At 43.3% G+C, this 127,472-nt stretch overlaps 1 protein-coding gene across 1 annotated transcript; it reads right to left on the reverse strand.

Moving 5' to 3' along the window:
- Nucleotides 1-42,209: 42,209 nt before the first annotated feature.
- Nucleotides 42,210-120,510, reverse strand: LOC126188247 (putative serine protease K12H4.7). Its single transcript, XM_049929806.1, has 9 exons — nt 120,487-120,510; nt 107,439-107,660; nt 94,629-94,810; nt 87,520-87,755; nt 67,852-67,987; nt 57,701-57,981; nt 49,455-49,587; nt 44,966-45,135; nt 42,210-42,376 (listed from the first exon to the last, which is right to left on the reverse strand). The coding sequence occupies exons 1-9, from the start codon at nt 120,487-120,489 to the stop codon at nt 42,270-42,272; spliced, it is 1,470 nt and encodes a 489-aa protein (XP_049785763.1). The 5' UTR covers nt 120,490-120,510; the 3' UTR covers nt 42,210-42,269.
- Between the last annotated feature and the right edge of the window lie 6,962 nt (nt 120,511-127,472).

Genomic DNA, 127,472 nt, shown 5'->3' on the forward strand with positions numbered 1-127,472 from the left:
GCATTTTGTCAATCCCTGTAAGAGCTCAAGTCTGTTGTGCATATGCACAGAAGAGGTCATTGGCTGTCCTTGTGTTAATTATATATATATATATATATATATATATATATATATATATATATATATATGTGTGTGTGTGTGTGTGTGTGTGTGTGCGTGTGTGTGTGTGTGTGCTGTCCGTTCTTTTGGACATGTCCAAAAGAACAGGCGCCACACATTCATATAACTATGCTATGTGTCAGATGGCAACGAGCAGTTAATAGTCTGTTTTGATTTCAAAGTAGAGTTTTTAAAGGATTATGATAGGAAAAATGATCTGGAAACCATATTTGATTTTTACAGTTTAGTGTCAGTAATTAATTTTTCAGCAAGGATGGGTGAAGACGGTAGGAACCTAACTGATGATGTTTTCTTTGATCATGCTCAAAGAAATGAAATGTGTGTATAACCAGAACAAAAATCTCTCTCTGATGATGATGATGCACAGTAAGTTAGGACGAGACAGTGACTTACAGTATAGATAGTTTTGAGTGGAAATCAGAATAATTAATGACTCCAGAATAGTTTATAAGAGAGAACCTGGGTTGAAATTTATAGTGAACCAAATGCTGACATACAATTTAATCTATTACACAATGAATTCATGTCATTATTTGGAAATAGCTTTCAGCATAAGCTAATCAAAAACGATACTAAACACCTTGTAAGAATCCATAGAGCAATAGAGATATTAGAGAAAAAGCGAATTGTGTCTGTTGGCAACAAGCAGTAAAGACGCCACAGTAGTTGCACACTACAAAAACTACGCAAAATTACGAAGGAAAGTTATTAAAACTCAAGAAACATGCAGATTACGTCAGAAATCAGTAATCTTGACAACAGACTCGAGGTTTTATGAAATTTAGAGAAACAAGAGACAAGTCAAGCAGCCAAAGAGCTGGATCATATCACTGTTGACTTAAGTGTAAGCTGTAAATGAGAAGTCACAGGTAGCAAATGTGTTTAACAACCATTTCGTGAATATAGCAGAAAATATAGGCACAAGCAGTTCAAGAAATCAAGTAGAGCAATGTGTTGGAAAAGTAATGCATAAAATTCAATCAAATGAATGTGTGGCGTCTCTGGTGCAGAGCGCCCTATCTTTGTGACTTTTTCTTTGGACTGCTTTGCACTAGTTCTCACTTTTGGTGCATAGCTTGTACTGCCATGTTTGTTCGTTATATGTTGTTGTTATTGTTGTGGTCTTCAGTCCTGAGAATGGTTTGATGCAGCTCTCCATGCTACTTTATCCTGTGCAAGCTTCTTCATCTCCCAGTAGCTACTGCAACCTACATCCTTCTGAATCTGTTTGGTGTATTCATCTCTTGGTCTCCCTATACGATATTTACCCTCCACGCTGCCCTCCAATACTAAATTGGTGATCCCTTGATGCCTCAGAACACCTCCCACCAACCGATCCCTTCTTCTAGTGAAGTTGTGCCACAAACTCCTCTTCTCCCCAGTTCTGTTCAATACCTTCTCATTAGTTATGCGATCTACTCATCTAATCTTCAGCATTCTTCTGTAGCACCACATTTCGAAAACTTCTATTCTCTTCCTGTCCAAACTATTTTTCGTCCTTGTTTCCCTTCCATACATGGCTACACTCCATACAAATACTTTCAGAAACCACTCCCTGACACTTAAATCTATACTCGTTATTAACAAATTTTTCTTCAGAAATGCTTTCCTTGCCATTGACAGTCTACATTTTATATCCTCTCTACCTCGACCACCATCAGTTATATTGCTCTCCAAATAGCAAAACTCCTTTACTACTTTAAGTTTCTCATTTCCTAATCTAATTCCCTCAGCTTCAACCGACTTAATTCGACTACATTCCATTATCCTAGTTTTGCTTTTGTTGATGTTCATCTTATATCCTCCTTTCAAGACACTGTCCATTCCATTCAACTGCTCTTCCAAGTCCTTTGCTGTCTCTGACAGAATTACAATGTCATCGGCGAACCTCAAAGTTTTTATTTCTTCTCCATGGATTTTAATACCTACTCCGAACTTTTCATTTGTTTCCTTTACTGCGTGCTCAATATACAGACTGAATAACATCGGGGAGACGCTACAACCCTGTCTCACTCCCTTCCCAAACACTGCTTCCCTTTCATGTCCTTCGACTCTTGTAACTGCCATCTGGTTTCCATACAAACTGTAAATAGCCTTTCGCTCCCTGTATTTTATCCCTGCCACCTTCAGAATTTGAATGGGAGTATTCCAGTCAACATTGTCAAAAGCTTTCTATAAGTCAACAAATGCTAGAAACATAGGATTGGCTTTCCTTAATCTATTTTCTAAGATAAGTCGTAGGGACAGTATTACCTCACGTGTTCCAATATTTCTACGGAATCCAAACTGATCTTCCCCGAGGTTGGCTTCTACCAGTTTTTTCATTCGTCTGTAAATAATTCGTGTTAGTATTTTGCAGGCGTGACATATTGAACTAATAGTTCGGTAATTTTCACATCTGTCAACACCTGCTTTCTTTGGGATTGGAATTATTATATTCTTCTTGAAGTCTGAGAGTATTTAGCCTGTCTCATACATCTTGCTCACCAGATGGTCGAGTTTTGTCAGGAATGGCTCTCCCAAGGCTGTCAGTAGTTCTAATGAAATGTTGTCTACTCCTGGGGCCTTGTTTCGACTCAGGTCTTTCAGTGCTCTGTCAAACTCTTCACGTAGTATCATATCTCGTATTTCATCTTCATCTACATTCTCTTCCATTTCCATAATATTGCCCTTAAGTACATCACCCTTGTATAGACACTCGATGTACTCCTTCCACCTTTCTGCTTTCCCTTCTTTGCTTAGAACTGGGTTTCCATCTGAACGTTTGATATTCATACAAGTGAATCTCTTTTCTCCAAAGGTCTCTTTAATATTCCTGTAGGCAGTATCTATCTTACCCCTAGTGAGATAAGCGGCTACATCCTTACATTTGTCCTCTAACCATCCCTGCTTAGCCATTTTGCACTTCCTGTCGATCTCATTTTTGAGACGTTTATATTCTTTTTTGCCTGCTTCATTTACTGCATTTTTTAATTTCTCCTTTCATCAATTAAAGGCAATATTTCTTCTGTCACCCATGGATTTCATCAATTAAATTCAGTATCTCTTCTGTTACCCAAGAATTTCTACTAGCCCTCGTCTTTTTACCTACTTGATCCTCTGCTGCCTTCACTACTTCATCCCTCAAAGCTACCCATTCTTCTTCTACTGTATTTCTTTCAACCATTCCTGTCAATTGTTCCCTTAAATCTCCCTGAAACACTGTACAACCTTTGGTTTAGTCAGTTTATCCTGGTCCTATCTCCTTAATTACCACCTTCTTGCAGTTTCTTCAGTTTTAATCTACAGTTCATAACTAATAAATTGTGGTCAGAGTCCACATCTGCCCCTGTAAATGTCTTACAATTTAAAACCTGGTTCCTAAATCTCTATCTTACCATCTGATACCTTCTAGTATCTCCAGGCTTCTTTAATGTATACAGCCTTCTTTTATGATTCTTGAACCAAGTGTTAGTTATGATTAAGTATGATTATGTTGTGCTCTGTGCAAAATTCTACCTGGCGGCTTCCTCTTTCATTTCTTACGCTCAATCTATATTCACCTACTACGTTTCTTTTTCTCCCTTTTCCTACTGTCGAATTCCAGTCACTCATGACTATTAAATTTTCGTCTCCCTTCAATATCTGAATAATTTATTTTATTTCATCATACGTTTCTTCAATTTCTTCATCATCTGCAGAACTAGTTGGTATATAAACTTGTACTACTGTAGTAGGCGTGGGCTTCGTGTCTATCTTGGCCACAATAATGCGTTCACTATGCTGTTTGTGGTAGCTTACCCGCACTCCTATTTTTTTTATTCATTATTAAACCCACTCCCGCATTACCCCTATTTGATTTTGTATTTATAAACCTGTATTCACCTGACCAAAAGTCCTGTTCCTCCTGCCACCGAACTTCACTAATTCCCACTATATCTAACTTTAACCTATACATTTCCGTTTTTAAATTTTCTAACCTACCTGCCCGATTAAGGGATCTGACGTTCCACGCTCCAATCCGTAGAACGCCAATTTTCTTTCTCCTGATAACGATGTCCTCTTGAGTAGTCCTCACCCGGAGATCTGAATAGGGGACCATTTTACCTCCGGAATATTTTACCCAAGAGGACGCCATCATCATTTAACCATACAGTAAAGCTGCATGCCCTCGGGAAAAATTATGGCTGTAGTTTCCCCTTGCTTTTAGCTGTTAGCAGTAGCAGCAGAGCAAGGCCGTTTTGGTTAGTATTAAAAGACCAGATCAGTCAATCATCCAGATTGTTGCCCCTGCAACTACTGAAAAGGCTGCTGCCCCTCTTCACGAACCACACATTTGTTTGGCCTCTCAACAGATACCGCTCCGTTGTGGTTGGACCTGCGGCATGGCTATCTGTATCACTGAGGCACACAATCCTTCCCACCAACAGCAAGGTCCATGGTTCATGGGGGGGGGGGGGGGGGGGAGGGGTACGTTATATATCAGTGATTAATAAATGCATATTCGATACTTAGTGTGTGTTACCTCCAACCCATCATACATGATAATCACAAATGTATCATCAACTTCATCCTCTGAAATTAAGAAAATTATATCTTGCCTTAGAAAAACAAGCTAATTTGGATTTGGTGGTGTTTCTAACACACTACTAAAGATTTATTCTAATGCAATAAGCCATGTTTTGTCTAAATATGTAATGTGTTGTGACTTGGCAAGACAGCCAAGCCACTATGATTGGTAGCCGAAAGGCACGCGTTTAAGCTCACGCAGGCTGGCGTGAGGTCTGGAACAGTTAAGGGAATTTATAGTAGGAAGAAAAGTACGTAGCTTCTGGAATACTTAACTTTAATCCATAATTGGTGAACATCGGTCTGACGGTACATGCATCACAAGATAAGTAGCAAATGATAATGGCGCCTTGCTAGGTCGTAGCAAATGACGTAGCTGAAGGCTATGCTAACTATCGTCTCGGCAAATGAGAGCGTAATTTGTCAGTGAACCATCTCTAGCAAAGTCGGCTGTACAACTGGGGCGAGTGCTAGGAAGTGTCTCTAGACCTGCCGTGTGGCGGCGCTCGGTCTGCAATCACTGATAGTGGCGACACGCGGGTCCGACGTATACTAATGGACCGCGGCCGATTTAAAGGCTACCACCTAGCAAGTGTGGTGTCTGGCGGTGAAACCACATAATGCATCGTTATCTAAGGCATGTTTGCAGAGATACCATCATCGTCTCACTGCGAGTTATTTTTGTGCTCATTTTCGTCTTTTAAAAACTTCGTGTGCCGGCCCACATTGTTCCGCCACAATGGATCTACCAATGTCTTTCGGTGCAAGTGTAATGGATCACATTAACTATGCTTGCGATCATGAATGGACAAGTGTACCTAGATCGAATTTGGTTAAAAGTGAGCAATTATTTTCGCCCGGCCATGTCGGCAGCAACCTAACCTTATCAGGCACAACTTGGCCACCACCTAGTGTGGCAGCACGACGACAGACACAATATGGACAGTGCAAGCCGCCTAATGACAATGTGGACGACCTTCCAGTTAAAGACATTGTGGTTTAGCCTTTATCTATGTCATTATCTTCAGTATGGTTTGATGTGCCGATGAAGTGCCAGAAATATGAATCGAACATGTCTGTGCACAGGGTAGCACATTGTAATATGCATTGTGTTGCAGCACCCTTCCCCCTCCCCCCGCCATCTCGTTACTGCTGGTCGCCTCGACCGCACTGGCTTCCGTTACCGTTGCACTGTGGTTGCACCATACTGCCTTTCACTCGCTTTCATAATGGTGCCATCTGTTCCAGCCATGCTGGTTTCTGGGTCAGTCCCCCAGTGGCTTCACCACGACTGCCTCCTGCCTGCTGTAGCAACGGCACCAGCTGTTACACCCGCGCCGTGTTCTTCATCGGGCTTGCAGATTGGACACACTGTGCCAACTTATAAGCCCGCAGCCATCGCCCCATGCAGACTTCGAGCGACGCACCATTTACTGCTACTACAGTTCCAGTGTCGTAGGCGTCCTGTTCGGCTCGCACCAATCTCCATCTGCCTTTCTGCCTCAACATGTGTTATGCGGCATGTTTCCTAAGCTATCTGATTTGCAAAAAGATAACCCAGAGTCTTGGTTTGCCTTAGTGGATCACCTACTGGACATCCACGACATTTCAGATGACGATGTCAATTTTTTCTGCCTGGTGAGCCACCTCCACCCTCATACAGACCTCATCAGTGACTTGCTTCTTTCACCACCTGCCTCGCCCAAATATTCGATGGTGAAAGCACTGCTTATCAAGAGTCTTTCTTGCCCTCAGGCGGAGGCTATCCACCACATTAATCATGATGAGCACCTCGACAACCAAATCGCTTTGCAGCTTTAGCGGCGCCTACGTGCATTAATTGATGATCAAGCATTGCCTGGCACCGCACTTTGAACATTTTGGATGGTGAAGATGCCCTCGGGTCTGCAACATCATCTACTGTCTCATGTTGCTGACCAACTAGAGGTTTGTTTAAGCATTGTGGATCAGGCTTATGCTATCATTCATCACCGTCACTGCCTGTCACGAATGACATCTCCATCATGCCTGCACCTTCCGTTCCGTGCCCTGCTGGCAAACATTGCACTCACCTCAGCTGCTAGTCAGGAGCTACCACCTAGCAGTCTACAGGAGGTACTGACAGCAGGCTCCTGACAGCCGCCAACCTCGCCCAAGCAGCAACCCAATCGGCTACCGGCCCAGACGCAGTCAGCTGCGGCCCTCTTCCACACTGCACTGCCCCGCCAACCGGACTACCTGCTGTGCTGGTTCCACGCTACTTACAGAGATGCCGCCCACAATTGCCACGTGCCTTGCGCCTACCCAATCAATGCTGGCAGGCTCGTTTGGGCACCACATTCCACCATGTTCCTTCACGGCGCCTATCGTCCGATGCTACACCACTCGCATCAGTGCCGCGACGTCTCTACTCCACAGACATGTCAACGGGCATCCGCTTTCTTGTCGTCACTGGAGCCAACATTAGTGTTATCCCGGCCAAGCACGCTGCTGATGCACTATCATCTTCTACCTAGCCTTGATAGACATCAGTCATTCTTCTATTGCGGTCCATGGCTCCATCAAGATGTTGCTTCACCTATCATCAGTTCACCCTACTATTGGACCTTCCATGTTGCCGATGTGGATGAACCTGTGATCGGGTTGAATTGCTACACCATTACAAACTTTTATCAGACCTGCAGGCCGCCACGCTCCACAACGCATCTGGCTCTACTGTTCCGTGCTCACACGAGTTCGACATGACTTTGCTCTCTGCCTCCTTGTCTACGCTTTCCACATGTGTATCCCTGGTCAAGCACATTACTACATGGCATTCTGACCTGTTGGATGTGTGCTCACAAATCGACGAATTCCGGAACACCACCTTATGCACCCGCATAACCTGTGCTGAATTATCACATGCATGGCGTACCATACATTGCCTATCTGCAGACCTGCAATGAGGCGGCCTATCAGATGCCTCTATTGCATCTTTTCACCAGTCTGCTCCTGTGTCGAGCATTCCACCACCTGCTGTTGTTTTCTCACTGCCGCTGATGTATCTACAAGATTCATCTGCATATTCCACTCCTGCAGTGCATCTTCCATTGCCGACTTGAGCTGACGCTCCGCCTACGCCGCTCCACTTCACCAAGGTCAGTGAACTGACTTTACCTGTGGGTAGCTTCTTTACCCCTATTGCCAACCCTCCTCCGCGAGTATGAGGCACTTTTCACAGGATTAGCACCACCGATGGCCCACCTGCTTGTTGTAAGGCCAGGTGCCTTAAAGCGTCCAAACTTCTGAGTACAAAGGAGATCGTTCAGGATTGTTGGCTTCGGGCATCTTCTGCCCCTCTGATAGCAGCTGGTCTTCACCTATTCACCTAGGTCCTAAAAACGATGGCACCTTACGCAAGTGTGGGGACTACAGGTCCCTTAATGCTTGCACCATTATTGATAACTACCCCATTCCTCATATCCAGAATTTCACACAATTACTACATGGTTATAATTTTTTCTCTGTTGTAGATTGTTCCAAAGCATATCATCAGATCCCTATGCATCCACCTGATATTCCGAAGATGGCCATAATCGCACCCTTCGGCCTATTTGAGTACTGTTATATGACTTATGGATCGAAAAAGGCTGTGCAGACGTGGCAGCGGTTCATTGATTCCGTTTTGCTCCCTTTGCCATTTGCTTATACTTACTTAGATGATACGCTGATCTTTTCTTCGTCTGTTGACGAGCATCAAGTTTACCTTGATGCAGTCGGTTTGGCCCTCGCTGCCAATTGCGGGTTGATCAATCATGATGTATCTTAACTGTGTTCCACATCAGTTACCTTCCTAGGCCATACTGTCTCGGCCGACGGCCTCTGACCAACGAGTTCTCGTGTTTAAACCATACTTGATCTTCCTCCCCTTGAGGATTATGCTTAGCTGTGTCGTTTTCTGGGTATGGCAAACTTTTACCACCACCATATTTCTCACGCTGCCTCTGTCCAAATGTCCCTCACTGACATTCTCTCCAGCAAAAACACCACTGGAAAACAGAAGTTGGAGTCGACCAAACCAATGCTCGACTATTTTGGTAACCTTAAAACTGCCCTCGCCAAAGCTGTCACACTCTCCCATCCTGACCCAGGGGTTGTGCCTCGATCACAATGGATGCCAGTCCCTCAGCTGTGGGCGCTGTTTTACAACAGCACACAGCCGACTCCAGCCAACCCCTCTGCTTCTTTTCTAAGAAACTGACTAAGAGCCATTGCAAGTGGTACACTTTCGACCGTGGGCTCCTCGCTGTGTATGAGGCGATCAACATTTCCGTAGTGTCCTCGAGGGGCCACCTTTCACGATCTATGTAGATCACAAGCCACTGGTGGAGCTTTTCGTAATCTGGCTAAGGACCTTCCGCCGAGGCGTTTCCGCCAAATGGACTACATCTGTCAACATCTTTCTGACGCATGCTGTATCCGGGGCATAGAGAACGTTGCGGCAGACTACCTTTCCCACATCTATGTGCTAACTGCACCGCTGAATCTGGAAGAACTCACCCGACTACAAGCCGACGAGGACGATATACAGCAAATAATATCAGACAACGAATCATCGCTCTCTGTCCAGCCCCATATAATACATCAGTCGACGATGTCTGTCCTTTGTAACACCTCTCTGGGAACACTCTGCCCCCTGGTCCCTACTGCCCTTCGTCAAAGGGTCTATACCGCCTTGCACAGCTTAGCCCACCTTAGGACGTGAGCCACATTGTGGCTAGTTACGGAAAACATTGTCTGGCCTGGCAGGAAGTATGACCATCGCACTTTAGCAGCGCCAGCAGGCATACTCAACCCTCACTGGGAAAGTTTGACATTCCAAAGGGGCGTTTATGACAAGTCCATATCGATGTCACTGGTCCTCTGCCCCCTTACAAGGGTTACAGATACATCTTCTTGATCATCGACCGTGTGACCTGCTGGGTCAAGGTGGTCCCACTTATTGACATCACAGCTGAGACAATCGCCCAATCTTTCAGCTGTCCCCTGTCTCTCACGACTGACCAGGGATGCTAGTTTGAGCCTGCCCTCTTTGCACGACTCTGCGAACTCTGCAGCGTAGCCAAATTTCACACCACGGCTTATCACCCGCAGGTGAACGGACTGGTCGAATGGTGGCACTGCACACTCAAGACCATGCTAATGTACCATAGCGGCCTGTGGTTGGAGGCCCTCCCACGGGTCCTCCTGGGTATTCGCTCGGCTTAGAAAGAAGATTTGACTGTGTTGCTCACTGAGATTCCATACGGCGAACCCCTCCTTCTTCCCGCCGAGTTCGTTGAGTATTCACCGTCAGCCTCAACCGAGGATTTTCCTGCACTGGTCGAGCAGGTTTGTACGCACATCGCACACCTCCGCACGCCCTCCCCCCTCCCCTCCCCTACTTTCTCTGCCCCCACTCCACCCCGTCTTTGTTCATCCACGAAGACTTTGTTTGTGCCACTTTGTGATAGTGCGGGACGAAACTGTGTGAGCAGCCCTGAAGCCTCCTTATTCTGGCTCTCACCACATGCTTCGTCATGGTACGAACACGTTCGTCATCCACCTTCATGGACAGCCAAAGACTGCATCTGTTAATCAACCAGCGTGGTCACTAACCGAGCTGCCTCCAAACGCTGCCGACCTGCCTTCGGCTGATGCGTCTCCCCCTGTGCAGCCATAGGAACCACAGGACTCCTGCACTGCTGACCCTGACGCTTCCACTTCCCGCGCCTGCGACCGCCTACAACTCCCGCGCTGGCGCCAACATTACGAATTCGTGTAATGAAGCTTCCCTCCGCCGCGCTCCACACTACTGTGGGGGGAGGGGTCTGTGGCATCTCTGGTGCAGAGTGCCCTATATTTGTGACTTTCGCTTCTTTGAACTGCTTTGCTCTGTTTCTCACTTTTGGCTCATAACTTGTACTGCCATGTCTGTTTATTATATATCAGTGATTAATAAATGCATATTCGATATTTAGTGTGTGTTATCTCCAACCCAATGTATCATCAACTTCATCCACTGAAATTAAGAAAATTTTATCTTGCCTAAGAAAGACAAGCTAATTTGGATTTGATGTTGTTTCTAACACACTACTAAAGATGCAATAAGCCACATTTTGTCTGAATATGAAATGCATCGTTTACTCAAGGCATGTTTGCAGAGAAATTGAAATATACCACTGTTAATCCTCTCTGTAATAAAGATAGTAGGAGAGATATCAGTAACTATCAATCAGTTTCACTACTGACATGATTTAATAAAATTTTTGAGAATGTGATGTATTCCAGAACAGTGTCCCACCTGAGCAACAAAATATCCACTTTAATCACAATGTGGATTTCAGAAGAGCTGTGATACTGAAAATGTCATTTACATCTTCACTTACCAAATTTACAAGCATTAAACAATAAAATAGCACTCACAGATATTTCCTGTGATCTATCTAAGCCATTTGATTCTGTGAACCACAATAAAGAAAATGTAGAAAGTAGAAAATTGTACTTGGTAACTCAAACAATGTCTTTTGCAGATATTACTTAAACTGGGGAGAGATTATGTGTAGGGTTCCCCAAGGCTCAATCTTAGGTCTACTTTTGGTCCTCCTATATGCAAATAATCTTCATCTATTTTGTGAATTAGTTCTTTTTGCAGTTGACACTAGTACTGTAATCAATACAAGCATACATACAGCAACAGAAGATGTGGTGTCACCGCCAGACACCACACTTGCTAGGTGGTAGCCTTTAAATCGGTCGCGGTCCGTTAGTATACGTCGGACCCGCGTGTCGCCACTATCAGTGATTGCAGACCGAGCGCCGCCACACGGCAGGTCTAGAGAGACTTCCTAGCACTCGCCCCAGTTGTACAACCAATTTTGCTAGCGATGGTTCACTGACAAAATACGCTCTCATTTGCCGAGACGATAGTTAGCATAGCCTTCAGCTACGTCATTTGCTACGATCTAGCAAGGCGCCATCACCAGTTACTATTGATACTGAATCATGTACCGTCAAGAGCGACGTTCACCATTAATCGATTAAAGTTAAGTATTCCACCAGCTACGTCCGTTTTTTCTAAATTCTAATTTCCTTGTCCTGTTCCAGACCTCACGCCAGCCTGCGTGAGCTAAAACGTGTGCCTATCGGCTTCCTCTAGTAACACGGTGTTGGCTCTCCTGCCAACCACAACAGAAGAAATAGAAAACAATGTTCTTAACAGTATGACTGACTTGTTTTCTGTGAATGGTCTCACTTTCAGTTTTAAAAAGACAAGCATATTCAGCCTTGAAGATCTGGAGGTACTACATCAATGATAAGTTTAACACGCACTGAGGATATAATTGGACGGAAACTTCAAAAATTTTAGGTGTCCGTATTGATGAGAATTGAAACTGGAAGAAGCTGTTTTGGGAACTCCTTGTGGTTCACTTTTCCTGTTGGTATAGCAAGAACTCTGAAGATGAAATTGTGTAATAACCCTTTATTATTCGTGTAATAACCCTTTATTATTCGATTAAGCACATCCACATTACATGGGGTCCTATATCAAACTGTCTTTGCCATGTGGAGACACTCTGGTCAGCAGTGTTGCTAATGCTGATCTCGCTACAAGCCCATCACTCCTCGCACACTGTGTGGAGCACTTTGGGTAGTGATGGTTGGTAAGTGCCATTGGTGGCAGAGAGCATGCACAGAAGCATTTGGCCCATTTTGTCATCGTCAGCTGCAATGCGGATCATAACTGGACCATTTCTTGAGAGCTGCTGCTAGGTGGCAGTGGTGTAGAGATGATATGGTACCAGTTGAGTAAGTGTCCACCGATGGTGGCGGAAGTGGGATATACTGGATGCGGACAGTGACTGTGAGGACACCAGCAGGGGTTTTATCTTGGGCAATGTTGGAGGTAGAGTCAGTGTTGCGGTGTATGGTAACAGCTGGCAATGAGCTGGTACAGTGATGGTGAGCATGCCATCTGCCAACAGATATGAGAATAAGGCCCATAGCCAACATGTGCAAGTAATCAGTAGACAAGGGTGACGAGGCGAGCGACTAGAGCGGTGGTTGTGTCGAGAGTGTTGTGGGAGGTGTCCATTATGAGATTGCTGTCAACTAGTTTGATGCTGATGTCTTCAGGGTTTAGGTCCTGAACAATGAGTATGAACCATGCCTGCCTGCTGGACTTTCTAGTGGCCAATTTCTTTCCAGTAGTGAAATTGTTTTTTTGTTCTACACGTGGGTTGGTTAAAGTTGCAGGACATGTTGTGGTGTGTTCATGGAAGACCCAAGCTGGTTTGAGTCTGTGTAGAGACATCATCGTTGTTTTCTCATTGAGTAAGAGATTGAAACTATGCAGGCTGCGCTTGGCAACTGAAACAGTCTAGAATATGGTGGCTGTAGAGCTGCCTGGATCCTATTGTCACATAACGATGTAGTCACAGTCTGATAGCGTTTTGTGTAAGAAGGTTTTCAGACTGGCGTGAGCTGTACGCATTGGTATCTATGAATTAGGAAGTGGTTCATCACCCATTACACTAATGCTGGGCTGTCTGCCTGGTCTGGTGTTGATGTTGGTAGGACAAACTCTGTTGGGGGTGTAAGGGCTTCTTCACACAATGCTTCCACCAGGGAAACCTGTAGGTCCCCCTTAAATGCTGTATGAATACTGACCAACATCCATGGCAGGGCTCTATCCACCACCTGGTATGACACATGAGTGCAGTCTTCAGGGTGAGGTGCCAGTGCTCCCTGAGATTATTATCCTGTGGGTGACACACAGCCATATGATTCTGAGTAATGCCACAGAAGTGTCAGTGTGACAGTCAGAGAAGATTGTAATTGTATCCCTTTGTTTGTATCAATAGTTTCAGGACAGCTAAAACAAGGTAGCCACACATCAATGAAAGCTTGAGCAGTAGATTCCACTGTGATGTCTTTGATTGGCACTGCTTTATCCTGTTTGAGACTTGATCAATTATTGACTATAGGTGTTTGTGGTCTTCTGATTATGGGAGAGGATTGATGAAGTCAATGTGGACATGTCGAAATCGAGCATACTGTGACTGACCTTGGTACATTGGCGCACTAAACAGATCTGCAACCAGGTGTGGCAATCTTGTTTGACATTCTGCCAAAAGAGTCGTTTGGTTTCAAGCCAGACTATTGCTCAGACATGTGGGCGCGCCAGGTTGCGGGGCTGATAACAGAGCTGTTGACGCATTTATCAGGGGATGAGAGGTTGTATCCTGTTCTGTCAACCGCTACACAGGATGTGCGCATTGGTACCAAGAATCATTCAATGTGCAAATTAGAGCTGTCCAGAGCATGGTCTTGTCTGTCCACTAGCTCTACAAGTTGAGGTGGAGTGAAACAGTATTAATGCACAAGAGACAGTCGATGAGTATGTTGTTGGCACCGTATAAGTGACAGACGTCTATTGTGTATTGTGTGATTAGGTCAATATAGCGAAAGTGGCAGGAATTCACATCCTTTGACGGATGCCATATCGCATCAGCATGTGATTTGTGATCTGTATAGATCTCAACGTGTCCGCCTTAGATATTCTACCTGAAACATTGAACTGTTTCATGCACAGCTAGTAGCCTGTGATCAAACACAGTTCATTTTGATCGTGAGGAAGTAAGTTTCTTAGAGGAGAAACGGAGTGGCCGTGTTTCACTTGTGAGAGCTAGTTGTAGAATCATTCTTATGGCTGAATTGCTAATGTCCAATGTGACCGTGAGTTGTGCGTCTAGTATGGGGTGTACTTGGGCGTCGACTTTCACGTGGCCAACTTCGGCGCATTCAAAAGCAACTTCCATGGCAGAAGTCCACTTGCGTCCTCTTCCCTTGTGTATTCGACCTGGCGAGGTCATTGGTGAGTAGCTCCTGAATTGCCACTGCATGGAGAAGGTCTCGTAAGTAAAAGTTAAGGATTCCTAGAAAGTGTCATAGGTTGTAATAAGTTTGTTTGGGTGGTAATTATGGAATTAGTTCCATAAATTTGGACATATATTTGACGCCTTCGATACTGACGATGTGTCCGAGGAAGGTCACTTAGCATTTGTACAACTGAGCTTTCTCTTCGTTAATGACCACCTATGTGTCATGGAGACCACTGACAACTAGTGAGAGATGTAGTTCATGATCCTGGGGTTTGACAGAAAAGATTAACATATCATTAAGGTACACGTAGTAATAGCATAATTTGAAGAAACCACCACTGACAAACCATTGCTATGTTTTTCAATAGAAGAACTTCGAAGAGGTTGAAAGGTGTTATGATAGCCATCTTAGCGACATTGCCTAGATGCATTCGTATTTTGAGAATGTCTTTTTGCGGTCAGTAACATTAAAAACAGTTGCAATTGCAACTGCAAGTCTTGAATGTTTGGGATGTGGTAACTGTCATACTGCAGCAATTATGAAGACTTGTTATGTGAGTTTGAAGGTGGTGTTATAGTCAGCATATGAGCGATGGAACACCACAGTTCCGAGGTGGTGATGAAGTGGGAATTTTCCCGTGCGACCATTTCACGAGTGTACCGAGACTATCACGAATCCAGTAATCTCTGACCACTGTGGCTGGAAAAACATCCTGCAAAAGCAGGACCAACGATGACTGAAGAGAATCGTTCAGTGTGACGGAAGTGCAACCCTTCCTCAAACTGCTGCATATTTCAATGCTGGGCCATCAACAAATGTCAGTGTGCGTACCACTCAACGAAACATTATTGATACGGGCATTCGGAGCCAAGAGCCCCCCCACGTATCCTTGATGACAGCCCGACACAATGCCTGGGACTGTCAATACCGACATTGGACTGTTGATGACTGGAAACATGTTGCCTGGTCGGACGAGTTTCGTTTCAAATTGTATGGAGCGGATGGACATGTATGTGTATGGAGACATCCTCGTGAATCCATGGACCCTGCATATCAGCAGGAGACTGTTCAAGCTGGTGGAGGTTCTGTGATGATGTGGGGCGTGTGCTGCTGGAGTGATATGGGAGCCCTGATACGTCTAGATCCAACTCTGAGAGGTGACACGTACATAAGGATCCTGTCTGGTCACGTGCATCCATTCATGTCCATTGTGCATTCCGATGGACTTCGGCAGTTCCAGCAGAACAATGCGACACCTTACACATCCAGAATTGCTAAAACGTGGTTCCAGAAAACTCTTCTGAGTTTAAACACTTCCGCTGGCCTCCAAACTCCCCAGGCATGAACATTATTGTGCGTATCTGGGATACCTTGCAACGAGCTATCCAGAAGAGATCTCCATCCCCTCGTACGCTTCCGGATTTGCGGACAACCCTGCAGGATTCATGGTATCAATTCCCTCCAGCAGTACTTCAAACATTAGTCGAGTCCATGCCACGTTGTGCTGCGGCATTTCTGTGTGCTCGTGGGGACCCTACACAACATTAGGCAGGCGTACCAGTTTCTTTAGCTCTTCAGTGTATTTCAAAGAGGAAAACATATTTTTGTGGAAACCATTCAACCTTGTATCTCTCTATCCAAGGTAAACAAACATACCTGTAACATACACAACTTCTCTGAAACAACAGTGTAAATGTAACGTGCAGTGGAGATTACATACATCAGGCAACAGTATTCAGACCTTTTACAACTCTACCGTCCGTGTAAGTACACTTCACTGCCAGAGATTGATGTTTTATAACCTCTAAATTGCCTTTTAAAAAAATTGTTATCATTAGCAAAAGATGCAAGATAACTACACTACCCTTGATGTGCGACTGTGAAAGGACGTCTGTACTCTTCACCAACACCAGCCATGAAAATGAACAATTCTCCACCTTAAAATGATGGTGTGAACCATCGAAACGTTTAACGGGCAAAATAATCAACTAACTGTCACAGAACTATTTTCTTTGTATCTGCTGCAATGTAGATAGAGTATATCGATATTTGTGTATCAGTGCTCATACCTGGTAAGTAATGCGACAGTGACGATGACAATAAGCAAATGAACCATCAATTTATTTTGAGTATTTATGATTACATTCTTCAGCAACACTGTTGCGTTTTTCCTGGAGGCATACTCATTGTTCGTTCTTGCCAACATTAAAAGCATGAACTGTTGTCTCATAAATGAACAATAAACACAAAAATGTATAAAATGAAGTTGAATCTTAAAAATAGTATCATGCTTCAAGATGCACAGTGGTTTGTGTTTCGACATGACCCTCGTATTTTTTTTTTTTTTTTTGGGGGGGGGGGGGTGGCATATGGGTTCAAAGTTTCAGAGTATAATACTGTACTACACTTAATGTTGGTGTACCGGAGTTCGTTTATGATTTTAGGAAGCTCCCTTTCCAAAATGGGTAGACACACATTTACGAGATATACTGGATCTCGGCAAGCGATGGCAGAATTATCATTGTGTAATTACGAGATTCTATCCCCAAATGTGCCTCAAATTACTGAGAAAGTTAAAGCTCTTGTGTGGTATATCTCATGCTGGTTGATGCTAAAATGATGGTTCGAGAAACTGATCATTATTAGTATTTTACCATAACTAGCAGATGTTGATGGTTAAGGCCAAGGTGACTGTAACAGTGTTAATTTGCAGGTCAAGGACATCATGACGACTACGGTCCAGGCCTGAATGTTGTTTGCACAATACCTTTTCTAGACAATTACAATATTCCTATGTAGAAAAAACGAAATAGATAAGATGTGTGTGTGTGTGTGTGTGTGTGTGTGTGTGTGTGTGTGTGTGTGTATGTGTGTGCCTGACGATTTTGAACATGATAGATACTAACGATATGGACGAGTAAAAATTTTTTTTTGTAGTTACGTAAGATTTCATTGGCGTCAGTATCACTCCTTGCAGATTTCATCCCCTTATCAAGAGGTTCTAATATGGAGTGCATCTCGATAAGATCGATTTTTAGTTGGACAATGCCATTTGCTGTGGAGTCAACCCATTCAGACATAATTATATCATTATCCAGCATCCCAGAAATAAAACATTTGATACATATTGTATTCAAGCATAAATTATTTTTGTGAAATGACGTATGCGAATTATTTCTTACATTCTTCCACAACCAGGGCCTAGCCCTTAGAGATAATGGTAGAAAATGGCATCATAGATTTATTTTCAAGGTCTCATCTGTTTGGTGATTCATCAGCCTTATCATCGATGACCTGGCTGGTCCTCATAAATATCAGCATTACATACAACCAGTATTGTGATCATTTACATAATTTAAAAATGTTAGTAAAAAACTCAACGCACCATGTACAATCATACATTAGATTGTCTGCATGCACAAATGCACACAAGCACACACAAACACTTATATACATATATATGATACTCCTTTATATCGTGTTGGACTTCGTTTTGCCTGGCGTAGTGCCAACTTGGCATAGCATGGTCTCCACAATTTGTTGGAAGTTCCCTGTTGAAACATTGAGCCATATTGCCTCCATAGCCGTTTATAATTGCGAAACTGTTGCCAGAGCAGGATTTTGTGTACGAACCGACCTCTCGATTACATCTCACATCAGGCGATCTGTGTGGCCAAATAATTTCCCCGATTTGTCCAGAAAGATCTACAAACCAATCGCAAAAAGTGTGGTCTGGTGATGTGGCACATCTTTATCCATAAAAATTCTATAGTTGTTTGTGGACATGGAGTCCATGAATGGTTGCAAATGGTCTCTAAGCAGCCGAAAATAACTATTTCCAGTCCGGTGGACCAAAGGACACTGTCGATTCCGCATAAACATAGCCTGCACAATTAAGGAGCCACCAACAGCTTGCTCATTGCCTTGTTGAAAATTTCAATGGATGGCTTCGTGAGGTCTGAGCCATACTCTAATCCTACCATCAGCTCTTACCGATTAAAATCGGGACTCGTATGACCAGGCCACGGTTTTCCAAGCATCTAGGATTCAATCGATGTGGCCACGAGCGCAAGAGATGTGCTTTAGGCGACATTGTGCTGTTAGCAAAGGCGCTCACTACGGCCGTCTGCTGCCATAGCACATGAACGCCAAATTTCGTCTCGCTGTCCCAACGGGTACGTTCCACATTGATTTCTGCAGTTATTTCATATCAGTGTTGCTTGTCTGTTAGTACTGAGAACTCTATGCCAACGTCACTGTTCTTTGTCATTAAGTGGAGGCTATCAGCCACTACATTGTCCGTGGTGAGAGGTAATGCCTGAAATTTGGTTATCTCGGGACACACTTGACACTGTGGATCTCGGAATATTGATTTCCCTAACAATTTTCTGAGTGGAAAGCCAATGCGACTAGCTCCAACTATCGTTATGCTTCAGACTCTGTTAATTCCCGCCGTGCAGCCATAATCATGTCTGAAACCTTTGATTCAGATGAATCACCTGAGTGCAGATTGTAGCTGCACCAATGCACTACCTTTTTACACGCTGTGTACGCAATACCACCCCATCTGTAGATCTGGCTATCATTATCCCATGACGTTTGTCACCGGAGTGTTTATGCACACTTACATGTACCAACCGACCTCTCAATTACATCTCACATCAGTGAGTCATCCCCTATGAGTCGTCAGGTGCATTTTTTCTGGTGCTTCGGCAGATATTTGCAAACAAATAGTATTCATTAAGTCTTTCACGCTATGCCCAGTGTCAGTGGAAAGCTTTAGTTTGGATCCAGTGAAAAGAAAGAAAAAGGAAGAGAGAGAGAGAGAGAGAGAGAGAGAGAGAGAGAGAGAGAGAGAGAGAGAAAAGAAAAAGTGGAATTTTATGTGCCCATTCGGCACAGCGGTCCCAAATTAGTCTAGTGCATTATTTGTTTTACCGATATACATTAACAGAAACAGTAAAACACGGAGAATAACCAGCATTCCAACAGTACCAACATGGTCTGCACTGACAGCTACCACCGTGCACAAAGTGCTGCTATTTCACTGGTGGAGTACTTGCTCTTTTAGCGTTTTAGTATTCATGTTAATACGTTTCGACAAAACAAATAACGCAATAGTCTAATTTGGGACCTCTGTATCGAATTAGACGCATAAAATTCCTATTTAAAAATAATTTAGCTCGTAAGAGGAAACAATCCGATGCTTTTGGTCGACATCGCATGACAGACGTGATGAGTAGAATTTGTTTAAACTGACTCCGTCTACACATTGGGAAAATAGCAAATATCTGTTGGAGTACAGAGAAAATGCACCTAACAACCCGTAGGAGAGGCGCCTGATACATAAAGCACAGTTATCTTTGGTAGAGATACCATCGTCTCAGACCAGCCGACATCTTCTAGGGCATCTATAACTTACATCAGTATGGTTAAAGTATTATCATTTATCAGTGCTGACAGCATGCTGCCAAACATAACTTAAAAAAAATCATTTGATCATACATACACATAAACCTTTCCACAGCACAGACAAAGCTGCGTCGTCAAGCGTTTTCTCCGTGAGATTGATAACAGAACGTCGAGAATTAAAATTAGAATTAAACACTGAGCCAAGGAAACGTTCAAACTTCGCCGAATGACGAGCAGTTACAGATTGAAATTACCAGTCAGACTGCGACCAAGAGACACCGTCCACCTAATCCCAAGAAAATTCAAAAACATTAGACGGCATCATTAAATGAAGCTAAAGCAATTCCTTAGAAACAAAGTCTAATTGACGGCTAGTATAGTGGATCCTTTCACGAACAAGGGCTAAACCAGCACGTTGCTTGATGCGATTGTCGACAGGAGAATTAATATGATGCACAACCTTAGCAAATGTTGGAAGCACACTGTGATTTCGACACTTCAATAAAAACGATAATGCAAATTCCAACCTTACTCTACTGCTGCTAGCAACGATACATTGCTGTACTCAGCGGAACTAAAGAATAATCACGAGGCACCGTCAATGGATTGAGGAGTCTAATACACTGTCGAGTCACATTAATGTTGCCACTGCCTATGTTGAACATGAATGTGCAGTAACCACTCGCAGATGGCAGGTGGTAGCACTAGCAGTGAAAGTTACGTAAGGCGTGACGGGGGGGGGGGGGGGGGGGCAGGGGGGAGAATGGGGGGGTGAGAGGGGGGAGGGGGGAGTGAGGGGGTCGAGCAGAAAACAGTATAATCGTTGTCGTAATGAGAAAACGAAATATATCTGACGTCCAAGCGGGCATGGTCATGGTTTTCGGACTAAGGGTAGAACCATTTCCGAAACGGCTAAGATTGTAAACTGTTCAACGGATGAATAGAGGTGCAGCTGAGCACTCACATGAGCCAAGCGACTACTATCAGTGTCTCCCCAATGATCGTTTAACGAACATTGCTGTGTATGGGCATTCGCGCCTTGTTCATGCGCCCATGCTGACGGCTGTTCATCGCCCACGAAGACTGGAAATTGCAAGCCAGTATCGCAACTAGACGACCACTGAGTGGGACAAGTGATCTTTTCAAATGAAACATGTTTTATGCTCTGTGTCCGTCGGCGTCTAATGTTTCTGAATTTTCTGGGGATTGGTTCAAATGATATGAGATATGATACGAGAAGAGAAATGGTTCAAATGGCTCTGAGCACTATGGGACTCAACATCTCAGGTCATAAGTCCCCTAGAACTTAGAACTACTTAAACCTAACTAACCTAAGGACATCACTCACATCCATGCCACAGGCAGGATTCGAACCTCCGACCGCAGCAGTCGCGCGGTTCCGGACTGAAGCGCCTTGAACCACTCGGCCACCGCGGCCTGCTCTGGGGATTAGGTGAACGGTGTCTCTTGGTCGCAGTCTGACTGGGAATTTCAGTCTGTAGCTGCTCGTCATTCGGCGAAGTTTGAAAGTTTCCTTGGCTCAGTGTCTAATTCCAATTTTAATTCTCGACGTTCTGTGATCAATTCCACGGAGAAAAAGGTTGACGACGCAGCTTTGTCTGAGCTGGGGAAAGGTTTGACTTTCGCACCGATCGCCTAAGAGTTTGCTAGTCGTTGATTTTATTAGTTGTATTGAACAGGCTGCTTATAAACTACCTTCCGAGGCTGCGTATGAGGTTGGGAGGGAAGCTTGTCGTGTGTTGACTGGGGCCCGTCCACCCAAGTTCAAATCGTTCAAATGGCTCTGAGCACTATGGGACTCAACTGCTGAGGTCATTAGTCCCCTAGAACTTAGAACTAGTTAAACCTAACTAACCTAAGGACATCACAAACATCCATGCCCGAGGCAGGATTCCAACCTGCGACCGTAGCGGTCTTGCGGTTCTAGGCTGCAGCGCCTTTAACCGCACGGCCACTTCGGCCGGCTCCACCCAAGTGTAACATTACAGCAGCTGAGGCGACTGCCTTACGTTCATTCAGAATGGATCCTGATGTTGTTATTTTATCTGCGGACAAGGGAAATGCCACGGTTTTGTTGAACAAGCACGATTACATTCAAAAGATGCAGTGTCTACTTTCTGATTCGGCGTATCGCAAAATCGGTGCTGACCCGACTAAGAGTGTTGAGAGAAAGATTAATAACCTCCTGAAGAAAAGTTCTCTGTCACAGGAGACTATCAAGAGTCTTAATTTTATACTGTGTTGTACCACCTATCTTATGTGACCTCCCTAAGGTCCATAAAGAGGCTGTTCCGTTGAGGCCTATTGTTTCTAATATTGGTGCTCCGACATATTGTGTAGCTAAACATCTTGCTAGTTTGTTGAGTCCACTAGTAGGTAGGAGTGAACACCACATTAAGAACTCTGCAGATTTCTTACGTCGATGGCAGGGATTGCGTTTGAAAGACTCTGATATTTTAGTCAGTTTTGATGTGGTTTCTCTTTTCACACGCGTTCCTCTCTCTGATTCGTTGCAGCTAATTGATGTTAAGTTTGGTGTCGAGTTAACAAATTTGTTTCAACATGTGCTGACTTCCACTTACTTTTTATTCAATGGTCAGTACAACAAACAGACTGATGAAGTTGCAATGGGAAGCCCTTTGTCACCTATTGTGGCCAATTTGTTTATGGAGGACTTTGAGGAACGTGCATTGGAGTCAACGACCTAGATACCTGCGTGTTTTTTCAGATATGTAGACGATACTTTTGTTGTTTGGCCTCATGGTAGTGAGAATTTAAACCGGTTTTTGGAACACCTGAATTCAATCCACCCGAATATTCAGTTCACTATGGAGGTGGAAAAGAATGGATGCCTTCCCTTCCTTGATGTGTTGGTCAAAAGGATAACTGATGGTACGTTGGGACATTCTGTTTATAGGAAGCCTACTCACACTGACTTGTATCTGCGAGCTGATAGTTGTCACCATCCACCTCAGCGTGAAGGAGTGCTTCGCCCCTTGGTTCACAGGGCCCACGTTATCTCAGACCCTGAAAGTTTGGCAGCTGAGCTGTCACATCTCGAAGTCACCTTTCGTCACAATGGTTATAGTGAGAGGCAGATCAAACGTGCGTTGCGCTATCAGCCTTCTGTGCAACGGATGAGTGATGATAGCAACGAAGTGGCACCTAAGTCCACGGCCTTTTTGCCTTACGCAGGAAGCATTTCCAATAGGATTGGCCGTATTTTGCGGAAATATGATGTGAAATGTGTTTTTCGATCACTGTCTAAGATTAAGGCCCTGTTGGCGTCAGAAAAAGATGATCTTGGTTTGCGTAAGGCTGGTGTCTATCGTATTCCTTGCAGCTGTGGCATATCATATATTGGTCAGACAATCAGGACTGTGGAGGAACAGCCAAGCAAATCCGCTATTGCAGAACATTGCCTTGACACCGGTCATCCTATGGAATACAACAACACGGAGATTCTGGCTTGCACGTCCAACTATTGGAATAGTGTTATTAAGGAAGCTGTTGAATTCAAACTACCAAGCAACCTTATAAACAGCGGTGGATTCTGTTTAAATTCTGCTTGGAATCCGGCTCTGTCTCTCATCAAAAAACAGAGGGAGAGAATTAGTGCTACCTCACCTGTTGATTAATAGTCACTATCGATATATCTGATGTTGGTTATCTTCGGTTGTGTGTTGACACTGCAGTTACTTGTTCTGTGTGTGGTGTCTTCCTTGTTTCTCCTCTGTGAACCGAGGTATTAAATTCCCTTACACATTGCTTCCTCCTTGCAGTTGTGCCTTGAGAATGCCAGGGTGTGTTCCTGTCGAAATATCGGCGGTGGTCGACGAAGTCACCCGGCAGCAAACCAGTAAGTTATTTCAACAATATTGAAATTGATATATTTTCACCCTACATTTTATCCTAGTCCTTTTTATTTCCGTCATTCGATGCACATGTTGAACAGTGAGGGGAAAAATCCATGCTCTTACTTCGTGCGCCATTTAATCCGAACACTTGCCTCATGGTCTTCCATTCTTATAATTCCCTTTTGTTTCTGGTACATTTTTGTGTATTATCTGTCTTTTCCTATAGCTTGCACCTGTCATTCTGAGAATATAAAAAATCTTGAATATCTTGTCATCATAATCAAGGGCAGCGTCAGCAGTGTCCGTTTGATTCCTCTATGTTTCCTTAAGCGTAACTGATCGACATCTAGCAAATTCTCAATTTACTTTTGTATTCTTCTGTGTATTATTCTTGTCAAGATCGTGGGAACATTTGTTTGCATTTTCTATATTGGTATTGTGTGGATAATTCTGTTCCGAAAAGATAATGGTATATCTTAATTCTCACAGTTTTTACACATCAATTTGAGCAACGGTTTGCTTGCCACTGCCGCCACTGATTTTACAGATCCTGTTGGAATGTAATCTGTGTCTTCGGTATTGTTTATTCGTTATTTTTCCAAAACTCCACAAAATCTGACTCTAATGTTGACCGTCCTATGTGTTTCAATTTGCCACTCCGTTTTGTCACGAGCCTTTACGTCGCAGGGGCTCTCAGGTTCCTATTTTCACCTATCCGATCACTATTTTGTGTTTAGAAGTGGAAGTGTTTCTACACTCTTAATGTTGACACCTGTAGTTTTAATTTAATATTTCAAAATTTTGGATTTTTTTTGTGCAGAATCAGTCCTTCCGAAGACCATTTTCTTTCCGATTTTTTCTTAATTTTGCTAAAGCTATTTTGCCTTCGTTTCCCTGCAGTTCCTATCAGTTTCATTCTTGAGTGACATATTGTGCTGCATATCATTTATTTCGTGAAACTTTTGAATTTCCTTCTTGCATCGACCAAATGAAGCATTCTTATATTACTCAAGATTACTTCGCATATACTTTCCCTGTACCATGCGGCCGTTCGAAGTTCACATACTGTCTCTTCACGATGCCCGTCAATCGACTAACTGTTCCAAGACTAATTGGGTCGGTATCACCGTCGCCTCTTCCGAAGACAGCCGAGCGAGGTGGCGCAGTGGCTAGCACACTGGACTTGCTTTCGGGAAGGCGGCGGTTCAATCCCGTGTCCGGCCATCCTGATTTACGTTTTCCGTGATATCCCTAAATCGCTCCAGGCAAATGCCGGGATAGTTCCGTCGAAAGGGCACGGCCGACTTCCTTCCCCGTCCTTTCCTAATCCGATGAGACCGATGACCTCGCTGTCTCGTCTCCTCCCCCAAAAAAACCCAACTCTTACGAAGAAATACTTTATCCTACCAGGTTCTTGCTTAATAGACAAGCGAGCATTAATTGCTTATCTGTAATGAATAAATCTGCTCATAATCTCAAGCAATTACATATTTTTCACACATTAACATAGAGTTGTTGTCGTCCGTTGCTAAGACAACAAGCGATATTAGCACATGCAACTCATCAATCACCAGCGCAATTATTTAACTCATATCCCTGAGCTGACGTTAAAATTATGGCGCCTTTTCGTTTTCGAAAACTCTAGATCATTTAAACAACTTGTAACAGCCTTTCAAAATTGATTGTAGATGTTAATATTGCCTCCAACACCCGATGTCACTTCACCGAAATTCATCCGTCTCCACTTCCCTCTTTCTCAACCTCACTCAGTTATCAACAGGGCTTCTGTTCAATAACCACAAACACTCTTACAACAATAACTTCTCAACACAGCTTTTTAAATTTATATTAATAACATCATCTGTTCAGTTTTTATTCGTTCTTCATAATGCATTTGTATCGTCAACGTAATAAAAGAAACTTCGGTTGCTCACACCTACGAGTGCTACCAAAGCTGTGGAAACAACTAGACAACAAGTGATATAACGCTTTTTATCTTTTTTCTTTCTACAATACAGTACAATACACTGAGGTGACAAAAGTCGTAAGACACCTCCTAATATCGTGTCGGACTTCCTTTTGCCCAGCGTTGTGCGGTAACTCGACGTGGCATAAACTCAACAATTCGTTGAGCCATGTTGCCTTTATAACCGTCCATAATTGTGGAGGTGTTGCTGGTGCAGGATTTCGTACACGAACTGATCTCTCGGTTATGTCCTATAAATATTCGATGGGATTCATTTCGGACTATTTGTATGGAAAAATCATTCGCTCGAATTATCCAGAAAGTTCTTCAAACCAATAGCGAACAGTTGCGTCCCAGAGGACTAATGCACTTTCATCCATAAAAACTCCAACGTTATTTGGCAACATGAACTCCATGAATGGCTGCAAATGGTCTCCAAGTTGCATAACAGTTTTCTGTCAAGGATCGGTTCAATTGGACCAAAGGACCCAAATCATTTCATGTAAACACAACCCACACCATTATGGATCCACCATCAGATTGCACAGTGCCTTGTTAAGAGTTTGGTTGGTTGATTCGGGCGTAGAGACCAAACAGCTATGTCATCGGTCCTATCGGATTAGGGAAGGATGGGGAAGGAAGTCGGCCTTGCCCTTTCAAAGGAATCATCCTGTCATTTGCTTTAATTGACAGCTTGGACCCATGACTTCGTCGGGTCTGCACCCATGATCAGCTCTTACCAACAGAGATCGGGACCAGGTCAAGTTTCTTCAGTGGTCGAGGGACCAACCAATATGGTCACGAGCACAAGAGAGGTGGTGCAAGCGATGTCGCGCAGTTAGCAAAGGCTCTCGTCACAGTCTTCTGCTGTCATAGCCCATCAACGCCAAATTTAGCCGCTCTGTCCTAACGGATACGTTCGTCGTACGTCCCAAAATGATTTCTGCGGTTATTTCAAGCAGTGTCACTTGTCTACTAGCACTGATAGCTCTATGCAAACGCCACTGCTTCTGTAGTTAACCCTTTCGTGGGCGCGTTTTCCTGAACTTGTTACGTGTGACAGTTGATGGTTCAATGATTGCTATGAAACACCTGTGCCATACCAAGCAACAACAAAGAAAAAATCTCCCATTTTTTTGAAAATTTGCATGTAAAGATGGCCTCCCATGGACCGTGAGATGATACTATCAAATTCTTTAGAATTTTTTTTATGAAAATGGACACTGCAAAACAAAATAAAAAAAGAAAGACTGATGGATTATCTTTTATTCACAAAATATTAGGGGAAATTTAATTACTGGATGTTATGGAACAGTCTGACACATGGATCTAAACAGAAAGTGACTTTAGAGTTTGAGCGTATTATTCTTGTTCTTTTTTCCTCTTTTCTTGTACTGCACGTACGACAACCAGTATACTTAACAATTTTCCTTGGTAGATTATGACCAACATTTGAAAGCCTCAGCTCATCAGGAACACCAATGCCGTCTGCTTTGTTTTGAAACGAATACAGGTGGACGCCCACGTCGTTTACTTGTTGACAATCCTGACAGTAATTCCCTTGCTAGTTGTAAACGGAATATTAGCTGCGCTCCTGCGAGTCCTGTGTGCATTATGAACGTATTCACAATGGCAGCTTCAACTAAAAAGTACATTCAGTGCCACCGGTTTCGAGATCGGCATTAAACGCCATGCCGTTGTTGCCTCTGATAAAAGAGATCCGCACGGCCCATTACACTGTTGTACAAACTTATGGCAATTGGACAAGCTACGCTACACATAGACTCATCCCTTCCTTTCCTGGAAATGAATGATACATCCTTGGGATATCTTGATGTCTTGCCACTATTGCAACGACTGAATCTTTGATCTGCGCCTTGAACTCACTTCGTGAAAATTTGATGTTTTTCATCGTCATTTTGAGCCGACCTTTTATGTTGACTCTGACAGTACTCACAGAATATATTTCATTATCCACAAGTGTTTTCATTATGTCCTACGAAGTTTAATAATTGTCAAGTGCATCAATCCATTTACTCTTTTTCAAAGGTGAACACAAATCAAATACAACCCTTTGACCAACAGGAATATTGGCGTTATTGTCTTACACTTTTCCACAACAGATCTGGAGCTTCAGTTGATAGCTCGCCTTAGCTTCAGCCAGGCACTAGAACTTGTACCCGTTTTTTATAAGCTTCATGGGCATATATTGTTTTATGATCGATCTTCCCTGGAAAGGTGTCATAACTTCATCGACAGGTAATTTGCCTGAATGATTAGTCTCTACGAAATTAGTATTTAGAGCTTCAGGCCGTGGTGTCACTTTACATAATTTATCATAACCAGGAGCACCCATCCCTACTGACTTTGAATTGTCGTTGAGATAAAGGTTTTCTGAAAGGTTTTTGATGCTCTTAAAAGTCACCACCTTCGACACTCGTTCAACGTATATCACATTATTTGTGCTCTAGTAATTTGATAAATATTGCAATTTGTGGATGACCACAATGATGAAAAGCTCAATAAAAGCTTCGATTTTAGATTCTGTCGTATCCATCCAGTTACTTATTACAGGTGTGTTGGAGCTCAGTTGAAAATTTTGTCGCTCTAGGGATGCATACAAGTTTGTCTGTTCAACGTATCATTCAGAAATGATACGTTCACTAAAGATAACAAGAAAGTAGTCACATGGATGACTCGTTTTGGAGAACTCTTTCTTTGGCAATGCTAAGCTTACTGTAACGGAATCTATGACTAAACACAGAGGCAGCTTGGGGCACTCATCTCTGTCATTCAGAGCTGGAATTTTTGTCGACTCTGTGGGACAACATGCAGAGACCGAGCACCCTACATGGACTGAAACATTGTCCACTAATGAGGGCACTTGTTGAAGAGTAGCGGGAGGCTGTGGATGGATGTTCAATGTATTATTTTTTTCATCTGTTGAAGTACCGTCTGATTCTATGTCAGAAACTGACTCATCAGGAAGTGATAAGAGATACTCTAGCATGTCTTCCCACCCAGAAATACCTCAGCTAAGTGAATATGCCTAATAATACCTCAGTAAACAGGTATATTGCCTACACTAAAAGTGTGGAACAGTGCTAGACGTATGGCCAGTTTGGACCAGGCGAGCAAGTATTCGCACATGTTTACAACATATTTTTGATGTGTTAGAATCGACTAGAAACTTTCTTTCTTGTATTAGCATCAAGAGAATTGCATAAAATAAGTAATATATTCCATGGAGCTACATAAAAACGCCACTGTCTACAGATATACAAACAAAACCACAAAATAACACCAAAACATCATCCTGCCGCCACATTGAGCACAGCAGTCACATAAGACTCCGTCTATTGTTGCCAGTGCGACTGCTGGCAGTGGCGGTTTTTTTCACTTCGTTTCTCATACTGATCTACATTTGGCAGCACCACCTAGTCATGGGAATATTGAGGCCCTTGGTCCTCGTATGACACTAAAATATGTGGGAAGAAGGCTGCCATGACGTACTCTTCCCGCTGGTCAATCCAACTTCGAACATAGAACACATCTCCGGACGTAACGCGTGATAGGTCCACCTTGGAGCCCTATCCAAGATGTGACGTGTTGTGGATCCGCATCCCAACATCGCTCCGGATATAACGCGCGGCAGATCCACGTTCAAATCCTATTCCGGACGTGGTATATTGTGGAACCGTATCCCAACATCGCTCCGATAGATCCATACTCGAACGCTAATTCGGGTCTACTGCGGGACCCGGGATCCATCTGTGACACATCCATGGAGACAGACACACAGAAAACAGAACAACCGAGCTGCAACAGTAGAATATGTTGTTGGAGGTGACTGGATACATTCCAGTACAGTGCTATACTATGCAGCCCGACTAGAAAAATAGTGAATCTGCGCTAGGTGTTGCCAGGTGTACTACATTTACAAGCAATTTTAGGACACGGAACGAGAAGTGATGTCATGATCGCATGGATAGAAGTGACGTAAAATCGATAAAATGACGGAAAAATATGTATAAATTGAGGGAAAATACGCCTAAATGCAGATCAATTGAGGGAGTACTTGCATGTCTTCTGATTGGTGCAGAGAAATTCTTGTAGATGGGAACGAGTATACAACAGCAAGAGGAATATGGGGAAACGCTGAGATGGAAGCACCGGAAACCAGGGAAGCAGTCTACTGTTTTTAGTCTTGGGAACATTCTACTGTTTGCCTATTGAGGTAATAGTGATACACGAGATTGACTGCTGTCTTTGATGCTTTCCTGAAAAAAAAGAAAAAGAAAAGAGAACCATCTGTCTCTAAACTTACTTGCATATGCGTTAAAGGATGACAGAGAGTGGATGGAGTGATAGGGTGAGATGGAGTTGTAACGAGATAGGATTTAATGGTAGACTAATGATGCATTCTAGAGAGAGAGAGAGAGAGAGAGACATGGTGCTGCTGGTCATTTGACCATTTTTTCCGTTGTTCTGTTGGCATGCATCAGTTGTGGGACATAACCTGGGTTCGACTCACATACAACTGCGTGTTCTGTGTGTCAGCAAACCTCTCGGTCATGAGAGGACTTCCTTCCTATTTCGACACATTGCTCTAGACGAACGAAGATTTATGCGACGTACTCCATTCCCCTGCCACATCTTGGGCATAAAATCGAGTCTTCCGGTTCATGACTACGGTGATTCCAAGTTAGCGACAGGTGTTTGTGAGGTACTACAATCCCCGTGTATATATCTGCTTGACAGATGTCCTATTTATGGAGTTAGTGGCGGCATGATGTGTAATGTCACATGTCAAACACCGCTGGTATGCTTTTGTCTCTTTCTTTGTAAGAGGCGTTCTCCGTTACTAACTATCATTTTATATATTGACTGATGTGAGCATAGTATAATTTCTGAACCGTGATCGGACGTGAACAGTGGGGGCCATATACCTCTGGAAAGCTATACTGTACATGTATCACAAGGAATTGATGTTTTAAGGAAGTAGTTCTTCATTTTACAGTTTGTCACCATAGTTTATTGTAGAGAAATCTGCAAGGAGAATGTATATCATGCACTGGAAATATATTTCTTACATTGGGATAGTAACAGCGTTGCATTCCATATGACTAAACGGTCGGAAACCGCAACGATCTAACATTATAGCTTGTTTTAAGTGCAGAACCTGGTAGCCTTAGGGGTGCATATGTTTATGTTCTCTCTTAATAATACCTTCTTGGACACCAGACGCCAGAGCCGTACTTTAGAAGTGATAGGGAGTTGATTTACGTAAAATGTAGCAAACTCCGTCCGTCTGGAGCTCAATCAAGCATAAAAACCATCTGTTATATCATCTCAACAGATTCATATCTACTATACACCGATAAGGGGTGCCAACCTCCTCGACACTCGCGCATCTGGAGAAATCTTGTGTTCTTCGACTGGTGCAGGACAGCTGTTACAGACTCGGTTCGCACTGTTCCTTCACGAAACGTGGAATGTAGCGGTCTACTCATGGTCAGCTGCTGGTTAAATCGGTGCCAGTGTTGCAGGTAGCATTGGTCAAAGACAATACGAGGAGATCTTGAGGTCCCTAACTTTATCCTAGGAATGCGAGAATGCCCAGTGACACCCATCCACACAGAGAAAGACTGTAAATTACGCACTATGATCGAAGTGCTAGAAGAGATATGTAGGTTGTACTTTGATGTATATGTTCAAGAATTAACAATGAATGAATATACTGCACAGTCATCTATTTACATTCGCATTTGTTCTCGCAAAGTAGTCGAGGGGTTGTTTAGCGATGATACAGAAATCGGTAAGCATGCTGCCGCGTCATTGGGCAGTGCTGAAATTACGATAAAACTGCTAAAACTGATCGCACTATGAACTATGATGCTTATTATTACAGCACACCGACGGTGTCTTTTCCACCCCAACTGTCCACTGATATGCTGTTGCTTACTACATGATCATTGACTGACATCGCTTGTTTGAGATGGAGAAAGAGTCTTGGTGGAGGGGGCAACACCCTCCGGGGACGGCTAACACCGAAACAGTGATAGCCTACATGGCAGCAATAAGAGGAATAAACCAAATGGAACACATTGTCATCAGCTATCCCGTCACTATGAATGATGAGTTTAAATGTAGAGGTCGTCAGTCACCTTCGGACAGCAGTTTGGAAACGCTCCACAATGCCTCAAAACTCTTCCAGTCTTCTTATGTTGTGACTGTCTTCTACTTCAGTCACCCAGTGTGTGGATGTGCTGTGAAATTGGCAGCAATAACATCATTTACACCGTGCAATGTCTAGCTTTCTGGGGACGCCAATGGACCAAAATGTGTTACTGTCAGCTTAGAATCTGACAGACGTCGAAGTTGTGACGGGAAAAAACAATATGTATGGCAGGGTACAAAGTGTGTCAAACAACGAAACAGGGGCCCTCTCCTGCGACTGATAATCTATGAGAGATGGTCATCGTACAGTACAGGCGATGAAACTTTACACCGGTCTGTGAAAACGACGTCGATCATCGGCTGCCTGCTCCAATAGATCAATACCTGTACATTTAATAGGCACGCAGATGGTGTTTGTTTTCGATGTATCAGAAGAGAGAGATGCAGTAAAAATCTATCAGATGAAGTTAGCAGGGTGTTTACAGTTTGTAATTTTTCTCTGTTGGATGGTACAGAATAACGATGATAGAATGTTTGGGTGATAGATGTGAATGGACCCTGAGGGATGAAGATCTGCTTCAGACTGCAGTACCTGTATGATGTTGAGTTATCCTAATTTTCCCGATAAGAAACACCACCGTAACTGTTCGTACTGTATTTTATACTACGTCGTGTTACAGGAGCAGTCTTGGTTTGGCGATGACCTTACACATCATACACTGTTGGCGGAGCTACGACAACATGTTCCCATTTCCACCGAGAGATCAAAACATGGTCCCATAGCATCAAGTCAGCTCACTCTGTTTCTACGTGGGTTGCTGAATGTGGTAGATATAATTCTCTCCGACTTCTGGGTAAAATTGCTAAAACTGATATCGCTATCAACTGCAGTGTGTACTACAGCACATCATACCATATCAGCCCTGTCATTCCCATCCCGACCATCCACTGGGTACACTGTTGATTACTGTATAATGATTGATGAGGTGGAGGGAGCCTTGGTGGAACACTGGATATCTGCTATTTGTCGCTGTGGAGCATGGGATTAAATGTAGAGCTCATACATTGTGGGCAACGATAAGACAGCTGGAATAGACTATTTAACGTGGATGAACTCCAATTGTAGAGTAAAGGTATATAACAGATTCGTATGTCAAATCCCAAGTCGAGGAGTAAACAAAGTTATCGGTAACCATCTCACAGAGTTTATAAAGTGTCCAGACACGCGACTACAGGAAACTTTTATGTCTTCTTTGGCTAAGGAGCATGGCATTACCAGGCTGGAGGCTGCACTTTACAACTACGGTATGGATCGTGTGTTCGAACTAGTGCAAAACTTTTTAAGTGTATTAGACACCAACAAGCAGCATTTACAAAGTGCTCCACTTTACTCTGTGCCAACTGCGTCCATGTGGTGTCAGTTAACTAATAATTTACAGAACAGTTGCTGTGTTGTGGTGAACAACGTTCTGCAGTTTGTCTACTGGGATAATAAGAACACCCGAAAATTGACTGGTGTGCAAGTAAATCTACCGGAGTCACAAGACTGTGAAAAGCTTATAAGTTATGCTCTGTATGTATACAGTTTTAATTACCTACCTGCAATCTACATGGAGGTTCTTAACTCTGACTCCAACAAAGGCTATATAAGTATTACGCAGAAGTGTTATGTTAAAGCAGGAGAAACTTATTTTTCTCAGTCTAGAACAGTGTTCTCCACAGTACCGTCTGATATAGATATCGCCAAATTGAGACTGGTTCCTAAGGATAATGTTATACCACAAGTCTTAAGTAAAAGAACCAATGTATCAAACAGACTTAAACCATTCCCCATTAAAGAAATCACTCCTTTAAGTGCAGTTAATGTATTAAGAGCACAGAAAGGAAAGCTGGAAATGGGGGACCTCAAAGTAAAGAAAAGGAAACTGGAGAATATGGAGAAGACAATTGCCACACAGGAAGAAACGCACTGTATGGAAAAATCTGGCTATGAAGGGGGAATACAAAATATTAGCATTTACAGTAAACAGCAATGGAAACTGGTCACGTGTTGGAGTACTGGCCGAAATCAATGGATGCAAGAACGTTTACTGTATTAAGGGATACATGACAAATGTCTTATTAAGCTCAATTTCCATTTGGATCGGCCTAAAACAGATAGTTATATTCCTTCTAAGAATGGAGAGCTAGATGTTGCCCACCTAGCAACAGAACAGAGGTTTTCCGAGTTTAAAACTGATGGAATAACTACGTTTAATGGACACTCGTTTGTAAAAGTTGTAAACTTAGAGTTCTATACAGAACTCCCGCAAGAATGTAGAGCAGAAGAGTTGCCAACATACACGCAGGGAGATGTGGAATGGTTAACAATAGCGTCATGGAGAAGATATAAGGAAAAATTAAAATCCCCGAATGCTCTCGCCTAGAAGAACTGCAAGAAGGAACTGAGCTAATAGTTAAAGCCATGAAACAAGTGTTTTACAGGAAGAAAATTAGGTATGTATTGGAATTCGAGAATATACATTCACTGTACTTATCAAATTACTGGTTGGAGAAAGAAATATTTGATCCAGATGTGGATTTAAGTTATATGTTAAACATTAAATTCGATATTATTAAAACTACATCTAATAAAAATGACGAAAGAGTTGATTTCTGTGTGTAAATGTATATGCAAAAGTTAATAAAGATTTTGTACGAGAATATTTACCTTTCTTATTTGCTAATGTACCAAAAATTCCAAGACATTTACTACATACAACGATCTGCGAGCATGTATTTCGGAATTGTAAGTAGGTGGTTGGATGAATTTGAAAAGTAATTGAAACGACGTAGTTCTTTATTCCAATGACGGTTTCGAGATAACGAGGAGATTCTGTGCTGATCTGTGATTTTATACGGGGTAGACATGTCTTTGCTGATCATCTGTAATCGTTGGCGGTACACTTCGAAGGATGTCGCAAAATAAAGAGCTGCAGATTGTATCTTGCAGTGGTTGTAAAAGCTGTACCGATTTTGCTCATAAAACTAAAAATAAAAAGACTGCACCTATTTTCGTGGAAACAGGACATTTATTATCGTCTCAATTGTGTGTTTTTTTAATTGATGCTTGAATGTAGATGCATAGACATCAAATACAACTGTTCTCCAGCACAGAATGGGCGGGCTGCAGTGGGTGAGGGGGGCGTGTCTGCTATGGGTGGTTGCTGGATGGGGCCGCTCTCTGTCCAGGGGGCGGTATATGGGGGCTCTATCACTGTACTTTAGATGATCAAGTTGCACTTGGGACAGCTGCCATTTTATCTCCTATTGTTTAGTTAACTATATCTGCTTTTGTATCGGCGAAGGACCATTGCCTCAAGGTGGATGGCAACCAGCACTGACCGTTTGAAAAAGCCTGTGTCCTCCAAGTAGATGGATGGAGGAAGGGAGGGGAGAGGGCCTGGATTTTCGGCAGTTTGTGACTGTAAGTCGAGGAGAACATATGTTCAACTACTGGCCCTGCTTCAGTCTTTTAGGACGACGATTTTCCCCAGAACATGTGTTGCGTTATGACCCATTCATTACGAGTGCTGGTGTTTTCACGAAGATTCCAAAGTAAAATTAGAACTGTGATGCATTCGTTTGCATCAGTTATGGTTCCGTGTATTGGCTTTGGTTAGTTGGCCGTAGGATGGTTTTCCAGCAAGCGTCTGTAGTGCACTTTGATGTCAAACAGCGATAGATACTGTATGCTTACAGGTAATACACTTTTTAAACTGGTCTCTGTCCAACACCAGCATCTCGTCAGTTGAATGTATTTCCCACCAAAAAGAATAAAGATAGTACCTTGCACCCCTTCCTTTTTCCCACCAGTTTGTAGGTGAGGGGTAGAGCTTGAGTGTGTCTGTCACTAGTTTCGAGTGGTATTGCGAAATTTTTTCCCAGAAGGATAACACCAGTTGTATGGTTATATCAATTTTTGAGCTGTATTGCGATTTTAGACCGTCTTTGTATAGCACTATACATATTGTTGTGTAATTAGACCCAATATTTATAACTTATTACATAATTAGTACCCATCTTCACTTCAGTTTCCTGACCAAAATAGATGAAGCTCACTAACCTTCCTCTCCTGCATCTGGACAGTTCCCATGTGTTGGGGTCGTGCATTTGGGCCTTCCATCCAGTACAATCAGGTTTTGAGCCCAAGAAATGGCATCACATTTTTAATTTCCCATCAATTCCGAGCACCTTTGGTGGTTTAAATGTGTTAGGGGGGTGCACTTGAGGTTCCCGTCCAGGAGGACCAGGGTTCGAATCACGGGAGGGGTACCGCCAATTTTAATTTTCCACCAATTCCTAGGTGGGAAGGGGTGTAGGGTAGGACATCAGCACAGCCCTGTGACAAAGAAATTCCAGCCAAAATTCGAAATTTCCATCAATGAGGTAGGTTGAGGAAGGGGGAGGGGGGAGTGGGGAGGGGGCTGGGGCCCAAGTACAGGCTGAGAAAAACACATGACATCATCGAGGGGTGGGGGTGGTCGTGGTCGGGCTGGATGGTCGGGTTTGGGGGTGATTAATTGATCAACTTAATTTATTTGCATATCAATTTGATATCAAAATTGGACTCGTAATCCCATCTCTCTATACTTGTATGTTCACCTACCATGATCAATCTGTATAGCTATGTTCACCTTCTTCGTCTAAACTGCCTTTTGTGCTACCGATTATCGCAGTATCTACAAGCTCAGTGAACTTCAAACGCACGTAATCATTTCTGAGTATTTTGGTATTGCATTCCTTTACGCATTGGTTCTTCCTCATGATTCAACCTGCTTTTCATGATTACTAAATTTTGATATGAATCTATGTCTGCTCCTGCGTATGCCTTGCCATCCAATATATATCTGAATTTCTGCCTCACCATGACTAGGTGGTATTGAACAGTGCATTTTCTTTTATTAACTAAAATTCATTGTAGAACTCGAAGAGTCTTCAGCCCCTCTCATTCCTGCTACGTACTATTGTCTCTTAATTCTGTCTTACGTTCCCGCCACCATGATTGTTATCCTTTCAGCTTCATTTACATATTGAGTTATCCTTTCAATTCCTTCAAATACTCTCTCTCTCTTTCTTCATCTTCTTGACTTTGTGTTAGTGTCATGAGAACAATCCTATAAACTATTCAGTCCCACCTTTCCATTTATAGTGAATCCTACTCCCGTTATACGGTTTTCTGCTGCTGTTGCCGTTATACCATTTTCTGCCGCTGTTGATATTAACCTATACAAGTGTGTGAGCCGTGCGTGGCTCGTGTTACCGCCATTATGTATTTTACACCCTGTTTTTAACGTACTTCCACCTCACTACATTAATTTAAAATTACTGCTGTCACTGAGTTGCTGCTTTGCCTGACCGTGAGTGGCATTAGCAGCGAGTATCGATGTATCCCCTTTCGTAGTATCTTTGCTCGGCTGCTATTACTTCCCGGTTGTCATATGTCGTGGAGTCAGTCGGAACGTGCGAGGAGGAGAGCTGACGGCGGCCGTTCGGGTCGTGAGTTGGGCCCTGCCAGGGAGTTGCAACGCGTCTGTAGCGCAGCCCGGGCCAGCCATCGCCGGCTTGCAGCAGCAGTGAGTTCTGCGTGGACATCGGCCGCCCGACCGTTGCCGCCACGCATCGCGTAAGCCGGGCCTGACTTTTGGTGGATTGTTGGTCGGCCGGTTGGTCCGAGGACATCTCCGTGCGTCATAGTCGACTGGGCCCGTTGTCGGTCTCTGCGCAGTGTCGGAGTGTGTCTGGAGCTGTCCGATCGGTACGAGCATCGTCGCTCGCCGGCACAGGAAGTGAAGGTTGAGTGGTTCAAAATGGTTCAAATGGCTCTGAGCACTATGGGACTTAACTTCTCAGGTCATCAGTCCACTAGAACTTAGAACTACTTAAACCTAACTAACGTAAGGACATCACACACATCCATGCCCGAGGCAGGATTCGAACCTGCGACCGTAGTGGTCGTGCAGTTCCAGACTGTAGCGCCTAGAACCGCTCAGCCACAACGGCCGGCGAAGGTTGAGTGGTTTTGAGCATTACGTTGTTGGTTCCGGCGTTGCTGTTGCGGAGGTTTTCCTATGAGCAACAACGAGTGAAGTGTTCGAGACAGCCGCCGTCAGGGGGAATTGATCAAATGAATTTATCCACAGTCAAGTGCACCAGCAGAATTTTCTGCCTTGTGGCCGTTAATGTTCTGGTTACCTGCCCTTGCCGCTAACGTATTTTTTAGGCAGTGTCTTTTCCTCACCTGTTGTTGCTGTCCAACATGGTGTGTGGTTTTGGCAGCTCAGTTCACATGCGCGTTTGTTTCGGGATAGTGATACTTATTAAATTTTTTTTTTGGCCTTGAATTCTCGTGTACTCCGTCGTGGCAAGCAACCGATTGGTCGGTCGGTCCGTGACTGTTCCTTGGCTGGGTTCGCATGAATTAAGTGTAGTTGGACTCACCATCCATCTCGCCTAAGTGAACGAGGGCAGACCGATCCACTGGAGACTCCTGAGTGCCGTTCTCTTAATTATCCTTTTGGCAGTCTTAATGTTGTAATTTAACTGTATTTTATATTTTTAATTTGGCAAGGTTAGTTGTGGGTCTGCAGCCCTGGAAACATGTTCTGAGAGTTTTCTTCAAGTCCATACACTATTGCCTTCTGCTATTGAAAGGTTATTGTAATTTCCTCTGAAAGGTTTTACGAGTTATTGTGGGCTTTCCGCCGTTGGTGTTGCAAAAGGAAATTTGTAAACTTAATGTATTGTTTTACCGATTGTATATATATTTCCTTAATTTTTAGAATTTAACTTTGCGGCCCTCAGCCATCTTGTTGCGTTTGTTTATCTCTTTCTGTGCACCATTGCGGGCCATCAGCCCCTTTAGGATCTTTAAACATTATGACCTTCTGCTTCCAATAATCATCATAGTATATTTTGAATTTTGAAGATTTAATCCAGCGGCCTTCAGCCGCTCCGCATGCTGATCTCAAATATGTATACGATTTATCTTATTCGTAAATTTAACTGTGTGTCATGTCTTTTCAAAATTGAACTTATTCTATAGCATTTGTTTGGAGACCTTCAGCTGCGAAGCAAATTTAATTCTTTCAAAAGTGTATTTGTGAACTAAATGATAGTAAATTAAATTGTGAAGTGAATCCGACCGCAACTCCCTTGGCCCTTTCCACAATCCTAATTACCTGTTAGCTCTGCGTGATTTAGCGGGCGTTTCAGTGTGATCAGAAATATTTACCTTCCTTCCATTTAATTTCATTCACTTCTACTACATCTAAAGAGAACCATTATATTTCCGTTTTGAAACTTGCAGGACAGTATCCTGTAGTTGGTTTTTCAGTGCTTTCTTATGGTCGTATGCCCCCTTGACTGTCCCCTCCAGCACTTGTGAATGGGGCAATAATCTGGAATCTTTTGCTGATAAAGAGATGCCAGTTGCACGGAATCATGGAATCTTTGTCGTGAGTATCAATTACGCGTACTTACTGCAGTGGTTCCTATTGCCTTCTGCTTTCTCAAGCATTATTGATTAGCCCCAAAGCGAGATACTTGCACTGAACTCTATTCACCCCTTCCATGTTTTGGACAAAGTTGCTGGTAAAATGAGAGTGACTTTTTATACCACAAGTGGCTCCGTGGACGATATGGAACATGAGGCGCCTAACATTATGGTTAATAGTAAAAGACTCTACCTATAGATCAAACGAGAAAAAGGAACTTAGAGGAAGGTAAATTACCCAATGAAAAAACTGAAATTTGTGCTACTTACATATCATAATTTTTATCAATGTCTTTCGTGGTATGCTGATGTAGCTGAAGGATGTGAAAATCTGGAAATGTTGTTGAATTAGGTATTCTGAGTGTTAATCTCCTAAATTAAAAATAAATGTAATTTTTCTGAAAATGAAGTGAATGTAAAATATGTCGCTATTATTCAAAGTGGAGCACGTCTGTTTGTGTCACGCTAACTGCTGGGCCAATTAATTGTGTAGTTTATCTATTTAATTATTGCTGTATTATATGTGTTTGTGATAATAAATTTAATTATAGTATTAGGACAAAGCCGGCCGTAGTGGCCGAGCGGTTCTAGGCGCTACAGTCTGGAACCGCGCGACTGCTACGGTCGCAGGTTCGACTCCTGCCTCGGGCATGGATGTGTGTGATGTCCTTAGGTTAGTTAGATTTAAGTAGTTCTAAGTTCTAGGGGACTGATGACCTCAGATGTTAAGTCCCATAGTGCTCAGAGCCATTTGAACCATTTGAATTATTAGGACAAAGACTGTTAGCCTTTAAAATCATTAGTACACTAAGTGTAATTCAGTCAACTCAGGTACTTTCTGTCAACCCAGGTGCTCTGTGCTAAGCAGTATTTTGCAGTAGATCGATGTTTCCTACAAGCATTGCATCTCGCTGTTGATAGTAGGTAAACAGTATCGATTTCATTAATTAGTACTAACGATGCAAAATTTCCTGTGTTCAATACAGCTGACAAAACAGTGTACATACACAACTGTGAGTATGAATATTTTCCTTGCAACATTTTTGTTTCTTGCTGATCTGCTTGGTTTCAATGCAGTACCAGAATTGTATAAAAACAGTGTTGTTTCGATTTTTGTAGGTGATATTTAGTGTAATAACGTTGTACAAAGTAGTTTAATGTTCAGTTTTTAGTACCACATTAATTAGTTGAAAAGGCACCATGTATGTAATGCTGAAAGGCTACATAAGAGAGTGGAAATATAGAGTTTTCAGCTGTAGTCATGTCTTGTCTACTAACGAAAAAATCGTCAGCTTCCTTTCCTTTTCTGCACAGCGCTTCATTGCCACTACACTCGTTCACGAATTCATTGATTTGTATTTCAGTTTAATGAACACACTTACATAAACTAAGATGGTCTTGAAAACACTCTTCACACCGAAACACGAACGATGCATAAGTGTACAACGCTTTCCATCAGGTTGCAAACCCTTCAGTGCTCCGGGTGACAAAATGTACACTGAAGAGCCAAAGAAACTGGCACACAAATGGATTCGACTAATGTCTTTTATAGTACTGGAGAAAATTTACACCATGAACCCTGCAGGGATGTCCATAAATCCTTAAGAGTACGAGGGGGTGAAGATCTCTTCTGAACAGCACGTTGCATGACAGTGTTCATGTCTGGGGAGTTTGGAGAGCATCGGAAGAGTTTAAACTGTGAAGAGTGTTCCTGAAGCCACTCTGTAGCAATTGTGGACATGTGAAAAGTCGCATTGTCCTGTTGGAATTGCCCAAGTCCTTCGGAATACACAATGGACATGAATGGATGCAGGTGTTCACACAAGATGTTTACATATGTGTCATGGGTCAGAGTCGTATCTCAACGTATCAGAGGTCCCATATCACTCCAACTACACATGCCCCACACTGTTACAGAGCCTCCACCAGCTTGAACAGTCTCCTGCTGACATGCAGGGTCCATGGATTCATGAGGTTGTCTCCCTATCCGTACACGTTCAACCGCTCGATACAATTTGAAACGAGAGTCGCCCGACTAGGGAACATGTTTCCAGTCATCAACAGTGCAATGGCAAGGGCGAGGCGTAAAGCTTGGTGTCAAGCAGTCATCAAGGGTACATGAGTGGGCCTTCGGCTCCGAAAGCCAATATCGATGTTTCGTTGAATGGTTGGCATGCTGACGTCGATGTCCCAGCATTTAAATCTGTAGCAATTTGCAGAGGAGTTGCACTTCAGTCACGATGAACGATTCTCTTCAATCGTCTTTGGCGCCGTTCTCGCAGAATATCTTTCCGGCCGCAGCGATGTCGGAGATTTTATGTTTTACCGGATTTCTGATATTCTCGGTATACACGTGAAATGGTCCTACGGGAAAATCCCCACGTCATGGCTATCTTGGATATGCTGTGTCCCATCGCTCGTGCATTGATTATAAGACCACGTTCAAACACACTTAAATCTCGATAACCTGTCATTGTATCAGCAGTAACCGATCTAACAACTGCGCCAGACACTTGTTGTCTTACAAAGGTGTAGCCGACCGCAGCGCCGTATTCTGCCTTTTTACATATCTCTGTATGTGACTACACATGCCTATACCAGTTTCTTTGGCGTTTCAGTGCAAATGGAGAAGGGGGTAGAAAAGAAATTAAGATAGTTTTTGTTTCATAATTTATTGGTCTTAATTTAAAATTAATTTGACCAACGCTCTTGACTTGCTATGTGGGTTCTAGCTGATCCACTGGGCGACTAGCTGCGCAATCCTCTCTCGGGCTGCCGTCAGCTGTGGGATGTCCAGCAGTGACGGGGCGTACAGGTCCGAGCAGTGAGACTCGTCTGTAAACAGGCAACAACACATCAATTCGAGGACTGTAGTAGTAACACGAAACATTTTTTATCAGATATTGTAATTCGCAGTGGAACATTGGACCTCCAAGAGATTCACCAGTGCCCTTTGTTGTTTGTTACGACTTTTCATTTTCCCATGTCTTAGTCAGAGATGACACTTCCCAGTCTGTAGATCTCCCACATATAACCAAAGGTCTGTCTCATTTCTTGTGTAGAGGCCTAATCGAGGGCGTTCTTTGCTGAGAATACTTCATCATCTCTGTGAGTGTCGAATTATGTACTTATCATCGAACCATAAGTATACAGTTTGACGGCATTTTATGGTCAATAACAGTGTACGACCGGACAGTAGAAGTTGTTTGTATTTTCACATATACGCAAATTGCGTATGCGTGCATTCAGGAGTGTTTATATATCCACACATCAAAAAAGTTTTGCATCATGTCCGTTCAGAGAGTTCCGGAAACTGCACAGAAAATTGTAGTAGAAATCAACATATACATTGTTTCCGCCTTTTCTATTGCCCACGAAAACTACACATTGCATGTTGTGCCACCATACAGCGATACCTTCAGAGGCGGTGATCCAGATTGCTGTACACACCGATGACTCTAAAATCCAGTAACACGTCCTCTTGCATTGATGCATGCCTGTATTCGTCATGGCATACTATCCACAAGTTCATCAAGGCACTGTTGGTCCAGATTGTCCCTCTGCTCTATGGCAATTCGGCGTAGATCCCTCAGAATGGTTGGTGGGTCATGTCGTCCGTAAACAGCCCTTTTCAATCTATACCGAGCATGTTCGATAGGGATCATGTCTGGAGAAAATGCTGGCCACTCGAATCCTGAAGGAAGTCATTCACAAAATGTGCACGATGGGTGCGCGAATTGTCCGTGAAGACGAATACCTCACCAATATGCTGCCGATATGGTTCACTATCGGTTGGACTACGGTATTCACATATCGTACAGCTGTTACGGCGCCTTCCATGACCACCAACGGCGTAAGTCGGCCCCACAGTAAAACAACAGGGAACTTCCACCTTGCTGCACTCGCTGGACAGTGTGTCTAAGGCGTTCAGCCTGACCGAGTTGCCTCCAAACACGTCTCAGACGATTGTCTGATTGAAGGCATATGCGACACTCATCGGTGAAGGCAACGTGATGCCAAACCTGAGTGGTCCAGGACGGCTTTTTGAAACTAAAGTAGGAAATGGAAAGGGCTGGTCGCAAGGAGCCAGACTGGTTTGCGCTCTGTACAGCGAAAACGCTGAGATGATGAACAACGATGTAAAGATCTACCTATTGTGCTTCTTCTTTTCTGTGACGTTACATCTACGAAAATAGGGAGGGTCCTGGGAAGAAGAGGTACGAGGCCTATTTTCTGACCAGCTAAGAGGACGGAGGAACTGTGTACGTTTAGGGACAATCTGGCTCTCAGGGTTCTGGAATTTGCAAAATTTCTTGAGCTGCAGAAGCTGTACTCAACGCCAAACGTACAGAAACTCGATAACATGAGAAATGATCAGTTGCTGAGCACAGTCTCACAAATAAACACAGAATAATGCGTGATGGAATTAGAATTCCGTCCCACTCTTCTACATGCTAGTATTATGTTGTTACAGAACCACTAGAAGTTAGAAAATGCGAGAACAGCTTCAACTGGAACAGCGGAAGTAATCTTAGTGATGCATGAAAGGGAGCTCTGGACGCTGGGCAGTCGCAGAGAAGTGCTCTGGATTGTTTACTGTCCTACGATAGCGGTGGCACTACCAGCGCTTAAAAACATGGACAGTATATCTGGTAGCATTACATAATGATGACGTACACCGAACACCCTCAATCTATAGGCTATGAATAGTCACCATAACAACAACCTCGACAGTCAGTTGTTTCTGATGAGGATGACGGAGCATTTTGACTTGAGCTCGAGTTCTAACCTAAATTTGACACTGTATGTAAACTGAGAATGATTTATGCAAGGATTTTGCCGCGAGAAACTTCGATCTCAGACAACAGAGATATTTCAGAGAATTCAGCAGAAGTTTTATCTGTGATTTATGAAGTATGCGTTGAGACTGTCGATAAACCTTGATCCCAGACAACAAGGACGTAGATGTAGACATTTCAGAGAATTCAGCAAAAGTTTTTCTCTGACTTGTGAGGTATGCTCTGCGACTGTTGACCTACTCTGAAAAGTTACTGTGAGTTTCAACTGTAGAAAAATAAGTACACTCCGAATGTTAGTCTCTTGCTTCAGAGAGCTCAGTTTAGCATCCCCTCCCGTATGCATAATTTTCATCAAAAAAATGTGAGATACCCGGTACATGTTTTATGGTGAATGTATAACACGATTATACACGAAGCATTAAAGTCTTAAAAGATCCTGACTTGGAAGTGGGATATCGGTCGAAATTCCCTAACAGATTATGCAGCCAGAAACGGACTTCTTTTAAACATTCTAGTGCGCATTCAGAGTACGAATGTAAATTAATCACAGAACTCGGACTAAAGTTAAGCTATAGAAATGTATACAGTTAATTATATGAATACGGTGCTGTTGTGAGATACTAACACTCAATGACGATGGCTGGAGACGACTCGTTGATGTCCTCGAGGACTCCCAGTCTGTGCCACGGGTCCAGGCCGCCGTTCACGAAGGCGACGTTAGTGACGTCGGGGTTGCGACCCCCGTACAGCAAGTTGGCGTTCGTCACGCCTTCCTCCACTCGCTCCGCCGTGTACCTGAAACAGTAACATCATGGAAACGCTGCGACAAAGTTGCTCGAAGGTACCTACAGTTCACCTATTCCCTATCTAAACATGATAGTTGACTCAAACTTCAGCTTCTAGGCGGCACATGTCTACCCCAAATCCCGGAAAGTCTGTTGTAATGTTATGAAAACGGAAAATACTAGCGGGAGCTTGAAAACTGCTGACATACTGACCAAATATGTGTACAATTTGTTTGGAACCCATAAAAGAGACTTTTGGGAACTCTGAGCACAAATATAAAGCAGAACTATGAAGTAGTACCACAACGGGATCTTCAAGATCGGGAACGTATTCATTTAAAATGGAAGAGTTTGCATTAAGTTTGGTACATGTGTTTTTATGAAATCACTGAAAATACAGAACAGGTAACAAAGTTGAAAAAAAGTGCGTTCGATCAAACAGTCGAAGTAGGGAGCAATAGTTCAATGCTGAATGCACTATATGAGTTACTGTAGGAGCCATGTAAGAACCCAGCCTTATAAAACATATTACAAAAAAATTTGACAAACAGTTTAAGAATAATAATTGGCGATACTTCACGGAGCTTCTTCCCGAAGAAAACCGATTTACCCTGTGACATGACTTGTAATTTTGAAACTATTGAAGCTTACCTGGTTGTGAAATCTATAAACGTAGACGAATACAGATCAACTTTGTAACAGTCTTTTGAAATGAAGAAGCACTTTCACTATAACAATGATTAAAAGCCACTTAAACAAATTTTTGTACAATTTTCAACAAGAAGATTTTCAAATGAATTGTTTGTATAACGTAAAACTACTCCGCGGATTAGTTGAAGCTAGATGATATCTACACTTTGATCACACAATTAAGACTTTCACGCCGGCCAAGCGGTTCTAGGTGCTACAGTTTGGAACCGCGCTACCGCTACGGTCGCAGGTTCGAATCCTGCCTTGGGCATAGGTGTGTGTGAAGTCCATAGGTTCGTTAGATTTAAGTAGTTGTAAGTTCTAGGGGACTGATGACCTCAGAAGTTAAGTCCCATAGTGCTCACAGCCATTTAAGACTTTCACGACTGATTGTCTTAGTTACTAATGGGCCTTCTTGGTTGTAAGGTTGAAGTCTACTAAACCTGTTGTCTGGTGTCGTCCAAAGATCACATTGCCACACCAAAGTCGACACCGCACATCGTTACCACAGAAGTTGGCGATGTTTCGCAATAAATCGCAATGACGAAGGGACGTACTCCTAAGGACCACGCTTCTCTCAGCACAGCAGTGCCATCCCACAGAGGTCAATATACAGCCAAGCATGGAAATACTCTGCCCAGTGTGTCACCGCAACTGAAGCAGTCAACATTATCGAGTAAGACTGCAGCGCTATTCAAGTCTCAGATGGAAACATACTTTTCTAAATGTTGAACATTGTACTTCCAGAGAACAGTTAGCAAGTGCATCAGGTGATACTTTAATAGCAACTGACACTTGTAGATTATCAAGCACTTCCGTGGCAAAGGATTGAATCGAGTTAAGTAATTTTTTTATTCATTCATATGGTAAAGCGAACTAGTATTTCATATGTTGTGGTTCCAATGAGCCATCTCTCACAGCAATCAAAGAACCCACAGTTATGGCCAGTCGATTGTAGTTACGTCTGGTCATATCATTTTCATTCCCAGTTTCGTACATAGCTGTGTTGGACATCTTCAAATGAACCAGAAGAACATCTGAAGATGTCCAACGCAACTGTGGACGAAATGTTAGAAACAACAAAGTTTCACAGACCATGACTGCACAGCATGGAACATTCACACTTTCACGGGTATATATGGTCCAGAAGGATTGTACATGTCGATATCTTTATGAAACAGAGGATGAACGCCGCCAGATGCTTCTGAGAAAACATTTACATAAAATTAGATAGTAGCCACAATTTTTCACTGGCGATATTCTAATCCCGATTCGTCATCATTTCTGTACTGCTCTCACTGTTTATAGACTCAAGAATGTAACTGATCAACTAGCTTGTCTGATTTTTTAAATACGGCCGCCATCACTTTTCCAGAAGATTGTACCATTAATTTCATTTGAAGCTCAGTTGTGGCAGAGTTTTCACCTGCTTTGGCTAATGAATCTTCCGTGAGTATTGAATCTTAGACGAAATCGAAGACTTTGCTTGGAGTAGAAGGGACGAGGGAAGCAAGGTTGTAGTTTGTCTCGTCGGCATTGAGGTCGGTAAATTGGGACTATAAGCTCGGGTTGGACAAAGATCACCCATGGTTAGATAAATAAATTCTTCCAGTATTCACTAATTACCGATGGACGTTAGGCCTCTGTCACTATAAATTTTTGGATCATGAATGTGCAGCAGACCCCACATAGCAACATGAGAATGACAGAATATTCTCCGTCCTTGAAGTATAATAAACTGGTTGATGTGAGGGTGTTCCATATTTTATTCCCTAGTTGGTGTTTTCAACTGACCAGAAAAAATTCAAACTTGGCAGAAAGAGTCACAGCCCTGGGTATTCATGTTTACTTGAGTATTTTCTAGTGACTTTTCTCTGTTTCTTTATTTCAGTTATCCCAAAATCCTTGAAACAAGCGCTTTATTCTTTTCCCCTCCCACCACAACCGCCACCACCACCACCTACTTCCTTTACATACTCTCACGCCCAGAGAGCACAGTGATAATACTGAAATTCAGTAGCACATGAAAGGCTGTTGGCAAAACATAGAACGACTGCTCGGCAGTGTCTCAGAGTTGCAAGCATGATGTTCCATCTTCCCACTTGCTAGTCATCAGGTGCGCCGCAGAAGACGGACACAAGTTTTGTTTCATTTAGTTCTCATTTCATTGCTGCATCATGAGGGCAGGCTGTCAGTTGCCTGTATGCCCCTACAAGATTTTGAAAATCTTCAGTATTATTTGTAATATTCAAACCAGGTTAAAATAATAGAGTGATCTTCATAGTTTTATTGTCATGTGCAGCAGATAAATGTGTTGTTACTCTTGGTTTGTGTACGTACGTGGAAGAGTGTGATGACAAGGGTAACAGATGCCTGGTGTTGGTTTAGTAGGAGAGCTGGAAATGGAGTTATAAATGGATTTAAATATGGAAAGAGAAACCGGAGCACAGTTAACAGAGAGGGAGAGGAAACGGAGGACTGGCTAGTAGGAAGGATTATTAGCGCAATGTTCGAGTAAAACCATGGTCACAGCATTAATGATATCCAGTCTACGTGGTGACACGTTAAGTGGCTTCGGTGGTGAAACTGAAAAACTCACCTCACCGTAGCGTTGCTGGTTCTCTGCCACTCTACATAACCTGTTGTTTTCGGGTTGAATGAGTGATGGATCTGAATTTGTTATCCGACCTGTAGCCGGTATCACGATTCACAAGATTTTCCGCAGTGTGTATTTCCGCGGACTCTTTAATAATGGAGTCTCAAAATGATGAGGCCGTTGAAAAATTGTTTCCTCGTATTCCATTGAATGCCCTGTGGAGATACACATATCGGTAACAGCAGATTATGTGGTCTGAAAAAGATGAGTCCAACATCGATATGCAATACAACGCTTTTCCACGAGTTTTGCTGGTGTACTATCCTTGGTATGCAAGGACAGGTCCTGGTTTTAACCTGACCTTTTAATCTGTCAGCCATTTTCCCTGTATTTATATGGACGAGCTCCTTACGCAAACTATCTGAAATTGAAACAGTGTGTGCTCCACGCACACATGTTAGAAGCACACCTGCGTTTTATGAGAGGTGATAATACGTTGAAGGCCAAAAATAAATATCAGTATCAAGTGAATACCGCAGAGCTATCTATCATTCTTCCGTTTGGCCGTAACATCCACGGAAAGCAAACAACAATCGTTCTCTGTCTCAATGGTGATCTGCATATGATTATAAATTGAATTAAAATGATGTGATTTATCTTCTGCATAAGACTGTTCATTGACTGTATCGTCGACAGATTGTATTCTCAGAAAACGATTGTTTTAAGGATACTGATTTCAGAGCTTTCTGCTGAAACTCGTCGATCCCGACATTATACTAAAAAATATCTTGGTTGAATATGATATGATAGAGGGAAGAGTATGCATGAACGAAGTAGTGATCTCTTTCTGATTATCAGAGACTAAAATAACTTTACAGAGATGCTCTAACATCCTACGTACGTCAACGACCATGTTTGTCGCTAGAGAAACGTGCTGTCTCAAAAAATCGAAAAGGTTCGACGTTTACATATTGTAATGTTACTGTCATACTTCTGCTGGGAAGAGAAACAACCAGTCTGTAGCACTGGTGGCGCATACTTACTCTGAGCCGTAAAGTAAGGCACACATGTCAGTGAAGTAAGGCAGCGTCATCCTGTTGCCGAAGGGCTGGTTGGCGGAGTCCGTGGTCTGGTAGTAGCCGAACTCTGTGCATGTCTGCCACAGCCACTGGCGCACTGAAACACAGTAGAAGTCACATTCTCTCTCCTAACAAGCCACTCCAAAAGGTAAACCACCACGCATAAATGAATAAACGGAAACCAGATTATAATATTTGTGCGAAATACAGGAAGTAGTGCAGAATATATGGTATAGTTTTATTTCACTGAACATAACCAGTACAAAATGAGAGATGGAAAACTACAATCTCATGTAACGTAACTCCACAAGATCCCCAGCAATCGTAACAACCATACTGTCCAGTCACATCAATGTGACCACTGCGTATGTTCGACGTCAACGTGCAACAACCACTCACAGACAGAGGTGGCAGTACTAGCAATGGAGGGTATACGGGGTGTTACAAAAAGGTACGGCCAAACTTTCAGGAAACATTCCTCACACACAAAGAAAATATGTTATGTGGACATGTGTCCGGAAACTCTTACTTTCCATGTTAGAGCTCATTTTATTACTTTATGAAACGTCCCCTTAGAAAAATTATACAAGACTGTGCTTGAACTGACACACAATATTTTTAGCGCAACGCAATCTGACTTTCAGAAATCCCTACAAAGGAATGGCCCTGACTAACATTAACCTATACTTTTCACAAATCACTTACCTCCATTGTTTGCAGCCCGCTCCATTTCCCTATGCACAATTACCAAATTACTACTTTGAACATTAGTTAATTCATTACTCGGTGGCGCTAACACACTGCTTTCGTCTTCACTGTCATTTCTCATTTTACTTTGGAGCCTAGTATTACGTTTTTAACACGCCATTATTGTCACAATATTTCACATGACAACACAGAAAAACACAATTTGAAGAGCAAAAATAGGGGAACACATTAACATAGCACTGAAAATAATATCTAGTTAATTGCAAGCGCAGCTGCGAAATACTTGGTGCAAATCTACATGCGTGCCACAACTGTTTTACTGTACAACAATGAAAGACTGCAACTACAAAGGAGATTCTCTCTACAATTACGCACTAGCAATAAACAAAATCTACACTAATTACAAAAACTACAAGAAAAAATCAGAAGATTCCAGTGAGGTATCCTCGGCTAAGGGTCGACATATGAAACGTCCCCTTTGAACAATTTTTACAGGACTGTGCTTAAACTGACACACAATATTTTTAGCGCAACGCAATCTGACTTTCAGAAATCCCTACAAAGGAATGGCCCTGACTAACATTAACCTATACTTTTCACAAATCACTTACCTCACAAAAATCTTCGTTACTCGAACTACTGCAATACGGCGAGCGCCACTACTGCCAGCTAAATAAAAGATTCAAACTACTGAAGGCACTAACTACTGATAGGCATAGTTAGCAAATGAAAGATTTTAATAGAGAACAAACAATGTATTTACCTTAATAATCATAATATACATAGCAGTTCATAATATCCAGTATAACAAATTTTAAAACTCCGCCATCTCTCTCCCAACATCCACCACTGCTGGCGGCTCACCTCCAACTGCGCAACGCTACGCGCTGTTAACATCCAGCTGCCCAGCACTACAATGGCAGACAACAATGCAAACTAGCCACAGACTGCACACAGCACAGCCAGTGATTTTCATACAGAGCGCTACGTGGCGTTACCAATAAGAAAACCTAAACAGCCTACTTACAACTTCTCTTCAAATCACATTAATCATGGAATGGAAACACACAGCAACAGAACGTACTAGCGTGACTTCAAACACTTTGTGACAGGAAATGTTCAAAATGTCCTCCGTTAGCGAGGATACATGCATCCACCCTCCGTCGCATGGAATCCCTGATGCGCTGATGCAGCCCTGGAGAATGGCGTATTGTATCACAGTCGTCCACAATACGAGCACGAAGAGTCTCTACATTTGGTACCGGGGTTGCGTAGACAAGAGCTTTCAAATGCCCCCATAAATGAAAGTCAAGAGGGTTGAGGTCAGGAGAGCGTGGAGGCCATGGAATTGGTCCGCCTCTATCAATCCATCGGTCACCGAATCTGTTGTTGAGAAGCGTACGAACACTTCGACTGAAATGTGCAGGAGCTCCATCGTGAATGAACCACATGTTGTGTCGTACTTGTAAAGGCACATGTTGTAGTAGCACAAGTAGAGTGTCCAGTATGAAATCATGATAACGTGCTCCATTGAGCGTAGGTGGAAGAACATGGAGCCCAATCAAGACATCACCAACAATGCCTGCCCAAACGTTCACAGAATATCTGTGTTGATGACGTGACTGCACAATTGCGTGCGGATTCTCGTCATCCCACACATGTTGATTGTGAAAATTTACAATTTGATCACGTTGGAATGAAGCCTCATCCGTAAAGAGAACATTTGTACTGAAATGAGGATTGACACATTGTTGGATGAACCATTCGCAGAAGTGTACCCGTGGAGGCCAATCAGCTGCTGATAGTGCCTGCACACGCTGTACATGGTACGGAAACAACTGGTTCTCCCGTAGCACTCTCCATACGGTGACGTGATCAGTGTTACCTTGTACAGCAGCAACTTCTCTGACGCTGACATTAGTGTTATCGTCAACTGCACGAAGAATTGCCTCGTCCATTGCTGGTGTCATCGTCGTTCTAGGTCTTTCCCAGTCGCGAGTCATAGACTGGAATGTTCCGTGCTCCCTAAGACGCCGATCAATTGCTTCGAACGTCTTCTTGTCGGGACACCTTCGTTCTGGAAATCTGTCTCGATACAAACGTACCGCGCCACGACTATTGCCCCGTGCTAATCCATACATCAAATGGGCATCTGCCAACTCCGCATTTGTAAACATTTCACTGACTGCAAAACTACGGTCGTGATGAACACTAACCTGTTGATGCTACGTACTGATGTGCTTGATGTTACTACTGTAGAGCAATGAGTCACATGTCAACACAAGCACCGAAGTTAACATTACCTTCCTTCAATTGGGCCAACTGGCGGTGAATCGAGGAAGTACAGTACATACTGACGAAACTAAAATGAGCTCTAACATGGAAATTAAGCGTTTCCGGACACATGTGCACATAACATATTTTCTTTATTTGTGTGTGAGGAATGTTTCCTGAAAGTTTGGCCGTACCTTTTTTGTAACACACTGTATAAAGAACGTAGGGGAGACGCGGAAAACAGAACAGTCGTCATCGTAATGTAGAAACGGAGCGGTTTATCTGACGTCGAAAAGGAGGTGATCAGCGGATATCGGGCCAGGAGTGTAATCATTTAGGAAACGGTTAAATCTGTAAACTGCTCGCGTGCCGCAGCGGTTTAGGTATACCGTGCATGTCAAATAACGCGATCCAAAATCGGCACCGAGGCAACTGTACTGCGCCACGGGCGAAGGGGCTGAAGGACGGCTGAAGAAATGTGTACGGGCGAATGGACAGGCAACTGTTGAAAAACTGACTGCCCAGATGAGTGAAGACTCTACCAATGGTGTCTCTTAGGCGACCGTTCAGTGAACGTTGCTGTTGCGTACGGGCCTCTGCAGCAGACGTCTAGTTAAGGCACTGCTGACGGCTGTGCACCGGCGACGAAGGCTGGAATTTGCACGCCAGTACTGCAAATGGACGTCCAGTGAGTGGTGACAGGTGGTCTTTTCACGTGGATCACGTTTTATGCTCCATCTGGTGCATGGTCATTGGAGTGTACGGCTTGAAACGTCTGAAAGCAAACACCCTACTACCCGGAAGGTACGTTTATGGTCTGTGAGACGTTTACGTTGCATTCCTTGAGTGATCTCGTCATTCTGGAAGCAAGAATGGATCAACGTAAGTAATGATCTACACTCCTGGAAATTGAAATAAGAACACCGTGAATTCATTGTCCCAGGAAGGGGAAACTTTATTGACACATTCCTGGGGTCAGATACATCACATGATCACACAGACAGAACCACAGGCACATAGACACAGGCAACAGAGCATGCACAATGTCGGCACTAGTACAGTGTATATCCACCTTTCACAGCAATGCAGGCTGCTATTCTCCCATGGAGACGATCGTACAGATGCTGGATGTAGTCCTGTGGAACGGCTTGCCATGCCATTTCCACCTGGCGCCTCAGTTGGACCAGCGTTCGTGCTGGACGTGCAGACCGCGTGAGACGACGCTTCATCCAGTCCCAAACATGCTCAATGGGGGACAGATCCGGAGATCTCGCTGGCCAGGGTAGTTGACTTACACCTTCTAGAGCACGTTGGGTGGCACGGGATATATGCGGACGTGCATTGTCCTGTTGGAACAGCAAGTTCCCTTGCCGGTCTAGGAATGGTAGAACGATGGGTTCGATGACGGTTTGGATGTACCGTGCACTATTCAGTGTCCCCTCGACGATCACCAGTGGTGTACGGCCAGTGTAGGAGATCGCTCCCCACACCATGATGCCGGGTGTTGGCCCTGTGTGCCTCGGTCGTATGCAGTCCTGATTGTGGCGCTCACCTGCACGGCGCCAAACACGCATACGACCATCATTGGCACCAAGGCAGAAGCGACTCTCATCGCTGAAGACGACACGTCTCCATTCGTCCCTCCATTTACGCCTGTCGCGACACCACTGGAGGCGGGCTGCACGATGTTGGGGCGTGAGCGGAAGACGGTCTAACGGTGTGCGGGACCGTAGCCCAGCTTCATGGAGACGGTTGCGAATGGTCCTCGCCGATACCCCAGGAGCAACAGTGACCCTAATTTGCTGGGAAGTGGCGGTGCGGTCCCCTATGGCACTGCGTAGGATCCTACGGTCTTAGCGTGCATCCGTGCGTCGCTGCGGTCCGGTCTCAGGTCGACGGGCACGTGCACCTTCCGCCGACCACTGGCGACAACATCGATGTACTGTGGAGACCTCACGCCCCACGTGTTGAGCAATTCGGCGGTACGTCCACCCGGCCTCCCGCATGCCCACTATACGCCCTCGCTCAAAGTCCGTCAACTGCACATACGGTTCACGTCCACGCTGTCGCGGCATGCTACCAGTGTTAAAGACTGCGATGGAGCTCCGTATGCCACGGCAAACTGCCTGACACTGACGGCGGCGGTGCACAAATGCTGCGCAGCTAGCGCCATTCGACGGCCAACAACGCGGTTCCTGGTGTGTCCGCTGTGCCGTGCGTGTGATCATTGCTTGTACAGCCCTCTCGCAGTGTCCGGAGCAAGTATGGTGGGTCTGACACACCGGTGTCAATGTGTTCTTTTTTTCCATTTCCAGGAGTGTATTTTTGGGGACCGTGTACACACCTACTTGCAGTTTGTTTTTCCTCGCCGCGAAGGCATCTACTAACAGGACAATGCAACTTGAAACACAGCTAGCAGTATACGTGCGTGGTTTGAAGAGCACCAGGATGAGTTAAGGTACTCCCCTGGCTACCAGACTCCCCGGATTTAAACCCAATCGAGGATCTGTGGGACCACCACGAGTGGGCTGATTGCGCCGTGGATCCTCAACCGAGAATGTTAGCGCAGATGATCACAGTACTGAAGTCGGCATGGCTCGACATCCCTGTCGGCACCTTCGAAAATCTAACCGACTCTCTTCCTGAACGTCTCGCGCTGAAAAAGATGGTTATTTACACTTTTGACTAGCGGTCACATTAATGTGACTGAATAGTGTCGAGGGCTAGAGCTGCAGTAATTATTTTTCCTGCTGAGCTACTGAACAATGAAGTAGAACAATTGACTTACCTGAGAGAAGTCTATGAATATTCGAGCTATAAAATTTGAGCATTGTTATCTTTTACTGAAAAATTCTGTTAAATGTTATAAAGGAAAAAGTAACAATTAAGAGCAGAAAATATTTTGGAGATCAAAGAAACGCAAAGGAATTAAAAAAGCAATATTGGCACTAAGCACAATTTTAGAAAGAATCGAGACTGACAGAAAAATTTCCCAACGTGTATTGACCTTGAGAAGGCATGCGACGAAGAAGACTGGAATGCTCTATCTTGAGAACCGAACAAAACTAGAAAACAAAACCAAATTGAACGAAAATAATTACGACCGATAAAAAGAACAACGAGTGTTGAACCCTTGATCAATGGGTGGCACTGAAATGCCATTCTACAACGCTGCCGATTCAGCTGCGCTTCCCGGATTAAAAAAACTGCATAACTTTAGTAAATACAGTCCCTCGTAAAGGTTCAGAGCTGATTTTTCTTCTGTAAACTTGTGAAGAACATTAACAACAACCTGATTCACGTCACTTTTTAATGCTGTGTACGGGGCAGGAATCAGCGTCGGTCATTGTCACACTACGTATTAACAGCGGAACAATCAGTGCCCAACAGTATACAGACTGCGACAGTACATGACTTTTGAAATAAAATTACATAGCTGAAATATGATTAAGAAAAACGTAGATGACTGTTAATACATTAGAATACGTTGAAGTTTCATTTACAGTACCATAGTAATAAGATACCTAATACGCAAGTAGGACCTACTTCCAAAGCGTAACAACACCAACGTACGTGTGCTACGACTACTGACCAATCAATGCGTTTGCGTTTGTTTACATCAGGTTTGTTCTTATGATAAACAATGTATGGTACAGCTGTCTTCACGCTTATTTAAACTTCGTTCACGTTTTGCTAGGGTTTGGTTTCGTTGGAATCTACTCTGCAGCTTTCTCCACTCTCGTAGTCCACTACTGGCCATTAAAATTGCTACACCATGAAGATGTCGTGCTACAGACGCGAAATTTAACCGACAGGAAGAAGATGCTGTGATATGCAAATGATTAGCTTTCCAGAGCATTCACACAAGGTTGGCGCCGGTGGCGACACCTACAACGTGGTAACATGAGGGAAGTTTCCAATACACAAACAGCAGTTGACCGGCGTTGCCTGGTGAAACGTTGTTGTGATGCCTCGAGTAAGGAGAAGAAATGCATACCATCACGTTTCCGACTTTGATAAACGTCGGATTGTAGCCTATCGCGATTGCGGTGTATCGCATCGCGACATTACTGCTCTCGTTGGTCGAGATCCAATGACTGTTGACAGAATAGGGAATCGATGGGCTCAGGAGGGTAATACGGAACGCCGTGCTGGATCCCAACGGCCTCGTATCACTAGCAATCGAGATGACAGGCATCTTATCCCCGTGGCTGTTACGGATCGTGCAGCCACGTCTCGATCCCTGAATCAGCAGATGGGGACGTTTGCAAGACAACAACCATCTGCACGAACAGTTCGACGACGTTTGCAGCAACACGGACTATCAGCTTAGAGACCATGGCTGCGGTTACCCTTGATGCTGCATCACAGACAGGAGCGCCTGCGATGGTGTACTCAACGACGAACCTGGGTGCACGAATGGCGAAATGTCATTTTTTCGGATGAATCCAGGTTCTGTTTACAGCATCATGATGGTCGCATCCGTGTTTGGCGACATCGCCGTGAACGCGCATTGGAAGCGTGTATTCGTCATCGCCATACTGGCGTATCACCCGGCGTGATGGTATTGGGTGCCATTGGTTTCACGTCTCGGTCACCTCTTGTTCGCATTGACGGCACTTTGAACAGTGGACGTTACATTTCAGATGTGTTACGACCCGTGGCTCTGTTCTTCATTCAATCCCTATGAAAACCTACATTCCAGCAGGATAGTGCACGACCGCATGCTGCAGATCCTGTACGGGCCTTTCTGGATACAGAAAATGTTCGACTGCTGCCCTGTCCAGCACATTCTCCAGATCTCTCACCAACTGAAAACGTCTGTTCAATGGTGGCCGAGCAACTGGCTCGTCACAATACGCCAGTCGCTACTCTTGATGAACTGTGGTATCGTGTTGAAGCTGCATGGGCAGCTGTACCTGTACACGCCAACCAAGCTCTGTTTGACTTATTGCCAGGCGTATCAAGGCCGTTATTACGGCCAGAGGTGGTTGTTCCGGGTACTGATTTCTCAGGATCTATGCACTTGCGTGAAAATGTAATCACATGTCAGTTCTAGTATAATACCCGTTTATCATCTGCATTTCTTCTTGGTGTAGCAATTTTAATGGCCAGTGGTGTACCTTTCGCGTTGGGAACGTCACAAGGTTTATTGGAAAAAAGATTCGTGGAGGACACGACAACTAAACATTCTTTTGAGAATCTCTGAATACGAGTCGAATACTCACTACCATCACCACTCCAGTCAGTGTTCTGATAGTATTGGTAAGAAGCTTCGTAGTCGGGATCGACGCAGGATGTTTCGTCATCGAACCCCAAGTAGTTGGTGAGTCGCTCCAGCGCCGAGTCCCCGCTGGTGCTGCGCAGGGCCTCGCAGTACTGCTGCACAGTGCTCATTCCGGTTCTGTCGACCGCGTTGTACTGCACCAGCCCGGAGAAATTGTTGGCGGCGAAACTGATCAGCCCCGCCACATCGTACTCTTTGGACAGGTCCAGCGGTGAGCAGAGCCTGCGCAGAGTCAGTGGTCAACAGTTAACTCCTCCCTGTTGTACTCGAAACACTTACAGTAAGGTCCTCAATGTCCCCAAGCGCTTACGTATAGTAGTCAGAATAACTGTTACATATTATCGAAACTTTTATATTGAACGTTATGATCCAGGAATAAGTTAAGATATCAATACCTATATATGAAGGTAGTATCTGATCCCGAGACAACAGATACTATTGATGACCGTGTAGCTTTTCTAGAATGAAATGATACTTAAACCGACACTCCAGCTGCAAACAGGCGTTGATATACATAATTGGGGACATGTTGAAAATGTGTGCCCCAGCTGGGACTCGAACCCTGGATCTCCTGCTTAGATGGCAGACGCTCTATCCGTCTGAATCACCGAGGGCACAGAGGATAGTGCGCCCCTGCAGGGACTTATCCCTTGCACGCTCCCCCTGAGACCCACATTCCCAACATGTCCACACCACTACATTCGTAGTGCGCCTGACAGATGTTTGCCCATGTATGTATGTAGTTTGATGTATCTCAAAGCCTGTTTGCAGCTAGGGTGTCGATTTAATTATCACTTCATTCTAGAGACGCTGCACGGTCTTCAATAGTATTTTTTCTTTCGGACACAGATACTACCTTCATATATAGTTAAAATATGGCTACCCGGCCATTGACCTTCTTGTGGGAACGCACACACTGTGCCCCAACTCGTACAGGACTTGGTAGATTAATCTGTCACGAGTAATGAGTGTGATGGGCAAACATCTATCAGGCGCACTACGAATTTAGTGGTGTGGACATGTTTGGAATGTGGGTCTCAGGGGGAGCGTGCAAGGGATAAGTCCCTGCAGGCGCACTGTCCTCTGTGCCTTCGGTGGCTCAGATGGATAGCCGGCACGGTAGCTCAGCGTGTTCGGTCACAGGGCTGATTGCCTATGTAATAAAAAAAAATAAAAAAAAACCTAAGAAATCAACGATCAACTTTAATGGATGTCTTGTGACGTCTGCCTAGACCAAACGCAACGAACTATATCTAGCAAAAAGTAAATAAAGAAATGATGGATAGAGCGTCTGCCATGTAAGCAGGAGATCCCGGGTTCGAGCCCAGGTCGGGGCACACATTTTCAACGAGTCTCCAATGATGTATCTCAACGCCTGTTTGCAGCTAAGGTGCCGATTTAATTGTTGTTGTTGTGGTCTTCAGTCCTGAGACTGGTTTGATGCAGCTCTCCATGCTACTCTATCCTGTGCAAGCTTCTTCATATCCCAGTACCTACTGCAACCTACATCCTTCAGAATCTGCTTAGTGTATTCATCTCTTGGTCTCCCCCTACGATTTCTACCCTCCACGCTGCCCTCCAACACTAAATTGGTGATACCTTGATGCCTCAGAACATGTCCTACCAACCGATCCCTTCTTCTGGTCAAGTTGTGCCACAAACTTCTCTTCTCCCCAATCCTATTCAATACTTCCTCATTAGTTATGTGATGTACCCATCTAATATTCAGCATTCTTCTGTAGCACCACATTTCGAAAGCTTCTATTCTCTTCTTGTCCAAACTATTTACCGTCCATGTTTCACTTCCATACATGGCTACACTCCATACAAATACTTTCAGAAATGACTTCCTGACACTTAAATCTATACTCGATGTTAACAAATTTCTCTTCTTCAGAAACGCTTTCCTTGCCATTGCCAGTCTACATTTTATATCCTCTCTACTTCGACCATCATCAGTTATTTTGCTCCCCAAATCGCAAAACTCCTTTACTACTTTAAGTGTCTCATTTCCTAATCTAATTCCCTCAGCATCACCCGACTTAATTCGACTACATTCCATTATCCTCGTTTTGCTTTTGTTGATGTTCATCTTATATCCTCCCTTCAAGATACCATCCATTCCGTTCAAGTGCTCTTCCAAGTCCTTTGCTGTCTCTGACAGAATTACAATGTCATCGGCGAACCTCAAAGTTTTTATTTCTTCTCCATGGATTTTAATACCTACTCCGAATTTTTCTTTTGTTTCCTTTACTGCTTACTCAATATACAGATTGAATAACATCGGGGAGAGGCTACAACCCTGTCTTACTCCCTTCCCAACCGCTGCTTCCCTTTCATGTCCCTCGACTCTTATAACTGCCATCTGGTTTCTGTACAAATTGTAAACAGCCTTTCGCTTCCTGTATTTTACCCATGCCACCTTTAGAATTTGAAAGAGAGTATTCCAGTCAACATTGTCAAAAGCTTTCTCTAAGTCTACAAATGCTAGAAACGTAGGTTTGCCTTTCCTTAATCTTTCTTCTAAGATAAGTCGTAAGGTCAGTATTGCCTCACGTGTTCCAGTATTTCTACGAAATCCAAACTGATCTTCCCCGAGGTCGGCTTCTTCTAGTTTTTCCATTCGTCTGTAAAGAATTCGTGTTAGTATTTTGCAGCTGTGGCTTATTAAACTGATTGTTCGGTAATTTTCACATCTGTCAACACCTGCTTTCTTTGGGATTGGAATTATTATATTCTTCTTGAAGTCTGAGGGTATTTCACCTGTTTCATACATCTTGCTCACCAGATCGTAGAGTTTTGTCAGAACTGGCTCTCCCAAGGCCGTCAGTAGTTCCAATGGAATGTTGTCTACTCCGGGGGCCTTGTTTCGACTCAGGTCTTTCAGTGCTCTGTCAAACTCTTCACGCAGTATCGTATCTCCCATTTCATCTTCATCTACATCCTCTTCCATTTCCATAATATTGTCCTCAAGTACATTGCCCTTGTATAGACCCTCTATATACTCCTTCCACCTTTCTGCTTTCCCTTCTTTGCTTAGAACTGGGTTTCCATCTGAGCTCTTGATGTTCATACAAGTGGTTCTCTTATCTCCAAAGGTCTCTCCAATTTTCCTGTAGGCAGTATCTATCTTACCCCTAGTGAGATAAGCCTCTACATCCTTACATTTGTCCTCTAGCCATCCCTGCTTAGCCATTTTGCACTTCCTGTCGATCTCATTTTTGAGACGTTTGTATTCCTTTTTGCCTGCTTCATTTACTGCATTTTTATATTTTCTCCTTTCATCAACTAAATTCAATATTTCTTCTGTTACCCAAGGATTTCTACTAGCCCTCGTCTTTTTACCTACTTGATCCTCTGCTGCCTTCACTACTTCATCCCTCAAAGCTACCCATTCCTCTTCTACTGTATTTCTTTCCCCCATTCCTGTCAATTGTTCCCTTATGCTCTCCCTGAAACTCTATACAACCTCTGGTTCTTTCAGTTTATCCAGGTCCCATCTCCTTAAATTCCCACCTTTTTGCAGTTTCTTCAGTTTTAATCTACAGGTCATAACCAATAGATTGTGGTCAGAGTCCACATCTGCCCCTGGAAATGTCTTACAGTTTAAAACCTGGTTCCTAAATCTCTGACTTACCATTACATAATCTATCTGATACATTTTAGTATCTCCAGGGTTCTTCCATGTATAGAACCTTCTATCATGATTCTTAAACCAAGTGTTAGCTATGATTAAGTTGTGCTCTGTGCAAAATACTACCAGGCGGCTTCCTCTTTCATTTCTTAGCCCCAATCCATATTCACCTGCTACGTTTCCGTCTCTCCCTTTTCCAACACTCGAATTCCAGTCACCGATGACTATTAAATTTTCGTCTCCCTTCACTATCTGAATAATTTCTTTTATTTCATCATACATTTCTTCAATTTCTTCGTCATCTGCAGAGCTAGTTGGCATATAAACTTGTACTACTGTAGTAGGTGTGGGCTTCGTATCTATCTTGGCCACATTAATGCTATCACTATGCTGTTTGTAGTAGCTTACCCGCATTCCTATTTTCCTATTCATTATTAAACCTACTCCTGCATTACCCCTATTTGACTTTGTGTTTATAACCCTGTAGTCACCTGACCAGAAGTCTTGTTCCTCCTGCCACCGAACTTCACTAATTCCCACTATATCTAACTTTAACCTATCCATTTCCCTTTTTAAATTTTCTAACCTACCTGCCCGATTAAGGGATCTGACATTCCACGCTCCGATCCGTAGAACGCCAGTTTTCTTTCTCCTGATAATGACATCCTCTTGAGTAGTCCCCGCCCGGAGATCCGAATGGGGGACTATTTTACCTCCGGAATATTTTACCCAAGAGGATGCCATCATAATTTAATCATACAGTAAAGCTGCATGCCCTCGGGAAAAATTACGGCCGTAGTTTCCCCTTGCTTTCAGCCGTTCGCAGTACCAGCACAGCAAGGCCGTTTTGGTTATTGTTACAAGGCCAGATCAGTCAATCATCCAGACTGTTGCCCTTGCAACTACTGAAAAGGCTACTGCCCCTCTTCAGGAACCACACGTTGGTCTGGCCTCTCAACAGATACCCCTCCGTTGTGGTTGTACCTACGGTACGGCCATCTGTATCGCTGAGGCACGCAAGCCTCCCCACCAACGGCAAGGTCCATGGTTCATGGGGGGGGGGGGCGATTTAATTATCATTTAATAATACATAGGTTTGTTTCTACCAGAAACAGACGACGAAACTGCAGAGAGGAGGCAATATGTGCAGTCTGTGACAACCGTGTCATCTGCAAGCATCGCAATCCTTGTGCTATGGGTCTTTAAGAGAGTTGTGTCCCTTCAAGATGGGTCCGACAACAATAACATATGATCAGAGTTTCCGTATACTCTCTGTAAGGGATGCCGCAGAGAATGTCGCTTTGAGTCAAAGTAATGCCTCCAGAATCTGGAGCAAGTTTCTAGCGACAGGGTTAGCTGAGAATCGGAGCGACAATTACCGAGGAAGAAAAACAACAGGTGCGTATATCTGCATATAACAGCAGGCAGAAGCCATTAATACAATGCAACAAGTCTACGGCGGCAGTTCCAAACAGCAACAGGAGTGCAGGTGTCAACACGAACGATACGAAATAGGTTCCAAGAGCAGGGATTACGTGTCCGAAAACCTTTGAAAGCCCTTCCTCTAAATCGGTTTCGGAGAGAGGCTCGTGTCGCATGGGCACGAAACCACTCTTTGTGGATTAGGTAATAGTGGGGCACAACGTCACAGTCTCCACTCTGACAAAATTAATATTCGTATACGGACACGACGAGGGCAACGGTTACACCCTAACTCCCGTACACCACCGCTCTTATCAAGGCTGTTCAGTCATATTTTAGCGTGGAATCATGTATGGTCGCAGGACACTCCTTGTGCCACATGGGAGGATGACTGAAGTACTGGTACGACATATTTGTACGGACTGTGGCTAGATTTGGTGAATATATTGGGGCACGAATCACGGTGATGGACGACAATGCACGCCCTCGTCGTCATAATCTTGTGAACGCCTTCCTGCTGGAGCATAGAATCTTGCGTATGCAACGGCGTCTGTATTCTACAGACCTCAGCTGCATCGAGAATGTATGCGTCATGGTAAAACGAACGGTTTACAGTCGTCCTGTCCCACCAGAGACCTTACAGGGTCTCAAAGAGACTGCTATCGAGGAATGGGACAATATTCCACAGTGTTATCCCCACAAGGAATATACCTAACTCCAATTACGAGGAGGGCCAACTGGTTCATAGACAATGTCTCATGCAAGATGACAGTGAGATTAAACTTTAGCATTTGCAGCGTAATCTTCTGTAAGTTTTTTATGTTTGTTGTTGTTGTTGTTGTGGTTCTCAGTCCAAACACTGCTTTGATCCACCTCTCCACGCAACTCTATCCTGTGCAAGCTTCTTCATCTCCGAATAACTACTGCAAGTTACATCCTTCTGAAGATGCTTAGCGTATTCATCTCTTGGCCTTACTCTACAATTTTTGGCCTCCACGCTTCCCTCCAGTACTAAATTGGTGATCCCTCGATGTCTCAGAAAGTGCCCGACCAACCGATCTCCCCTTCTTGTCAAGTTGTGCCACAACTTCTCCCCAATTCCATTCAGTACCTCCTCATTAGCTATGCGATCTACCCATCTCATCTTGATCATTCTTCTGTACCACCACATTTCGAAAGCTGCTATTCTCTTCTTGTATAAAGTGTTCATCTTCCATGTTCCACTTCCATACATGGCTACACTCCATACAAATACTTTTAGAAATGACTCCCTGACATTTGAATCTATACTCGATGTTAACAAATTTCTCTTCGTCAGAAACGCTTTCCTTGACATAGCCAGTCTACAATTTATATCCTCTCTACTCCGACCATCGTCAGTTATTTGGATCCCCAAATAACAGAACTCATTTACTACATTTAGTGTCTCATTTCGTAATCTATTCTCTCAGCGTTACCTGATTTAATTCGGCTACAATCCATTATTCTCGGTTTGCTTTTGTTGATGTTCATCTTATATCCTCCTTTTCAAGACACAGTCCATTCCGTTCAGCTGCTCTCCCAGGCCCTTTGTTGTCTCTGACAGAATTACAATATCGTCGGCAAATCTCAAAGTTTTCATTTCTTCTCCATGGATTTTAATTCCTACTCCAAATTTTTCTTTTGTTTCCTTTACTGCTTGCTCAATATACATATTGGATAACATCTGGGTAGGTGACAACCCTGTCTCACTCCCTTCTCGACCACTGCTTGCCTTCCATGCCCCTCGACTCTTATGGTTGCCATCTGGTCTCCGTACAAATTGTAAATAGCCTTTTGCTCCCTGTATTTTAACCTTGTCACCTTCATGATCTGAAAGAGAGTTTTCCAGTCAACGTTCTGAAAAGATTTCCCTAGTCTACAAATTCTAGGAAGGTAGGTTTGCCTTTCCTTAACCTATCTTCTAATATATGTCGTAGAATCAGCGTTGCCTCACGTGCTCCAGTATTTCTACGAAATCCAAACTGATCTTCCCCGAGGTCGGCTTCTTCTAGTTTTTCCATTCGTCTGTAAAGAATTCGTGTTAGTATTTTGCAGCTGTGGCTTATTAAACTGATTGTTCGGTAATTTTCACATCTGTCAACACCTGCTTTCTTTGGGATTGGAATTATTATATTCTTCTAGAAGTCTGACGGTATTTCGCCTGTCTCATACATATTGCTCATCAGATGGAAGAGTTTTGTTATGACTGGCTCTCCTATCAGTAGTTCTAATGGAATCTTGTTTACTCCTGGGGCATTTTTTTTTTACTTATGTATCATATCTCCCATATCTCCCATTTCATCTTCATCTACATCCTCTTCCATTTCATAATATTGCCCTCACGAACGTCGCCCTTGTGTAAACCCACTATATACTCCTTCCATCTTCCTGCTTTCCCTCCTTTGCTTAGGACTGGTTTCCCATCTGAGATCTTAATATTCATACAGGTGGTTCTCTTTTCTCCAAAGGTCTCCTTAATATTTTGTCCCCTAGCCATCACTGCTTCGCAGTTTTGTACTTCCTGTCGGTCTCATTTTTGAGACATTTTTATTCCTTTTCGCCTGCTTCATTTACTGCATTTTTATACTTTCTCCTTTCATCAATTAAATTCAATATCTCTTCTTTTACCGAACGATTTCTTTTTACCTACTTGATCCTCTGCTGCCTTGACTGTTTCATCTCTCAAAACTACTCATTCTTCTTCTGCTGTATTTCTTTCCCCAGTATTTGTCAATTGTTCCCTAATAGTCTCTCTGAAAGTCTCTATAACCTCTTATTCTTTCAGTTTATCCAGGTCCCATCTCCTTAAATTCCTTCTTTATTGCAGTTTATTCAGTTTCTATCTACACTTCATAACCATTAAACTGTGGCCAGAGTTCACTTATGCCCCTGGAAATGTCTTACAACTTAAAACCTGGTTCCAAAATCTCTGTCCTACCATTACATAATGTATCTGAAACCCGCTAGTGTCTCCAGGCGTCTTCCATGTATACAGCCTTCTTCTATGATCCTTAAATCAAGTGTTAGCTATGATCAAGTTACTCTGTGTGCAAAATTCTACCAGGCGGCTTCCCCTTTCGTTCCTTACCCGCAGTCCATATTCACCTACTACTATTCCTTCTCCTCCTTTTCCTACAATCGCATTCCAGTCCCCCATGACCACTAAATTTTCGTCTCTCTTCACTCAAGCCCCCCCCCCACTCCCCACCCCCACCTCCCACCAACGCCAAGATGCGTGATTCATAGCGGGTTCTATGTTTGTCGGTTGGAATTGTGTTTATCTTCTCCGTTTTTGTTTTCATATTACTATATCTGACAGAACAAAACCGTTTTTGTGTCCTATTATGTCCGGCAGTGACAATAAAACAGTACGGAACATCTGTTTTGACCCCTGTAAGATTTGACACAACTCTCCACACTATCTTAAGTAAGACTTTTAATTTTTGAATAACTGCAGCACCCTACATCCATTATAAACATGCAACATACTAGGACTTATCTGTGGTAAATGTGTGGAATGTCGTTAGTGGTTTGGACCAGTGGATTTTCCGAAAAGAAGGAAAGTAACTGAACAGTTACCTACTGGCGGAGTTCGAGTCCTCCCTCTGGCATGGGTGTATGTGTTTGTCCTTAGGATAATTTAGGTTAAGTAGTGTGTAAGCTTAGGGGATGATGACCTTAGCAGTTAAGTCCCATGAGATTTCACACACATTTGAACATTTACCTGCTGGCAGGTTCTAGGATTGGTGTGATGCCAATGGCTGAGAGAGGTGTGTTTGCCGAATGAACGGCGAGTTGTTGACTCTTAGTCAAATATTTTTAACATGATTCAGTGTTAGACGAAGGTGTAGTTACGACTTGACCGTAACAGCTACACGAAGTCTGAGAATTTTTTCCGAAGTGGCGACCGCCAACAGAGTAAATCAGATTTGGAGCCGCAAATGAATGACTATTTCAGCGTAAGAACTTCCAAACGTCCGTCATTTAGAAGCTGTGCCCACCTGTGACTGTTCTACCTAAATTTTATTATAGACGCTGAAAGATAGGGGATTCTTTATTAACGTTATGCATCCTCTTTTTGCGAAGTACTTTGACAATAGTATGTTTACGTCCGTGTCATTATAAAGAGATTCCTTTTAGTCATGTTTGCCATAATTGTCTTTTCTTCATAGTTTTGTACCTCTAGATTAGTTATTCGAACTACTAATTTCTTTTCATAGCAGGACCCCTTTGGGTGTCATCCGTGGCACTCTTGCGGCACAGCGGTGCATCGACGAAGTTCTATGCGCCGTTTTCTTGTCCTTCCTGGGCTTACATTTCAACAAGATAATGCCTGCCCACACACGGCGAGACTTTCTGTTGCTTGTCTTCGTACTTGCCGATCTCTACCAGCAAAATCGCCGGATTTCTCCCGAACTGAGAACGTTTGGAGCATTAGGGACGGCACCTTCCAACCTACTCAGGATTTTGACGATCTAAAGCGCCAATCGGGCAGAATTTGGTACGGTATCCCTCTGCAGAACACCCAATAACTCTCTCTCACTCAATGTCAAGCCGAATAGTGTGTGTGTTGGAAGGTTATGGGTGCTCAACTGCTCTAGCCGATTAACTGCTTGCATAATGTCAGTAGTTGACCAATCGGTTATTGACTTGATCAATCTGTAAAACTCCTTCTCTTGAATAAATCATCCAAATTTTCCGAAATTTTAATATTTTTTTTTGCCTGTACATGTACGTTACATCTACCGATGTCGTCGGATTCGGATAGTTCCTTCGTAGTGCGTCTTTCAAACTTCAACATTCTTATTCTACCAGAAGTAACGTATCTGTACCCCAATATGAAAATCTTAAAATAGACTTTTGAAACATGGATAACGACAGTTTGTCTACAGAGCCATCGTAAGCTGCTAAAATTGTCTCTGGTGTTAGTCACGAGCAACAAGTAATCAAATACTACCACTCGCTGAAGAGGTCAGTGGAATCAGCAGCCCCAACCCCTAGAGTGTCCAACTCACCCGAACATCTCGTTGATGGTGGAGACTCCGGCGTCACTCTGCAGCAGCTCCTCAAACTCCTGTGTGGCTTCGGCCACAGCAGAGACACACTCTGGGTCAAACGTTTGCATGCTCTCGGCCACCACTTCCAGGTACTCTGCAACGGAAGACACGCCACGTCAATCACCTGAATGCATTCGTTCTATAGCGTTCGGTTCACAGCTGCCTTCACTCCAACACATAATAGTTTCCACTTACTTTGTGAATGGCTTTACAACTAATGCTTCATTGATTTTTGTCATCACTGTATAGCAACGAACGATCAAAATTCTACATTGGAAAGTAAACACGATTTTGTACATTCTTTTAGAAAAGAGAAATATTGTGTTGGTAGAGTGAAACAACAGCGCTAATTCTAATTTTTTTTGAAGAGGTCTCTTCGGGATATTCTGGACCTAACACTAGATTTAATTATTATAACATACTTACGTTGCTCTAAATAATGTCACTGCAAGTTTTTTTCATCAAACAGTGATCTAGTAAATGGAAACGTGTAGAATGAACTAGTTCTTTTTTCAATTTTAAATCATCATGTGTACAGCAAATGTAGCAAAGTACAGCTATTCATTACTTCTGAGATGTAGGTTTTCCGATTGTTAGTGATCTATGTGATCACCTACCCTCAAGAAGTTGCCGCGTGCGATAGCCGCGCGGTCTGGCACCTTGCCACGGTTCGCGCGGCTCACCCTCCCCTTCGGAACTTTGAGTCCTCCCTCTGGCATGGGTGTGTGTGTTGTCCTTAGCGTAAGTTAGATAAGTAGTGTGTAAGCCTAGGGACCGATGACTTCAGCAGTTTTATCCCGTAGGAACTTACCACTACCATCACCACCACCCCAAGAACTTAGTACTTTCTCCAGAAACCGTATAAGATCTGTTTCGAATATATTAAAAAGGAAAAAGAGATCAGTAAACTGATCAAAGGTAATCCCAAAATTATCTGTCAGTATTGGATAATGGAGGTCAAAACTTTTCCTTAGTAGATAGCCTGAAGCATACAAAAACAAGTTGGATAAAATTATACAACATCCTGTATCTCCAAAAGAAGGGTAGAATCTTATGTTGTCTTAAAAAGCAAGTGACAGCTGATTATGGTGAATAACTAGCAAAATGTTATTCAGATAAGCTCCATTATACATCGAGTTAGTCCCATATAAATATCTTCATAGTGACAAAAACTTAAACATACTGTTGCCAGACCTCTTCACAAAAACAGCATGTATAATATTGGAAAAGAATTACCATCTCATCTAATCACCGCCAATATTTTCAAAATAATTAGAAGAAAATGTACACTTGGTTTGTAAACACAGAAGACAGAGAAACACGCTTAGTAGGCAAACAGTTTTTTTATCAAAAAGGGTTGTCAACTAAACAGATTTTATTTATCTTGACAGATGACATACTGTATTAAATAAGTAATTAGTATCATTGAGAATAATTTGTGACCTACCATGATACCCTCGTGCAAAAATTTAAATGTTATGAAATAAAAGGCCAGTAGGTTAATGGCTTTCACCTTCTCTGCATCGCAAATCAGAGTATTTCAGTTCCATGTCGATCACATAGCAATAGGCACTCAGAATTTTAAATAATGAGAAACAATGTACCGCAGGACTCTGTTGTGGCTCCTCTCGTTTTTGATAAAGAAAACTGAACTTTTACTAGGATTATAAGAGGGCGTCAGTTTTATGCTTTTACATATTATACAAAAGAAGAATAAAAACCAGTACTAGTTCCTTTACTGAAAATTTTGTTAAGAAAATATTTGAACTCTCCTAGCTTTAAAATAGTTTCTTCAAACAATGAAATACAATTTATGTTGTTTGTCAACATAAAATTACGTATGAAAACATATTTTAGTATGAGGTTTCGAATTGGCTGTTATTGGACAAGTTGTAACCACACTAATGTCTGTTAGTAATTTTAGTTGCGAAGAAATATTTCTGCTTCGCTTCCACTGCTATAAATTTTTTCAGTGCAGTGGTTCTCCTCGTTCTCTGTTATGTATGGTACACACTACACAGGGTTTCTGTCAACCGAAACTGAAGATCTTGATGCAATAATTTACCAACAGCCGTATGTATTGTAGAAATTTATTTTATTTTATGAATTTCTATGTGCTACCAGTTTCGGCATTACATTGATGCTATCTTCGAAAAAAAAAAAAAATGCTTCAAATGGCTCTGAGCACTATGGGACTGAATTGCTGAGGTCATCAGTCCCCTAGAACTGAGAACTACTTAAACTTAACTAACTGAAGGACAGCACACACATCCATGCCCGAGGCAGGATTCGAACCTGCGACCGTAGCGGTCGCGCGGTTCCAGACTGTAGCGCCTAGAACCGCTCGGCCACTCCGGCTGGCTGCTATCTTCAGGCCCCACGCGTCATAGTCGTAAAATGTCTAGACACGGAAGGAGCCATATAACTGGATCCGTGAATCAAATCATCCACAACAGCTCTTGGTGGCCGGGCGACACAGCCTGTGTCGTTTGGAAGTTCTACACAGCCTGTGTCGCCTGGCCACCAAATGCGAAATGTTGTAACCAACAGTCCAAAGCGTTCTATGAAACAAAGGTTTCAGTGTGCTCCCTACCGCCGTTGGATAAGCAGCTGCCAGCAGCAAGTCGTATACTTCTAGCTCACTTATTTGTTACATAGTTTAATTCTTAATTTCTTTGCGTGTTTTTGGGTACTTGCATTGTTTAATTCATAAATTTCGGGCGTATTATAAGATCTGAGAGTTGTAGCATCGCGCTTTAGTACCTGAATAGTGTAAATTCGCGTAGTCCTTTGTCTTCTGTTTTTGTTTTGAACGGCCAGTGTCGGTTGGTCACAGCCAGTGTGCTTCCTGCCGCCGTTGGGTAAGCAGCTGCCAGCAGCAAGTCGTATACTCTTAGCTCACTTATTTGTTACATAGTTTCGTATAGGAGGTGTAATTTCGAGTTTTAATTACTGTAATAGTAAATTAAGCCAGATTGTAGCGCAGTCGTTAGGCATTTGTACACGTTAGTTCAAACATTCTTTGCATGTTTCCCTTGCGACCTCCCTCCCTCCCTCCCTCCCTCCCTCCCTCCCTCCCTCCCTCCCTCTGTTCAACAGCGATTAGAATGGACAGGGACTGTGATTGCTGTGTTCGGATGAGGGCTGAATTGGCATCCCTTCATTCACAGCTGCAGGCGGCGCTGACTTCGGTCGTGCAGCTTGATGCTGTTGCCAATGGGCACCACTGTGGGAAGCTGGACTTGGGTATCACGGGGATGTCAACCTCGTCACGTCTGTCTCCAGACCGGTCTGCCGCTGTGGTTGCCCCTGTTGCTGCCCGCAGTGGGGCTGAGCCCTCGCCTGTGGTTGATTGGGAGGTCGTCCAAGGCGTGGCAGGCGACGAAAGACGTCCCCGGAGGCTGATCAGAAAGCCTCCCCGGTGCGTCTGACAAACAGGTTTCAGGTGCTGTCTCTGGCTGAGCCAGATGCAGCAGCCTGCCCTGTTTCAGAGGCTGATTCTCAGCCTTCAAGATCCGGACAATCGCAGAGGGTGGGCTTATTGGTAGTTGGGAGCTCCAATGTCAGGCGCATAATGGGGCCCCTTAGGGATATGGCGGCTAAGGAGCGGAAGAAATCCAGTGTGCACTCCGTGTGCATTCCGGGTGGAGTCATTCCTGATGTGGAAAGGGTCCTTCCGGATGCCATGAAGAGCACAGGGAGCAGCCAGCTGCAGGTGGTGGCACATGTCGGCACTAATGACGTGTGTCGCTTTGGATCTGAGGAAATTCTCTCTGGATTCCAGCAGCTATCTGATTTGGTGAAGGCTGCCGGTCTTGCTTACCAGATGAAGGCAGAGCTCACCATCTGCAGCATCGTCGACAGAACCGACTGCGGACCTTTGTTGCAGAGCCGGGTGGAGGGTCTGAATCAGAGGCTCAGACGGTTTTGCGACCGTGTTGGCTGCAGATTCCTTGACTTACGCCATAGGGTGGTGGGGTTTCGGGTTCCGCTGAATAGGTCAGGAGTTCACTACACTCAGCAGGCGGCTACACGGGTAGCGGAGGCTGTGTGGCGTGGACTGGGCGGTTTTTTAGGTTAGAAGGCCTCAGGAAAGTACGGGGTGGGCTGCAATCTCAAAGGGTGCATGGCAAATACAGGACGTGCTTGGATCAAGGAACAGTCGGAATTGTAGTTGTAAATTGTTGTAGTTGTGCTGGGAAAGTCCCTGAGCTTCAAGCGCTAATAGAAAGCACAGAAGCTGAAATCGTTATAGGTACAGAAAGCTGGCTAAAGCCTGAAATAAGTTCTGCTGAAATTTTTACAAAGTCTCAGACGGTGTTCAGGAAATATAGATTAGGCAGAATTGGTGGTAGAGTGTTTGTGTCTGTCAGTAGTGGTTTATCTTGTAGTGAAGTCGAAGTAGGTACTCCGTGCGAATTGCTATGGATGGAGGTTATACTTAACACCCGAACTAAGTTAATAATTGGCTCCTTCTACCGACCCCAGACTCCGATGATTTAGTTGCTGGACAGTTCAGAGAAAATTTGAGTCTTGTAACAAATAAATACCCCACTCATACGGTTATAGTTGGTGGGGACTTCAATCTTCCCTCGATATATTGGCAAAAATACTTGTTCAAAACCGGTGGTAGACAGAAAACATCTTCCGAGATTGTCCTAAATGCTTTGTCCGAAAATTATTTCGAGCAGTTAGTCCACGGACCCACGCGAATTGTAAATGGTTGCGAAAACACTCTTGACCTGTTAGCCACAAACAATCCAGAGCTAATAGAGAGCATCATGACTGATATAGGGATTAGTAATGACAAAGTCGTTGTAGCTAGGCTCAATACCTTTTCTTCCAAATCCACCAGAAACAAACGAAAAATAATTTTATTTAAAAGAGCGGATAAAGTGTCACTAGAAGCCTTCCTAAGAGAGAATCTCCATTCCTTCCGAACTGACTATGCAAATGTAGACGAGATGTGGCTCAAATTCAAAGATATAGTAGCAACAGCAATTGAGAGATTCATACCTCATAAATTGGTAAGAGGTGGAACTGATCCCCCATGGTACACAAAACAGGTCCGAACGCTGTTGCAGAGGCAATGGAAAAAGCATGCGGAGTTCAGGAGAACGCGAAATCCCGAAGATTGGCTAAAATTTACAGACGTGCGAAATTTGGCACGGACTTCAATGCGAGATGCCTTTTATAGGTTCCACAACGAAACAATGTCTCGAAATTTGGTAGAAAATCCGAAGAAATTCTGGTCGTATGTAAAGTACACAAGCGGCAAGACGCAGTCAATACCTTCGCTGCGCAGTGCCGATGATACTGTTACCGACGACTGTGCCACTAAAGCGGAGTTATTGAACGCAGTTTTCCGAAATTCCTTCACCAGGGAAGACGAATGGAATATTCCAGAATTTGAAACACGAACAGCTGCTAGCATTAGTTTCTTAGAAGTAGATCCTTAGGGGTTGCGAAGCAACTCAAATCGCTTGATACGGGCAAGTCTTCAGGTCCAGATTGTATACCGATTAGGTTCCTTTCAGATTACGCTGATACAATAGCTCCCTACTTAGCAATCATATACAACTGCTCGCTCACCGATAGATCTGTACCTGCTCATTGGAAAATTGCGCAGGTCGCACCATTGTTTAAGAAGGGTAGTAGAAGTAATCCATCGAATTACAGACCTATATCATTGACGTGGGTTTGCAGTAGAGTTTTGGAGCATATACTGTATTCAAACACTATGAATCGCCTCGAAGGGAACGATCTATTGATACGTAATCAGCATGGTTTCAGAAAACATCGTTCTTGTGCAACGCAGCTAGCTCTTTATTCGCACGAAGTAATGGCCGCTATCGACAGGGGATCTCAAGTTGATTCCGTATTTCTAGATTTCCGGAAAGCTTTTGACACCGTTCCTCACAAGCGACTTCTAATCAAGCTGCGGGCCTATGAGGTATCGTCTCAGTTGTGCGACTGGATTCGTGATTTCCTGTCACGAAGGTCGCAGTTCGTAGTAATAGACGGCAAATCATCGAGTAAAACTGAAGTGATATCAGGTGTTCCCCAGGGAAGCGTCCTGGGACCTCTGCTGTTCCTGATCTATATAAATGACCTGGGTGACAATCTGAGCAGTTCTCTTCGGTTGTTCGCAGATGATGCTGTAATTTACCGTCTAGTAATGTCATCCGAAGACCAGTATCAGTTGCAAAGCGATTTAGAAAAGATTGCTGTATGGTGTGACAGGTGGCAGTTGACGCTAAATAACGAAAGGTGTGAGGTGATCCACATGAGTTCCAAAAGAAATCCGTTGGAATTCGATTACTCGATAAATAGTACAATTCTCAAGGCTGTCAATTCAACTAAGTACCTGGCTGTTAAATTTACGAACAACTTCTGTAGGGAAGACCATATAGATAATATTGTGGGGAAGGCGAGCCAAAGGTTGCGTTTCATTGGCAGGACACTTAGAAGATGCAACAAGTTCACTAAAGAGACAGCTTGCATTACACTCGTTCGTCCTCTGTTACAATATTGCTGCGCGGTGCGGGATCCTTACCAGGTGGGATTGACGGAGGGCATCGAAAGGGTGCAAAAAAGGGCAGCTCTTTTTGTATTATCACGTAATAGGGGAGAGAGTGTGGCAGATATGATATGCGAGTTGGGATGGAAGTCATTAAAGCAAAGACGTTTTTCGTTGCAGCGAGATCTACACTCCTGGAAATTGAAATAAGAACACCATGAATTCATTGTCCCAGGAAGGGGAACCTTTATTGACACATTCCTGGGGTCAGGTACATCACATGACCACACAGACAGAACCACAGGCACATAGACACAGGCAACAGAGCATGCACAATGTCGGCACTAGTACAGTGTATATCCACCTTTCGCAGCAATGCAGGCTGCTATTCTCCCATGGAGACGATCGTAGAGATGCTGGATGTAGTCCTGTGGAACGGCTTGCCATGCCATTTCCACCTGGCGCCTCAGTTGGACCAGCGTTCGTGCTGGACGTGCAGACCGCGTGAGACGACGCTTCATCCAGTCCCAAACATGCTCAATGAGGGACAGATCCGGAGATCTTGCTGGCCAGGGCAGTTGACTTACACCTTCTAGAGCACGTTGGGTGGCACGGGATACATGCGGACGTGCATTGTCCTGTTGGAACAGCAAGTTCCCTTGCCGGTCTAGGAATGGTAGAACGATGGGTTCGATAACGGTTTGGATGTACCGTGCACTATTCAGTGTCCCCTCGACGATCACCAGTGGTGTACGGCCAGTGTAGGAGATCGCTCCCCACACCATGATGCCGGGTGTTGGCCCTGTGTGCCTCGGTCGTATGCAGTCCTGATTGTGGCGCTCACCTGCACGGCGCCAAACACGCATACGACCATCATTGGCACCAAGGCAAAAGCGACTCTCATCGCTGAAGACGACACGTCTCCATTCGTCCCTCCATTCACGCCTGTCGCGACACCACTGGAGGCGGGCTGCACGATGTTGGGGCGTGAGCGGAAGACGGCCTAACGGTGTGCGGGACCGTAGCCCAGCTTCATGGAGACGGTTGCGAATGGTCCTCGCCGATACCCCAGGAGCAACAGTGTCCCTAATTTGCTGGGAAGTGGCGGTGCGGTCCCCTACGGCACTGCGTAGGATCCTACGGTCTTAGCGTGCATCCGTGCGTCGCTGCGGTCCGGTCCCAGGTCGACGGGCACGTGCACCTTCCGCCGACCACTGGCGACAACATCGATGTACTGTGGAGACCTCACGCCCCACGTGATGAGCAATTCGGCGGTACGTCCACCCGGCCTCCCGCATGCCCACTATACGCCCTCGCTCAAAGTCCGTCAACTGCACATACGGTTCACGTCCACGCTGTCGCGGCATGCTACCAGTGTTAAAGACTGCGATGGAGCTCCGTATGCCACGGCAAACTGGCTGACACTGACGGTGGCGGTGCACAAATGCTGCGCAGCTAGCGCCATTCGACGGCCAACACCGCGGTTCCTGGTGTGTCCGCTGTGCCGTGCGTGTGATCATTGCTTGTACAGCCCTCTCGCAGTGTCCGGAGCAAGTATGGTGGGTCTGACACACCGGTGTCAATGTGTTCTTTTTTCCATTTCCAGGAGGGTATTTACGAAATTTCAGTCACCAACTTTCTCTTCCGATTGCGAAAATATTTTGTTGAGCCCAACCTATAAAGGTAGGTATGATCATCAAAATAAAATAAGAGAAATCAGAGCTCGAACAGAAAGGTTTAGGTGTTCGTTTTTCCCGCGCGCTGTTCGGGAGTGGAATGGTAGGGAGATAGTATGATTGTGGTTCGATGAACCCTCTGCCAAGCACTTAAATGTGAATTGCAGAGTAATCATGTAGATGTAGATGTATAGTGTGAATGTCCATAAGATATATGTTGTGCAATAGTTAAATGAAAATGATTATGAAAAGCGAATGACTTTGTACGTTGAACAGTTGATTAAAATTAAGGACAAAGAGGGCTTCTTAAATTTATTATAGTTGAGTGACGAGGCACGTTTTCATCTCAGTAGTTATGCCAACAAACAAACGTACCGTTACTGATGCGAGAGTAATTCTCACGAACTCCGTCAACGCCCCTTACACAGTCACAAAGGCACTGTCTAGCGTGCTGTCTCTTGAATTGGTATCATCGGTCCTTTCGTTTTTGAGGATTAACATGGAGAGCAACTGCAGTCACATCACATCGGTATGCTGTCACGATTTCAGCAGGATGGTGCTACGGCTCGTTGTCTTCAAATTTCAGTGACAGCCGTGCGGAGAGTGTTTGGTAAGCACGTCATTTCTAGGAATGGGGCCTCCCAGATCTCCCAACTTATCGGCCTGTGATTACTTCCTTTGGAGGTTCCTCAGATGCAAGGTATACGCTAGAAGTCTACAGACAATCGTGGAACTGAAAGACACCATTTATGCAGAAATCAGAAACAATCCTATACAGAGGCTTGAACGTGCCGTGAATGGTTTACATTGCAGATTGTCTGAATGTCAACGTAACAGTGATGGCCACCTACAGCACATCATTTTCAGAACATGAACTGTGCGTGAAATGGCAGTGAGCAGAAGTTTTGCTGCTGTGATTCAAAATGTTTTACAATAGAATCGTCGCTATATTCAAATGGGACCTTTCTTCTGGCACACGATGCAGGTTTCTACTGAAACTAATCATCTATACAATTGTCGTAAATTGACAAGTTGCACGTCATTTCGACAAGACAGCAGTTCAGAAGTTGCATGGAACGTGTAACTAATTAATGTACAACAGCGGATCTAAATTATTTTTAACGAAGCTAGAGTCCTGAGGGTTACTTTCTTGAAACGTTTTTCACGAAACACGTTACCATACAAGATGACGTCAGGGAGACCATACCCGCTCATACAGTAAACGGGAACTGCAATCCTGAAACTGCATAGTAATCTTTAACTCTGAACTTGAAGCAAGTCTCCGTGTTAGGATACATCATGCAACAAGCAGTACAAGAAAATGGCTCTGAGCACTATGGGACTCAACTGCTGAGGTCATTAGTCCCCTAGAACTTAGAACTAGTTAAACCTAACTAACCTAAGGACATCACAAATATCCATGCCCGAGGCAGGATTCGAACCTGCGACCGTAGCGGTCTTGCGGTTCCAGACTGCAGCGCCTTTAACCGCACGGCCACTTCGGCCGGCAAGCAGTACAAGAAAAGGACGTTTTGACGATAAGTGCCAACCCTCATTGTTGCTGACGAAGTTATATTCTAGGTGGAAAACGAACTGGAGTTAAGCATGTTGCATGGTCTGATATCCTGGGTAATGTTCCTATTGTAAAGCAATAAGGTAATAAAATCGAGAAATCATTTTAGGTAAATACTCCATTGTATTGGTCTTTTCTCTTGTAACAAATGGTGCCTGGGTTGCCTATTTGTCAACATCGAAGAGACATGTAACGCCTCAGATGCCTGCCATTGACAGGTGATTCCCACTTCAGAAACACACTGTACTATACGAACTTGTCGTGTTTCAAGCAAACTAAATAAACAATTGCACTGGAAACCTGATTCTTTCCTGTCCGCACCTTTTAATATGAGATTAATGACCCAAATGTTAATCAAAGCATGAATGACGTTATCGATTGGTTACGATTCTAGCACAGTGAGTGACAAGGACTGCTCAGATGTATTCATACGTGATGTATTGCAGCGGCATGGACCGTAGCACTGTCAAGAGAAAGGCCTAGTTGCTTCCAACAAAAATATGGATCCTGCATTAATGATGAGGATTTTTGGTTCCTACGAATATTACTTTTTTATTATTTTAATCATAATGCTTTCTAACAGGTCCTGTAAACGTTCTTCAAGTGTAGGATTAAAATGGTCCGAGAATTCATGAAATGTGCAATCTTCATGAAGCCATATTAACTAGTTATATCTCTTGCAAATACTGTATTAAACACGTTTACCAATTGTTTTCGCTGAATAAAAAGTTTCAGTTCATCTTTTGGTTCATCTAACGTCTTCAAAAATTAGTTTCGATCTTGCATAGCGTAATAATTCACTGCAAAGTGCTCAGAATAAGAGAATTCCTCTTACTCCACACATAGATGTAGTGAGACTTCCCCCCGAAAGTCCGACAGGTACTGTTTAACTGAAATGTTTGTTTCGCTCTGAAAGGGCTGTCCAGTTTAACGAGTGACACCAGAGAGCTACTGCCGAGCGCCAAACGCCCGCAAAGCTCACGGCCACTCCCTTTGCAAACAAGCGGATCTGTTCTCGGGTTCCAGCTTTCTTGACAACCCAGGAGTTCTGATAAACACTTGTAGGAGTTCTCACCAGTTTACACAAGAAAATGTGATACGGATGCGGCTAAGATACCTGCAGACCACAGTGTTAAATGCCGCAACGCGAAACAGTGTGGGTGTTCCCTTGCTACACTTCAGTTGCCGCCAAGGTACTTTCCGACTTGGAAGACCGAAAATTCTAGGTTTCTGCAGGAAAACTATTAGGTAATGGTACCCAGTGCCGACTGATCATTTGTTGAGGTTGCAAACTGAGTCCTGCAGTGATGAAGAAGATGCAATGGAAAATTCAGAATGGAGCAATATCAACAAAACGGCGGATCAGGTAGCCTAGGGAACGATCAGCGAGACGAGGACCCAGAGATGCCCGAGAAGAATTTATTTGAATTTCATTCAGGTGGCTTATCAGCCTATTGTGGTTTACCGTTAATTTTTTCGAGAGCGTAGATTCCTAGAAGAGTAAAAAATGTGTTGGTTTGTTCTAAGTATATTTCACGAAAAGACCGGGAGATTACATTGCCCACTGGCAATGGTTCTTCCCACAAACCATTTGCGAATGGAGCAGGAAAGCGGGGAAGTGACAGTGGTGCATAAAGTGCCCTCCACCACACACCACAAGGTGACTTCCTGGATATACATGTAGACTGTCGTCTCAGTTTTTACAGTAGGATCCCTGCATTCACTCTGATGTGTGTCGTCACTTTGTGGTATCCTAGTTTTCCATTTCATGACAGATGATATTTCTCATGATCCCGTTCTTGAAATTTTAAACATCTCCAGCGCGGGGCAGCCGCGCGAACTGAGCCTTCCTGCCACGGTTCGCACGGCTACCCCCGTCAGCGTTTCGAGTCCTCCCTCGGGCATGGGTGTGTGTGTTGTCCTTATCGTAAGCTAGTTTAAGTTAGATTAAGTAATGTGTAAGCCTAGGGACCAATGACCTCAGCAGTTTGGTCCCACAGGAACGTACCGCAAACATCTGATTGTTTATCCCATTTCACTGTCTGTCACTGTCGTATTATTTACGTCGTAACACTTCCTCTGAAGCTTCTAAAAGACGCATTCAAAAACAAGTTTTATGAAATGAAACTACATCTCGTATCTCCAAAAGAAGGGCTGAATCGTAAAAAAAAGAAATGCTCAGTTTGTTGTAATAAATAAGTGGTAAAACAATAAAATGTTATTCAGGTGAAATTTGTTATATACTAACTTAGTTTTGTAAAGAAGTTCTTCATAATGCTGCTTTCTCAGACAGACTTACATATGCTGTTGTCAAACCACAAAAATAAGATTAGTGAAGATAGCATTAGCAAAGAATCACCGTCCCTTTTTATATTTGCCAATATATTAAAAAAAATTAGAGAGTGATGTACTGTAGACTTTGTAACCACTGAGTGCAGAAAAACACAGTAAGCAAACAGTTTCAATTTCGAAAAGGTCTCTCAACTAAACAGGTTATATTTATCTGGAAAGATGACTTGCTGTAGTCAATAAATCAGTAATTAATGTCGTTGAAAATATTTTGTGACATACCATATCTTCATGAAAAAATTGAAATATTGTGGAATAAAAGTTATAGTAGGTTCGTGGCTTTTACCCTTCTCTGTATGACGCAAATGAGCGTATCACATTCAAAATATAGTACCTGAAAAAAAATGTGAAACATCATGAAGACATGATCGGACGTCACTGCAACACTGTATATGCACACGTCAGCGTATATGAAATGATTAGAGCTGCAATTCTCTATAATAGGTACATCATCCACCAGACTGCGTTGTGTTATTCGTGTGTAGTGTTATTATGAGGCCCGGTAGCATACGTAAGAGCCGTGAAGGCGTTAGGTATTGAGTGGTCACTGGTAAGGATGCGGAGATACCACATACTGATATGAGACAGAGTTATCACCACCTGACAGACTTTGAAAGAGGCTCATTGACGGTCTCCATTTATCTGACTGGTCAATCGCGCAATATGCATATTAGGCATTCATATGTGACAGTGCCCAGATGGTGGACTGCGTGGGAAAGTGAGGTCAGGCATATTTGTCATCAAGCTCCCGGTCGACCATTACTGACTCCCACAAAGTAGGGTCCCGTATTATACACCAAGTACATGGTAACCACTTCACATTTATATCTACCATTCCAGGTAATGGGCTGCGTGCAACACTGCGTGTCATCCCACAACAATGGTTGGAAAGGTAGCACCACAACACTAACAGCGCATCTTAGTGGTGTCGTGACTGGGAAGCAAGGACTGTCATTGGATGTGTCACACTGTGTTCAATGAAGAACCGCAGTGCCGTCCTATTCCGGACGAGTATCGCCGGCGAGCACGGCTATGAAGTGAGGAGAGGTCCCATTCTTTCACTCTTTAAGAGAGGCACAGCGACGTTACTAGCGGCATCATAGCGTGGGGGAGTCATCAGGCATTACCTCACGTCACGGCTGGTAGTGACTGAGACAACTCTGATGGCGTAACATTATGTCATGGATATTCTTCGTCCTCGCGTGTGTCGTCTCATGCGATAGTATGGTGATCCCATTTTTCAAAAGGACAATGTTCGTCCACGCGCTCGACGTATCTCTAAGAACCCTCAGCATCATGTTGAGGAACTCCTGTGACCATCAAGATCCCCAGTTCTGTCCCTGACAGAGCATGTACGAGCACAGCTCGGACATCAACTCTGTCCCAGTGCCAGTGTCCAGGATATCAAGGGCCAGTTACAGCAGCTGTGGACCGGCTTGTCTCAGGACAGTACACAGCTGTTTTATGACACCGTTCTCAAGCGAATCTGTGGATGCATAGAGGCCAGAGGGGGTTAAGCATCGCACTGATAAGTGGCATCATACCGCAAAATTGTTTAAAAATTTTCCTCGGTTTGCCGGCCGCGGTGGCCGTGCGGTCCTAGGCACTTCAGTCCGGAACCACGTGACTACTACGGTCGCAGGTTCGAATCCTGCCTCGGGCATGGATGTGTGTGATGTCCTTAGGTTGGTTAAGTTTAAGTAGTTCTAAGTTCTGGGGGACTGATGACCTCCGATGTTGAGTCCCATAGTGCTCAGAGCCAACCATTTCCTCGGTTTTGTAATCACTGAAATAACATCACATACCCCCTCAACACGTGAAATTTCAGTTTGTTTCCTTCCTACCCTTTTGCGGCCTAATTTTTTTTTGTCAGGCAGTTCATTACATTGATGCTGCTCATCGAAGACAATAGAAAACGTGTATGTGGGAAAAAACAACGCCTTGGCCACCGGACAGCGTCTCCATGGAGGGATTAAGCCGATTCCTAACTAGCGGAAGAGGGAAGGCATTACACATCAGAGAGCGGTACCTATCGCATCTGCTGCCTAAGCTTTGCACCTATCACCGACTCCGTTCTGTGACGAGATAAAGTGGTTTCTTCGTCCCCAGCTTTCGCAATTACTGACTCGTGATGAGGGGGACCTGTTTACTCAGCACTTTCGTTTCTACACAGCACAATTTCCCATTTTGTGAAATGCGATGCTTATATTACCTAAAATCTACGAAAATTGGTTCTACGTCGTTTCGGTCTATTGATACAAAGTCTTTAGCAATCTCACTGCGACAAACTCACGTCTTTGAGCAGTTGGTTTGCTCTCGACCGATAGTATTCGTTCACGTCGGTTGTGAGACATGTAGTCCTTCTCGTTTGGGAGCAGTTTGTCATTATTCTTGGACACGTTTGGAAGAGCACAAGGGAAATTGTAGAAGAGGAGAAACGGAACGATTAGCTGTTGCGGAGCATGCTTTCCAGCCAGGGAACCACAATATTCGTTTCGAGGAGACGCAAGTACTAGCGGCCACGAGCGGATATTACGAAAGGCTCTACAGGGAGGCAATCGAAATCGCTAAACACCCAAATAATTTCTACCGAAAGGAGGAGGGCGTCAAATTAAACGGTATATGGATGCCGGTGTTAAACAAGATGTGTACCACTCGTCCACTACTGGGTGATGGCAACGGCGATCGACGGCGACGGACAGCGGCCAGTTGCACTGACGTTTTCAAAACACGTGATGTCATGCCGCGGCGCGGGGGCGCGCGGACACGGAATTTAGCGGCAGTCAGTAGCGAGCCAGTGTGTGTGTTGGACCTTCCATCGAGCTACGGACCCCCTTGGAGATGTCTCCCGCAGTCGGAGACGAAACGTTGGGAATCACCACAGAATTCATCAACCGACCACGGCATAACAGCCCGGATAATTATAATGGACACAATCTCACTGATACTAAATGCTCCGCGCGTGTGTCCGACTAGCAGTCATTCCTCACCAGGAGACGATGCTAAAGCCTGGACTGGTTTATATCGACAGTATGTCGGTGGTCCTAATGTTCTGGTTGACCAGTGTATGTACACAGCGTGGATACAGCCTACTGCACAGCTGGAGACAAGAGGCGGAAAGTTAGCGCTTGTTCAGAATGTGATGAGATAGGTAGGCTCCACATTTTTCGTTGTGCTGAATTTTAGGAAAGTGTATGTTGTATCAGTGTTTTATAAGTCTGGTCACATTAGAACTAAGTTTGTTTTCTTGGGTATTAGAAATACGCATTCTGTTTATCTTCAAAGTGTCAGGGTTTATTTGTCACTGACTACGAGATTAATCTATGCTATTTCTTTCACACTCAACCTTCAGTGTCTATGCCAAATAAAATCGTTCCTGATACTATATTTGTATTGTTGATGTGTTAATAATAATAATAATAATAATAATAATAATAATAATAATAATGGAGCTGTGGGGGAGTCGCTGGCGTCATTGATTCTCTTATCTAATAGGGACACTAATCCCGTTCATTCTGGCATGCACGTTCTCTCTTTGGTTTTCCTTTTGTGGCCGCTATTTAAGCGCGGCACTCCCAGCTATGGTCTCTTGTTTTTCCGCTCCCGGGCCCTAGTAGTCGTGCTTGCCCGTTGCTTGGGCATATGTTGTGTTGGCGAGTCTGGGAGTGACCGTTACGGAGGAGCGTTGGTTGCTCGAGGAGCTCTGTTATGATTTGAGGAGTGTGTTGGCGGAGGGCTGGTGGTGTTGGCCTCCCATGCACTAGCAAGTGTGTATATTGTACAGTACTACCTGATGCTGGATACCTGTGTGGATTCTCGTCGTTTCCTGCTACTAACGGTGGGTTTCTGCTATTTCTTTGAAGTTGTGCTTTGTGATCAAGCTGATCGTAATTTGTGTTCACAGCCGGAAACAGTAATTTGTATGTGATTATCCCCGCCGTGGCGGGAAAACGGAATTCAGCCTTGGCGCCGGGATATGTTGAGTAGAGGTGTCAAGAGTGTAAAACACTGCTCAGTGACGGGAGTACTAAGCGTTAGTAGTGTGAAGGCTGCATGAGTCATTCTAGGATAGTGCGCAGGCCATGTTTAGTGTGAAGACAGTGTGCTTGTAATTTTACTGCCGGCTGCGGTGGTCTAGCGGTTCTAGGCGCTCAGTCCGGAGCCGCGCGACTGCTACGGTCGCAGGTTCGAATCCTGCCTCGGGCATTGATGTGTGTGATGTCCTTAGCTTAGTTAGGTTTAAGTAGTTCTAAGTTCTAGGGGACTGATGACCATAGATGTTAAGTCCCATAGTGCTCAGAGCCATTTGAACCATTTTTGTAATTTTACTTGAGTATCTTATGATTTATTCTGTGGTCTTAATTTGAAGGGGCCGTGACTTTGGTGTCTTGTATTGTTGGTTTTTACGCTCTTGGTTGCGCAGGCCATTAACTTTTCCAGACCGTATGCTTGTTATTGTGGACTGCCTGTAAGAGTAAAAGATTATGAGCTGTTAGAAGTGAATAATTTTTCATGCTATTTGTTTGAGGTCTTGCATGTGATAAGGGTATTAAATTTAAAAGGGGCCGTAACTCTGAAATAAGATAGTTTGTGTTGTGTCATTTGGTTTGGTTGTCTGTCCTGTTTTTTTAAATATATACACTCCTGGAAATGGAAAAAAGAACACATTGACACCGGTGTGTCAGACCCACCATACTTGCTCCGGACACTGCGAGAGGGCTGTACAAGCAATGATCACACGCACGGCACAGCGGACACACCAGGAACCGCGGTGTTGGCCGTCGAATGGCGCTAGCTGCGCAGCATTTGTGCACCGCCGCCGTCAGTGTCAGCCAGTTTGCCGTGGCATACGGAGCTCCATCGCAGTCTTTAACACTGGTAGCATGCCGCGACAGCGTGGACGTGAACCGTATGTGCAGTTGACGGACTTTGAGCGAGGGCGTATAGTGGGCATGCGGGAGGCCGGGTGGACGTACCGCCGAATTGCTCAACACGTGGGGCGTGAGGTCTCCACAGTACATCGATGTTGTCGCCAGTGGTCGGCGGAAGGTGCACGTGCCCGTCGACCTGGGACCGGACCACAGCGACGCACGGATGCACGCCAAGACCGTAGGATCCTACGCAGTGCCGTAGGGGACCGCACCGCCACTTCCCAGCAAATTAGGGACACTGTTGCTCCTGGGGTATCGGCGAGGACCATTCGCAACCGTCTCCATGAAGCTGGGCTACGGCCCCGCACACCGTTAGGCCGTCTTCCGCTCACGCCCCAACATCGTGCAGCCCGCCTCCAGTGGTGTCGCGACAGGCGTGAATGGAGGGACGAATGGAGACGTGTCGTCTTCAGCGATGAGAGTCGCTTTTGCCTTGGTGCCAATGATGGTCGTATGCGTGTTTGGCGCCGTGCAGGTGAGCGCCACAATCAGGACTGCATACGACCGAGGCACACAGGGCCATCACCCGGCATCATGGTGTGGGGAGCGATCTCCTACACTGGCCGTACACCACTGGTGATCGTCGAGGGGACACTGAATAGTGCACGGTACATCCAAACCGTCATCGAACCCATCGTTCTACCATTCCTAGACCGGCAAGGGAACTTGCTGTTCCAACAGGACAATGCACGTCCGCATGTATCCCGTGCCACCCAACGTGCTCTAGAAGGTGTAAGTCAACTACCCTGGCCAGCAAGATCTCCGGATCTGTCCCTCATTGAGCATGTTTGGGACTGGATGAAGCGTCGTCTCACGCGGTCTGCACGTCCAGCACGAACGCTGGTCCAACTGAGGCGCCAGGTGGAAATGGCATGGCAAGCCGTTCCACAGGACTACATCCAGCATCTCTACGATCGTCTCCATGGGAGAATAGCAGCCTGCATTGCTGCGAAAGGTGGATATACACTGTACTAGTGCCGACATTGTGCATGCTCTGTTGCCTGTGTCTATGTGCTTGTGGTTCTGTCAGTGTGATCATGTGATGTATCTGACCCCAGGAATGTGTCAATAAAGTTTCCCCTTCCTGGGACAATGAATTCACGGTGTTCTTATTTCAATTTCCAGGAGTGTATGTTCCAGTGTGCTACAAGCGGCGGGCACAATCAGTTCCGGACTGACCAGTATACGGGACGGCGTGTTGATTGAAATATGTTCGGACTGCGTTAGTTCGGCCAGCTACGTCTTGCTGACGCTCGGCGCTACTTGGCTGTATCCTTTCAGAGTCGCTGCTCGCCCCAGTAGTTGACAGAAGTTGAGTATTCTCTCTTGTAATTATTTGGAGATTCCTGTCGTTAATGTGTTCAGGCTGCGCCAAGGTGCGTCCCCTGTTCCTAGCAGTTTGGTCACTCTTGTATCGGGGTGGGTCATCCGTTGGGGTGTGCCTGCTGTTGCGTGGAGCTTAAACTCCCTTTTAAGATAACTGTCTTTCTGCCTAAATATTGCTATACTACTTCAAAGGGATTTCACGAGTGAGTTCAGTAGAATAAGTCACTATATAATTGGTGGAATCCCATTGTTTTATGATCTGTCTATTGGTCTAAGGTTCCCGTTGGGGAATTTGCTCTTTTACTTAAAATTTGTTATTTAATATTCTGTCCTGTTGCTTGTTTTACCAATGGGGATTTAGTCCTGGTAAATTCCTGTTAAATTTGTTGGCAATTATGCTTGTCATCTATATTTATCTTGGAATATTTGTTATTTAATTAAATAATTACTTAACTTATTTCATTCCATATAGTCTTGTAAAGACTATATAAGGTTTTTAGGTATATTTGTTTCATTCCATATACTCTTGTAAAAACTGTACAAGGTTTTTAATTATATTTGTTATTGGTGACTATTGGAATGTCGGTTTTGTAAAAGATTTTGTATAACTGTTTTTGGGGATAGGTGTAATAAATCTTTGTGAACTACAAGCCTATGGTTGCGTTTTCTTGTGATTGCCTTTTGTGACTGGCTTGAAGATCGTAAATTCACGTCGCAGTATTAAACATAAATGTTTCCATACATTTATCATTCCTCTGTTAAATTTACTGCATTTCGGTGCCCAATGTGGGGCCGTTTGCGTATCAGTTCCTCAATCACTTTGCCGAGCCTGTGGTGGCTTCATTGGCTACTCAATTTCTCAGTTAAGATCAATACAATATATGTGCAGTTTTACACTTGTCTTTCTACTTGCTGAAAATACAAAAAAATTGGAAGAAATATCACTTGACTATTCTTTTCTGAATCCCGACAGCACTCCGGAAATTTGAAATACGAAACGAAAAATCATAACAACACATGCAGCTATTGCTAGCGTCCACAGGTTGGCCGGCCTGAGTGGCCGAGCTGTTCTAGGCGCTACAGTCTGGAACCGCGCGACCGCTACGGTCGTAGGTTCGAATCCTGCCTCAGGTATGGATGTATGTGACGTCCTTAGGTTAGTTAGCTTTTAGTAGTTCTAAGTTCTAGGGGACTGATGACTTCAGAAGTTAAGTCCCATAGTGCTCAGAGCCATTTGAACCAGAAGGTTACCTGGGAAGTTGGCCTGTGCGAGGACGGGTCCGCTGGAGGCGACGGCTCCGTCGATGATGTCCGGGTAGCGGAGGCGCGCCCAGGCGGCCAGGTTGCCGGCGTACGAGCCGCCGAAGACCACCCACTTGGCGGCGCCCAGCTGAGGGTTCTCCTGGCGCTGCTGCCGGATGAAGGTGGCCAGGTCCTCCAGCGCCTGCGTCGAGTTCAGGTAGCGCAGGTTCGCCGCGCTCGTGTCGCTGCAGGAGCAAGTGTAAGCCAATGGAAACGACATTCTCTAGCCAGTGATAAAATTTAATTATTCTGCTCATATCCGATAAGGACACATAGCTAATGTTTTGGCAATAAATGTATCTAGTGTTTCCGTGAAAAACAGGGCTATTCATAAGTACCTCTGGGATTTCAGAAGACACACAGAAAAATGATGCGTATCAGTGAACGGAGCATTTCCCCAAGTTTCGATCCACAATAGGCGCTGTGGCGTAGTTTCTCGAGTAGGGACAGGCGTGCCAGAACATGTAGACATATCATCCACTCCGTATTGCCGCATCATCTTAGTACGCGGCTGCAGAAAGGCAACTGAATGAAATGATTACGAAAGCGGGCTGCTGTTACCGCGCCACAGTGACCTGCATTTTGACTTTCCAAAAATGTTCAGATGTGTGTGAAATCTTACGGGACTTAACTGCTAATGTAATCAGTCCGTAAGCTTACACACTACTTAATCTAAATTATTCTAAGTCCAAACACACACACCCATGCCCGAGGGAGGACTCGAACCTCCGCCGGGACCAGCAGCACAGTCCATGACTGCAGCGCCTTAGTTTGACTTTCCCCACGTCACAAATCGCCGCCGTATTGAACACCTGTAGTACACTGATGAGCCAAAACATTATGACCCCTTGTTTAACAATTTGTTTCTCCCTCCTTGGAACGAAGTACATCACTGATTCTGTATTTCATCGATCCAACAGTTTGTTGGTAGGTTTGTTGATGTATGTAGCATTAGATGTCTACGCGCGCGTGATGTAATTGGCGTAAATAACGGGCCGTTGATTTACGTCGGCGGTGAAGCCGTACGATGGTGGCCCAGATGGATACCACAGGATTTACTTCAGGCGAATTTGCTCACCAAGCCATCAACGTAAGTTCATTGTAATGATCCTGGCTCCGATACATGGACAATTATACTGCTGGAAGATGAAATCCCCGTCAGAGAAGGCATAGAGCATGAAGAAATGCAGGTGGTTCGCAACTTTCAACGTGTCTTCGATTACAGCCACAGCTCCCATGCAAGCGCAGGATAATACTCCTCCCACGAGCCTGCGACCGTGGCACATTGCACGTTTCGAGCCGCCGTTCACCCCGATGACGGCGTTTGTGGTGACGGCCTGACGCCGTCAGCAAAAATGTGATCTCTCGAAGAGCCGATACGTTTCCTCCATTGATCGATGGTCGAATACCGAAGGTCTCGTGCCAACTGCAGTCGTAATTACCGATGGCCGTTGGATCAACATTTGAACACGTAGGGATGGTCTGCTGCAGAGGTCCATGTTCAATAATGTACAGTGAACGGTGTGCTCCGAAGCACTTCTGCATGCACCAGCATTGTGCTCTGTTGGCAGAGATGCCACAGATCACCATGTATCTCACTTTACAGAGTAGACAAGCCACCGAGCGCCACTTTCTGTGAAGAACAGTGAACGTCCAAGCATTTAGCGCCTAGTGGTAGTTCCACTGTCCTCCTACCTCTTTCCGCAGTTGCTCACGCCAGTAGCACGTGAACATTCGACCAACTTCGCCATTTTCGAGATAATTGTTCACAAGCTCTGAGTAATAGTAAATCTGCCGTTTGTAAGAGTCGCTTATTTCAATGGATTTTCCAATTTGCAGTCCGTATCTTCGCTAGGGTAGTGCCCCGTCCGTGTCTGCTCTGCTTACATATGTTTGTTATCACGTCACGTGCCCGCACCTCCACCAGGCGGCATTCAGCGTCGCGGTGGGCAGTGATCATAATGTTTTGGCTTATCAATGTATGAATTAAAACTTGTGGAGATGCTCTGTCCACTGATATGTGTTATTTTTCCGTATGTGTTGTAGTTTTCACCCAGTCATCTTCCGGTGTCCTAGAGGCACTTACGAATAACTCTCCGCCGGCCGGAGTGGCCGAGCGGTTAAAGGCGCTACAGTCTGGAACCGCACGACCGCTACGGTCGCAGGTTCGAATCCTGCCTCGGGCATGGATGTGTGTGATGTCCTTAGGTTAGTTAGGTTTAAGTAGTTCTAAGTTTTAGGGGACTTATGACCACAGCAGTTGAGTCCCATAGTGCTCAGAGCCATTTGAACAATTTTTTTGAATAACTCTCCACGGAGTCCGCCGGAAAAATGTAAGCACATTTTAAGGAACGAAAGTATTACTTACGTGTTTATTTTACATTTGATAATTGATCAGACATGTTGTACAATCTTCAGTTTAGCACATGGTTACCTTAAATGTTTAAAATGTTCACCACTGGCTGCAATACACATAACAGAACGACGAGCGGTCGCCGCAACTACGTCAGTCAATGTTACAGTGGAGATCGGTGCACATGTCACTGTAATCTCCTGGCGAAATACCTCCAGCGTGTGTGGCTTCTTTCACAGTTCCCCACAAGTCCATAGGTGTTAGATCTGGCGACCATGGAGGGAACTCAATGAGCCCATTTCGTCCAATCCAATGCCCCAGGAAATTGTCATCCAGGAAATCTCGTATGGCTCGGTGGTAGTGTGGTGGCGCCCCGCCCTTTTGGTAGAACACCTCTTCATCACCTCCATAAAGTGCACGTATACCTGGCAAAATTGATGTGCGTAACATTTCCAGGTACACTTCTCCAGTGAAAGTAGCATCAAAGAAAAAGGGTCCTACTGAGCCCCTAGATGACAGTCCACACCACACATGAACACCTGGTAGATTGACCGCTTCATCCAGTACACTTTGTTATGCCGATTCATGGTTCCATTAAGTTTAAATTGTGCATCGTCACTCCACATGCCCGCATCTCGTGGTCGTGCGGTAGCGTTCTCGCTTCCCACGCCCGGGTTCCCGGGTTCGATTCCCGGCGGGGTCAGGGATTTTCTCTGCCTCGTGATGGCTGGGTGTTGTGTGCTGTCCTTAGGTTAGTTAGGTTTAAGTAGTTCTAAGTTCTAGGGGACTGATGACCATAGATGTTAAGTCCCATAGTGCTCAGAGCCACTCCACACTATATTTGTCACAAATGGTTCGTTATCAGTTTCCATTTGCTGATACCATTCGCAAAATTGCATTCTTATATCGGGATCGTCATCATTAATCGCGTGCAGTAATGGTGGAATGTAAACTTTCCACTTTGCAGCTTTCATAAGTCTTTGTACACTTGTGCTGCTAACCCCCATTCTCGTGGACGTTGCGTAGCAGACTTCTGTGAAGAAGTAACAAAAGTTTCCAAAACGACAGCCGTCTACGCAGGACTTGTAGCTGTACGCTGTCTTCCTGATCTTTCTTTGTGAATATCACAAATCGTTCCAAGCACTTCCAACTTGTCCATGATGCGTTTAATTGCTAGGTGAGTTGGTGGTTCTGTTTCAAACTCCCGACTCCACTGACGTTGCACTTCAACGGCATTATCAAACTTGAAAAACCACTTCACAATACATTTTCGTTGCTCGAATGTCAAGCGTGCTCCAGCCATCTTGTTTTCTTTATACCGAGATGAAAGTACGAGATACTAACATCTATTGAGCCAAAGACCATGCTACAACAGAGTCGTAACTCTAATCGAACGACAATGTCGATATCCCGATAGAGCCTGACAAAGAGTGTATACGCTCTGGCGGGCTCTGTATTTTGACACATGTGGCTGCTTCATACCCCACTGAAAAAAGTGGTTCAAATGGCTCTGAGCGCTATGGGACTTAACTTCTGAGGTCATCAGTCCCCTAGAACTTACAGCTACTTAAACCTAACTAATCTAAGGATATCACACACATCCATGCACGAGGACCCCACTCCAGCTGGCATTCAACACAGTAATGTCCTATACTATAAATTTAGAGCGAGCGCAGCTCTCTACGAAGGGTGTCTTAGCTCGATTCATTCTTCTACAATAATACGTATATTAAAAGCTGTGTAAGAGAAAAAGGACTTTTTTCCTTGCAGCTCGTCAGTTACGCCCCACTGCATGTATCCTGAGCACAACGTGAAGCCGATTGAAGTAGATTTTGGGTCAGGGAATTAAAAATAAGTCACAGGAAATCAGATAACTCGAATAGCTGAGGAACAATTGAAACGCCTTTTCTTGCCAAAAATGGGTTGCTGAAGACTGCCGAGTGGCAAGGTACATCGTCATGCTGTGGTATTCAGATGCGTGCAATATCTGACCTTATACCTGTGCAATATCTGACCTTACACCTGCGTACTTTAGTTTGAAGTTCTCAAACTTTTTCGATAAAAATTTGTACACAGTTTATCCTGAAGGTACAAATACTTTCTGGATTATTCTGTGTCGGAAACCAAACAAACATTCATTCGATTTTGGATTTGCTCATTATTGCTTACTGAGGTCGGGGAGACTTTCTATGTGCTAATCTCGACTTTGGCTTTTGATCTCGGGCACACATTCGAAAATACGTGCCTCGGCGTCTGTGAAATACGACTGAAAAAAAAACTGCTCGTACAGAGAAACAAGCAGTGAGCTATCTTGCGACACAGGGAGGTGAGCCAGACACGGATCGCATGCGCGCGATTTTATTGAGGGCCGTGGGAGGTACAGAGGGCTGCCTGACTGCGGTTTTCAGGCGGTTTCTCGCATTCGTTTGGGCAAATGCTGTACTTTTTCCACAAGTGCGCCTCAGAGAACACGATACACAAGCAATTACACACGATTCGCTGACAGCTAGTGCACACGCCTTGTCTCCTCTAAGGTGATTCTGCACGATGCCTTTTTGGTGTTCAACTTGGCGCGTTTGCATAAATTTGCAATAGAACAACTATGCTTGCGCGTTTGTGCATGCATAAGTTCCTGGAAATGGAGGTCGTGAGTAAAGTAAATTGCTGCCTTCATTCAGTAGGAATCCTTACGCTTTGCAGTAGATGACAGGCAGCTGGGACCCATGAGTGTTTGACTATATAATGCGTTGAGGTCACGATGGGAAGCGATTTATTTGCAGTAATGTCTGGTGACACTTAAGTTTATACATGATTACAGACAAAGAAAATTCATATTGAATACCGCTTCATATTTGAATAAAAATTTGACATGTGGTGCCTTGAGCGTCAAGCCTCAGATAAAGTCTCCGATCATATTACTGTAAAGTTAGAGTAAGTTTCGAAGTTAGAAAAAAAGAATAAGCCAGAAATTTATGAAAGGTATATATGAAAACTGTGGCTGAATATTCATACTTTGGCGCGTTAGAAACATAGCAACAGTGGAGCCTGACATCTGAATAAAAGAAATGATGGGGTATATGTAGCTCCTCAACAAACTACTAGAAACAAAAATGAAGTACATTGATAATGCAAAAAATACGAAATTGAAAACCATAACGTCCGTTCTAGTGGATGATGGAATCTATGAAGTTCCCAAATTTATCGATTCCGAAGATGTTAATCTACACATCATCTTTCATGATTAAATCCAAAGACGCATTAAAAGTTAATTAACATTCTTGACTAGGAACCCCGCTTAAGTATTTATCAGTTTCAGGAATAGTTGCTGAAATGTTTTGTTTTCAAAAGTAGTTCAAACTGATATATAAGTCCCTGGTTAGTAGCTAACGAAATTTTACGGCCAGCCTCATCGGTGCAGTTTTCCAAGCAGAAAATCTGAAATGTTGCTGTGACCTCCTTCTGAAATTTACAAACAAAACGTTGCCATCCTTTAGTATTTCTCGTACCTCGATTATTTACAATCTTCTTTACCTGCAGTATCTTTTGCTTTTTTTCTGTCACCTTTTCTTCACACTAAACTCAACTCAAGCAAAGAAGTGGATTCATAACAGACTGCTTACGCAGTGCGGCAACGTGTGAACAAGAGAACGCCCACGTGTACATGCGTTCTTTCCACAAATTTTTGTGTGTGCCCTTTTATTCCCGTGCGTCTGTGATTGCGCACGTCGAAAAAGGTATCGTGTGGGTATACCTTTAGGTTACCTTCATAACAGTGACGCAAAGAAGGGCATCCGCCACGGAGTTAAACGATGAAATAAAAATCGCCGATTTCTGTACTTGACAGAACAGGCGCTAGGGAAAAAGGGGGGAAAAATAACACGGCTGTAAAATTTTGGCTTCCTCTGAAGGTAATCCAGAAAATCAGTATGTACATTCTTACAATTATTTTCTACGCAGTTCATGAAGTTACACGTGACGGTTCTCTACATCCTGTGGTAAAATTTCACGATATACAAACAAGGTCAAATTTAACTCTCTGCTGCTCATTGTCAGCGTCAATTGACTATATAATTATCATATGACAGTTCACTCTTTTCACATTGCCATCTATTCTTGAGGCTGAAGATCTCGCCTCAGGAGATTCGTCTTCCACTTCCTCTCGACAAATTTAAAATCTTGTGCCATCTGAATACTTAGTTAGGAGCCTGTGTGGATAATGGGGCTGAAACTGTTGAGTGTCCTGTATACATAACAGTCGGCGTAAATTTCGCTTTTCTGCCAGCCTTGGGCCTGACTTTTGGCACAATTCTGGAAATCCCGCCTCAGAACTCGACAACAAATATTGACGCGTGGCGTAACCTCCCCTGAAGAGCTAACAAAGTCGTTAATAATATTTTATTTTATAAAACCATTATCAGCTTCAGCATGTCTGTAGATCGAAAAGTCTCCACTGTTAATTATCCGGAAAAATGTTCGCTGCCAAGATATACACAGTCTGGCTCAGAGCTGAGGCAACAGCGTGACTGACTGCCATGTAAAGGACTCGGAAGCGCAAAAGAAGGGCCATCAGCCCACTGATACAGACTTAGTCTCGTTACACTTATTCATATTAGTTTGTCCATCACTTTTTGTTCTGCCGAATAGACAACGTGTATTTCTGTATTCAAGCTACGAATGCTGCACAGTAGGAATGTAGTGTACTCACGACGTGGGCCTGCTGGAACCATAGTAGCGGTGCTCCAGTTCGAACATGAAGGCGCCATGTTGCACGGCCAGCTCGTACATGTAGCCTCCAGCCAGCCACGTGTCGCTGGCTTCAGACTCCCCGCTGATGAAGAGGAAGACGGGGCCTCCAGGGCTGTAGTACTCGCCGTTGCTGTAGTAGAGCTGCAGAAAGCCCCACAAGTGATCACACAGCAGAAAGGCTTTCTAATACAAAAATATACTTCATACCTTGTGTCACAGCTGAATAACAACAAGATTTGATTGGAAGGCAGCTGGAGGAGACAATATTGTAATGAGAGGAACATAAGTGTGGACAGTTACAATACACGGCAAAAAAATAACTTCGTTACCCTTTGTAAACATAGGATTCCGCGGCCGTTGTCGCAGTCAATAAAATTCTTCTGGGTTTGAGGCTGCATTGTCAACTTTAAAATTCCGACGTTTCGGCGACTGTGGCAAAGCGCCTTCCTACATCTACATCTACATTTATACTCCGCAAGCCACCCAACGGTGTGTGGCGGAGGGCACTTTACGTGCTACTGTCATTACCTCCCTTTCCTGTTCCAGTCGCGTATGGTTCGCGGGAAGAACGACTGTCTGAAAGCCTCTGTGCGCGCTCTAATCTCTCTAATTTTACATTCGTGATCTCCTCGGGAGGTATAAGTAGGGGGAAGCAATATATTCGATACCTCATCCAGAAACGCACCCTCTCGAAACCTGGCGAGCAAGCTACACCGCGATGCAGAGCGCCTCTCTTGCAGAGTCTGCCACTTGAGTTTGTTAAACATCTCCGTAACGCTATCACGGTTACCAAATAACCCTGTGACGAAACGCGCCGCTCTTCTTTGGATCTTCTCTACCTCCTCCGTCAACCCGATCTGGTACGGATCCCACACTGATGAGCAATACTCAAGTATAGGTCGAACGAGTGTTTTGTAAGCCACCTCCTTTGTTGATGGACTACATTTTCTAAGGACTCTCCCAATGAATCTCAACCTGGTACCCGCCTTACCAACAATTCATTTTATATGATCATTCCACTTCAAATCGTTCCGCGCGCATACTCCCAGATATTTTACAGAAGTAACTGCTACCAGTGTTTGTTCCGCTATCATATAATCATACAATAAAGGATCCTTCTTTCTATGTATTCGCAATACATTACATTTGTCTATGTTAAGGGTCAGTTGCCACTCCCTACACCAAGTGCCTATCGGCTGCAGATCTTCCTGCATTTCGCTACAATTTCCTCAGGGTGTATTGCTAATTGCTGAATGAGCACTAGTTTGGTTACTTATATACTATGGAGGAGTGCTGTCATTGGATATCAGGATGAGGAGGAAGGGTATTAGGAGTTCATTTTATTGGTCTTTGCATTGCGTGTTGCCATTGGCGGAAATAGGCGTTTTCCATTGGAGTTTCTTTTACTGCTTGCCAATGGTGGAAATCGGCGAATAGGAAACTGAGCGGTGACTGGAGCGTAGCGTTGTTTACTAGCTACTTAGTATCGACTAGGGCGCGTCAGCGCTCTGTGTACCCTCTCCACCGCTGTGGCCTGCCGCGCGCCTGTTGCTCTGCGAGAGCTGTCCTTCCGCAAAGCTGTCACTGCTGGCAGCCAAAACGCTGGAAGTCGGCACCCGTCTTCTCTATTCATGTTGTCGAGACACTTGGCTATTTCTATAGCCTCTCTAATCTGCCTCCTCAAACTAAACGGCTGTTTCGCCAGTACGCAGGCCTCTCGAAATTCGATCTTCATCCTGCACTGTTCCTGATGTTCTGCCACCGCTGATTTGTTGTATTGTTTGAGGCGGATATATCTCTCATGTTCAGTTAACCTTGTGCTTATTGGACGCCAAGTCTCACCTACATACACCAGTCCATATTCGCACCCGATTTCACAAACTCCGACGGCATGAAACTTGTCAATTATATCCTTCGACGCACCCAGAACGTCTTCTATTTTGTTGTTGCTGCGAAAAATTGTCTTAATACCTGCCCGACGTAGAATTTTGCCCAGACTTTCAGTAACCCCTTGTACGTATGGTAGCAGGACGGTGTTCTGTGCTTCGTTCTGCATTTACCTGTTGCCATCCTCCTTCGGCGCCATGGTTTTATTTATCATCCTCCTGTCATAGCCATTAGCTCCAAAAATTGACGTGAGGTTCTGTAGTTCAGCTTTCAGATTGTGTTCATCGCTGATCCTGTAGGCTCTCTAATAACACGTTTAATATTTTTTTTTTCTTTGTGGAATCAAAAATTTAAAAACCTCTCTCACACCGGCCTGATTTAGCTTCACTGATCAGGATAGTAAAAACATGCGTATATTAAGGGAATTTTCATTGACAAAGCAGGCTTATCACATTCACACAGTTCAATACTGTTCTATCCTGATTAAATTGAGCTTAACTTAAATTCCATAAGGCAGTGAAGCAATTTCGAAGTCTCGGTGCGACGAAAATTGTCAGTCGATCTGCTGGAAACATTTGTAATAATTATTAACTTTCGGTGATCACATGGTGAAGACCGGAGATCTGCTGGTAACACCGTGTTAGCCTATTTATTTGACGTAACTGGATATCTTGAGCATACAAAACGGCAGGTTCGTCCAGTGTAAATCAGACGTTCCCCACTGATCCCGTGCAACACAGCGTAGTAAGCAGACACTGTCAATAATAAACAGTTAAATTATACGCGGACACACTTACTTTAGTTTAGCTCATGTATTAAATTCCTTCTCATGCAGAATCTCATCAAGATGGCGACTAGCCCAACAATACATACATATACATCCTCCTTTCACGACTAATCGGCAAGAAGTCCTCCTTCTTTTCATAAGAGAAAACATAGATAGCAGAGAAGCTATTCCATGGAGTAAATGGACGCTCCAAGGAATAATTGGGTTTGAAACTACTTTGCATTGATAATCGGTAAGATAAGAAGAGATATTTCGAGATATGTACTGAGTTATGTAATTTATAAAATTTCTGAAAATATCGCGGAGAGACCGCTGCAAGAGACATTACACCCGTTCTTTTCTATGTCCATGGTAAAGTTTTTTTGCTGTGCTGCTGGTTGAGATGTTGGTGGAAGTCTGAAGCTCTTTTTCTCCATGTGGCCAGGTAACAAAGGTGTCATCAACGTACCGTAGCCAGCATTCTACGCGTAATGGTGCGGACTGGAGTGCTGCTTCTTCGAACGCTTGCATAAAAATGTCTGCTGCGGCAGGCGAAATAGGGGAACCCATAGCTACACCGTCCGTCTGCTCATAAAAATCCTCTTTCCACCTGAAATGGGTGCTCGTCAAACAGTGGCGCACTAGCTTGGAAATATCAGGTGCCATGCGTTCCTCTAAGATGTTCATGGTGTTCGTCACGGGTACATTCGTGAACAAAGACTTGACGTCAAAACTGTCCATCAGATCGGTATCCGAGACACCGTTTTCTTTTAAAAGTGCTATAAAATGGGTGAAGCCCATGGCGTATGAATGTGTGTGGCTCACTAAACGTCTAAGCTGCGGAGCCAATTCTTTCGCTAATTTCGATCGGTGAGATAGTACTACTCACTATCCGCCGTAAAGGAAAGTCTTCTTTGTGGATCTTTGGTGCCTGTGACACTTGTGGAATGAGTCTTCGGGTCGTGTCAAAATTCATCCTAGTTTGCTTCAGCAGTGCTTGCGTCGATTAATTACCTTGGCCGTCGGATCTCCCTTAAGTTTATGGCCAAAGGGTTCATTCAAGAGATCCTCCATCCGCTTGTCTTAATCTACTGTGTCCAACACTACAGTGGTATTGCCCTTGTCCGCCTGTATTACCATCATCTGATAGTTGTTCTTCAGCTCCTTGTTGGCAAGACGTTCCTCCTTACTGATGTTTTGCTTCAGAGGCTTTACGTGAGCCAAGACTCGTACTGTTTCTTGTCGGATCTTCTCTGCCTCTGGTTGTGGTTGATGACGAACCGAGGCCTCCACTGATTCGATAATGTTGTCTTTCGATACTAGTTTTGGTGCGATTGTATAGTTCATCCCTTAAGCCAGAATTTGTGTGGCTGCATCGCTCAAGGTGTGGCTGGAGAGGTTCGCCACGGTTCGTCGCGTGTCCAGAATCAGTCCTTCATCTGTCATTTTCCGTTGCAACTTATCGAACTTTGTCATCTGGCGTCTGATGGTATTTTCACTTGACTTTGTGGCCTGTTGGAAGATTAACCTTCTCCCAGTCATACTCATCCACTCAGAAAGAGGAGCAGATGAAACAGTTTCATGTTGTTCACGTCGAGGTCCTTTCTCGCAGCAAAGCTTTGCTGGCTTGTACACAGATATTCCTGGCCTTGTACGTTTTTATGTGGGACGACAGCCGTAAATTTTTGGCACAACATCGACGTCCCTGCATCTCTTCAGGGCCGCAAGATCATTCAGCAGTTTACTTCTTTTCAGCCTCAGTGATTCGAGCTACCTGATGTTTCCGTAGATCTCCTGCCCATACAGGTTCGTCAAATGTAAACGTAACCTCTGTGTCTGATTAGCAGTCATTCCTCGCCAGGTGACGCTGCTATCGCCTGGGCTGTGGTCACAATGTTCTGGATGATCAGTCTATGACGGATGACTGTGTGTGACACATTGTCAACTGCGAGTGATAATTTTTTTCCTCTTTCTGTTACTTTGCTTGATTTACTGTAAAGGTATATCTTTGATGGTTTCGAATACTTTTTGTTTTGCTCTGTAGCATAAAATGTCACTGTGTTTTACATAATCTTGTGTTGCTACATGAATTTCTTACTAATTGAATTTAGAAAATTTCAACTCATTTTCTCATTCTTTGTAATGCTTTTGTTAAATTAACTATGTAAAACATATGATACGCAGAACTGTTTTCGAACTGTGATGCGATACCGATATCAGTAGCTGCAGTTGAACGGAGAGAGTCTATGGGTGTGTAGTTACGAATATGGGCAGGTGTGCTCTGTGTAACAGGATTGTACCGTGTCGGATAAAAACACATGAAAATATACGCTGCACTCACATTTATTACAGGGGTTGAACTAGACACTGGCGTGATAGTAACGACAGAAAACGCGTTACTGTTTCAATACTACAAACTTAACAGAATCTCAGAATAGCAGTGACAATGTACTCACGAGTGATTTCATTATTATTACCGAGTTGTATAGAGTAATCTACTTTAAAATTCTTATCTTATTTGAAATTTAATGAAATTCTGCACAAGTTAAAACATTAACTGCTGCTGCGAAAACATTTGAACAGCAACGCCACCATTTTGAATAATGCTTTTGGTAGAGCCACAGGACGTCGTGTTACGACTCAAACTGTGCGCAAATTTTCTCTTGACGTCCATCTTTGCAACCACGACATTATGCAGCGCGGTGCAGATGGGCCCAACAACATGCCGAATGGACCGCTCAGGATTGCCATCACGTTCTCTTCACCGATGAGTGTCGCTTATGCTTACAACCAGACAATCGTCGGAGACGTGTTTGGGGGTAACCCGCCTGACACACTGTCCAGCGAGTGCAGCAAGCTGGAGGTTCCCTGCTGTTTTGGGGTGGCATTATGTGGGGTCGACGGGTGCCGCTGGTGGTCATGGAAGGCGCCGTAATGGTTGTACTATACGTGAATGCCATCCTCCGACCTATAGTGCAACCATACCGGAAGCATACCGGCGAGTCATTCGTCTTCATGGGCGACAATTCGCGCTCCCATCCTACACATCTTGTGAATGACTTCCTTCAGGATAACGACATCGCTCGACCGGAGTGGTCAGCATGTTCTCCAGACATGAACCGTATCGAACATATCTGGGATAGACTGAAAAGGGCTGTTTATGGAGACGTGGCCGAATCGCCGTTGACGAATGGGACAATCTGGACCAACAGTGCCTTGATGAACTTGTGGATAGTATGCCATGACGAATACAGGCATGCATCAATGGAAGAGGACGTGCTACTGGGTATTAGAGGTACCGGTGTGTACCTCTGAAGGTCTCTCTGTATGGTGGTACAACATGCAATGTGTGGTTTTCATGAGCGATAAAAAGGGCGGAAATGGTATTTATGTTGATCTCTATTCCAGTTTTCTGTACAGGTTCCGGAACTCTCGGAACCGAGGTGATGCAAAACATTTTTGGTGTGTGTATTTAACATACGTGGAATTGGTTCACCAAACTGTGAATTCGTGAACGTCATGCTCATGCTGAGAAATTAGACTGACTATCGCTTCGCAGCTTAAAGTAAATTTTAAACTGCTTCAAAACGTGTACTATATGTTAATAAGGGCATCATGTATGAAAAAAATGTTATTGTGATGGATATATGAACTTAGCAGTCGTGACTACTTTTTACAACCTACATCTTTCCCTTTTATTTTATTGTACTTGTTGTTGCATGTGTTTTTACGTATCTTTTGGAGGGGTATGCTTTTATATATGTCTGCAGTATTTCCACTACGCAAATTTACATATTTAATTGTGGAATGTGGAAAATCGTATAATACGTGGCGTCTGCCGTTAGCTTCCAGGCTCCTACCAACAGAAGCCAGGCTACTCGCTTTTCATTGGTGCAAGGCACAAATCGGTGGGAACTTTAAATTTGACAGCTCTCTGACTACGAGTATGATGTGTACATTCCGTAGATCGTCATATTAGAGCATGCCTAGGACCAGGTGTGAGCTTATTTGTTTTTCGTAATTACAACTGAGCAATATTACCCAGCCTGTTCCACGATTATTTACCGAGCAATAATGTAATTTTGAGTTTGATAACCAAATTCTGACACAGTTTATTTCAGTAACTTTAGTTGTTAATTTCGGGTTTAAAAAATAATTAATATTTATTTACCTTTACAAATTAAATATTTAGATAAATTCACGGTCAAAATTTCGCAAAGGAGGTGTCTTTGAACCGGTTTCTTCACATATTGCTCAGTTCTGTGACAGGACTGAGTAACATGGTATTTTATTGTCGTTATAGCGCCCTGTTTGAACGGAACACTTTTTTTAAAATTTTGTCTGGACGAAATCTGTCAGTCTTCAGATAATAATTTAGAAATTTTGTAGAATATGTATTTCATCTTGGATTGTTTTATTCTTCTTGACATCAAAAGAGAAGTAAATGGGAAGGGTGAAGTGGAAATTACGTTGCACTGCTGTTGACGAAAATAGAAGAACGGAAGGAAATGGGGGGCAGAGTAGGAAGAAATCAGCGAACACACAGAAAGTGTTAGCAAACAGAGAGAAACTGTTAGCAAAGAAGCAAAAGCTCTTAACAAAAAGGTCTGTAAATAACAAAAGGAAATGGAAGAAGAGATAAAAAAGCTAGATAAAAAATCCCGAGTAAAACCTGTAGGAATTTAAAGAGGATTTGGAAGCTGGGTTAAACTAGAATGTTTATGTGGTCAAGTTAGAGGTCAATAAAGTATCTGAGAAATTGAGACATCAAGTTAAAGAGAAGCTTAACGAAACAGAATTCAAAGTTAATGAAGAAAAAGGAAATTGGAAAGTGGAAAGCAAATGGTAGAACATTTGGATAAAGACAATAAAGTCCAAGCTCTTGGGTGTAATCAAAAATGACTCTGAGCACTAGGGGACTAACATCTGAGGTCATCAGTCCCCTAGCCTTAGTACTACTTAAACCTAACTAACCTAAGGACAGCACACACATCCATGCCCGAGGCAGGATTCGAACCTGCGACCGTAGCAGTAGCGCGGTTCTGGACTGAAGTGCCTAGAACCGCTTGGTCACAACGGCCGGCTGAGTGTAAACAAGGGAAGATTGAAATGAAAGACTATTCTGAACGAATTTTCCAGGAATATAGCAAAAAGACTAAGGCAGACGTGGAAGGAATTCAAGTGACCACTTCTGGGACCGAGAACAGGGTAGGAAACTGTTTAGAAACGACATTTGTAAATAAAAATTTTACAGCATCATCGGTGGTGTTGGAGATAGGAGACGGTAGTAGTTTTCACAATATACTTTCTGATCCTAATGGAAATGTGCATTCTCTGTCTTTTACAAACAGTTCGAGAGATCTATTTAATGCAGAATGGGCAAAGAAAGATAAATTGGGGAAGGAAAGTGTTTGCTTGAAGGAAGAACTGATTCGAGAGAAGATGCACCAGATAAGAATGAATCTATGCGGACTTTGTTTCAGAATTTCTGAGAGAGGACTGGTCTAAAGAAAAACATACTGGTGTTATAAAAGCTTTTTAATTCTCCATTATATGATAGGAGGAACTGGGAGAGTGGGAAAGAATTGTGTGAAAGCTGGATCAGTAAATTGAAACATCTGGATAGCCCATGTATTGAAAGAGACACTGTAGGCACGCTAATGTGGAAATTGCCTCCTAATAAAATATGTGGATTGGTAGGACATAATAACAATATTATAAATTTTCTGAATAACGTTTATTTTGTAACGGAAAAAATTCTAAGAGGTATCACGAGAAAAGATATCAGACAAACTGAATGAACCAAATGAATGTAAAATGCATAGGAGGAGGAGTTTGGAAGAATTTTAGGGGTAATAATAGACGTCGTTAAAGAGTGGGAGAGTCCCAAATGGGAAACGAGCCCCTGCAACAGTCACCACCCATGCTAGGATCGGTCAAACTTTTGGGCCTCCCAATGTTACAAGTCACCATTGTGTAGCAGGAAGCATAATGGTTTGTAATAACAGCAATACTAATTATGGCGATGGAATATGTGGTACTGAGATCCTGGTGACTGAAGAGAATGTACTTGCGATTAGCGATAAAATCAATGTGGGATCAGTGGGGTCTTGCATTAAATGATTTCCTAGATTTATAGTGAAGTTAAAGAATATATGAAGCAGCAAGGAAATGGGAGAAATAGGAAAATTAAACTGATAAAAGTGAAGATATTACTGATTGTGGTAGAGGAAGAAGAAAGAACACAAGGAGATGTATTTCTTTTATATAAAGGTTTGCAAGAAGGAGATAAGAAAGAATATTTTCTGGACCTGTTTAAATGTTCCACACTTCCTGCAGCCCAGGCAAATTTAGCAAATCGATTGGTTCTTTTGCGTTAGGAGGAGGAGGAAGAGAATAGTGTTTAACGTCCCGTCATCAACGGGGTCGTTGCTCGGATGAAGGACGCATGGAGAAGGAAAGAGGCAGTGCCCTTCTAAAGGACCCATCCCGGCATTTACCTTAAGCGATTAGAGAAATCACGGAAAGCCTAAATCAGATTGGCTGGACGCGAGTTTGACCGTCGTCTTCGAGAATGTGAGTCCAGTGCACAAACCATTTTTTGCATTGAATGTGGTCTAGGGTTGACCTTAGGAGGGTTATGGAAGCACCATTTGTTCGTGGAAGGTTCCTGAGAAAACACAAAAAAACATGATTTTTGGACATGAAAAGTACCAACTGCGGGGATAGCCACCTCTATAATTTTTATTCATGGCAGATAGTTGAAATTTTAACCATATGTTCTTAAGATTGTATTCTCTGGGAACTTCGAAACTTTTTTCAGTGTCGTTACCTGTTACCGAACTCGACAGGTTCAAAGTTACTAAACTTACGCAGGAAATCTAAAAAACGATTTTTAGCCTTTTTTCGCATGGTGGGTTTCAACTATCTAAACACCTCACCATAGCAAATGGCTCAGATTTTAACTGTACATTCCTTGGACATACATCTAAAAACACCTTTTTCCGGTTTTCGAAAATCTGTATCGATTATCAAGACACATCCTAAAAACGATGATTTTTGGGTACCAAAAGTATCAGTAGACTGAAACTTTTTTCGATAACATTATCCGTTACCGAGATCTAGAGCTTCAAAGGTACCGTACTTGGGCACGTAAAACATGTACGTAATGTCCGGTCTCAGACGTAAATGTAGTTTTAACTGACGTAGTTAACACGTGGAAAGGGTCCAAGGATCATAGCAAGGGTTCAGGGTCACCAAACTATGAGTTTAATAAGTATATTTTCACAAACAAGAGTTTACGATGTGTTGTATCTATATAGTGCACACTTCACGTCTATACTAATGTGACCAAAGTAGTACAACAGTGACGAACAATGGACTAAAAAGAGACTTACGGGTCTTAACATGCCTGAAAAAAAAACAACATAAAATAACTGCCAAAAAATATGTAAAAACTTGAGACTGTAAATTTAATAAGATGTTTCTAATAATCTTTTTGCTCTTTTAAGATACACATCGATGAGCTGCGATCTATGAGGAAAGTATCCACAGAAATATAAAGCAAACGATTTTCTGTAACCTTGTATGCGTACTTACTTGTTTATTTGTATCAAAGTATAGAAATGTGTCGCAGTATATAAATAAACTCAAAGCCTACTGATAAACAGAACTCGTTTTAGGACACCCTTGTGGAGCGGGCAAACGACGGTTTAAATCCTCATCACAATTTTTGACATGAAAACATATTCGCACTCTTTTAACGCAGAACATTCTAAAACCTTTTACCCAGTCTCCAGTGTCTCCTTGTTGTTAAGCCTTCGTAGTGAACATCTCCCTCTCACAATATGTACAGGGTGTTACAAAAAGGTACAGCCAAACTTTCAGGAAACATTCCTCACATACAAGAAAGAAAATATGTTATGTGGACATGTGTCCGGAAACGCTTACTTTCCTTGTTAGAGCTCATTTTATTACTTCTCTTCAAATCACATTAATCATGGAATGGAAACACACAGCAACAGAACGTACCAGCGTGACTTCAAACACTTTGTTACAGGAAATGTTCAAAATGTCCTCCGTTAGCGAGGATACATGCATCCACCCTCCGTCGCATGGAATCCCTGATGCGCTGATGCAGCCCTGGAGAATGGCGTATTGTATCACAGCCGTCCACAATATGAGCACGAAGAGTCTCTACATTTGGGACCGTGGTTGCGTAGACAAGAGCTTTCAAATGCCCCCATAAATGAAAGTCAAGAGGGTTGAGGTCAGGAGAGCGTGGAGGCCATGGAATTGGTCCGCCTCTACCAATCCATCGGTCACCGAATCTGTTGTTGAGAAGCGTACGAACACTTCGACTGAAATGTGCAGGATCTCCATCGTGCATGAAACACATGTTGTGTCGCACTTGTAAAGGCACATGTTCTAGCAGCACAGGTAGAGTGTCCCGTATGAAACCATAACTTGCTAAATTGGGCGTTGGTGGAAGAACATGGGGCCCAATCAAGACATCACCAACAATGCTAGCCCAAACGTTCACAGAAAATCTGTGTTGATGACGTGATTGCACAACTGCGTGCGGATTCTCGTCAGCCCACACATGTTGAGTGTGAAAATTTACAATTGGATCACGTTGGAATTAAGCCTCATTCGTAAAGTGCCTGCACACGCTGTACATGGTACGGAAACAACTGCTTCTCCCGTAGCACTCTCCATACGGTGACGTGGTCAACGTTACCTTGTACAGCAGCAACTTCTCTGACGCTGATATTAGGGTTATCGTCAACTGCACGAAGAATTGCCTCGTCCATTGCAGGTGTCCTCGTCGTTCTAGGTCTTCCCCAGTCGCGAGTCATGGAGTGGAATGTTCCGTGCTCCCTAAGATGCCGATCAATTGCTTCGAACGTCTTCCTGTCGGGACACCTTCGTTCTGGAAATCTGTCTCGATACAAACGTACCGCGCCACGGCTATTGCCCCGTGCTAATCCATACATCGAATGGGCATCTGACAACTCCGCATTTGTAAACATTGCACTGACTGCAAAACCACGGTCGTGATGAACACTAAGCTGTTGATGCTACGTACTGATGTGCTTGATGCTAGTACTGTAGAGCAATGAGTCGCATGTCAACACAAGCACCGAAGTCAACATTACCTTCCTTCAATTGGGCCAACTGGTGGTGAATCGAGGAAGTACAGTACATACTGACGAAACTAAAATGAGCTCTAACATGGAAATTAAGCGTTCCGGACACATGTCCACATAACATTTTTTCTTTGTTTGTGTGTGAGAAATGTTTCCTGAAAGTTTGGCCGACCTTTTTGTAACACCCTGTATATGCTTAACAACAAGGAGAGATTGGGTAAAAGGTTCTAGAATTTCTCTTTAAAAGAACGCGAATATGTTCGCATGCAAAAATTTTGGGTGAGGAAGGGGGAATGAAGACTGAAACAGCTGCTTCCTCAATTTTCTGTCAAAGTCCTTTAAAGAGAAACATACGCCTGGTTTGTGCTCCGACAGGATCGTTGCTGGTGGTATATTTTTGACGGCGTTTGCAGGTTCATGAAAAGATCAATACAACGCTCGTTAATGTTCGCGTTAAAATTTTCTCAAAAATATCTGATAAATGTACTAAATTTGAAAAGTGCAAGGCAGCTTGTTTCGGCTACTGTGGGTTGGACACTTGCAGTTGGTCTTTCATTCTAGGTTCCGTCGTTGTATCACGCCTTATAACTCTTTACTAGTTTCTGCCAGAGCTGTTTATTTACACACACACAGATTTGAAACAGTTTTCCTAAGCCCTATTTTGACGCAACGGAAGTTAGCACATAGTGGTTTAAAGCAGGCCCAAGAGGAAATACAGTTTTATGTTAGTGGCATATAACGACGGAGCCTGGCATGAGAGACCCACTTCGTGGTGTTTACAACGCAGTAGCAGGTTCCAGCCGCATTACCTTTCAGTTTCCGCATATTTCTCGGTTACTTTCGGGAAATTAACAGGTTTTGTAACATGGTAATCGTCTTTTCAAGAGCTTTCGAATGTCGTTAAGATGCCAAACAGGAATACATTGCGCTGCGTTTCCGTGATGTCCTTCTTATCCTATTTACGTACTTGATTCCAGGTTGCAGTGTTGGTAGAATCGAAGTGGTCCAAGACTTGCTCGAACCACAGCTGCTCGATGCCAGCTCTGGATGTGACCTGTGGGGGACGGAGCTTCCTGCGCATCCAGTCAAACGTGGGGCGGCGTCGTGGGCGGCTGTCCGTGGGGGCGGCGGTGCACAACGCCAGCAACGTCGCCAAGGCGACCACAAGTAGCAGCACTCTGCCCATCATCTGCAAGCAAGCAAGTATCTCAGTACAGCTAGTGAAGGTGGCTCCTGGCAGTGCTAGATGGGAGGGTTCGGTAAGGCCTTTGGGCTGCAGGATGTTATAGGAAAAATATTGGATTATATATGGAACCATGGACCTTGCCGTTGGTGGGCAGGCTTGCGTGCATCAGCGATACAGATAGCTCTACCGTAGGTGCAACCACAACGGAGGGGTATCTGTTGAAAGGCCAGGCAAACGTGTGGTACCAGAAGAGGGCAGCAGCCTTTTCAGTAGCTGGAGGGGCAACAGTCTGGATGATTGAATGATCTGGCCTTGTAACACCAACCAAAACGGCTTTGCTGTGCTGGTACTGCTTACGGCTAAAAGCAAGGGGAAACTACAGCAGTAATTTTTCCCGAGGCCATGCAGCTTTACTGTATGGTTAAATGATGATGGCACCCTCTTAGGTAAAATATTCCGGAGGGAAAATAGTCCCCCATTCGGATCTCCGGGCGGGGACTACTCTGGAGGACGTCTTTATCAGGAGAAAGAAAAGTGGCCTTCTACGGATCGGAGCGTGGAATGTCAGATCTCTTAATCGCGCAGTTATGTTAGAAAATTTAAAAAGGGAAATGGATAGGTTAAAGTTAGATATAGTGGGAATTAGTGAAGTTCGGTGGCAGGGGGAACAAGACTTCTGGTCAGGTGACTCCAGGGTTATAAATACAAAATCAGATATGGGTAATGTAGGAGTGGGTTTAATAATGAGTGAAAAATGGGAGTGCTACTACAAACAGCATAGTGAACGCATTACTGTGGCCAAGGTATACACGAAACTCACGTCCACCACAGTAGTTCAAGTTTATATGCCAACTAGCTTCGCAGATGACGGAGAGATTGATGAAATTTATGATAAAAGATGTTATTTAGATAAGGGAGACGAAAATTTAATAGTCACGGGTGGCTGGAATTTGATAGTACGAAAAGGAAGAGAAGGAAACTTAGTTGGTGAATATGGAATGGGGGTAAAAAATGAAAGAGGAAGCCGCCTTGTAGAATTTTGCACAGAGCGTAACTTAATTATAGCTAACACTTGGTTCAAGAATCATGGAAGAAGGTTGTATACATGGAAGAGGCCTGGCGACACTAGAAGGTTCAGATAGATTATATAATGGTAAGACAAAGATTCAGAAACCTGGTTTTAAATTGTAAGATATTTCCAGGAGCAGATGTAGACTCTGACCGCAATGTATTGGTTATGAAGTGTAGATTAAAACTGAAGAAACTGCAAAAGCAGAAAGGTGGAAGGAATATATAGAGGGTCTATACAAGGACGATGTACTTGAAGACAATATTATGGAAATGGAAGAGGATGTAAATGAAGATGAAATGGGAGATATGATACTGCATGAAGAGTTTGACAGAGCACTGAAAGACTTAAGTCAAACAAGGCCCCATGAGTAGACATCATTCCATTAGATCTACTGATAACCTTGGGAGAGCCAGCCCTGACAAAATACCATCTGGCGAGCAAGATGTATGAGACAGGCGAAATTCCCGCAGACTTCAAGAAGAATATAATAATTCCAATCCCAAAGAAAGCAAGTGTTAATAGATGTGAAAACTACAGAACTATCAGTTTGATAAGTCACGGCTGCAAAATACTAACACGAATTCTTTGCGGACGAATGGGAAAACTAGCAGCTGCCGACATCGGGGAAGATCAGTTTGGATTCTACAAAACTTTTGGAACACGTGAGGAAATACTGACCCTAAGACTTATCTTAGAAGATAGATTATGGAAAGGCAAACCTACGTTACTAGCATTGTTAGACTTAGAGAAAACTTTTGAATGTTAACTGGAATACTTTCAAATTTTGGAAGTGGCAGGCGTAAAATACTGCGAGCGGAAGGCTATTTACAATTTGTACAGAGACCAGATGGCAGTTGTAAGAATCGAGGGGCATGAAAGGCAAGCGGTGGTTGGGAAGGGAGTGAGACAGGGTTGTAGCCTCTCCCCGATGTTATTCAATTTGTATATTGAGCAAGCAGTGAAGGAAATAAAAACTTTGAGGTTTGCCGATGGCATTGTAATTCTGTCAGAGACAGCAAAGGACCTGGAAGAGCAGTTGAACGGAATGGACAGTGTCTTGAAAGGAGAATATAAGATAAACATCAACAAAAGCAAAACGAGGATAATGGTATGTAGTCGAATTAAATCGGGTGATGCTGAGGGAATTAGATTAGGAAATGAGACACTTAAAGTAGTAAAGGAGTTTTGCTATTTGGGGAGCAAAATAACTGATGATGGTCGAAGTAGAGAGGATATAAAAAGTAGACCGGCAATGGTAAGGAAAGCGTTTCTGAAGAAGAGAAATTTGTTAATATCTAGTATAGATTTAAGTGTCAGGAAGTCATTTCTGAAAGTATTTGTGTGTAGTGTGGCCATGTATGGAAGTGAAATATGGACGATAAATAGTTTGGACAAGAAGAGAATAGAAGCTTTCGAAATGTGGTGCTACAGAAGAATGCTGAAGATTAGATGGGTAGATCACATAACAAATGAGGAAGTACTGAATAGAATTGAGGAGAAGAGAAATTTGTGGCACAACTTGACTAGAAGAAGGAATCGGTTGATAGGACATGTTCTGAGGCATCAAGGGATCACGAATTTAATACTGAAGGGCAGCTTGGAGAGTAAAAATCGTAGAGGGAGACCAAAAGATGAATAGACTAAGCAAATTTAGAAAGATGTAGGTTGCATTAGGTACTGGGAGATGAAGAAGCTTGCACAGGATAGAGTAGCATGTAGAGCTGCAACAGACTAGTCTGTGGACTGAAGACTACAACAACAACAACAACAACAACGTATGGTAAAGAAGTAATGGATGGTATTGGAGTAACTAGGGTCAGTGGAGGTGCGGGTGGGGTTGGGGGGGCGCTGTAATAACTGGAGCTAGACAGGGAAAGAATAGGTGAGAAGCTTCATTAAGGTGGGACGTGTATGTTATAACTGACCCGAAGTGTATACCACTGAGATGATGACATGGTGTGGGGGCACGTATGGAATTGTTGCTGGGGAAAGCTAGGAAGTGCTTGGAAGTGAAGAGGAAGTTATATGAAGTGATAGTGTTGCCACAGTTACTTACTGTTCTTCAGGGAGGGAAAGACAATAGTGTGTTGAGAATCGTGTTTGTGGAAAATATAAGGTAGGCGAAGGCATTCCGTGTATTTGAAAAGGAATATTATGAATTGGTGGTGGTTATAGACTGGACAAGGTAGTGGAATATAAAAAGTGAAAAACTGAGGTGGAATGCATGAAGATAGCTATAAGACTTAAGGACCGGAAGTCTGTGCTACATTTACATAGACGACGAAGGATCAGAAGAGATTCGTGCAGTTTGATGCTCATGGGGCTTAGCCCCCATGTTCGGTCCCTTAGTGATAATAGTCTGCTGTGAGATTTTCTTTGCCATGACCAAAAGGCTCAAATTACTGTTTAATTTTTAATCGAGGCTTAGTCTGAGGTAATTTAGTAGGTGGAATGAATGGTTTTCGGTTGTATGGCAGAAGTCGCCAAGAAAGAAATCTCCGACTTTTTTTCTGTCGGTAAGCTTGCGACAGCAAGCACTACCTATTATTTTCCAAAACGCAGTGGATAAAAACGAGATTCTTGTAGGGCTCATACCTCTAATTCTGTTGCTTATAGAAAGGTGTGGTCATGTGTTTTGTACAGTCCTTCTGATAGGGACCATTTATCACTACACCACAGTGTAGTTAGCAGTGTGGACTGGAAAAGCTGTCTAATGAACTATAACTGCAGTAGTTTCCTATTTCAGTTATAACTCTTTCAACAATTTTTGATGGTTTAAAATATGTGTTTCATTTATATTCTGAAATAATCTAACTACACCATCTGCCCACTTCTACAAGGCGAAGTGCAGTAGTTTAAAATTTTGACTTAAAACGTCGCAGATGAATTCTCTCATATTAAGGTAAATAAGATATTAAAATGTATCACATGTCTACTACATTGCATTTGAAGATATCTCCTCATAAAGTGTGCAAAGTCTTATATATATTTCTGCTTCTTTTTAACTTCCTACGTTTATAGTGAGTCAATGAGTGTAAGTGCAATGTTAGTTATAAAAAAAATCTTTGATCATACAGGACGATTGAGTACAATCCTAATTCTTTTCCGTGAAATGTTAATATAACTGATCGTTGAGTTTCGTCACTGTCCACAACGAAAATACCGTCAGAGTGCGAACATCTAACTGGATGTACAACATGTTGTGTTTGTTATTTTTGTGGGTCGCCTAATCGTGGAAATGTCGCAGAACAGTAAGGGATCTTGAAATCTAAGTCAAGACTGGTTATTTATTTGTTCTAATGATTGTCATATATCATAGTAAAATTAATAGAGAGCAAAGGTGTCTAAAATTCTCTCTAACATTCTAACGAAGTGTCAAAAAGTGTTGAAGACCGTATGGAGGGACACAAGATCTGCTCATCTGGGCAGCTCATGAAATCAAAGTTAATGTTACAACACGATGTCACAAATTATAGCCAAGTTAAGCAACACATGTTTTGTGCCCAAGTAAGCAAGTAACGAGCTGCCCAGTATGAAGATCACACTACCACAACTTGCGATACTTTCATTTTCCAAAACTAGTTAGAGTGTACCAATCAGCACCAGACAGCAGCTGTACATGACTGCATCTGAACGATGGCCCAGAGACGAATCGACAGTTCAGATTAGATTAGAGATTAGATTAGATTAGTACTTGTTCCATAGATCATGAATACGACACTTCCTAATGATGTGGAACGTGTCTATACGAGATATTACATTATTACACAAAATATTACACGCACTTAATTTTTTTGTTTGGGGGGGGGGGAATTACTCATTTACTATATCCAAAAATTCATCTAATGAGTAGATGGAGTTGCCATTCAGAAATTCTTTTAATTTCCTTTTAAATGCTGTATGGCTATCTGTCAGACTTTTGATGCTATTAGGTAAGTGACCAAAGACTTTTGTGGCAGCATAATTTACCACCTTCTGAGCCAAAGTTAGGTTTAACCTTGAGTAGTGAAGATCATCCTTTCGTCTAGTGTTGTAGCCATGTACACTGCTATTACTTTTGAATTCGTTCGGATTGTTAATAACAAATTTCATAAGTGAATATATATTGTGAGTCTACAGTGAAGCTCACTAGCTCTTTAAATAAGTGTCTGCAGGATGATCTTGGATGAGCTCCAGCTATTATCCTGATTACACGCTTTTGTGCAATGAACACTCTTTTACTCAATGATGAGTGACCCCAGAACATGATGCCATACGAAAGCAGATAATGAAAATAGGCGTGGTAAGCTAATTTCCTGAGATGTATATCGCTAAAATTTGCGATGACCCTAATAGCATAAGTAGCTGAATTCAAACGTTTCAGCAGATCATCAGTGTGTCTTTTCCAGTTCAACCCATCAACAGTTCATAAACCTAGAAATTTTTAATATTCTACCTTAGTTACCGATTTCTGATCGAAGTCTTTATTTATTAATGGTGTCATTCCATTTACTGCAGAACTGTATATACTGCGTTTTGTCAAAGTTCAATGAGAGCCCATTTGCAGAGAACCACTTAACGGTTTCCTGAAAAACTTCGTTTACAATTTCATCAGTTAATTCTTGTCTGTTGGGTGTGATGGCTATACTTGTATCATCAGCAAAAAGTACCAGCTTTGCATCTAAGTGAATATAGAATGGCAAGTCATTAATATATATTAAGAACAGCAGAGGACCCAAGATAGAACCTTGCAGCACCACATTCTTGATTGTTCCCCAGTTTGAGAAATCGCCAGTTTTTTGCATATTATGTGAATTCCTTATTTCAACTTTCTGCACTCTTCTAGTTACGTATAATTTACACCATTCGAGCGCTGTCCTTTTCATACAACAGTACTTGAGCTTATCTAGAAGTATTCCATGATTTACATAAGCAAAAGCCCTTGAGAGATCACAAAAAAATCCGAATGGGTGACTTTCGGTTACTCACAGAATTTATATTTCATTAGTGAAAGTATATATAGCATTTTACGTTGAAAAACCTTCCTGGAAACCAAATTGACATTTTGTTAAAACTTTTTTTTACAAAGGTGTGAAGCTACTGCGCAATACATAACTTTTCCAAGAATTTTGGATAAGGCAGTCAGAAGAGAGATTGGGTGGTAGTTGTTGACATCAGACGTATCCCCTTTTTTATGCAGTGGTTTAACAATGGCATGCTTCAGTCTATCAGGGGAAAATACCCTGCTTCAGAGAGCTATTACATAAGTGGCTAAGACTCCCAATTATCTCTTGGGAACAAGCTTTTATTATCCTGCTGTAATGACATCAATTCCAAGTGAGCTTCTATTCTTGAGAGAGTTTATTATCTTCCTAATTTTAGAAGGAGAGGTGGGTGGAATTTCAATTGTATCAAATTGTGTGGGTAAGGCCTCTTCCATTATCTGCCTTGCTTTTTCTAATGAACATTTAGATCCTATTTTCTCTTTAACATTTAAAAAGTGATTATTCAAAATGTCCATCTTGTTGTTTGTCAATTTTCCATTTGCTTTGATGGTAATGCCATCATCCTGTACTCTTGGTTACCCTGTCTCCCTTGTAATAATATTCCAAATTGTTTTGCTTTTGTTATCAGAGGTATTAATCTCAGACATGATGCACATGCTTCTGGACTTTTTAATAACCTTTCTTAATGTTGCACAGTAGTTTTTGTAATATTTGGCTGTTTCTGGGTCATTACTCTTTCTTGTTGTTAGATACAGTTCCCTTTTGTGGTTACAGGATATTTTTATTCCTTTAGTAAGCCAATGTTTTTTGCATGGTTTCTTATAATTAGATTTAAGTACTTTCTTTGGGAAACAGTTTTCAAATTCTCTTACAAGTGTATCATGAAATAAGTTATATTTTAAATTAGCATTGGGTTCCTTGTACACCTCATCCCAGTCTAACTGCTGAAGATTTTCCCTGAAATTTCTAAGTGGTGAGTCATTAATTGAATGCACAACTTTGGAGGGTAGTAGCTGAGCACCATGATGAGAAAGGCCATTCTCAGCAGGACAAGAATTGATGTTTTTAATCTTATCTTGGTCTATAAAAGTGTTATCTATCAATGTGCTGCTGTCCATTACTACCCGAGTAGGAAAATCAATGATGTATGTCAAATTGAAAGAACCAAGCAAGACTTCCAGATCATTCTTCCTATTACACTCTTTCAGTGAATAAACATTGAAGTCCCCACAAATAATAATTTGCTTTCCACTATCTGACAGATAGGCATCCAAGTTTTCCAGGAATAAGTGAAAGTTTCCTGATGGGGACCTATATACTGTTACAATTATAAAAGAGCCCTCCTTCAGTTTAAGTTGACAGGCACATGCTTCTATATGTTGCTCTAGACAAAACTTTTTTGTATCTAAACTTTTTATGCAGTGTTAACTTTTGACATGTATGGCAACTCCTTTTGTCACCTTATTCTCTCTACTCATATGTGCAGCTAGTTTATAACCACTGATATTTACCTTTTCCATATCAGACACAATGTGATGCTAAGACAGGCATAGTATATCTGTTACTTTATCAGATTCAATGTCATCTAAACAAACCAGGAGCTCATCTACTTTATTGTTCAATCCCGGAATATTTTGGTGAAAAATGGTAACATTATTTTTTACTTTACTTTGGTGAGAACCTACTCTTTTCTTTAATTCACCAATATTTTGGTTAAATGTGGTAACATTATTATTTACTTTACTGTTGTGAGAATCTTGTGAATTTTGGACCTCTTTATCACCTGCCTGCCTGAACTTCTTATTGGACACTGATATTAGTCTAAAAAGAAGTACATCCACGAGTATTAGTGTGCCCCCTTATGGATTTCGCTAACAACCCTGCAAGTTTACCCTTAACTTTCCTACTGAGGTGTAGGCCATACGTTGTGCAACACCCCCCGGCCCCCCTCCCCTATCAATAGCCTTGACAGGAACCAATCCAATGTCTGACAGAGTGGCCGTCCTACGCATCTGATACAACTCCATATTTACTCTTCTGACAGAGCGGTTCAACTGGGGCTGATCATGCTGCACGAAAGCAGGCACCAGCCCAACATTGGTATGGTACGTTGCAGAGGATATTATCACCAATTCACAATCAGTACTGTAGCCCTGATCCCTAACAATACCGTTTCCCACTCCACCCACTATCATCACATGATCCTGCTTTGAGAAATCCTTGCACAAGGAACCTATACCCTCTACCACCTGGCTAAGACATGCACTTGACTTGAAAAAGTTTGTGACCTGGTACCTGTCACCTAATTTTTCTTGCAAAATCTGGTGCACACATCTTCTTCTTCAATGGCTGCTACCTAGCAACAGAACTTTCCTCTTACTTTCTACTTTTTTGAAACATTCTTTACTTAACTGTGGCAGCAAGGCAAATCTGTTGGTTGTACCAATTGTGAAACTGTCAGACACTGTTCTCTTTCTGTGGCTCCTGTTCCCAGCTACCACTTCCCACCGCTGTTTACCCTCCTCCCCCCTTAACCTCTTGAGTTCGTCCCTCGCACTGTCCAAATCAGCCTGAAGGGCTCTAATTTTCTCCTCCTGTTCAGCTATAATCCTATCTCTTGAGCAAACCCTACAAAAGAATCAGATGCTACACTAGAAGGCGTACTCAGGAGCAGATACAGATCCATATTACAATTTAGAAATGAAGAGTAGTGAAGAAGAGTCAGTGCCCAATGAAACTGGATATGTAGGTATTAAGGAATGAAGAGACATGCTTCAAGTTCTCTGAGGCTATCTATACTGTGATATTGACTATTTCAGTAAGCAGTTCAGTCGAAGGGGAATGGACGCCTCTCAAAAAAAGAGCAATCAGACAAGCTGGAAAGAAAACATAGGTACAAGGAATGTCGCTGTGAGGAAAACATGGGTAACAGAAAAAAATCTTCAGCTGATCTATGAAAGGAAGAGGTACAAAAATGTTCAGAGAAATGCAGGAATGTAGGAATACAAGTCACTTAGGAATGGAATAAATGGGAAGTGAAGGCGAGCTAAGGTGAAAAGGCTGCATTAAAATTGTGAAGAAATCGAGAAAGAACTAACCATCGGAAGGACTGCCCAGCATATAGAAAAGTCAAAACGACCTTTGCTGAAATTAAAAGCAAGGGCGATAACATTAAGAGTGCAAAGAAAAATCGACTGTTAAACGCGGAGAAGAGAGTGGAAAGGTGGAAAGAGTACATTGAAGGCATCTATGATTGGGTGAACTTATCTGATGATGCGACAGAAGAAGAAATGGGAGTCGATAGGGAAGTATTGGGTAGGGAAGTATTAGGTAGGGAAGTATTAGGTAGGGAAATATTAGGTAGGGAAGTATTAGGATCAGAAGTTAACAGTTTTGGAAGAATTAAGATCAAATATGACGGAAGGGACTGATACATTCCATCATGTGTAAGGCTAGCGACATATCATACTTTCGGAAAAACGTCATCCACACAATTTCGAAGATAGCAAGAGCCGACAAGTGAGAGAATTATCGTACAGTCAGCTTAACAGCTCACGCGATGAAGTTTGATGACAAGAATGTTATTCACAGGATCGGAAAAGATGATTGAGGATCTGTTAGCTTACAATCAGTTTGGCATTAGGAAAGATAAAGGCACCATAGAGGCAGTTCTGAAGTTGCGGGCGTTAATGGAAGTACGACTGAAGGAAAATTTAGACATGTTCATAGAATTTGTCGAGCTTGAAAAAGCGTTAGGCAGCTTAAAATAGTGCACGATGTTCAAATTTTGAAAAAAATAGGGTTAAGCTATATGGAAAGAGGGGTGATATACAATATGTACAAAAACCAAGAGTGAATAATAAGAATAGAAGACCAAGAACGAAGTGCTCTGATTAGAAAGGGCCCAGTCCATCTCCCTTACTGATGAATCTATACTTTCGAAGAAACAGTGACGGAAATAAAAGAAAGGTTTAAGAATGGGGTTAAAAGTGGAAGTGAATAGATATCAATGACAAGATTCGCTGATAATATTTCTATCCTAAGGAGAAACTGAAGAATAATTACAGAATCTGTTGAATGGAATAAAGTGCAATGACTACAGACTATGGATTGAAACTAAATCGAAATCCGAAAGTAATGAGAAGTAGCAGAAATGAGAATGCTCAGTGACGTAACATCAGAACTGGTGATCACAAAGCAGACAGAGTTAAGGAATTGTCCTGCCTAGGCAGCAAAATAACCCATGTCGAAAGGAGCAAAGAGGATACCAAAAGCAGATGACAATGACAAGAAACGCTTTCCTGGTCAAGAGAAATCTACTATCAGGTTACCTTCCATTCAGAAGGCTGTTGCACGCAGCGAATGTTATATTGACTTGTAAATAATAGATTTCAGCTATCAGTCTTCCTTTTTAAATTTTATTGGCAGGTCTAGATTTCAGCTACAAACTAGCCATTCTCGATGCTAAGAATACAAGAGGTACATAGATGATGTCATTAAAAAGTTGCAATTAGTGGCTTAACTCATCTGGTTTGTCGTTTTTGATCATGCATGTAATGCCTGTTGGTCGGGCTTCGTCCACAGTTCATTGAAAACTAATGTTTGCGGATGGCGGGCTGTATGGAGAACACATCGGTTGGTTACATGGCGCCATCTGTGTGAACTACATATAAACCTCAAGGGAAGTAAACTGCTTCAAATTTAATTACATGAAATTAAACATAAGTAAAATTCTTTCATTGTCGTCCGACTTATTTCATATTCATTATCAAGTAATAAAATTTCCGTGTTCACTCCTTGTGAGTCCGTTATTATTGTTAAAACATTTAAATTACGTCAGGTGGGTAAAACTTTTTTAAATTTTTTAAAAACTTTTTTTTTGGGGGGCCAGCATTGTTTTACAGGTACAAGAAGCTCAGTTATAAAGCTGGCGGTCACCATCCAGCATATAGCATTTAACAAAATGTGTATTTCTAAAAAGCTCACTTCGAGGTATGTACAGTCACAATTCAATAACAAGAATACAAACAGTCGAAAGGCACGATGTAGGAGTACATGTGATGTAGTTGTAATGAAAAAAAAATCATTTGATCATTGACAATTTATATGATTTACATTTCGAAGTCGCTAGTGTACTTTCACCTTTAATTTTCTATTCAGTGCTACATAGTCAAGATTCGAGCATGTCAGCGATGGAGCAACAGGGTACGGAATCTAACGTATCAGCAGACTTTCATTTCACAGACTGACACTTTCGAACAGACTGCCTTTATTTTGATTAATATTTTTTTAAATTCTCGTTATTTCACAATAACTTACTTTTAATATCGTAAGTCACATTCTTCCATTTCTGTTCCCTTGACTCTAAACGCAGATAAGTTCGCCGATGTGCAGGTGGCTCAAAACGCGTTCTAAGTCATTTATTACGAGATGATATTGCATTATCCATGGCTTAGACACTACATTTCCTTGAACTTGAGTTTTCTGCGACTCAGATGCGTATTTTCTATTTGTGGCTATTCCATGCCCAGGATATATTATTTCTTCTGAAAAGAACAATTTCTTTGTGACCCGTTAGTCTTTTTCCAAAGATGGTAGAAATTCGTCTGTAAACTCCACGTGATTAGGTTTACAGTTAGGTTTAACAGCCTACACCGATTACAGCTGATACTGCTGTAACTGAGTTAGACTTCATTATACCCACGTCACTTCGCACAACAGATTCGTAGCTCCTACGAGGTCATGCAAACAGATTTGCTGTGGAACTCATCAATTTTTATGGGCTGAATACTTTCAGATACTTGCTTACTGGCAGAACAGGGTACAACGTTATTAATGAAGCGCATCATCAGAATCGGAAGTGGTGTGTAACGCTCCTCAAGATGTATGACCGAACCGGTAATGTCCACAGTGTACAGCACTAACATAACAGGCTGCCTTTTTACATGTGTGATCCAGTTCGCAGATGACAGTCGTATACAGGGTGGACAAGTCACTAGAAATGAAATGAGAGGTAACATACAGAAAGACTGATAGATGGCGAACGCTTGAAGCAAATACTGGAGCCTGGCCGTCTATTTACATAAATGTAACTACAAATTTTAAACTGGATAGCAGTCAAAATGGCCACAGTAGCCACCGATTTGGTATAAGGATATAGAATTCCTGTGTAACACACACTTCCAGTCACGTAACTGATAGACCAGACGATCCCCATCTCACAATTCTCTAACTAAATATTTAGAACCGATATCTAAAAAGTCTCAACGACTCTTCTGTTATCCATCACAAAGCTCGCATGTTTAGCAGTTCGTACTACAATTACCGAGATGATTGTAGCCGTCTTTCCCGTTACGTTGATATCGTAAAATTTTTGTGCTTTTGAAATGAATATTACTCGCCACATTCTCACTGCGTAATATTCTGTTGTGTAACATTTTTCACAACTCCGTCGCTGGAAGATGCCAATGAATGTTGGTGCACTTTAGTCCACTGATGAGAGAAAAAAGCTAAGGACAAGACAATTGATGGGGTTTATCAGTAAGCTTTTGGCGCCTTGTGAGCATTTAGCGCCTTATGACACACTTTGTTCGTGTTCGAAGAAATGTCTTCCATGCAAAGGAAGTAATGAAACGTTTTTTCTCATTTGTCAGGAAGTGAGCATTAAGCGGGGGCGTTGCAAACTCACGAATACGTTAACTAATATAGTTTATTGTAACTTATCGAGTTACTGAAAATATAAAACAAAATATGTTAGTAAAATTCTACTTACCATTAGGTTTGTAACTAGTCTCACCTTACGATTCTTGTCGCCAGAACATATATATATTCAAAAGGCTTATCAGAAAATTTTGAAGAACTATAAGATATCATTCATATCGACTCATTTAGCTGAAGGACAGTCGTTATCTCAAAAGTGGCGATATTTATTCGTTCATTAACCAAGATTATCAAAGTTAAGAGGTAAAGGTATACATCGCCTCCATCCTCCCATCACAACCTAGTGCAGGCAAATATGGCATAGTGCTTCAGATATTCTTTGCTTGGTCCAAGTTAAATGTAATGGGAATTTTTGAACTGCGGTGACAGGAAGAACAGGTCTTCTGGTCGGGTTAGTAGAAGATTATCAACACAACGTCAAACAGCAGTATGGCAGGAGAGGGCCTAATAATACATAAGGAAATAGTAGTGCAGGTGAGCTAATATGATCAGCATACTAAACGCACTAAGGTCGCCAAGACAACAGCCAACATCCAACGAAAAAGGAAGCCGGCAGGTAAAATTGTTCACAGACCGTGATTTAATCATCGCTAACACTGTTTAAGGATCGTGAAAGGAGGTTGTGTACGTGAAAGAGACCTGGTGACACAAGAAGATTTCGGATTGAATATATAATGATAGGACGGAGATTTCAAAACCAAATTTAAAATTGTGAGACACTTCCAGAGGCAGGTGTGTAATCTTACCACAACTGTTTTGCTGTAAACTTCAGATTAAAACTAAAGAAATTGCAAAAGTGTAGGAAATTAACGAGATCGGGCCTGGACAAGTTGAAGTAATCCGAGGATTTTGAGATTTTCGGAGGTAGCATTGGGCATCAAATGATTAAACTATGGAAAAGGAGCCCGCATCTCGTGGTCCCCCCCATGAACCATGGACCTTGCCGTTGGTGGGGAGGCTTGCGTGCCTCAGCGATACAGATGGCCGTACCGTAGGTGCAACCACAACGGAGGGCTATCTGTTGAGAGGCCAGACAAACATGTGGTTCCTGAAGAGGGGCAGCAGCCTTTTCAGTAGTTGCAGGGGCAACAGTCTGGATGATTGACTGATCTGGCCTCGTAACATTAACCAAAACGGCCTTGCTGTGCTGGTACTGCGAACGGCTGAAAGCAAGGGGAAACTACAGCCGTAATTTTTCCCGAGGACATGCAACTCTACTGTATGATTAAATGATGATGGCGTCCTCTTGGGTAAAATATTCCGGAGGTAAAATAGTCCCCCATTCGGATCTCCGGGCGGGGACTACTCAGGAGGACGTCGTTATCAGGAGAAAGAAAACTGGCGTTCTACGGATCGGAGAGTGGAATGTCAGATCCCTTAATCGGGCAGGTAGGTTAGAAAATTTAAAAAGGGAAATGGATAGGTTAAAGTTAGATATAGTGGGAATTAGTGAAGTTCGGTGGCAGGAGGAACAAGACTTCTGGTCAGGTGATTACAGGGTTATAAATACAAAATCAAATAGGGGTAATGCAGGAGTAGGTTTAATAATGAATAAAAAAATAGGAGTGCGGGTTAGCTACTACAAACAGCATAGTGAACGCATTATTGTGGCTAAGATAGACACAAAGCCCATGCCTACTACAGTAGTACAAGTTTATATGCCAACTACCTCTGCAGATGATGAAGAAATAGATGAAATGTTTGACGAGATAAAAGAAATTATTCAGGTACTGAAGGGAGACAAAAATTTAATAGTCATGGGTGACTGGAATTCGTCAGTAGGAAAAGGGAGAGAAGGAAACATAGTAGGTGAATATGGATTGGGGGGAAGGAATGAAAGAGGAAGCCGCCTTGTATAATTTTGCACAGAGCATAACTTAATCATAGCCAACACTTGGTTCAAGAATCATAAAAGAAGGTTGTATACCTGGAAGAATCCTGGAGATACTAAAAGGTATCAGATAGATTATATAATGGTAAGACAGAGATTTAGGAACCAGGTTTTAAATTGTAAGACATTTCCTGGGGCAGATGTGGATTCTGACCACAATCTATTGGTTATGAACTGCAGATTGAAACTGAAGAAACTGCAAAAAGGTGGGAATTTAAGGAGATGGGACCTGGATAAACTGAAAGAACCAGAGGTTGGAGAGAGTTTCAGGGAGAGCATAAGGGAACAATTAACAGGAATGGGGGAAAGAAAGACAGTAGAAGAAGAATGGGTAGCTCTGAGGGATGAAGTAGTGAAGGCAGCAGAGGATCAAGTAGGTAAAAAGACGAGGGCTAATAGAAATCCTTGGGTAAAAGAAGAAATATTGAATTTAATTGATGAAAGGAGAAAATATAAAAATGCAGTAAATGAAGCAGGCAAAAAGGAATACAAACGTCTCAAAAATGAAATCGACAGGAAGTGCAAAATGGCTAAGCAGGGATGGCTAGAGGACAAATGTAAGGATGTAGAGGCTTGTCTCACTAGGGGTAAGATAGATACTGCCTACGGAAAATTAAAGAGACCTTTGGAGAGAAGAGAACCACTTGTATGAATATCAAGAGCTCAGATGGCAACCTAGTTCTAAGCAAAGAAGGGAAGGAAGAAAGGTGGAAGGAGTATATAGAGGGTTTATACAAGGGCGATGTACTTGAGGACAATATTATGGAAATGGAAGAGGATGTAGATGAAGACGAAATGGGAGATAAGTTACTGCGTGAAGAGTTTGACAAAGCACTGAAAGACCTGAGTCGAAACAAGGCTCCGGGAGTAGACAACATTCCATTTGAACTACTGGTGGCCTCGGGAGAGCCAGTCATGACAAAACTCTACCATCTGGTGAGCACGATGTATGAGACAGGCGAGATACTCTCAGACTTCAAGAAGAATATAATAATTCCAATCCCAAAGAAAGCAGGTGGTGACAGATGTGAAAATTACCGAACTATCAGTTTAATAAGTCACAGCTGCAAAATACTAACGCGAATTCTTTACAGACGAATGGAAAAACTGGTAGAAGCCGACCTCGGGGAAGATCAGTTTGGATTCCGTAGAAATGTTGGAACACGTGAGGCAATACTGACCTTACGACTTATCTTAGAAGAAAGATTAAGAAATGTCAAACCTACGTTTCTAGCATTTGTAGACTTAGAGAAAGCTTTTGACAATGTTAACTGGAATACTCTCTTTCAAATTCTGAAGGTGGCAGGGGTATACTACAGGGAGCGAAAGGCTATTTACAGTTTGTACAGAAACCAGATGGCAGTTATAAGAGTCGAGGGGCATGAAAGGGAAGCAGTGGTTGGGAAAGGAGTAAGACAGGGTTGTAGCGTCTCCCCGATGTTATTCAATCTGTATATTGAGCAAGCAGTAAAGGAAACAAAGGAAAAATTCGGAGTTGGTATTAAAATTCATGGAGAAGAAGTAAAAACTTTGAGGTTCGCCGATGACATTGTAATTCTGTCAGAGACAGCAAAGGACTTGGAAGAGCAGTTGAACGGAATGGACAGTGTCTTGAAAGGAGGATATAAGATGAACATCAACAAAAGCAAAACGAGGATAATGGAATGTAGTCAGATTAAGTCGGGTGATGCTGAGGGAATTAGATTAGGAAATGAGACACTTAAAGTAGTAAAGGAGTTTTGCTATTTAGGGAGTAAAATAACCGATGATGGTCGAAGTAGAGAGGATATAAAATGTAGACTGGCAATGGCAAGGAAAGCGTTTCTCAAGAAGAGGAATTTGTTAACATCGAGTATAGATTTAAGTGTCAGGAAGTCGTTTCTGAAAGTATTTGTATGGAGTGTAGCCATGTATGGAAGTGAAACATGGACGATAACTAGTTTGGACAAGAAGAGAATAGAAGCTTTCGAAATGTGGTGCTACAGAAGAATGCTGAAGATAAGGTGGGTAGATCACGTAACTAATGAGGAGGTATTGAATAGGATTGGGGAGAAGAGAAGTTTGTGGCACAACTTGACTAGAAGAAGGGATCGGTTGGTAGGACATGTTTTGAGGCATCAAGGGATCACAAATTTAGCATTGGAGGGCAGTGTGGAGGGTAAAAATCGTAGAGGGAGACCAAGAGATGAGTACACTAAGCAGATTCAGAAGGATGTAGGTTGCAGTAGATACTGGAGATGAAGAAGCTTGCACAGGATAGAGTAGCATGGAGAAATGCATCAAACCAGTCTCAGGACTGAAGACCACAACAACAACATCTCGTGGTCGTGCGGTAGCGTTCTCGCTTCCCACGCCCGGGTTCCCTGGTTCGATTCCCGGCGGGGTCAGGGATTTTCTCTGCCTCGTGATGGCTGGGTGTTGTGTGCTGTCCTTAGGTTAGTTAGGTTTAAGTAGTTCTAAGTTCTAGGGGACTGATGACCATAGCTGTTAAGTCCCATAGTGCTCAGAGCCATTTTTTTTATGGAAAAGGATTACAATAGAAGACGATTTGTTATCCTTAAGAGATTGGATAAGAAAGGCGGAATAGGTTCACACTGGTAAAAAGACAAGGCCCAGCGAAAATACCGAAGATACCGAATTTAGCTGACGAAACGAGAAAATCAAGCAGACAAAAGTATATAGTAGCCTAAAAAATAAAACTAACAGAAAGTTTAATGTGGCTAAGCGGGAATGGCTACAGAACAGATTCAAAGCTGTAGAAGGATGCATAAGTAAAGGAAAGATAGACACCGCATATAGGAATTGGAGAAAGCTCTTTTGAGAAAAAAGAAACAGCTAAATGGATGTCAAAAGCTCAGACGACAAGGCAGTACTAAGTAAAGAAAAGAAAACTGAAAGGTAGAATATACTTATAGGGAGTCTATGAAAGGGAACCAGACTTGCGGGCAATATCATAGAAAGGGGAGAGGAAGTAGGTGAAGATGAGATGACGATATGATACAGTACTGTAAGAAGAATTTGAGATTACCCCGTGATCGTGTGAAGTTAATCACTTAAATGTGTTATCTAGACAAATGCGTTCCTGAAATTTCATTATTCTAATTATTGTTTGGTGTTGCGAATTTTCTTCCGTCAATGTACATTATGATCTGTGTATTAATTCTGAACTGTGGTGAATAAACAGAGTATAACTTAATCACTGCAGATATTTTATTATGTAAGGGCTTTTTAACCTTCCTATTTATATTTGATGTCATATGATGTTCTAGTTTTATTTACTTACTCTTTCTTATCGACTGTTACTGGCAATCAATAGCAGGACAAATAATACACTACTGCCCATTAAAATTGCTACACCTAGAAGAAATACAGTTGATAAACTGGTATTAATTGGACAAATATATTATACTAGAACTGACATGTGATTACATTTTCCCGCAAATTGGGTGCATAGATCCTGAGAAATCATTACCCAGAACAACCACCTCTGGTCGTAATAAAGGCCTTGATACGCTTGGGCATTGAGTCAAACAGGGCCTGGATGGCGTGTACAGGTACAACTGCCAATGCAGCTTCAACACAATACCACAGTTCATCAAGAGTAGTGACTGGCGTATTGTGACGAGCCAGTTGCTCGTCCGCCATTGACCAGACGTTTTCAGTTGGTGAGAGATCTGGAGAATGTGCTGGCCAGGGCAGCAGTGGAACATTTTCTGTACCCAGACAGGCCCGTACAAGACCTGCAACATGCTGTCGTGCATTATACTGCTGAAATGTAGGGTTTCGCAGGCATCGGATGAATGGTAGAGCCACGGGTAGTAACCCATCTGAAATGTAACAAAAAAATGGTTCAATTGGCTCTGAGCTCTATGCGACTTAGCTTCTGAGGTCATCAGTCGCCTAGAACTTAGAACTAATTAAACCTAACTAACCTAAGGACATCACACACATCCATGCCCAAGGCAGGATTCGAGCCTGCGACCGTAGCGGTCACTCGGCTCCAGACTGTAGCGCCCAGAACCGCACGGCCACTCCGGCCGGCCTGAGATGTAACGTCCACTGTTCAAAGAGCCGTCAATGCGAACAAGAGGTGACCGAGACGTGTAACCAATTGCACCCAATACCATCACGCCAGGTGATATGCCAGTATGGCGATATCGAACACACGCTTCCAATGTGCGTTCACCGCGATGTCGCCAAATACGGATGCGACCATCATGATGTTGTAAATAGAACCTGGATTCTTCCGAAAAAATGACGTTTTGCCATTCGTGCACCCAGGTTCGTCGTTGAGTACACCATCGCAGGTGCTCCTGTCTGTGATGCAGCGTCAAGGGTAACCGCAGCCATGGTCTCGGAGCTGATAGTCCATGCTGCTGCAAACGTCGTCGAACTGTTCGTGCAGAGGGTTGTTGTCTTGCAAACGGCCCCATCTGTTGACTCAGAGATCGATACATGGCTGCACGATCCGTTACAGCCATGCGGTTAAGATGCCTGTCATCTCGACTTCCAGTGATACGAGGCCGTTGGGATTGAGCACGACGTTCCGTGTTACCCTCCTGAACCCACCGATTCCATATTCTGCTAACAGTCATTGGATCTCGGCCACCGCGAGTAGCAATGTCGCGATACGATAAACCGCAATCGCTATAGGCTACAACCCGACCTTTATCAAAGTCGGAAACGTGATGGTACGCATTTCTCCTCTTTACACGAGACATCAAAACAACGTTTCACCAGGCAACGCTGGTCAACTGCTGTTTGTGTATGAGAAATCGGTTGGAAACTTGCCTCATGTCAGCACGTTGTAGGTGTCACCACCGGCGCCAAACTTGTGTGAATGCTCTGCATAGCTAATCATTTGCGTATCACATCACCTTCTTCCTGTCGGTTAAATTTCGCGTCTGTAGCACTTCATCTTCGTGGTGTAGCAATTTTAATGGCCAGTAGTGTACATGGTTGTAGAAAGAACAAATAAAGTATATCACCAATTACCAACAGTGGGGTATAGAGAAGGAACTTTAGAGATGCCTGTGTTCGTAGTACTACAGCATGGGCCATGGTGCCGTTTAACAATGGAAAAAGTAGTGCTAGAATGACTCAATTAATATCTGAATACAGAGAGAATCGAACTGCAAAATGAAGTT

The sequence above is a fragment of the Schistocerca cancellata genome, chromosome 5 (genome assembly GCF_023864275.1).
Source record: "Schistocerca cancellata isolate TAMUIC-IGC-003103 chromosome 5, iqSchCanc2.1, whole genome shotgun sequence".
Lineage (NCBI taxonomy): Eukaryota > Metazoa > Arthropoda > Insecta > Orthoptera > Acrididae > Schistocerca > Schistocerca cancellata.

Bases quoted from the DNA above. Each gene is read 5' to 3' on its own strand.
- LOC126188247 (XM_049929806.1), bottom strand. The intron at 45,136-49,454 runs GTAAGTATGCGC...TTACTGTTTCAG, and splicing joins GCCTTACTTTACGGCTCAGA to GTACACGGCGGAGCGAGTGG. The intron at 42,377-44,965 runs GTTAGTATCTCA...GCCTGTTTACAG, and splicing joins TCCAGCCATCGTCATTGAGT to ACGAGTCTCACTGCTCGGAC.